We start from the raw sequence: 144,179 nt of genomic DNA on the forward strand, positions 1-144,179 counted from the left end.
TTTTAAAGATGATTTTAAAAAACAAAATATTTATATTTTCACATTTTAAATAAAAAATGTCGTAATTCCCAAAAAAAGAAACTTTAAAATGCATTTGAAATTTAGAAATATTTTATAATTATTCCTATAAACTAAAATTTAAATAAGTTTTAGCAAAAAAAAATGCTACATAAAAAAAACCTTACTTGGACTCTCCCGCTCCATCCATCTCCATCGTTGTCCGTTGGTCGCTCTCCGTCGCTATCGCAATTCCGTCGACCTCTCGCAAATCCGAAATCGGTCGATGAGGAGGAGCTCGATCGAGGTATGAAGAATGAGGGGGGGTCCCTCTCTTTATATAAGAAAATTTAGGGTTTACCTACCTCGATCGAGGTATTTCACATGCAACATACATATCGATCCATCATACCTCGATCGAGGTATAGACATGCCATGATACCTCGATCGAGGTATTTTACATGCCATATATACATCGCTCCGTCATACCTCTTTACCTCGATCGAGGTATTTGACATGCCCCATACACATCGGTACATCTACCGCGATCGAGGTATGGACCTGCCACGATACCTCGATCGAGGTATGTCAGCAGCCAGCCGGATGCCACATATCTCGATTGACGTATTCGACATGCGGCCAAGTCATCGGTCGAGCATACCTCGATCAAGGTATGTCAACTGCCCTATCGGATAGCACATACCTCGATCGAGGTATAGCTAGACATGCCACAATACCTCGATCGAGGTATAGCTGGATTGCCACGATACCTCGAACAAGGTATAGGTGGCATGCCAGGAGACCTCGATCGAGGTATAGGCTCGGTTCGATGAAAAAAGTCTAGGACCTCGATCGAGGTATCGGCTTGGCTTGGTTGTCCTCATGTGTGATTTTCATTGGAGATAATACCTCGATCGAGGTATTGCAGACCGAAGCAAAACCTTTGTATTTTCACTCGAGCGGGTGTCACACTCACCCGAAAGTGGTCCGGAAGTGGACACCCTTAGCTTGCTACCACCCTGTCTATGAAATTTATTTGTGGGAGTTCTAAGATCTCCTTGTTGAGTTTCTTAGATCTCATGTGAATAGATTTTTGTACGTTGGAGTTCTAGGATCTCTTTGGTGAGTTACTTAGATCTCTTGTGATAAATGGGCTTTTTTTGTGTTTATGAAATTTGTTTGTGGGAGTTCTAAGATCTCCTTGTTGAGTTTCTTAGATCTCATGTGAATAGATTTTTGTACTTTGGAGTTCTAGGATCTCTTTGGTGAGTTTCTTAGATCTCTTGTAATAAATGAGCTTATTTTTGTATCTATAAAATTTATTTGTGGGAGTTCTAAGATCTCCTTGTTGAGTTTCCCAATCTTTTGGTCCGACCACCTTGTCTTGTTCTTACCTTTCTTAACAGCTTCCCTCAATTCATATCTACAAGACCTTAGGAGCTCTCCCATGCACGTAAGCATGGCACCTTGCTGAAACTCATACGTGAGAGGGTTGGGAAATTGTTGCCACAAGGCATCTATGATGGAATCCTTGGCTCTTTAGTTTTGCTAATTCCAAGATTTCAAGATATCCTTGGGAAAGTGCATGGCCAGAATAGGAGAAGGCATTCTGATTGTTGAAGAAGATCCTAGTAGTTGCCCTGATACTACTGTCACCGGATTGGAGTCTGGACTTCCATGTGTTTATGGATGCATCGGCCATTGCCATCGGTGTAGTCTTGATGTAGAAATGATGCAAGGGATGGTATTAATAGCCAATGTACTATGGAAGTCAGACATGCATTAGTGTAGAAAGGAACTATCCAGACATGGAGAGAGAAGGTCTTGGAATGATTTTATTCTTTAGGCAAATTCCATCATTACCTACTAGAAAACAAGACCGTATTCCATGTAGATCATTAGGCACTATTGAACTTGGTAAACAAGCTGCAACCAACTTGGAGATTGGCACAATGGATACTCCTTTTGCAAGAATTTGACTACATGATAGTGTAACACCAAGAAGCCAGCACTTGGTGGTGGATTACTTGAGTAAGTTGGAATCAGGTGAGATACCTCTGGAAGGCATCCCTCATGATTTACTAGATGCAGAGTTGTTTGAAGTAGAGCCTATTTGGGGGATGTATTGGTGTGAGAACATGATACAATTTTTGACGGATGGGGTTTTCCCAAAAGAAATGTCGGTGAGGATGGGGAAATTAAAGGCTCTCTCTCTCTCTCTCTCTCTCTCTCTCTCTCTTTCTCTCTTCAACCCCCCCCTTCTCTCTCTCTCCCCACTTCAAGCCCTCCCCCTTCCCACCAACATATGGCAAGGAAGAGGATGGCACTAAAGAGCCAACCGTTTGTGGTAATTATTGGTATGTTATGTTGCCGAGGAGCAGATCAGGTGTTACAATGATGTGTACCAGGGCATGAATAGAATGAGTGCTAACAAAAGTGCATCAAGGAGTATCTTGTGGTCATTTCACAAGAGAGATTATGGCAAAAAACATCTTCCAATCACGCTTGTGGAGGCCAATAGTTATCAAAGGTGCACATGAATTCACAAAGCAGTGTTAGTACTGTCAGAGGGATGGTCATCCTATATACATAGATAGGATGCCTTTGAACCCAATTCTTCCATTGGAACCTTTCCAAAAGTGGGGCTTAGATTTTATGGGGCTGTTTAAACTGGCAACCCATTATATTAGGAACAAATGCATAGTGATGGCTATAGACTAGACTAAATGGGTGGAAGCACAGGCACTCAGGGACAATACAACAACCATCACATCAAATTTTATATATATAAATATCATCACAAGATTTGGGTGCCCAGTTGAATTAGTATCAGGTCAAGGAGCTCATATTTTAAACACCACATCTTCTTTTTGGACTTTTCATCCTCATTCTCTAAATCATCACTTGACTCCTCACTTCTAGATTTTGTATCCTCATCCATATCACTTTTGGATTCATCTCTATCAGAATTAGAATCAATGTCTAAATCATCACCCTGAGATCAACTTTTAAACGATCACATCTCTGTTCCACTCTTTTAGATACGTTTATCAAATCATTGAATCCATTAATGCCTTAGATTTCCAACCCACTTACTATGTATCTCTCGCCTCAATCCTTTGCAAAAATATTCCGCCAATGTCTCAATTGTGGGTCTTTCTGCTACATCCAACCTGGCATTGAGGTTCCGAAATTTTTGTGCCTAATCCTCCACCATCAATTTCTTCTATTGAAGTTCTCATAATTTTTTGCAGATGTCATTTGGAGTTTTTTGTTTATGGAGCATATCCAAGAAAACTATCTTTAGTTCCGAATAATCTACAAACTATCCAAGGCCATATAGACTTAACCAACTCATCGCCCTACCACTCAAGGTACCTACAAACTATTGTAAATTTTTAGATCCCCAAACATTGTGTCAAAACCGCTCGCCCACCATCTGGTCTCAAATTGTGCTATGTGGCTATTCGAGTCGTGCTTTTTTTGACCGTGAAGTCAACAAACTTGCACTTCAAACTTGCCACATTCAGATTCATTGGGTTAGCTAATGGAATCGGTGGCACTACTGGTACTATTGGCACGTGTGGCACTGCTGGCACTATTGGCACTTAGAGCTCAGAAAGGAGCATGCCCTCTATGCATTGAGTGTGTCAGTATCTAAGGGGGTAGCATTCCCCATGTTGAGGATTGTGATATGTAGTAGTTACTATCGGAGTTTGCTGATGTATATGCTGATATGCCATCCCAGTTGCCTCCCAAGAGGGATGTGGATCATGCCATTGTTCTAGATCCTAGGAGTAAGCCCATAAATAAAGCCTTTTGCCTCTCTGGTGCTTCTAGTGAAGAAGAAGGATGGATCATACCACATGTGCATTGATTATAGGGATCTAAATAAGGCCACTATCAAGACAGGTTTCCAATCCTCAGGATAGATGACCTTTTGGATGAACTCAAGGGTGCTCAGTTTTTCACGAAGATAGATTTGAGGTTTGGTTACCATCAAATCATGGTGAAAGAAGGAGATGAGCACAAGACACATAGAATGGGGCTCGTATGAATTCAAGGTGATGCCTTTTGGATTGACTAATGCATCGGCCACATTCCAGGCACTGATGAACAAGATATTGCATTAAGCATATGAAGCAACGAGTGCTAGAAATTTTGACGATGCATCAGCTTTATACAAAAGCGAGCAAATGCACTTTTATGGCAAAGGAGGTTAAGTACCTGGGTACATTTGAGTCCTACATCGATGATGTTTATTTGCGGATTCTATATGGGCTACATAGCCAAGTTGACCAGGCTATGAAAATGATCTTTTGAGAGTTTTTGTAATGTCAGGTGCAACCAGAATGAGATGAAAGCCGTTTTTAGGAAATTTGGGTAGCTATAACTAGGTGAGCAAAGTGCCAAGTAAGCATTTTTGGGTACCTAGCTCACAAGATGACCTGAGCTTTCTTGTGTCAACAAAACACCTAGCTCACCAGCTGAGTTGGGCTTGTTGTAACAACTTTTTGTTTATAAGTTGAGCTTTCTTTACAATAGGAAGTTTGATTTTCAGTTCTCCAAGGGACATCTAAGTTGAGCTTTCTTGTATTGATACAATAACATTTTGTAACACCCTCTTGTCACAATTCTAGATCAATGGCACGGTTCACAATTCATGGAAATTGGAAATTGGTGTTGCTGGGACACAATTTTGGTCTCCTCTTTATAGTGAATGCATGCTAGCCTTATATCAAGGGGGCAGTCTGTTGACCAATTTAGAATGTTAGGAATCATGCATGATTTTTTCCAATTAGTTTCGTTAAGAACCGAAACTTTTATATTGGTGTCAAAAGTTTGTATGCCTTGATAAAATAAAGTTTTGAAAAATTCGCCAAGATTTGAAACTTTTATGAGAAAATATTTAAAGTTGCGCCTGGATTTGTAACTTTTTCTTTAAAATTCAAAATGACATAGACAAAATTATACTATGTTCTGCAGATATTGTGAAACTAAAAAAACTAGCTCGATAAACTTTTTCCAAGATTTTATATTAATATATAAGTATTGCTTCGATAAAAACATCCCTGTTAGGAATAGCTAGTCTTTAGAGATGGTAGCTTGGGTCCATACAATGAGTCATTGAATTTGAATGCAAGAATAGATCTAGCTAGAAATGACCTGCAATTTAGGAGTGGCAATGCCATGCAATGCTATAGTTCTATCCTTATGGACAAAGCTGATTGATAGGGCATTTAAATCCATGCTGATTTTACCCAAAGATTTCAGCCAATCATAGCCCAAGATAGCATCTATTGGGCCCATATCCCATGCCAAGAGATCCCTAGCAAATTCATAATCCTCAAAGAGCTTGATCCTTGCATCTTGGCAAAAAAATTTACTGACCAAATGCTGTCCATTTGCCACCTCTACTCTCAGCTCATGATCAATCACAATAGCAATCAGTCCCACCTTCTGTAGGTCTTACAATTGATGAAACTATGAGTGCTACTATTGTCCACAAGCATGTGAACAGTCCTGCCATTAATTTGTCCTTTCAATCTGATAGTTTCAGCACTTTTGGCACCCATCAATGCATGAGCAGAGATAGTATAAATTATTTGTTGTGCATCCCAATAGATTTCCTCCTCAACCATAGGAGCATTTTCATTTGCATCCTCTCATGCAAGAAAATGCATAGCAACCTAATGCTTCACATGAAAGACTTTAGGCCAACAACCTTGCATGTTACATGTGGGCTGAGTGTCATCGCATTGTATACCATGCATATTATGTTCATTACCACCACCAGGATCAAAGGGGAAATCATCCCCTTCGTGGCTCCAACATCTAGAGCTTCTTCCACGATTTGTGCACCCTCTGAGTATCATTCTTCATCCAAAGTCTCTGAAGCATCCATTAAATCCTCATCATCCGCGATATCTCAATAATTAGCTAAATTATAATTTTCTATTCAAGCTTTTTTATGTACACTAACCTATTTTTTACCTAATTCTCCTCATGTTCAGCGCTCTCTATGAATAAAAAACACCTATTTTTCAAATGTTCTAGCTGTTTTAAGAGTTGATTCTTTTTCTAGAATCCTAATGGATAGGTCAAGTTCTTAGGTAAAGCGATAACAAGCCAGGGGATATAGGCATTACCTGTCTACCCAAATTCAACTTTATTGTTCTAACAAATAGTTGGTTTGGATGGTGGTTAGGTAAGTGGACCCTGACCTTGGAGCCTAGACTACCTGATGGATTCAACACTTTTTGTACCAATTGTATACAGATTTTATGTGCACCCATAAATGGAAATTTTATTATCCACCCTTATTTGAGCATCGTGTGCCATGTTGTTAAAAGGTTTTATTTTTTTTAACACGCACACATACATACATACGTACATACATACTCTCTCTCTCTCTCTCTCTCTCTCTCTCTCTCTCTCTGGTGAAACCACTGTATTTATACATACACACACACACACACACACATATGTATATATATATATATATATATATATATACACATATGTGTGTGTGTGCATAGATTTCTATATATGTATATCTGTATATATATATAGATATATGTGTGTGGTGTGTGTGTGTGTGTGTAAATATAGTGGTTTCACCAGAGAGAGAGAGAGAGAGAGAGAGAGAGAGAGAAAGAGAGAGTAACACACACACACACACACACATTTTTTTATTAGTGAAAACATTGAGTGCTATATATTACAAGAGAGCTATCCAGAAAAAAATTGGTAAGTTGAAATAGTGCATCAAGCAAAAATGTCCATATAGGACAAATATACATCTTGATCTATCTAGTGAGTTTGCAGACAATCAAAAAGTGATTACTGCAAAGAATGACGAAAGAAAACAAAAGGAGAAAAAATTGTATCTCCAAAGACTCTATGGTTTCTAGCTTTGTAGAGAGTCCATAGTGCCGTGGCAAACCCAGGTAAAGAACAACTCAAAAGGTGGCCATTTAGGATAGATCCTAAACAACCAAAAAAGCTTGCCAAAAGAAGCCTGAGAAAATCACATTCTCAACCTGTGCTGGAGGATGCCCAAGAAGCTCTGTATTTCAGGACAATGCCAAAAGATATGAGATATTGATTCCCTTGGAGCTAAACACCGATGACATATAGTTGGAGCATTACGTCTGCATGATAAAATTTGTCCAAATGGAACAACCCCCCCTAGAACCTGCCATAGAAAGACTTATTGATGTAGTGGAGTGCCAACTCTGTTTTAATCTCTTTCTCCACCATTTGATAGGATGGTATAAAGCCTAAATCTAATTGGCCCTATCCAACACCCAGGGTGGTGATAGTAGAACTTTATATAAAGAAAAGACTGTGATATGAGATAGCTTCAAAGGACAGATGGATGAGTATGAAGGAAGAAGAGTCCAATCCTGAAGTCTGTCTTGAAGTTCTAAGGCGATATTGGCTAAAATGGTTGAAGCATTCGAATAATGGCTTGCCATACCAAATGATAGTGCATGCCCAAACCATATTTTGCAACAGTTAAAGGGGAGGATAAAAGAGTGCCATCATCTTGAATAACATCAGCCACATTGCAAATCCCTTTTGTATTTAGAAAATAAGAACGTCGAGGCCCCTGCAAGACCAAGGGAGGAGAAAAAACACGTGACTAGTGGATGCTCTCAGCCGACAAAGAGTTACCCTATAAAGAGTCTCTTCCATGTCATTCCAAGTATGAAAAAATATGCTTCCAATCTAGAAACATCTGAGAAACTATAGGGCAACCTTTGATTTTGCCTTCAATGCAGACCAAAAGAAAATCCCACTGCGTGGGTTGCCAAAAACCAAAAGCAGGAGTGGTTTTGGCCAGAGCAGTCTTTGCCAATCCTTAGAATGTAATGGCAGCAAATGGTATTTTTGAAAATTAATGTGAAGGCCAACATTGAGTCTATACAATGAGAGAGCCTACATAAGCAAAGAAAGGTCCACTGGAGTGCTTTTTGGCATGAAGAATGAATCATCTACATAAGCATGAGCAACCAATGAGCGACTTGCATGAATTTTGAGCCCATGTAGTATATCTGTCATCGCCACCAAGTCATCAATATATCGAAGCATTGGATGCATGCCCATAGCATATAAGATAGCACTAAGAGGGCAACCTTACCGAATTGAACATCGAAGCATCCAGGGCTCCGACATGTCTCCTGATAAAATACATGCAGCTTTGTTATCATGATAAAGCCAAACGATGACATGCTACAATTTTTGACCAAATCCCAAAGCCTGCATGGTCTGAGCAATAAAATCCCATTGAATGGTGTCACATGCCTTTGCAATATCCACCTACAAAATAAGCACATCGTGCTTTGTGTACTTTGCATACTCAATCCCAACATAAGCATTGGTAATATTATTAGTAATAAGCCATCGTGGAATAAACCCATACTGAGCTGGATCTAGCAGGCCATCATTTAAATACTCCTTAATCCGATCAACCACCATTTTGGTGATGATCTTGTATATCATTGACATCAAAGTAATAGGCTTCCAATCAGCCAAAGATTCACAAATGGACTTCTTGGGAAGAAGTTTGACCAAACCTTTCTTCCAAGAATCTGACATATATTGGTTTTTCCAAGCAGTATTGATCATTTGCAACAAAGGCATTTTCAACAGATCCCAAAAAGCCAAGAAAAATTCTATCATTAGACCATCCCAGCCAGGAGATTTCCATCTACCACATGATTTAACTGCATCACTTAACTCTCTTTCAGTGAAAGGAGCTTCCAAATCTGAGGCTTGTGCTAGTGAGACAATTGGTGTGACATACTATAATAATTTTTCCCTGGCTGAAATGACCTCCTGCGAAGGTAAATCTGCTTTCCCAAACTGAAAAGAAAAATGGTGAACACAAGTTGCAACAAGCTATGCCCTAGAAGAAGTCCAAATACCATCTGATGACAAAGCTCCACAAATATTTTGAAAATGCCTTTTGTAATGCAGCCCTTGAAAAAATGCTTTGGAAGAGCAGCCTTTATCCAAAAAAGCTCTATGACGCGCCCATGTCTCCCATTTGGCTATTTTCCTAATGTCATTACATTGCATATAATATTTTTGCTGACATAGAATTTGATTTTCCTGAGAAGAGTCCTAAGGTGACTCTGCTTTGTCAAAGACTCTGACACTAAAATTTTGCCTTAGCAACATCATCCCACAAGGTCTTCATATAGCTTTTTACATAACTACGAACAACTGCTTGCATTTGGGTAACAAAAGCTTCCCAAGCAAAATCAATGCCAATGGCAGCCCGTTGAGATAGTGGCTGAACTGCATCTTTAACCGGTGCCTTGTATGCTTCATGCTCCAAATAGCTATTGTTTATAAGGAACAATCTTCTGTGCATAAGCCTGTCATCAGGTATCTCATGGAGGCAAATCCTCAACCACAAAGGGGCATGATTAGAATGTATGAAAGTTTAATCCACCCATAGATTGACAGTGAGAAAATCATAGTGCTCAGGATCAACCCTATACCATCGATCCAATCGTGCTTGATAAGCAGCCTGAGCATTGTGTTTCAATGTATAACTAGACAGCATAGGTTGTGATTCTTTCCACAGATCAATAAGCAGGAGCTGAGTCAATAAATTAAACCAATTTTGAAGCTCAGAGGCTAACATATGAGTGTGGCCTAAAGTATTGTCACCTGGTTGAGGAGCATTATTAAAATCTCCACAAATGAAGGCATGTTGCTTCCAGGGATAGTTTTGCATATTATCCCAAATTAAACCTCTGCTGTGAGAAGATTATGGTGCGTAGACTGATGCAAATTCAAAGGCTTCCCCCTATATAACACATTGGATGATCAACCATTTGCCTTGACCATCATTTAGAGCAACCACTGGCTGTAACTCATGTTTCACCAGGAAAACCACACCTAAAAAAGAATGTTCTCCTGCATAGAAAATATCATAACCAGAAAAATGCCCATGATGACCGGCATACATATACTAATTATGCTCTTGCAATGCAACTATATCAGGCTACAATTGATGCAGGTATCCCCAAACCAGCTTCCATTTCCTGGGATCACATAGACCCTGTACATTGAGAGTAAGACACTTTATGTATGACAACATATTTACAAAATATTTACATGTGAGAACCCAAAAGATCAAGATTGCATTTCAACCTAAGGATCCGGCCCGCGACCCTGAAATGAAACTAATGCTTGTGGAGAAGATAAAAGAGCAACCACTTCCTCTTCAGGAAAGAGAGTACGGCTTGTTGTCACTGTAGCCCAAGTAATTCCAATCCCTGAATTTTCTTGTAGAGTGTTCCCACGAGCCATTCCAAGTACATGAAGGACGAGGTCTCCTTGCTGTCATAATTTTTCTTGGACTCTGCCAAGGCTTTGCAAATTTTTTTCCTTTGCTTTTAATTGAAAAGTTGAAGGCATCAAAGCAAAAACATTAGCATTTGACATAGCAGTATCTTTCCCCTTTTCCTGAGCTGAATTTGCTGGTCTATTAGACTTATTCTTAGCCTAAGAGGAGGCAGGGGTATCCTTGGGATGCATATCAGCAGGCATAGCATCTGGAGGCATTTTGTGCAAGACCAGAGAACACTGTGAAGCCATGTGCCCAAACTTCTTGGACTCAAAGCAGGCTCCTACAAATAATCCCCATTTCAACTTGTAAGATGCATTGCCCATTGCAACATTATTAACTGTAATAGAATACAAATCTGGAGTGGGATTATTTGTATCCCACAAGGTGCAAAATCTATTTGAACTGCCATTTGGCCATGGTGTACACACCACCTTCCCTAAAGAGGCTACAATTCTTGGCAACAAGGAGGCAAGACATTGAGGGAAGTCCACAACTTCCACCCATACAGGACAATGATGCCTAATCAAAGCTTGATAATCCTTGGTAGGTGACCAAGGGAGAAACATGTACCAATTCCTGTCCATAAAAGAGAGGGGAGTGCTCAAGAAGCATCTGCTTGTGTTGTTCATCCACCATAATCACCTCAAAGAAGCCCTTGGCTGCATAATGCACTTTGCAAACAAAATAGCCCCCCAAAGTGTGTCTCAGCGAATTTCCAACATCCGTTGCAACTAGCATCCTTCCTAGAAAGAAGATAATAACTGCATGTTTGGCATATTCATGCACCGAGTCCACAATGTCCTCTACTTCCACCATTATTCCTATAGTGGGAGTAGGGTCTTTCCAATCCTTGTGTGTATCATCAAAGCCCTCTTGCATCACATCATAAACTAACTGTGCCTCCAAAGAAACATGGCCAAGGTCATCCTGACCCAAATGTTGCTTGTGTCTTTTATTCATGTATGTCTTCGTAGTAGTCATCGAGTACCTAGAAAATGTATTTGGAGATAGAAGAAAGAAAGAAACAGAGCTTGAATAGGAAGAAAGTGAAGGCAGGCTGAAAGAGGGTATAGAATAGGAGTGAATAGAAAAGAAAAAAGGGGGGGCTGATATATACGGGTAGCAAAAAGGAAAAGGAGTTACAAAGGCTAATATGTACAACCAACGGTAGAAGAAAGAAAGAAAAACAACTAGCAGCAAAGCCCGAGAGAGAGAGTGAAAAAGAAACAATAGCAGCAAATTCCTACACCATTAGTTGCCGTACTAGCCATACAACATGTACAAAACTGTCCAAGCTTATTTAGTGTTTCGTATGAGTACAGACAGCAAAGAAACTGCAAAAGATCCATGAATGGAGAAAAAGGGGGCATAGAGGTCAACATAGATGATGCAAGAATGCCGCAAGCACAAACGGGGCCTGGCAGGGGGCTTCTAGATGGGCGGGAAACCCTAGCACATATTGAGCACATGGATGCCATAGCTGAGCTCCTCATGCTCCAGACACACATACACACTTAGTATTCTCCTTTTTCTTTTGCATCCACTTAATTTCTTAATTTTCCCTTTTCCTATTTTTTCTAATTCCTTTTCCTTCTATCTCACAAACACTCCCTAACTTTTCCTGATTCCTCCTAATTTTTTTCAATTTCTTTCTTAAAGCTCTAAATTTTTCTCCCCCCTCGCATCTTTAACTAATTTTCTTCTATTTTCTTCCCTAATTTTTCCTCGTCCTTTCCCATAATTTTCCCTAATTTCACTTGATTTTCCTCCAATTTTTCAAATTAATTTTTTAAAACTAACTTTTTAAATCTTTTTTTCATTTTTTCAAATTCTCTCTAGGCCCCTTTTTTTACACCTTTAAAGTCCACATCGAGTTGTTTAAGTCTGTGTTGAAGCCACTATTTTATTATGAACTTGATAACAAGGGAGGGGTGTTTATGACACCTATCTTCCCAATTAAAGTTACGCGGGTTCTTACCATGTTTTCTTGTTGGATTGTGGCAGGTATGCAGACTCTCCTCTTCAATAAAAGAAATGCTTATCAAGACAATTTCGTAGGTGCTTTACCTATATACTCAAACTCTTCTTTAATTCTATAATGTTCTCTTTCTATCCTTTACCCTGACTCTTTTGTCTTTTCACTATACAAAAGGGGTTGTTGTCTTGTCTTCCACACACATGTCCTTTCCCCTGCAACTCTGGACGGTTGCACACAGTACACTTAAGTCATTGAGGCCTTTTTTGGCTTCTTGACTCCTTTCTCTAACTTGTGTCATGTTTCCTTTCAGAAATTTTCATGGGATGTTTCGCTCCAATCAAAAGCTCTCAACAACCCTCTTTCGGCTCCTTCTCCCTCATCCCAAGCATCTTTGGATGGTTGCACTTATTACATTTAAGTCATCATGGAGTTGCCTTTTGACTCACTTCATTGCTCGCCGAGCAATTTTATCTTTCTTTTGGTTTTTTCTTCTTTCTAAGAAGTCTTCCATGCCCAACAATTCCTAGATTAGCCCACTCCATCCCTATTATGGCTCTTTTTTTCCCTGGTTACTTGCAAAACCAACAGCTCCCATTGCGCATGTCTTACTCAAGCACTTCTCGTACTCTTTTTCCACTCCTTATTTGACACTTCTAAAACATTACTAGTCCTTTTTAGGTAGACAGTAGGACATCTCACTAGGTGATGACTGTCTCACCTAGTGTGTTGTATCCTAATTGGGCAAAGGCGGGTGGGTACACACACACACAGACACACACACACATATATTTTTTTTGTGAGAACACACACACACACACACGTACTATTCTCATTTTTCTTTTACATCCACTTATTTTTTTAATTTTCCCTTTTCCTATTTTTTATAATTCCTTTTCCTTCTATCTCACAAACACTCCCTACCTTTTCCTCCCAATTGTTTTCAATTTCTTTCTTAAAGCTCTAAAATTCCCCCCCCCCCCCCCGGCATCTTTAGCTAATTTTCTCTTGTTTTCTTCCCTAATTTTTCCTCTTTCCTCTTCCTTCCCCATAATTTTCCCTAATTTCACTTGATTTTCCTCCAATATTTTTATTTAATTTTTAAAAACTAACTTTTTAAATTATTTTTTCATTTTTTCAAATTCTCTTTAGGCCCCCTTTTTTACACCTTTAAAGTCCACATTGAGCTATTTAAGTCAGTGTTTAAGCCACTATTTATTGTGACCATGATAACAAGGGAGGGGTGGCTTGACATCAAGGGACACCGAAAATGGTGTCGACTACCCGCTCTACTGTAGTTTAGGCCCCATGGTGGTCCCCATTTCCCTCATTGGCTCCGCTTTACTAGGTAGCTGCAACAAAAAATGGCGAGATGGAGCCCGTCTTCACATGTCTTGCAGACCATTAATGAAGGACCAAAATAGAGAGATAGGTCAGGCATTTCGATTGCATTCCGTCAAGAAATTTCTTGCTAGATGTTTATTTTTTGGCGTGCAAAAAGGAAATTTATATTGAAGAGGGAAAAAAGATAGCATTACACAGTGCACATTGCAGAGCTTTGTATAGGCAGTTACAAGTGCCTTGGACTCTCTACTTTCAAGTAGTAAACTTCTCAAAAAGTCCTGTCTAATATCATACCTGACCGTAGAGAGCACGTTGGTACTCCTGAAGACTAGTGAATTTCTAGCAAACCAAATGTTATTAGAATTAGGGGCACATGTCAGCTTGAAGCTCATTGGAATCTATCGATGTTATGGGCACATGTTAGGATAGAAATCCTATAGGCAAGTGAAGCAGGGTTGTTCATTCCTATTGGATATCCCCCTCTTGCCAGTCCTTGCCTGTTTGTGTAGCCTGATTGCATCTGGTAGGCATCCGATTGCCTTCCCTACTTGAACTATGCCAAAAGTGGTGCATGTGCGCATGGTGAGAAACTTCCGGGGCGGGAATTTATGGGTGCCCTTAGGGCATGGTCAAGCATGGCCCCTACTTCTCAAATTAGGCAAAGTGGTCTAACGAAAAAGGGCGAAGTAGTTGGTTCTCTATGCATTAAATGCTTTTAGGATGGCCTCTACAAGCGTGACACCTTCGTTATTTAATTAAATGCACATGCAACACCAACAGCACCACCAATGGGAGAAATTTGTTGCTTGCAACCGTAACTTTTGGCGTGAACGTGACAACCAAAAGCAGTTTTGCCGAAGTAGAAGCCATGCGTGTGACTGTGCGCTTAGCCACAATTTGGATAGTTGCGACTTTCGAGAGGAGGATAGGTTTGAAAACTTAAAGGCACGTGCATCACAAAGCGAATAATTAAATGCCACGTGCCGTGGGTAGAACGGAGGAATATTGAGCACTCATTCCGTAAATTTGTGGCTATGTATGAACATTTTCCTCAGCATAGCTCTTCAGTTCCTAGCATTGCCTGTAGATGTGCCGGTCACCTTGATGTTCGCCAGAGTCCACAGCAGGTGATCAGCAGCAATGGACGTCCTCACCCCATGATCTCGTCGTCTCTCTGGTCTTTCAAATCATCCCTCGCGCTCAGGTCTCTGGCCCCTCCCCGCAATTCATTTCTTAAACGGATTTCTCGTTTAGGGAATGGAAATTTTCAGCCTTTCGCCTTCACCAGACTTGACTGTCCTCTTTCCTTGGAGTTCTTTTGTTTGCGCGCATTTTGTTGACCTTGTTTTTTCTTTCGCTTAAGCCTCTATAGTCAGTGTGGCTCTCTCCTCAATAACTGTCCTTTGTTTGGATAAGGCCAAAGGTAAAAACCATCACTTGTTTCATTCTCTATTTGATCAGATGCACTTTCAGTTTCGAAGCTCGCTGCTTAGTTCACGGCTGACTGTTCCTATAAGTGCTTGGGTTGACAGCAGCCGACGATACACCATGCCCACATCCTCTGTACCCAGTAGCTGAAAGTTAATTGTAAGGTCCTCTGTCAAGTGATTAGCTTCTCTCCCCCCCGAAACTACGCAACTGGAAATTCGAGGTAAGGAAGCTTTGTTGGATTGGCGGTCTCATACACGTATTCCATTCCTCCTCCAAAGATTTTGGGACATTCCGTTAGTTCACGTGAATATGTGGCTTAATAGAATCTCACAAATTATAATGATGATGGCTTCTTTTTCTTCCCATCTGGATTGTTGAGTTATATCCAAGGGCTTTGTGGTTCTTCTTCTACAATGAGCAGTAAGGTCGTGGGATTGTTGATTCAAGAGGAATAATTGCAGAATCTTTGATGATAAAGCAATTAGTCGGCAAGTATTTTCCAGGGGAAAAGGAACATGATGATTTCATGAAAGTATAGGTTTGATAGAAGAAAGGACGCCAATCGGTTGCAAATGAGTATAGAGAGTCAGGCTTCCTCAAGATGAGATGGGCCACACATACGAAGCAGATATGGCATAGACTATGAATAAACCTTTGTACCAGCTGCAAGCTTTATCAAGGGATGTTTTTTTGTGAGATCGTAAGCAAAGGAAAGTCTTATATTATGGAAAGCAAGGGAAGTACTAACGTATTATTGGAAAAAGCATCGTGGTAAGAACAGATTGAAGCCCAAGGGTTTAGGAGAATGCCTTCTATGGAGAAGGGATTCCTTGTGCAAATGGTGTATGGGCGATGCTTGGTACATGGATAGTAGAGCAACCACTTCAGTCACGAGGAGCTTTCCACTCTTCGTGTGCTATCTATCTCTACCTAGAAGCCAATTTCTACAAAAAGTCATTCTCGGCTCTGATGGTCTATTGGACAATAGAACTATTGAGCGACCAAGCAAATGACCAACAATGGTGGCTAATTTTAATGCTGGCCAAATTGGATCCCAAGGTCATTTGTCATATTTTGATAACGATTGAGAGTGTTCTATATAAGGAAATGTAAGACTACCATGATCACTAGAGATGGAGAAATGAATTCTATTTTATGAGACCTTTACATTCTAATTTCTAATCCGTTGTAAGAATTTCTACAATGTTGGCTATAGGAGAGAACACAGAGGCTATAGTAGCAATCTAACTAGACATTAATGAAATTGATGAATGTTAGGAAACTATAACATGGACTTTGGTATTTCAGTGATCTGAGAATATGTAAACCTTAAGAGGATTTAGATTTGACTTTGAGATCTCATGATGAGAGAAAGTCAAAGCAAAATGGAAAATGCGTAAAGACTAGACACCAAAAATTATTTTATTATCAATTCTCAAAATTAAGCTATGCAAGATCAAGGCAATTTGGTGACATTAATGTATATATTAATTGCAAGACATCCAAGATGGGAGCGCCAATGATATTGAGAATATGACTTTTGAGAATGATAAATTGATGTCAAACCGATAAGGATTGATGTTTCATAAATGTAGGTTTTATTATCTTCTTGCAGTAATTTTGTGCATTGTTTATTTGATTCTAGTTGTTTGTGTAGGGGCATCACTACAAGACCCTCAACCATGTCAAAACATTTCATCAATGCCACACTACTAGCACTAGTAAGACATATTTTTCTCCATTCCTTTGTTATTGACAAAAATCTTGTTGTTGAGCTTCTTGTCCCCACAATAAAAGCAAGTGTGATCCTTATTCCTACCCTTAAGTGAAATCCCAAAAGACAACAAGACATTCAATCCGATTCCACCGTTTTCTATGTAATGAATGTACTCATATCTAAAAGAGGGATTTACTATGTCTCTGCAAGCCATGCCTTGCAGAAACGTTTCCGCCTCTCAGCGGTTGCTCTCGAATCGCATAAGATTTCTTTAGTTCTCGATGGGCTGCTCCAAATCTCTTAGTAAAAAAGAAAATTGGATCTATGTGATTATGTATAGATTCTCGTGCCCTTAATAAGTGACAGTTAAAAGTAAGTACCAATGCCTTGCATTTCCTTGATCAATTGCAAGGAGCTAAGCACTTTAGTAAAATTGATTTACGTTCTAGGTACCATTAAGTAACGATCCATCTTGATGATGTACCCAAAACTACTTTGAGAACCCATAAAGGTTATTTTCAATGTAATGAGTGCTTAGACCCTATCTAAACAAATTTGTAGTTGTCTTTCTAAATGATATGCTTATCTTCAATAAGACTAAGTACAAGGTCCCACGTTATGACACTCATGATGTTATGTCATGGATAGGGGTTATAGCTTTTAAGGAGCCACATGATGTGGCAAACCACCACATACATCCATCATGGATGAAGGGGATGGTTGCCACATGGCACCATTCCACAAAGTCCATCTCATGTGGCCTTGCCATGTGTCACACAAGTACGCACTCACCATGCCACTCACTCTAGGGTAGCCAATCAGATGCAGGTTTTGCATCTCTTGCATGTCTTTGATGCATTTTGATTGGACACAATGTGTCACTCTGCCACATAGAATGAGGATGAAGCCCTAGCTTCTATGAGAAGGCACCAAGAAGCTTCTCGCTCTCGCCTCCTCACTCCTTAGGTAGTGTTTACTATATTTGAGGCTCATTTTGCTGCATCCCCAATTGTATGCTTTCATTGTAGCAAGTGTTGGCATTTTCATTACAGCAATTCATGTGTGTATGTGTGTATGTGTGTCTGTGTGTGTGTGTGAGCGCACGCATGCGCATGATGTGTCCCTGCTGCCCATGTGGCAGTCTTGGACTCCATCTCAGATTTGCCCCTATAGAAGCCTCTCTCTCTGCCCATGTGGCATATCTCTCGCCTTTCTTTCTGTACCCCCCCATGTCCTCCTCATTTGGGGCTCACAAGTGGGGAGGTGACCAGGATACCCAACAGGCCTAGGCAATATATTGGCATGAGGACTTTAGCCATGGGAATTCATTGATTAGTATCTTGATTGTGGATCTTGGCCATAGGCATGGGAAGCTAGCAAGCTAGTCCGATTCCTCCCTTGTGAATGGGATGTCCATGGTCTGGGATCCGGATGTCTACTGGGCTAGGGGAAGGCTTGTTATGTACCTATGTGCTAATCCCCAAATTAGCATACCTAGTACGAACACAACCTATGCCATGACTTCCTAATTGGTACAAAGCTAGCAAAGAAAATTGGCATTGAAACAAGCCGTGAACGGGGCTGGAAACTTCAATTGCAGCAAGAAGGATGAAACATAGTAGGGATAGAAGGTGGGAGAGGGAGGGAGAGAACAAAAACACACCCATAAATAAGCCCCCCCCCCCCCCCCCCCCCCCGGTCTTGATTGCAATAGAAATCGCTTTGTATAAGGCGGCTCACGTGGGAGTAGAGTCTAGGTACAATTCTCAATACAACTGGGAGCCTAGAGGCCTTAATGTATGAAGTAGGCCAGCCAACTAGAAAGCATGTGGTTCCTAAAAGCTGGGCTTGCTTTTCATGCCTAGAAACCAGTAGAAACCCAGTATAGCTGCTTATGCTTGGGCACTGATGACGACACAAGTGTTACTTTTCTTTTTAAGTATGTCTTCCTTTTGTTATGCAACGCTAGAGCTGCAAGTGTAAGAGAAGCCTATTCATTTGACTCCCACTCTCTTGGTTCGATTTCCCCTTCCCCTTCTCATTTACCATTCATTCAAAAAAAATGATGGAGTGTAGGAGGGTTTCTTTAGCTTTTGCAACATTCCAATCATTGACTGTAATATAATTAACAGCTGCAGAGGATGTCACTGTAGTTGGGATGCATTACATTCCTCAGACTGTTGTCTTTCCCTTGAAAGTGGTGTCAACTCAAACTTGTACAGTGCATACCTAGGCAATTCAAGCAGGATGTGAGACCAAATGAACTTGCAACTATGCAGAAAACTACAGGTAAGAATTCTCATTGACGAGTGTTCACAGCACCTGCATACTGGGCTAAAACACCAATCATGAGAGATGGCATTGCTGAGATCTCACAGAAGACAAAGCTACACACTCCTCAGCCCATGCTGCCTGCAAATGGCTTCAGTATTTGCTTGCTGGAGTGTGCAACGACAACGCCCCCCCCCGCCCCCCCCCCCCCCCCCCCGGCCCTGCTTCCCCCTCCCTCTTTCCCTTCCCTTTACACCTGACTGGTGTTTGCAGACACAGACCACGTGTGCCCCACCTACATGACTGCAGATCTGGCCCGACTCTTGCTGTTCAGCCACCAACCTGCTGCTGCTGCAGTTATCTACTGCCAGGCCTATAAATACACCCTGGCTGTGCAGCCCATCTGCTGTCGTGCAGCCCTGCTGCCATGCAGACGTGTTGCCGGCCAATCCCAGCCCTGCTGCTCCAATCTCTGATGGATACAACCCTCCAAACAGGTCCAGATTGCTGTACAGCTCCCTGCTTCAGTTAACACTACCTTCCCAAGTCTCATGACCCCTTGTCCTTCTCATATGGGGTGGGTCAGTGACATTTCTAATAAATGTCTCATGTCGTATAGTTGGCTGATTTGGCAGTTGGTCTCTTGTTGATTTTTTGATGACTTTGCAAAATATAGTATACATAAGATTGCATACTGTGGACGATCACAAACATATGGCTAGGATCTTGAAACTGAATTTTTTGCCAATGAATTTTTTGTATATGTTTTAAATGAGAGTTTGCTTTTGCAGAGAAGCATTGTGCGGTTTCAAATTTGAGAAGGTATCAAGAAAAGCTCCCAAAATGGGTGAGTCTATGGATGTAGACCACATGTTGTTTGCTTCATCACCAGTGAAGTATGGTAAAAAGCGATTGCGGCATGAAGCTCATTTTGAGGAGCTTCAGGACAATTGTGGGGGATACGGGCATCTTGATCGGACTTCTTCAAGGTACAGTGGCAGCAGGGAAGATATTCTTTTGGATACCGACTTCCACTTGGACAATTGTGGCTTGGTCACTATGGTTCTTTCTCACGATCGTCTAGTTTGGCACACTGCAGAAGTTGAAGACAAACTTGTAAGATATTCTTGTTGCCATGTTAACAGATCTAGAAATACACCCCCCCCCCCCCGGCCAACCCCTGGGACCTGGTGGCACCCCTGCCCTCTCCTTTCGAGTGGTTCCTTTCTGTATTTTCTTGTTCTTTTTCTAAAAAGAGGTCATAACATTAGAGTGATGACAATGTTGGTCCCCTCTGGTTGTCAAGACTGTGTATGATTGGTGATTCTCTTCAATGTTAAGAGTTTTCTATTCTAATTACACTTGGAGAATTCCAATAACAAGCGATATGTTTATGTCTCTATATATAAAAGCCTTTCTGGGTGGTGATGACATGACCAGGGATGCCAAACTTGCTGATACCCCCATAATGGCAAGGTTTATGTTTTGAAGCTTTCTGAGGGAATGCTCCTTAAGGCAAGACTCCAACTGGGGATATTGATTTAGTTTATGATGCTTGGGATTAACTTGAAGTTAAATCTTACCACAAAGTCAATACAAAGGAAATTTATATGATGTCATATGGTCATGTGTGTGTATGTGTAAATGTATGCTGTTGGAGATATAGGGTCAATGCCCCACCTGTGAGCCCTCTTATGAAAAAAGCTCAGGAGCTTGATACCTACATAGGAATGTGGGTAGATGGACCAGTAGGGGCGTATGAAAAGTACTTGCAAGTCCTGAATTGAATGGTGAGCATAAGAGATCATTAGGCTCATTGTAGTTCCATGCTTGTTCTCATGAACATTGACAAAATGGGGCCTCCATTTCCTAAAATCGTTGCTTGGCTATACACTTATCTCCACAGAAAAGTAATCACTGATGGAAAGGGTGCCTGAGCAGTCTCGGAGTTTCTGATCACAAAAGGTTGATGGTCTCTGTTTCTCAATTGCAGCGTCTTATAAATGATATGTGGGATATATGCTCCCAACTCCTTTGAATGGAGCCTTTTTGTTCATACCATCTCACTTGATGGCTGTAAATTTTTTGTTACGTTCATTGATGATTTTTCCAGATCCACATGGATCTATCCCATGAAATAGAAATCAGAGTTATTTCTGCGCTTTGAGCTCTTCGTGGCTATGGTTGAAAATCCTTTGGCATGCAAGCTGAAAACCCATAGCCCCAAAGAAATGTTTATGAGGAAGTTGATTTGAATCAGTGAAGTAATTGCTCAAGTCAGCGATAGAGTTGATGTTTATAAGTATGACCAGTACTTCCAAGTTGCTCAATTGAGCGGTGAGTGTAAGGTGATCATTGAGCTCATAGTTGTTGCACGCTTGGTCTCATGAGCATTTGACAAATGCACAGGGATGAAGCACGGGTCTCTGTTTCAAGGAGTCAATGCTTGAGGTGGCTTGACTATACACTTACTTCCACACAAAAGTAATCACTATTCTATAATCTACAATTTGCAAATAACAAAATGCAAAGGGTGTGTGCAGTCTCTGGACTTTCTGATTGCGATAATTAGAATTGCTGTAATAATTCTCCAAAGAAATGCCTACAGTTTGCTAAGGCAGTACTTTATGTTGTCTCAGGACTAATGGTTGTGGCTCTTCTTTGAGCTTGCATTTTCTAATTAAAAAAGTTCCGAGTTATCCAGATATCCATACTTTAAACTTGTAACTTTTTCCAGGGCATTGGATTCATGTGTTGCTGTGGTCCATCAGAGAGTGGCGATGCTTCAAACAGTCTGTCTTTATCAGAAATATACGCAGTTGAATTTTTTGAGGAAATGTGCAATCAGCAAAGTGCAAGCGATCCATCTTTGCCATGTTCAAAAGAGGCTAATAATGCATTGAGGATGGTACAAACCAATTTTTTGTTTGAAGAACTGGTTTACATTTCTTTCAATCCATTTAATGTCTTCTGATGATCTTCTCATAAAGTCTCTGCAAAAAGTTTAGGTGCATCATTTTGCTGTCCATGCATACCAAAAGTCCTCCATTCAGAAAGGAACATGGATTCCCAAATCGTATATATTCTGGCATCTAGATCCAGCTGTTTGCAAGAAATGGTCAAATCAAATCCAATGCTTGATAGATGAAGACAACAAGCGGCCTAAGGCTCTCCTGGTACATGAGAAGTTTCAATAGAATTCTTAAACCAGTTTTCTGGAAAGTATACAGGTTGTAACTCTTCTGAGTGCTTGCCGTCAGGTTATAATCAACCCCTTTAGTGGGAAGAAAACGGCATCAAAAACTTGGGAAGAGGTGTCTCCACTTTTCAGCCGTGCAAAAATCAACACAAAGGTAAAGAGAAATTAAATAACAGCTTATGAGTAGAGGTCAACAGCACTGGTTTGAGGTTTGTCGTTAAACAAGCTGCAATGTTAGTTCATTTCTTCACACAGCACGTCTCTGAATGAGGTGTACTGAATTGATTGGATTTGTTCAAGCACTAATCGTAATTCCAAATACTATTCATATAGGGTAGCAATCCTTACTTAAAGAGACTGTAATCTATTCTTGAAGACTTATGGGTGTATTTTGTAATCAGTGCGATGTGGATCCGACAACTGGAAATGCTTTCAGGCTTGCTGACTATGTCTGGAGGAATTTCAAATTGTTAGTGTTCCATTGTTGTAACCATAAGTCTGAATACCCTTTTGCAGGTGTTAAAGACAGAGAGAATCAGGCATGCATTCGACATTATGAACGAGGCTAGTGATGCAGAGCTGGCAGAATTAGATGGGGTTGTTGTTGTTGTAAGCAATACATAGCCATTTTAACTAACTGAACCTTGTTCAGTGTATGCTGGGATAATGTTCAGAATAAGTATGGAATCTATTAATTTGACAATAGAAGAAACTAAGAGTCTATTGAATCACTATACTTAAAGAAAGAAGTTTTTGCTGATGTGTATGCTTCCCTTAGAGCCTTAATGCCATGTGAGCATTGGTGAACACGCCTCTTGCAGTGGACTCTATGAGAACTTGGAATAGCGGGAAAGTGTTTTCAAGTCTAAGCAGAGGCACAGAGAGATTTATTTCAGAACTTCAAATTCTTTTTTGTATAAGCAACAATATGAGGGGACCGAGGAGCATGATGTCTGTAATCTCAAGACATTGTTAGTGTGAATGGATAGAAGAATGGCCAACCACGGTAGAAATTGTTTGGTTAACATTGGGTATACTTATGTAAAAGATAATGGCACAAGGAAGGCACAAGTTCTTGGTCTAAATGTGCATGGCATATGAAAAGCTTGTCATAGAGAGAGCACATTTTGTCATGCTTTGTAAAAATAGATACACCCTGGATCTCAGGGCGTTCAAGCATGACAGGGGGAAAAGAGCTCTTTTACAATCTATGAGACTGCAGCTTATTAATTGCACCTGGAAAAGGCAATGGCAAGTCGGCAAATCCATATTGAAAGGTGAGAGCTAATGGATGTAGGGACAAATGGAGGTTGTCAGGGGAGTTTGCTCTCAACAATGCAGAATGAAACAGTGGGTAGATGAGCAATAACTATGTACAGAGTCGGGAGAAAAGAAAGAAAGAAAGAAGCCTTAGAAAAGACTTTAGAAGGCCAAAATTACCTATGTGGTCCAAAGACCATGAGACCCGGCCCAGACAGCATGAGATCACATATGACTTCTTCATAGGAGAAGATGTAGCTGGGAGACCCCATGATCGTGACCCAGACTTCTAGACATGCCAAGTCAATAGGAGACTGGACATCGGCCCAGCAAGCACATGAACTTCTATTTATGCTTGAAATAAACCACCATACAAATCAGCAAAAACCAAAAGCAGTGCTGAATGGGAAAAGAAAGAGAGCTGGTTGATGCCATAAAAGGGCCAACCTGTTTTCGGAGAACCCAGCATACTGCCTGGGAAATCTCTGGAATAGGGGCTAACAATCAAGGTGGCGGAGTATACAACCAGCGAATACTTCTCGTAGTAAGGATATAGAAAGCCATGCCTTGCAGAAACGCTCCCACCTTTTGGCAGTCGCTCTAGAACCTAGAGTCCCATGCTTCCAAATGTCCCGTCGGAAATGTGCAAACAGTGATCTTTGTAGAAGTTGAGCTTCACTGGGAGCTCACTCAATGCCAACCAGGTCCCGAATATGTGTACTTGTAGAAGTTCCTCACGTATGACCTGGTTGACCTCATGATACAGGCCCAAGTGAGAGAAATGGTGCACCAATGGTGAACGGGAAGGGGGGTAATTTGTCCATGTGGAGCCCCAAACTCTCAAACCATCTGCATGTGCGTGCATACTAGCATCTCTGATCACCCTCAGCTGTCAGGGTCATAGAAGAGGATAGTGCTAGCTGTGGTAGTCTAGTTGCCCTGAAGTGCAGTTGTCGTATCCTCTGACACGGCACAGACAAGTGATGACCTGGAATGCCGCATCTAGTTGTAGCGGAGACTACCCAAACTCAGCCTGAATGATTTGATGAGGAACTGATGGCTTATTGCGCATCATCCGCGACGGCTTGAGAACTTGGAGACGCCCTACCGGAGTCCTCTCTGCATCCGAGATCCAGTCCCCAACAATGGCTACCGTACATGCTTACTGGCCGGACCAAGGAGTCAAAAAAGAGAGCCATGGTCCGAGGGTCCTGAAAGTGTGAGTGGAAGCACTATCTCTCAAGCCTGGCTAACAAGGTAGATCCTCTTCTCAAACGGGCCTGCATTGTCAGTCTCATCATAAAAATAGGACCAGAAAAGAGAACCCTAGATAGGTGTATGATGAAACAATCTCAGTTGGTGATCCATCAACAGTGAAGTATTCTATATGCATAGCTGCTCGGGATGCGTTCATATGATATGATATGATTGTATTAGAGACCCTTCAGGATCTATGGAATTGGTGACCACTATCAATTAATAGTGATCCCTTACATCCAGTGAGACAATTTTCAAACTTGTCATGTATTTAGTACGTGTTGGTCTAGCGTGTGTGTTAGACCCAGTACCTTGTTGCGATGTTGCAAGTACTGGTTGCGATGTTGCAAAACCTCTTTCAAGTAGCTTCCTAGCTTTTTGGCTGGCTGCTTCAGTAGTTTGAGAGAGAGAGAGAGAGAGAGAGAGAGAGAGAGAGAGAGAGAGAGAGAAATAAAGTTTATTAAAGTCTTCGGAAGACCGATGGGTCTATAAGACTGAAAAACCTGGTACAAACGAGCTGTGGTGGTGGAGCTACTAAACGAGCATCCACACCATCACTAAGTCCTAAGTACAACATAGTCATTTTGGTGGTCGACTAAATATCAATCTCATCATCATCATCACCAGGACATCAAGGTGGATGGAATTGGCGATCGAGTGCTGTTGGCCACTCACAAGTGCAGCCCTGGCACGTCTCCTGGTCATAGCTCTGTGTCTAACCAGGACTATTGTGACCTTTGTCGGTCGGGCTTCGACTCTAAACAGGGAGGGGATGTCTCCACCCTCTGTTTGAGCTGTCAGGTCACTGGCTCCGGGTCACGGTCATGTCGAGGCCTCGTCTCGTGGGGGTCCATGTGGTCTGGCTGAAAATACTTCGTGATAGAGCTTTGAGAGGGATCAGCCAAGGAAAAAGTCTACTGCTGTCTCCGTGCTCGAAGTATCCTCTCGCGGTGTCTGAGTACCTCATGAAGGAAACCTGCCAAACATCACTGGTCTGGGTAGGAGAGGAATCGGGCCAAAATCCCATTAGCTATCTTTGAAGAGGTAGTAGAAATGCCCTCAGATCTCATAGTAAACAAGACACCCGAAGATGGAGTGCTCCTCTGTCTCAACCTCCTGCATGTCACATGATGTGCATATGCACCTCTCCCTGGGTAGTCGCTCTCCTCTGCCGCTCTCTATACGAAGTCTATGTGAAGAGATCCGGAACTACCCAATAGAGATCCTCAGTGAGTGGGGTAAGTAGATTTGCGTGTATCCTGGGGGGTCAATGAAACCCTCCGCTGTAATATGTAAGAAGTGATCTCTGTAGAAGCTAAGCTTCACTGGGAGTTCACTCGGTCCCAACCAGGTCCGAAATGTGTAGTTGTAAGAGATCCTCATGGATTAGTGATCTCTGTAGAAGCTAAGCTTCACTGGGAGTTCACCTGGTCCCAACCAGGTCCGAAATGTGTGTAGCTGTAAGAGATCCTTAGCTGGTTGACCTCGTGTGATAGGAGGGGAGAGAACAGAGCATCCATGTTGTACTGGAAGGGAGGTATTCTATCCATATGGAGCCCGAGTCGCTCAAACCATCTCTCTGTGCATGCATACCAGCGCCTCTGGTCCCCTCTTGCTGCAAGTGCCATAGAAGAGGACAGTGCTAGCCATGGTAGCTTGCTACGCCGAGAGGTGTAATCCCCATACTCCTTGACTCGGTACAGATACGTGATCACCTGAAATGCAGCATCTAGCGGTAATGGGGTACCCAAACTCAGCCTGAATGATCTGGTGAGGAACGGATGGCTTACCTCGAATCATCCATGATAACATGAGAACCTGTACATCACATCTGAGTAAATAAGGCTCCCCGTGAGCTCCTGTTGAGCCGCCGCACCCCCCTGGCTGCCCCGTTGCCTCGCCCCGTACACCCCCCTCTGCTCCCTCTTTGCACTCCCTCGCCCTCCCCGCCTCCCCTTCTGCTCCCGCCCCTTCTGCTTCTGCCGCCCCTTCTGCTCCAATCTCCTTGCCCCCCATCCACCCCTCCTGCTTCCGCCTTTGTTGCCTCCCCCACCTGCTGCGCCCCTGCCAGCCCCGCTCGCTCTCCTCCACCTCCGCCAGCCCTGCCCGCTCCCGCCACCTCCATCTCCGCCTCCATCTCCTCCACCTTCGCCCCCCGCCACCTCCGTCTCTTCCACCCCCGCGTCGTCCTCCTCTCCCCCATCGGCTCCCCCCCTCTCCCGCCTCCTCTCCGCTCTCTTGCCCTCTCATTTCCTCATTTTCTCCCTCTTCGCCTTCTCGCCCTCCTTCCTTCTTCGCCTTTTGCCCTGCTTCCTTTTCTATCCTTGCCCCCTCCTTCACCTGCCTTGCCTTCGCCTCCCCCTCTGATGCTTTTCTTCCTCACCCTCCTTTTCTTCTTTCTCCTTGCAGCGGGCGCACTTGTGCTTGTTAAGGCGAAAGGACCTTGGTGGTGACCCTTGATCTGGTCAGAGGGGCTCTATCGCAGCACCCTCGAATCCCACAGCCGTTAAGGTTCTTCTTTCCCTAGCTGACAAGCAACATGTACAACAGGCAGTTCAGTCCCTCCTGGAGAAGGTGCTTGTGGGTAGAATTGTGGGCCTCACACCTATACGGAGACAGGTGCGAGAGTGGGCTTGGCATTAGAGGGAGACCACATCCAGGAGGTCACCATCTATGGACGAGGCATTTTCCTCATCCAACTGAGCTCCCTCGACACTGCCTTGACACTTGTGGAGCAGAGCCCCATCGTCCTTGGCCCGCATCTTGTCTACCTCATTCCTTGGTATCATGGGTTTACAGTGGAGGACATGAATACGACAAATCATGTTCCACGTTTTCCGGTCACATTCCGCTTCCCAAGGCTTCATACTCCGCTTCCCAGGGCTCCCCAAGGAGTATCGAGCCATCCTCCCTTCCATTGGTTGGGCATTTGGCACATTGCTCGAGTCCCCGCTAGAGTCGTCCGCCTCAGTTTTAGCAGATGGTGGAGTCCCAGGATCAGGCTAGTGGTTGAGAGCCCAGAGTCCCTCCTAGAGTTGATCCTTCTTGAGACCCCGGAAGGGGGCACACTTCGCCAGAGGGTGGAGATCTCCGGGTTACCAGGCCAGTGTCTTTGGTGCAGACAGATGGGTCACCTCGCCAGAGATTGCCCTTGTGGCCTCCCTCGTGCGCCTCCCCCCTCTCCTCCGCGGAGTAGGTAGAGTCAGCAGGCCCGAGTTTAGCACCCTCTCTTAGGCAAGAGCAGCAGGAGTCACAGACCCCATGGGTTACCCCCTCAGAAGGGAATTGGGCACAGGTTAAAAAGAGAAAGAAACCAAGCAAGTAGGCCCGCAAATGCCGCAGGCAGATGGCCAATCGCAGGGAGAGGGACAGGGTTGATCGAGAGGCCTCGAAGGAGGAACAACAGGAGCCACCTCCTCCAACGATAGGGGCCACCGTCCATCTAGCCGATCCTCCGGCTTCGAAGGTTCAGCCTCCACACCCAAGAGGTCCAGATGCGGCGATGGCGGAAGCCGTAGACGCAAAGCCGCAGACGCTAGCCCAATTAGGATCGCGGAGGAGCCGATCCAGAGCCCGACGAGCCTGATCAACAGGGGGGCCTGAGGTCGTCCTTTTCCCTCCTCCCCCTACCTCTCCCTCCCCAGACGCCTCCCCCTCCTCCTCTTCACTTCCCCTTCCCCCTCCCCCTCCAGGGTTCCCCCCGCCCCCTCCCCCCCCCTCAGCCCCCCCTTCTATGGTCCCTCTCACCACCCGTTCCCCTCCCTTTGTCCCCACGTCCCTACCCCTCTCTCTCTCGCTCCCCCTTCTCCACTTCGGTAGCATCTTCCGCTTCGACACCCTGGCCATCAGGTAAGAATGATGACGCCCCCTTCTGCTTCCTCATCGCAGCAGCAGGTCCGCTTAGAGAGGGATCCTGAGGGACGAGACTCGTCCTCCCCGTCAGTAGCTCCCAACCTCCAGCTTGGGCGTCTCTTACCACGGGACTTCTGGAGGTTAGGACCCTGGAACTATCTGGAGATTTTGGACTCATACCCTCTAACATTGGAGGTAACGCTCATGGTCCTTCAGCCTCAAAAGGGGGGTTTGATCAGTGCAATGGGATCTCAGACACACCCCGTTTGGAGATTTCCATTTGTCTCCACAGGGTTGGAGAAGTGGTCCCCGGAGGTGTTTGATGCTATTTTGGGTAATCAGATTACACTCATGATGGACGAGTGGATGGGACCACAGGGACTAGATCTTTCGTACGCCCATGGCGCGGAGGTGAACTTTCAGTGAAGCTTCACGTGCGAGGAGCCGGTGTGTGGTTTGGCAACAGGAGTTATCAAATTGTTGCTGGAGGCAAAGGTGGAGCAGGCACACTTTTGGCCCCTCCAGAAGTATGCGGAGTTGTTTGGGGTGGAAGCCTCCTTCATGATGAAGTGGGCACGGAAGATCGGTATTGAGCTGGTATCCACCCTTGTACAGTGCCGCACAGACACTGACTACTCGCCCTCTAAACCCCCAGCAAAATCACACAAGGCAGTCTTTCTAGGACAGGCACCCTCTCATAGGAGAGCCTTGTTCCCGACTCCCCCGTCCTCATGAGTTGGACCATAGTGAGTTGGAACATACACGGGCTCCACAACCGTGTTCGTAGCTAGCTGCAGTACTTGATACTCCGGTAGGAGCTGCAGAGGACAGTGGTAGGGTGGGCAGTGAACATCCTTATGATTCAGGAGCACATGTTTTCAGCTGCAGACATCAGATGATGCCATCACCTTCTCCCAGGGAGAGGTCCAGAGGAGTGGTCTACCGCAGTAGGACGGAGGGGAGGGGTCTGCATCTCCGTCTCACAGACGTTGGCTCCAGAGGTCTACGATTAGGGTGATCATTCCAAGACGGGTAGTTTGGATGGGAGTTCGGATGGGAGAGTCCAGGGTTGGGATCCTGAACGTGTATGCCCCAGCGTGTAGACAGCACCGCCTAGCCTTTTGGAGGAGGCTGTCAGAGTGTCTTTCGGATGTTGACTCCTGGATTGTTGGAGGTGACTTCAACAGCCTGGAGTTTGGGGAAGACAAGCAGGGCGGCGCCTCGTTCTCTGAGATGCCAGCAGCAGAGCGTAGCACCTGGGAGCAGTTCATTTTCATTATCAGTGGCAGACCTGTGGAGAGAGCCAGAGTTCAGCAGGAGTCCTGGTAGCCTTCTCTTCTCCTTTGGATAGAGGAGACACGATGGATTGCTAGAGAGATTAGACCGCTTCTATGTTGGGGATTAGGCACTACACAGAGGCGGATCTACCGGGACTTTGGCAGGTACCACGATGTCAGACCACTCTCCAGTGGTACTTCACTTGGATCAGCCCCGTCGAGGTCTCCCCCAGAAGGGGGTCCACATTCCAGAGGACCTCCGGCAAGACAAGGAGATTCAGCAGGTTATGGCAGGGATTTCAGAGCAGTCAGAGATGACACCGTGTGAGGGCTGGGCTGTGTGGGTGGCCGATGCGATTCAGAGGAGTAGTGAGGAGCTGCTGGCAGAGGCTCACACCCTTAGGCGGAGGAGGACCCTTCAAGAGAGACCTTGCCTCCATCGAGAGGCTCAGGGAGCAGGACCTAGTTTCTCAGTGGCTCAGTGATTGAGAGCGCTCGTCTCGAGCTTCAAGACATAGCGTTGCGGCGGGCTGAGTTCTCCTACCACTCCTCCCAGGCCCGATGGGTGCAGGAGGGGACAGGATGACAAACCAATTCTTTCATACCACTAGGCCTCGATCGACAGGCACACAGCTACAGCGTCTTCGAGACTTGCAGGGTATCATGCACATTGACCCGCAGGAGATGCTTGACATGACCACCGGTTTTAACAGCCAGCTCTTTCAGACGGAGAGGATGACCCCAGCTGGTCTTGTGGCCCGAGAGCTAGTTTGGGATCACGTTCCGACAGTAGTCTTGTAGGACTTATGCAGCAAACTTGAGGAGCCTTTCACAGATGAGGAGCTCTGGGAAGCCCTCAAGGCTCTCCCAACCCAGAAGTGCCCGGGTGAGGATGGCTTGACTCCGGCCTTCTTCCGGAACTTCTGGGAGATTATTTCCACCCCTTTCCGTTTAGCTTGCCAGGAGATTTTTGACATAGGCCTTCTCCCTCAGTCCTTGAGCAGGGGGTGGATTTGTTTGATCCCGAAAGGGGGAGATAGGTCAGATATCCGATAGTGGAGGCCAATCACTCTGCTTGATACTGCAAGATCCTCGCCAAGGTCTCGAGTTTGAGGTTACGGCCCCATCTTACCGACATCATCCATGACACACAGACTGGGTTTGTTTAGGAGCGCGGCATCTTGGACAACATCTTCACGTTCTGGGAGGCAGTGGATTGGTCCAGGGAGGAGTCACAGCTGCTGGCTGTCCTTCTCTTGGACTTTGAGAAGGCCTACAACAGGGTGGAGTGGTCTTTCCTGAAGGGCACTATGAGGAGATTGGGTTTTTCAGACGGATGGGTCAGAGGAGTTTCAGCGCTATATGCAGGGAGCTTTAGTCAGATGCTTATCGGAGGACACACAAGCGAGGCGTGTCGATCTGCCAGGGCTGCCCACGAGCTCCCTTCCTCTTCTTGTTTGTGGTGGAGGCTCTGGGCTACTATTTGAGATCACAGGTGGCGGGTCTCACAGGGTTGAGGCTCCCAATCAGACAAGAGGAGGAGCTCCTTGACTCGGAGTTTGCAGATGACACGGCCTTGTATGTTGAGGGCACCACAGCGAGTCTAGAGAGAATCAAAGGCGCCCTGGCTATCTATTGTGAGGCCTCACGGATACGGATCAATTGGACGAAATCCATAGGCTTCTTCACGGGCTTTGAGGAGACACAAGAGATCCGTGAGTGGGGGAGTGACTTTGGCTTTAAATGGACACCGAGGGGCCAGACAGTGAGATACCTCGGATGCTAGGTGGGTATTGACATCACAGTAGAGCAACAGATTGCCCCGGTCCTTGAGAGTGTTCGGCGCAAGCTTCTCTATTGGAGCTCGGCCAAACTCTCCCTTGCACGTCGCGCCTTCGTGGCAAACCAAGTCCTTCTTGCCACGGCCTGGTATATTGCCTCCTGCTGGTGCTTTCACAGAGGATGCATTGGGCAGCTCCGACGGTTGGTATGGAACTTCCTCTGGGTAGGTTCAGACGGCACCGGGAACACTAGGACCTGAGTAGAGATAAAGCCCGATACAGACTTGGTCATGGAAATGGATCAGTCGTGACAAAGGACTGAAGCCACTCTTCTCTAGGTAGAGACAGTGGTAGCGTCCCTGAATCTCGTAGTAGGCTGGACAAATACAAAGAAAATGCTCCTCTGTCTCAACCACCCCCAGCACACATAGTGTGCAGACCCGTTGCTCTTTGGGTATACCCGCTGCTCTCCCTTCCTCGATCCTTAGTTGGTGGGACGAAACCCGCATCTAACCAATGGCAAGCCTTAGTGCATGGGAGACTCGTCTATCCTCAAGATACTGTGGTCTGATAATGAATCCCTCCTCTGATACTCTTAGGAAGTGGTCGCGATAAAACTGGGTCTTGGTGGGGAGCTCCTGGTCCTCCCCCCGAGTCTGGGATGTGTGAAGCTGGAGGAGGTCTAACCGTATGATACGGTTGATCTCATCTCGCGGGATCGACTCAGGAGATGCATCCATGCTATATTGAAAGGGGGGAATCCTATCCATCTGGATACCGTGCATGGCAAGCCATGTAGATATGCGTGCATATGATGTGTTTGCCCTGGAAGTCATTTGGATGACTCTAGGGCCAACCTCGGAAGTCTCCAATGGGGTAAGTCTCAGACTCTGTGGATGAAAGTCACTGTCTGAAAGATGGCATCAACTTGGAGAGGTGTCATGGCAAACTCTGCCTGTACTATCTCATGTGGAACTGAGGGCTTACATCGGATCATCCTGGATCCCATCGTCACTTGTAGCCGCTCGAAGCTCCTCCACTCTATCCTCGGAAGATCACACCCCCAGAAAGGTGTTGCATACATGATAGTTGGCCGCACTAGTGTCAAAAAGCCAGCCCTTCATCGGTGGATCTTGGAAGTGCGTCTAGAAACACTACTGCTCTAGTCTAGCTAAAGCACTACGCCCTCGTGTGAGTCGTGCTTGGGCTGCATGTTTCATCGTGAAGATGGGTCTTGTGAAGACTGCTCCCAAATATGTGTATGACTGCACTGTCTCCACTGGTTCACCACGATAGGTGAAAGTAAGTCAGTCAGTCACTACTTCTGAGGTGTTGAAGATCATAAACTTAGTTTTCCCAAGGTTGACCGTCAGATCTCTCTCTCTGCAAAACACCTCTAAAGCCTCTAGATCTCTCTGCAGCCCCTCCATTGAAGAGGAAATACGGACTATATCATCAGCATATAACAATATCTGCATGAGGAGATCCCCTAGTAATAAGCCCTCGCCACCTAGGCGATCTATGAAAGATGTGATCTCATCAATGTAGAGTTCAAAGAGAGTCGGTGAACGAGGACAGCCCTGCTTCACCCCAATGGTGCTCTTGACCCAATCCGATAGACCGCCTGGGGCACGGACCTTGCCTCTGACTGACTCATATAAGCTCATCACACCCCAAATCAGCTTCTCCGGGATCTGCATCTCCTGTAGTCTCCTGATCATGCAGGATCGTGGAATAGTATCGAAGGCCTTTCGAAAGTCTACGAAGCATGTGTAGACTCTATGATGTCTGGACCTCACCCCCTCAATGATAGCCCTCAGAGTGAAAATGTGGTCTAGAGTAGAGTGTTGCCTCCTGAATCCTGCCTGCCCTAGTGCTCGCTGCCCCATGCCTCTGTATGACTGTTGATATCTCTCTCTAGTACCGATCCATAGATCTTGCTAGTGTGTGGCCAATCATGAGGGTGCGATAGTTCTCGGTGTCCATGAGGTCTCCTACTTTGTGTATCGGTACGATAATAGTGGTGCTCCATGTTGGTGGGAAGCCGTGACAAACTGCAAGGTTAAACATACGTGCAAGGATTGGTGCTAGGACCTCCTGCCCATGTGCGAAGTGCTTTGTTTGAAGGCCTTCGTGATCCTGTGCTTTCCGGTTGTGGAGCTGACGAAGTGCAGCCTGCACATTCTGCGTAGTGAATAGATGACAGGTAGTGGGCGTGGGACATCATATAAGGAGCATGCGTAAGTGTGCCACACGCTCGGATTGGTGATGGGGATGGGTGGCTTCCTTTTCACGAGGAATCCCCACCCAGTGGTTGGGTCTCCTCTGCGAAGGAAGGCTCGTCTCTTGTGGTGTGTCAACCGCTAAAAGATCCTGTGTGCCCCATGTGATGTCAATTGACCCAAGGTTCGCTCCTGTGTGAGGTGGGCTCGCATCTCTCTGCACTCATCATCAAACTAGGGTTTTTGAGGCATCTTTCCATCTCGTACGCGTGAAGATTGGGTCGTAGGAAAGGATCTGGTGGCAGCATTTTGTATCACTGTGACAAGGGTGGCTGAGGGGTGGGCGAGGTCTAAATCAGCCTCCACTAAGGCTGGAAGCTCTCTGGCAAGTGACACACATACACTGGATCAAGGGCACGGTCAAAGTGGATGTGGGTACGGGTAGCGGTAGGAACTCTCTCTGTGCCTGGTGTAGTAGCAAGAACATCGAAGGCCAGATATGAGTGGTCGGCTCCAAGTGGGGGGTGGGGTATGGTGAGGTCATGTATCTGTGAGACAAAAGCCAATGGGCCCAGTAGGTAGTCCATTGTGCTAGTCTGGCCTCCATGTGGGAAGCATGTGAATCCCTCAAATGATGGCCATCTTTGAAGGCCATTGTAGATGATGAGGTCGTGGACAGCTCCCAACTCAAGCAATTGTCACCCGTATGCTGTCACATGTGAAGTATCTGCAGAAAGTCTCTGAATCCCAAGTTCTACTGCATCTAACTCTGGCATCGTGTGGGGATCTCTCTCATATGTGAGGTCGAGTAAGCCCACTTGCCTGTCCCTCGTCCTTGCATTGAAATCCCCCAGAAGGAGGGTGTCTCCCTGTCTGGAGAACTCTATGATATAATCATGTATCGTCTCATAAGGGCTGTGCCCCTCTATAGTGACGTGCTTGTTCCTCTCTCCACAGATATGAGTGGTCTCAAGTGTGTTTTGGAAAGGATAGCTACACCTCCAGAGCCTCGTACTCCACTATCTCTCCTCATTTATCTCCTATGAGCAGACTCCCAGGTGTACCTGTCACTGTGGGCAGCCCTCTCTCTAGGCTCTCATGTGTCTCAGTGTAGAAGATGATGTCTCTACCTGTGTATGTCTCCGAGAAGCCACCTGGGTCGGACCAAAGTGTACCATTACAGTTCCATACAGCCATACTCAGCTTGTTTTGTGCACTCTTCTCCCGGCTCTGACACTGTCATAGTTCACCCTCTTCCTTCTCCCCTTCTCCCTTGTCAGCTCTGTCAACTCTTTCTTGAATAATCACTTTGCCATCCCTGTAGGCAGCCCATTTCCCTGCATCTCTTGCTGCCATAATCTGTATCATCCCTTCTCTCCGATGCTCCTGCTGCAACAGCGTGAGATCGTCATCCAAAAATACTCTGGTTCCTTTCAGGGTTGCCCTCATGCTCATGAGAGTGGACCTGTCCATAGCTGTTCGTAGTTTCATTACAAGTGGTCTTGCTGGAGCTTCAACTTTACCAACCCTCCATGCTGTCTCCGCATGTAAGGTTGACTCCCATTTTGGTGAACAAGGTCTCGGCATTGGACATAGGGGTGTCTCCAACTGTTAGGCCTCTGATCAGGACATTCAAGGTCTTGCTGCTCCTTTTCTCTTCCTCCAGGGCTTCAGAGATGAACTCTTTCTTGGGGGCTGCTGCACCCTTCTTACCCACATTCTTCCATTCTAGTATATCTGTGTTACCTTTAGTGATTTGCTGTGTGAACTCAGCATGCTTCCCTTGTATGGTCGTCTGTAGCGCTGCCATTTCCTTCTTAAGCTTCTCATTCTCGGCTCTCATCTCTTCCATTGCCTTGCATGTACCTTCTGGTATCCTCTGCATATCCCTCAATTGCTGTAATTCTGTCCCCATGGCCTGCATTTTGTCCTTGAGGTTGACCTTCTCATCTTCCCAAGTCTCCTTCTCCTTTTCCCATTCGTCCTTCTTCCCTTTCTCCTTCTGCCATTCTTCTTGCATATGCCCCCCTTGCTTCTTGATTTCATTTAGGATCTTGTCAATGTGTGTCTTTTCTGCCATCAATGCCACATTAGTGGTCTCGAGGCTATCAACCTTTTCGATCAAGGCCAAGCAAATTTTGCTGAGGTGGGTCAATACCTCGGAGGTATCCTTGGGGGGTGTTCCTACCATGTACACTTGCATCACATTTTTGAGAGCCTTAACATAGCTCCGTGTCGTCATGTTTAGACAGTTGATTTGCTGGTCTTTTTATCCTGTGGCTGGAAGAAGTCAGTGATAGGCCGCTAGGTGTCCTCATGCTGTGTGTGCTGCTCGTGTCACCGTGCTCGGAGAGAGGTATCTCGGTGGCGAGTCATCTCATGTAAGAAAGCGGCTAGGCATCGCTGATCTGGGAACTGCAGCATGTGTGGGAGGGAGCCGAATCCATCGCGGAAGAGGTAGTGGTACCGGCCTCGAATGGCATAATAGATAGGACATCTGAAAGCAAAGTGCTCCTCCGACTCGATCTCCTGCAAATCGCAGAGTGGGCAAAGGCGGTCCTCTCGTGGGATACCCTCTGCGCGTCCGCTCTCGATCCGTAATCGGTGTGATGAGACCCTAAACTGACCGAGGGAGATCCGGAGGGCATGTGGTAGATGAAGCTGTGTGTAACCCGGAGGTGTGATGAAGCCCTCCTGTGAGATCTGGAGGCAGTGTCGGCGGTAGAAGTCGAGCTTCACAGGAAGCTCAGAGTGAAGAAACCATGTCCGCCAGGTGTGGACCTTAGCAGATCCGCTCGAATGAGCCGGTTGACCTCCTGCTTAGTGGGGGAGAGGGGAGATGGTGGAGCATCGAGGCCGTACTGAAAAGAAGGCAACCGGTCTAAGTCGAGGCCCAGTCGGGTGAACCAACTGGAAAGACGACTATACCAACATCACTGGTCCCCATCAACGGATAAGGCCATAGAGGAGGATAGGTCTAGCGAAGGTAGGCGGAGGCGACCGTCGGCGGAGGAGCTGAAATCCTTGACTCTGTGGAGATAGGTGATAGCCTGAAAAGCCGCATCAAGCTGTAGGGGTGAGGCGCTGAACTCTGCTAGAAGAGAGAGAGAGAGAGAGAGAGAGAGAGAAGAAAGAAAGAAAGTTTATTAAAGTCTTCGGAAGATCGATGGCTCTATGAGATTGTGAAAAACCTGATACAATGAGCTGTGGTAGTGGAGCTACTAAACGAGCATCCACACCAATGCAGAATGCAAAAAATGCAAAATGGTAGTACTAAATTATAAGTACAACATAGTCATATCTCGACTGTATATATCAATCAATCTCAGCATCATCGTTGACATCATCATAACCATCATCATCATCATCATCAGTAGCAGGACATCAAGATGGATGAGGCTGTGGAGGTGGAGGCATGAGGTCAGAAATAGAGCGTTGTCACCCCCCCCAAGGGTGCAGTCCTGGTACGTCTCCTAGTCGTAGCTCTGCGTCTAACCAAGGCCACTGTGACCCCCGTCGGTCGGGCTCCGATCCTAAACAAGGAGGGGATGTCCCCAAGTATGATCTGTGAGTCAACCCTCTGTCTGAGTTGTTGGGTCACAGCGGAGGTCACGGTCACATCGAGGTCTCGCCTCGTGGGGGTCTATGTGATCTGCCTGAAAGAACTCTGTGATAGAGCTCTGAGAGGTATTAGTCGGGGGAGAAGTTTGCTCCTGTCTCCGTGCTCGGAGTATCCTATCTCGGTGTCTGAGCACCTCATGAATGAAACTGGCCAAGCATCGCTGGTCTAGGTAGGAGAGGAAACGGCCAAAACCCCATAACTATCTCTGAAGAGGCAGTAGAAATGCCCATGGATCTCATAGTAAATAGGGCATCTGAATATGAAATGGTCCTCTGTCTCAACCTCTTGCATGTTACACAGTGTGCATATGCGCCTCTCCCTGGGTAACTGCTCTGCTTTGACGCTCTCAGAAGAGATCTGGAACTGCCCAAGAGAGATCCTCGGCGAGTGGGGTAGGTGAATTTGTGTGTACCTTGGTGGATCAATGAAACCCTTTGCTGTGATATGTAAGAAGTGATCTCTATAGAAGCCCAGCTTCACTAGAAGATCACTCGAGCTCAACCAAGTCCGGAATGTGTGTAGCTATAGATCCTCATTGATAACTTGGTTGACCTCGTGTGATAGGAGGGGAGAGAAAGGAGCATCCATGCTGTACTGGAAAGGAGGTAGTCTGTCCATGTGGAGCCCTAGTCATGCAAACCATCTCTCTGTGCGTGCATACCAACACCTCTGGTCTCCCCCTACTACAAGTGCCATAGAAGAGGACAGTGCTAGCCATGGTATCCTGCTACGCTCGGATGTGTAATCCCCATACTCTGTGACTCAGTACAGATACGTAATGACCTGAAATGCAACATCTAGCTGTAATGGGGGTGACCCCAACTCCACCAGGATGATTTGGTGAGGGACGGATGGCTTACCACGGATCATCCGTGATAACATGAGAACCTGTAGCCGCTCCACCTTGGCCCACTCTGTATCCGATAAGTCTGGCCTCCAACATGGACTGCCATACATCCTTGGTGGGTAGACCAAGGAGTCAAAAAGCAACCCTTTGGTCCGGGGATCTTGAAAGTGAGAGCAGAAGCAGTGCCTCTCTAGTCTAGCCAATGAAGCATATCCTCTGCTTAGGCGTGCATGCATCGCGGGTCTCATAGTGAAGATGGGTGTGGAAAAGACGACCCCAAGATAGGTGTATGATGAAACTACCTCAAAAGGGGACCCATCAAATGTAAAAAGCTCATTGCGCATGACGGCTCGAGATGTATTGAAGATCATAACCTTGGTTTTACCCAAGTTGACCTTCAAATCATGAGACTCACAAAAGGACTGTAGTGCGTCAAGGTGTCTCTGGAGCCCCTCTGCTGAGGAAGTCAAGAGAGCCACGTCATCTGCGTAAAGCAATATCTGGATCAACATGCCCGCGAGAGAGCAACCTACCCCACCTTGTGCCTACATCACTGTCTCAAGCTCGTCGATGTAGAGGCCAAACAAGGTAGGTGATAATGGGCACCCTTGTTTGACCCCGATAGTGCTCATGATCTCGTCTGTCCATCCAGATCTTGTCCGGACTTTGCCTGAAACTTGCTCATAAAGTGCCATGACAGCCCAAATGATCTCCTGGTCATAACCCAAATCCTGTAGGCGACATATGAGGTGGGCTCTCGGAACAGTATCAAATGCCTTGCGGAAATCCACAAAGCAACAGTAAACCCTCTGCTTCTGTGCCCTCGCTTCCTCGATGATACATCTGAGCGCGAAAACATGGTCCATGGTCCCATGATCTCGTCTGAAACCAGCCTGACCCGCTGCTCTGAGTCCTCGACACTCTGCAAATCTGCTGACCTCAGAATCAAGTACTGATGCATAAATCTTGGACATGACATGTCCAATCATAATGGTCTTGTAGTTCTCTGGGTTCATGGGATCCCTTGCCTTGTGGATGGGTGAGATAGTGTTGATGGTCCAGGTGTGTGGAAACCCCAAGCAAACAGCTTCATTAAATAACTTGGCTAAGATCGGGGCTAGGAGGTTAATCCCATATGCAATGAACTCAGTGCATAGTCCCTCGTGATCCTTCGCTCGGCCATTATGAAGTTTCATTACGGCATCCTTTACCCCCCCCCTCCCCCCCCTAGTAAAGAGGGTGCATGATGTGGGGCGTGGCATATGTGATAGGTTAGGGGTTGGCTGATTTGGGATATCAACAGAGCTTGCGTGCATAACTAGACCATACCTGAGTGTCAGTGAGTGGTGGGGGGGACTGTCCCTCTAGAAATCTCTGCTAGAAGTCCTTTGAGTTGTTAATGAACAGAATGTTCAGTAGCTCCTTCTTGTTCCGACATACGAAGTCAAGTTTCTTCCTGCGTACCAGACGACGGTACTCGCGTAACGGTACTCGCGTAACGTCTCTTGTTTTCTTGGAAGGCTGTTTTTTGTTTCGAATCTAAGCTGACGACGTAAAGCCTTACACTCATCATCGTACCAGCTATTACAAGGTACGGTCCCAGGTTGTGATGGGCGGGTGGAGCGAGTGGTGTGGGGGAAGGCGTGAAGAGCGGCCTCGTGAAGTGAGCGAGTGACAAGGGCAGCATGATCCTCTAAAAGGGGTATAAAGTCAATGTATGCGAGAAGTATGTACAGACGGCCAGAGTAAGTAGGTGAGTGATCGCGATGAAAGCGTATATCATGGTAAGTGGAATAAGAACTCAACGGGGTAGAAAGTGCTGTGCGGCGGGGGGTAGAAATGCTAAAGAAAAGATATGCATGATCAGCCCCTAGAGGGAGAGGTGCTACGGTAAAGTCAGTGATGCGAGATGTGAAGGCAGGGGATCCCATGATGTAGTCCACAACACTGGAGCCACCCCCATGTGGAAAGCAAGTGAAGCCACCTGAAGCGGGCCATCTATCAAGACCATTATAGATAATGAGATCATGCATCCTGCCGAGGTCTAATACGGCTTGCCCATAAGATGTGAGCGGTCCTCGTCTGTTAGCCGAAACTGGTAGCATACCTGTCTCCTCAAGGTCAGTGTCTGGCAATAGAGTGGAATCATCTTTGAAGTTGAGGAGTGGTGCCTGACGAGCGCCTCTGTCCTCGCGTTGAAGTCCCCAACTAGGAGGACTTCCTCGCGGCTAGAGAAGTCAACAATGGATTGATAAAGAGCAGAAAATGGTGATGTCTCATCCTCCCCTTGAATATCTCTGGCAAAGCGGGAGGTCTAGGGGGGGAAGTAGCAAACCGCAATAAACATATCCTGGCTATCCATGTGTCGAATCCGGATCCAGAGAAACCTGGAGTGTGGATCTCTCTGCTCCATTGAGATGGCCCCCAAAAGTGTGGATCTGTAAAGGATTGCAACTCCTCCTGACCCTCGAACCCCTCTTGTATCCCTCGTCTCATCTCTGTAGGTAGACTCCCATGTATACCCGTTGACTACTGGTAGTGGGCGCTCTGGGCTCTGATGTGTCTCTGTGTAAAAGACTATGTTGTGACCTGCATAGGATTCTGAGAAGTTCCCTGGTTTTGACCATAAGGTACCATTACAGTTCCAGATGGTACAGGATAGGGTCTCAGATGTCTGGGTCTTATAGACTCCGCCTCCCTATGCGGGAGGAGAGGTGGGTGCTAGACGGAGGCATGTAAGGAGTCGTCCATCTTGTACTATTGCCCACTTCCCCTCCTTGCGGGCCTGATCGCGTTGCTGCAATAGAAAACGCCTCTCCTCAACCTATAGTGGAGTGAGGTTCTCATCCATGGAGATCGCTGGCTGGTCTCATAAGGCTGACCTATGATGTAAAGTCGAGAGTTGTGCCTGGGTGTCATGGAACCGTATGATAAGGGGCTGCTAACCCGCCATGCTCTCTCAATCCTATGCTTAGTCGCTCCTAGGGTAGTGGTCACGAAGGCCTGTGCATCTGCCATCGGTGTAGCCTCAGTGTGGGGAATCCCACGTACTCTGATGTTGAGACTCGAGAGCCTTGTTGGTTCTCTGCTGCTTCTCCAGGAGGGGAGCCGAAACGATTACCCTTGCATGTTCCCGTTTGGCTACGTCGATCCATCTGGACGTCTCCTCAATGGCATATTGCATGCTTGCAATCTGTGCCTCCACAACTAGGGTGCTCCCTGGGACTATACGTATAGGAGTGGCCTCTTATCGGAGTTGTGAGATCTCCTGTCTGAGCCCTTGAATAAGGTCAGCCTGGTCTCGGATAGCTGAGATTGCTCCTGTATGAGATGTGCTTGCTCCTGGGTGAAGCGTGTTTGCTCCTGTGCAAAGCGTGACAGCTCCCTCTTGCGCTCTTGGATGCTCTGGACCTCCATCAACAAGTACTCCCAAGCCTCTGATGGGTCAGCTCGTCCGTGCTCCAACGGAAATTGAAAGGATTGTGGCCTAGAGGTGTGAGGATGTTACTGGAGGCTGGGTGATGATTGGGTGAGATGGGTGTGGTATGGAGATGATAGTGGTCTGGAGGAGGCGATCTCAGCAGGAAATGGGATCGTGGGCTGACTGAGAGGCAGAGGGGAGAAGAAGGTTGAGTAGTGCGGAACAGTGTATGACCCCTCCAAAGTAAGTGTCATAATCAGAGAGAGAACTGTAGCGAGAGAGGAAGGGAGAGATGGTGTCAGTGGCAACCCCTCTATCCTAGGGGAGGGTGGAGCAAACGATGTCATGGGTAGGGGTATCTCAGAGCTAGTAGCTGTAACTGTAGAGGCTGTGAGCGTAAGTGGAGCTGAAAGTGTAGCTGAAACTGGAACTAGAGCTGACGCTGAAGTTGAAGCTGAGGCTGAGGATGAGGATGTAGTTGAGACCGAGGCTGAGACTGAAACTGAAACTGAAGCTGAAGCTGTGGCTGAAGTTGAGGCCGAGGTGGGTCCCGCCTTTGCTTTGCTGTCCGCTCCGAGTCCACTGTGGTTGTAGCCTGTGTTAACATCTTCGAGTTTCAATTGTGTTTGTTTCTTGGCTTTGTTGTCGTCTTTCTTGGTGGCTTTATCCGTATCCTTGCCACCTTTCCCCATTTCGTATGACAGACCTGTGTGTAGGACTTAGTCTTTTTGCAGGGGCGGGAGTGGGAGTGGGAGCATGTACCCCCCCCCTCATGACGAGAGAACCCCCAGGGGGTTGAAACGAGGCTGTAGGTCGGGGTGGGGGAGGGGTTGTAGGAGGGTATAGGCGGGGAGGGCTGAAGGGGTGAAGCCAAGAGGGAGGGAGGGTGGCGAGGCTAGGTGGGGAGCCAAGAGGGAGGGAGCGTGGAAGAAGGAGGGTGGAGCAGAAGCGGGGAGAGAAGGCAGCGAGCGGGGGAGCTGAAGGCGGGGAGGCAGCGGAGGGAGGGAGCTGCAGGCGGGGAGGGAGCTGCAAGAGGGGCGGGGCTGCAGGCGAGGAGCTGCAGGAGGGCGGGGCAGTAGGCGCGGAGGGGCAGCGGGGCTGCAGACGGGTGGGGGAGCAGGAGCGGAAGGGCGGAGGGGTTGCAGGCAGAGCTGTAGGCGGGGCCGCAGGAGCAAAGGAGCAGCAGGGGAGGAGCGGGATTGGAGGCAGCGGGCGGAGGAGGGAGCTGCGGGGAGGGAGCTGCGCGGAGGGGGGAGCTGAGGGGAGGAGGCAGCGGGCGGAGGAGGGAGCTGCAGGAGAGAGAGAGAGATGATATGATATGATTGTATTAAAGTCCGCGTGAGACCCTTCAGGATCTATGGATTGGTGATCACTCTTAACTAATAGTGATCTCTTACATCCAGTGAAGAGAAAAATCTTATAGCTATGTCATGTAGTGAGTACTTGTTGGGCTAGCTTGCGAGTTAGACCCAGTACCTTGTTGCGATGTTCTAAAATCTCTTTTAAGTAGCTTCCTAGCTTTTGGCTGGCAGCTCCAGCAGATTCTTTAGGTCTGTGCTTTCCCCATAGCCTTCTCTGATGTGTGCGCATGCTCTTCATCTGAGAGAGAGAGAGAGAGAGGTCTTTATTTGAGCCATGTTCCTAGCCTCTTGGCAGATCCTTATTGCTGGAATTAAAATTTGGAAGTATGTGGATTCCTAATTTGCAGCCATTTTTTTCAAAGCAGTAAAAAAACATCATGTTGACATAATTGTATTTGGATTGTTCATTTGCGATTTTCGTTTTGTTGTACTGCATATTCTTTATTTGATTATCCTGAGTTATATTCTGTCAGGGTGGGGATGGCCTGTTTAATGAGGTTCTGAATGGACTTCTTCTACGACGACATAGAGCTAGGTACCCCCCTAAGCCTCAGGATATCCAAAAAGCACATCAGGGCAACGATTATTTGGGCCGTTCTCGAGATTCCAAGTTGGAATCAGAAAAGAGGGAAAGTGAACGAACTTCAATGGCACGTGCTGAAGAAAATGAAAAAGTTGACATGGTGACGCTGCCAGTTTCTGCAGATCTTCATCCGCTTTTGAAGGATTTAACAGTAGAAGATACCAGCTTGAATAGATCTAACACAGCGTCCGTTTACAGTCTACTCTGTGGATCTGAAAATGATGACAGTGGATCCTTCAAGACGACTGAGTCATCCTCCTGTGCAACTGCCAGGACTTCTGGTTCTGAATTTTCTAATAGATATGAATCCATTCAATTCAAAGAAGGTGGATTTGTCATTCCTTCTTTTGATTCAACAAGTAAGAACCAACAGAACGTTGATCCCATATTATGCAAGAAACTTTGGTGTTTCTGTTTCTCAAATGCACTGTATGGAATGCTGAAAATGACTCTATCTGCTTGTGAAGCTTTGTCCTGAAAAATGAGAAGTGAGAATATACTGCCATGTGCTCTTTGAAAGGAATTTTGTCTCTCTTTTCTGTTTTTGGATAAGCAAGCAAGTAGATGAAGATTCAGTTGCTGTAAAGAGACTCAGTTCAGTGTGTCTGTCAAGCAAGGACTATTGACAAGGGAATGATTAGCTGTTCTTGATATACTGTACTTTTGGAATATATCTGAGAAGGCACTGGATGCGTGCAGGTAGACCGGATTGCATCTCGTCAATTTCTGGATTTGTATTTCCCAATCCAAAATTTAGACTTGGCATTATCCCTGCTGGATCGACTGATTCAATAGCTGTCAGGTACAATAAAACGAGCCTTTGAGGTTTCATTGAATTTTAGAATTGCAAGTAGATTCTCTTAAAGAAAATTGTAACCACTGTTAAACACAACAAAGTTTGTGTCTTGCCGTCTGGCACACAGCCAAGCTTTTGGAACCCTCTTATGTTATATATAGTTTTTGTATTTACTATCTCAAAAGGCCAAAGAATTATGAAGTAAACATGATTTCACTTTATTCCAAGTTGTAGCTGCAAACAAATTGAGTGGAAGCTTTAGGACAATCATGTACAATGCCTCATTAATTGCTGAAGTAAGAGGACATGGACAGTGTGTATACATGCTAAAAGAAAATGCACTATGTGTTGTATTTTTAGAGGATAAGTTTTGGCATGTTTCTGAATTCATCTAGATATATGCTTCTGCCGTATTAGCGGCCATGCAAATTTCACCTTGTGACGTTTTCATCCATGTTGCGACCTGCTGATATTGCGATAAATTCATTCTATTTTAAGTGGTGTGTTGCCCTATCAGCTTGATGGTCTAAGCATTTTTTGCTTGGATGCTCGTTTGGGAGAGACTAAAATGAAATCATATAGTCTTCACAAGCAGTCGTAGCTTGAATGAAGAGAATGGGGACTACTTTTTGATTAGCCTTTTCCTTTAGTGCTAACCTTTGTCATGGCTGAGTCTGCCCTTCACCTCTGTATCGCTGACATAAACTCGGTACGAAGACCTTTGTATAAATCGATGTTCATGTATGTCTGGGTGTGTGGATTGTATGTGTGAGAGCATATGTTTATACTATGGTCTACAGCCACTGTTGGGCGCTGATGATGTCAGTGGGGATGTCATAGTAGCTAGTCCCTGCTATGCGTGATGGAGTTTATGGTTTTCAATCTATGAGTGACTATCGTGAGATTAAAACTGCACTATGTGTTGTATTTTTAGAGGATGAGTTTGGTCATGTTCCTAAAGGAAAGGCACATTCAACTATAGTAGAACGCCTATTGATGCTCATTATACTATGTGGATCTTGTTTGTGAAGACCTTGATTTTACTGCCTTCAAGTTCTAATCTTCAGGACTTGTAGAGAGCACTCATGTACTGCTTGCTGCCTTGAACAGCTATCAGTGTGATGATGCACGTTTGTCTAAGTCAGCTTTGATAGCTGGTCTTGGTCTTCAACATAGAAGATACAATACCATTATTTAGAAGCTTTTCTTTCCAACATGACTTTCCATGATGAGCAGTGCCATCGGCTTGCTAGTCGGTATGTAGCACCAAGTCTATATTGAAATCAGGTAGCAAGACACAATGTCACATGTGGGATCTTGTTCACTTTGGGCATTAGCTGCCATAATAGCTAGGGAGGTACACTTTGGAATTTTTTTCTAGAGGTACCAAAACTATTTCAAATACCAACTTATTCTACTCTCCAATTTATCAGCATGTTAGAAATCTTTTAGGCCTTGTGATGAAGCATGCGTTATTAAAATGTTGTGCCCTGGTGGTAAGATGAAGAGCCCAAAAAAATGAGGCCACTCATACCGCTGAACTAAGGAATGGCTTTGGCAATGGAGGATAAGTACACATAGATGAATATTCAAGGGCAATATTGTCTTTACATTCTTAATGCTTCTTAATTTCATACTTGTATCATTGTTGATAAATTGCAAAATGTAAACAAGCGATCTTTTGTTGTAACCTCAAACAATACTGCTCTCCAAGGCAGATGTCTTTTTCCAAATTGAAGTCAGTGGTTCTTCAATATTCCTGAAAAGGGAGTTTCTCTGTCTAGCTGCAAATTTGTTTATTTGTTTGTGACCTTTGTCTTGTTTCTGCTCTTATTAACAGCACAACAGGATCCCGGAACCCGGCTACTTCCGCTCTTCACATTGTTCTCGGTGAAAGTATGCCACTTGACATTGTACGCCTTGTTAGCTGGAGCAGTCGCTGTAGTGCTACAGAAGAGCATCCTCGTGTGCGCTATGCAGCATCTTTTGCAGGGTAAGTGGCATGTATTCCTTTTCTTGATGATGCTTGATTTTCGATGATCAAGCATGTCTACTTCAGGTATAGTCTTCTTGTTAACATCTGCATGCCCTTTTCCCTTCCAGATATGGTTTTTATGGTGACGTCATCAAGGAAAGTGAGCCCAGTCGATGGATGGGTCCACTGAGATATGATTATGCAGGAACCAAAGTTTTCTTACAGCATAGGTATAAGTGATTCCCTCGTTTCCACCATGAAGGAACATGGATTCTATGAGCAGTGATTATTTATTGCGTCCTAATATTTCTTTCTTAATCTCCTAATATTAAAGGCAAGGCAGCTGTTCGAGTGCACTTTTTGAAAATTAAGTTTAATGCAGTAACAACAATTTTTTAGAGAGTGCTTTCGCAAGGTAATCTTGCCTTGCATCTTAATTTGATGATGCACTTCTAATAAGCAGGTTATATGAAGCTGAGGTTTCTTATATAGAGCTTCCAGAGAGTATGGCCAGCACTGTTTCGGTCCAAAGTCATTCGAATGCAGAGGCTCTGTGGCAGAGGAAGATGGGAAACGGAGGATTGAGTAGAATTATCTGCCGATTGAATTGTGGAATCTGTGCAAAGGGAGTCGATCTTTCTGATTCTGATGAAACTTCAATTTCCTCAATTTCTCCACAGAGGAAGCCAAAGTGGAAACATTTAAGGGGTCTCTTTATCAGTGTGGGAGCAGCAGTCATATCCTGTCGGAATGATAAGGCTCCTAATGGGATTGCAGCTACTGCACACCTTGCAGATGGGCTTCTACATTTAATCCTCGTCAAGGAGTGCTCACGGCTAGCATACCTTTGGTAAAGATCTACTGTGGCCCTCCTTGCGCTCTGCGCACAACTCAACTATGGAGAGGACAGGATTTTTAAATTTGAAGCAATTGGAATTTGAATTCTGTGATAAAATTTTCTGAAGAAAAAAGAGCTTTTCATCTTCCCAATTGCGAAAAAGCTGTCATCTAACACCACTCGACTATGAAGAGGACAGGGTTTCTAAAAGATTTAGAAACTATCTGGCTGCACAAAATAACATTTTCTGATTTGTCATGCTTATACTTCGGAACTGAATAGTTGAATGGATTTCCAATTTATACCAATAGACCAATCTGACCAAGTTCTATGTCTTAGAAGGTCAAATGTGTACATGTACTCTCTTGCTTTTCTATAGCTGATTTCCCTGTTTTTCCTCCAAACAGATCCTTCTTATTAACTAGCAGAAAGCACAAAGAAAACTCCTGTCTTAGTTGCTAGATTTTGGCAGAAGGGACAGATTGACCAAGGAGACAGAGGAAGATGAGCTTTTCTTGTTTGCACAGCTCCAGACCCAAAGCAACATAGTAGAAAATTAGAAGATCTAGCTAGTGAAGACCCATTCTGGAGGAGAATAGTTCCAATTTATGGGTTTTGAACTTTGGGAAACGGAAACGTCATCTCACAATCCACAAAAACGGCCCACAAGGACAGTGAGCACTTTTGAATCAGCCTGACTCAATTTCATTTACTTGTAAGCGAGCGAACAAGGTGCAACCAGATGACAGCTAATGTGAGGCTATGTTAGTTCAATGCCCAATATAACATGTGACTAAAGCCTTCCAAATGTGCCAAGTGGCACAGCTATCGATCATTTTCCAGACTATTGCAACATATCGAGGCTTCATGAATGTAGGGGAGTTAGACTTTGGTCCTCTTGTAACTTGGATAGTGCATGGTGTTTTAAGTTGAGTGTGAGCCTCTAGGTGTCCCCACTGTCGCTCATTGGTATTAATGCTGCAAAAATTGCAGATTTCAAGGCTGAATTACAGCAGATGCTTGATATGTCAGATTGGGGGTTGCTTCACTACTATTTGGGTACCCAATTTATACAGGACGATAGAGGTATTGGGCTGTTGCAGTCCAAGTATATTGGTAAGCTCCTAGAACGGTTCAGATTGCAAACCCCTCTCTACTTCTATGGAGCCGGGGCTTAGCTGTCCATTCATGATGCCAGTGAAGCTTTTGATGCCTCTGTATACAGCCAGGCTGTGGGATGCCTTATCGATTTATGCAACACTCGTCCTGACATTCAATATGCAGTGTCCCAGCTAAGCAGGTTTATGCACAGCCCAAAGACTTCAGATTGGCAAGTTGTGAAGCGTGTGTTGTGTTATCTACAAGGCATGCGGTCTCTTGGTTTGCTCTTTCCTGGGGGTTGACTTCCACCTACATGCTTGTAGCAATTCAGATTGGGATGGTGATTTTGATACTCGGGAGTCCACTAGTGGTAACTGTGTATGAAATTCCATCACACAAATCGAGGCTGCTTGGGCATGCATTTCTAGGCGGGCTGTATGGGTCAATTAGCACACGTCTTCAGGCATTGATTGCACATTGTATGGATCAGTTATTGCTGCTGTACAGATTTATTGCACGCTGAACGGACTGTTGTACAAATCCCGAGGTGATTTCCTTGTATGACTGTTGGTACGAATTCCAAGGGACTGTATGGACGATTCTACATAGGTTGTATGGGTTTTTTGCACGTTTCTCAAGACCTTGGCTGATCATACGGACTGCTTGCACGGCACCTTACACTCATTGATGGCTGTTGGGTCACGTTCCCCTGCATGTGATTAGCTTCCACTCTCTCTCTTCAGCTTGTGATTCTCCTACCCAGTCTAATTCTCAAGCATTCTATCTCTCTTCCTCTCCAAGCTGCCCAATTCTCTTGCTAGCCTTTGCCTGGTGGATATGTTGCCCTTTGGAGGTGAACCCTTCTTCATTTGTTGTGACTGAGGGTCACTGTGCATTGCTGGGGGCCTGGATAGAGGATAGGTTCAAGGGTAGAGCTCGCCCCTCTTCCAAGGACAGCGGGTACGATCGTTTTGACCCTCCTTTTGTCTTCATTTGCTATTTTTGAAGCTTGTTGTTGAAAACTCCCTCTTGGCCAATCAGGCTGACACTCCGCTACAGAGGGTGTGCCTAGAATGGTGCCAGAGGGGCAGTGTGTGGAATTCTTCCTGTTTTGAGGTCAGGTGTGCAGTTTGATATCTGTGTTGCTGCAATGTCACCCTGAGAGGCTGGGCATTGGCTTGTGGGACTGCCAAGCCCTTTGGAGCAAGCTGGATGTCTTGTGGAATGCCTGGACAGCTTTGTAGTGGACACAAACGTGGGAAATGCCTTAGCTTTGCCTTGGCAGATGGGTTCTAGTGTGAGTTGGGATTAGATGCAGTTTGAAGCCAGGAATTGTGGACATTGGATTTGCCAGTGTTGTAGAGTGAAAGGGAGTGAGCCCTTGTTGTAAAAGCTTTGTTCCATTGTCAGAAGAATTAAATAAATACTGAAAGGGGCGACAAAGCATTTGGGGCCAATCTACGTCTCTTGCATTTGGTTTTGAGTAGGGGCACTCTAGCCTCCCTTTAATTGTCTTCAAAGGTTGTTTTTCGGTGGCATTTAACTAATGGTAATGTTGCTGTAAATAGTGTGGATGCTAACATAGTTACAGTTTATTGTTAGCACTTAGCCCTAGTATGGCCTTGTAGGCTAGTCTTAGGACTCAGTCAACCCTTAGGTTGACTTCATTAGTCAACCATATGGTTGACTTCGGGGCTATATAGGCCACCCTTTGTACTTTCTCATTATCCATTTTGCAAGTACTTACATTTGCTTTAGCTTGTTGCTTGCTCCCTTGCATTCCACTCCATTTCCATTGCTTCCGGGTGCCCAATAGTGATATCAGAGCGGGTTCTCTTGTTCCTACCTGCCTCCCCTCGTACTCATTACTCAGCCTCCGACTACTCCTACCTGCCATTTTACTCCAATTCAGTCATGTGCCTCATTTTGTTGCTAGAAACCTGTTTTGGAGCAGAAAAACAGTCCAGCGGCTCTTTTTGACCTTTTGAGGTCCGATTTCAATGTTTTTTGTAATTTTTGAGCTGCCCGCATACCAACGACCTTGTCCCATACCATTTTGGTTGATAAAATTTATCCGTACGGTCGTACGGATTTGTACGGACACATGCACGACGCTGCCAGGAATCCAAAGTTGATTTTGAGCATTTTGGGGCTGTTTTTTGAGGTCTTTTGCTTAGATCTGGACTCTTTTCAGTCATTCGGGCCTTCCTCCAGCTGCTTCAACTTGCTCTAGCACCATTTGGTTGGGATTTGCTCCCTCTTGACTCACATCTGCCTGGTACAGTTGGATTTGAAGCTTTTCATTCTCTTTTATGTCACATTTGCACATTGCAGTGACATTGACGTGATTTTGCTCTAGAAATTGGGGTTTTGTGTCACATTTGCGGATTGCAGCGACATTTGCTCCTTTTGGTCACATTTTGGGGCTTTCTCCTCTAAGGATGGGAGTGCACCCTTTGATGCCACCCTTTTGCAGCATGCTGTTTGCTGCCTTATTTATTTATGTCATACCCAGCCTGATCTTCAGTATGCCATCTCCCAATTGAGTACATGCCTAGTACACAACATTGGCAAGCAGTGAAGTGGGTCTTCCGTTACTTAAAGGCCACACAAAATTTGGGACTCTTCTATGGTGATGAGTCTCCACTGGTCTTGCATGCTTTTACGGACAGTGACTAGGCAGGTTGTTATGACACGAGAGTGTCTCACAGTGGCAACTGTTTCATGCTTGGATCTTCATGCATTTTATGGCTTAGCAAAAAGCAGTGTACAGTTGCTACTTCCAGCTATGAAGCAGAATACAAGCTTACAAAGCCAGACACACTCTACTGTAGCTGTGAAGGCTGCCCACTTGTAGATCTTGACATCAGCCAGCCATGTTCTGACAGCTAGAGTGCTTTGGCTATTGCGAGAAACCCAGTGTTTCATGCCGCATAAAGCACATTGAGGTTCATTATCATTATGTTCGAGAGTGACTTTCAGGTGGAGATAAACAGTTGTCCTATGTTCCCACGAAGGACAACTTAACAGATCTCTTCACGAAGGCTCTACCACAGCCCAAGTTTGAGGCTTTTCGACATGCCTTACACTTGGCACCATTTGTTACGTGATGTTGATCTCCCTGTACTGTCATAGGCTATATCCATTTGGACGAATATGTGCAACCATTATATAGTTTCGAGATATACTTGAGATGTATCAGGATACTTCAACTTAGCAGATCTCTTCATGAAAGCTCTACCACGGCCCAACTTTTAGGCTTTTCGACATGCCTTACACTTGGCACCATTTGTTATGTGATGTTGATCTCCATGTACAGTTGCTATATCCATCTTGGACGAATATGTGCAACCATGATATAGTTTTTAGGTAGACCTGAGATGTATCTAGGATACTTTAGCCATACCATGGGAGGGTTTTGTTAGCACTTAGCCTTGGTTTGGCCTTGTAGACTAGTCTCAAGACTGAGTCAACCCTTAGGTTGACTTTATTGGTCAACCATATGCTTGACTTCAGGTGTAATGAAGGGGGAAAAGAGGCCAAGTTAGAGGCCCTTTAGTTGGATAATGTGGAGGGACTATATAAGTCTCCATCCACCCCCTACTATGTACTTTTTGATGTGACATATAATCTTATCTACTCTCCCTTCCTCCTTCCTACCTACGCACGCTCACTCTCTCTCTCTCTTCCCTACTCCCTCTCAATCTCTCCCTCTCTTTCCTACCTCATTTTTTCTCTCCTACCCCTTCTCCTCCCTTCTTCCCCTATCTCTCTCTCCTTCTGCTAGTCTATCCCCCTTTTCCAAATCTGTCCCTACCCCCTTTTCTACATTGGTATCAGAGCCAAGATTCTGGCACCTTTGCTTCCAATTACTTTTTTATCCTGATTTCTATCTAGAGGCATCCACATGCGCAGGTCTTCGACGCTTGAACACAAACCACTAACTTCTGGAACGCAAACCACTCGCTCTTGTGTTTGTGGTTCCCATCAGCTAGAGTCTACGTGGTGCAAGACAAACAGCAGTGCAAGACCACTTAACAAAGATATATAACGGACGACAAGCAATAGCAACTCAAACTGCAACGCAACAGAACAAGATGACACTTCAGCCCACAGACGCTGAAATGAGGTTTCATCCCATCAGCAGCAGATTACAGTCAGTGATGGGGATTTGTCCAGTTTTATAGAAGGCATATCAAAGGATATTCCGGAATAGTATCGCCATTGATTGATCTGACCTCAGATAAAGTACCTTTTATTCGGGGACAGAATCAACAAGAAAGTTTTAACACCTGATATTCAGTAAAAGTATTACTGAGCATCGTGAACACTTAAGAATAGTGTTCAGTACTTTGAGGAAAGCCAGTCTTTATGTGAATAAGAAGAAAACTATACTATGTATGGTTAGGCTTGAATACTTAGGGTTCATAATTACTCTACAGGGGGTAGAAATGGATCCGAAGAAAGTGGCTGCGATACTAACTTGGCCAATCCCTCAGAGTCTGACCTCGTTGCGATCATTCTTGGGATTTGTCCAGTTTTATAGAAGGCATATCAAAAGATATTCTGGAATAGTATCGCCATTGACTGATCTGACCTCAGATAAAGTACCTTTTATTTGGGGACAGAATCAACAAGAAAGCTTTAACACCATAAAGCAAGCTGTGGTCACAGGATCGGTGTTAAAAATAGTTGATTTCCAGAAACCGTTATTCCTAGAAACCGATGCAAGTGGCATTGCGGTAGGAGCAGTCCTCCTTCAAGAGGGAAGGCCAGTAGCCTTTGAAAGCAAGAAGCTTTCTCCCTCTCAAAGGAATTGGCCAACTCATGAATTGGAGTTGTATGCTGTTATCCATGCTTTGAAAACATGGAGGCATTATCTGTATGGTTTAGAGTTTTATGTGGATGTAGATCATGATACTTTGAAACATTTTTGTAAACAACCTGACTTGAGGGGCCGCCAAGCTAGGTGGGCAGAGCTCATGCAGGAGTTTAATCTAACGATTCGGTACCGAAGAGGAAAAGATAATAAGGTGGCTGATGCGTTGTCTCGCATTATGCACAACCTGAGTTTCACGATATTAGAGAGTGCTCTAATGACCGAGATAAGAGAAACTCAGAAAGTGGACGAGTTTGTCCAGAGCTTGTGGCCTAGAGCTCATGTGTTAAAACCCGGGGAAAATGAAAAGGATGACCTGGCATCCAGAAAAGGCCAAACTTATGCAAGATATACCATAAGGGATGGTATGCTAGTTAGAAATGGCAAGGTTGTAGTACCTAGTCAGAATGATCTCAGGCAGAGAGTCATTCGACAATGCCATGATAGCTCGTGTGCGGGACATCCAGGAGTCGAGAAGACATATGATCTCGTGAAGCGAGATTTCTTTTGGCCAAAGATGAAAAAGCATATTCATGAATATGTGACACGGTGTTTTTCGTGTCAGGTAAGTAAGGCCGAGCGGGTGAAGCCACTCAGACTTTTACAGCCCTTGGAGATACCACTAAATAAGTGGGAGAGCATTTCCATGGACTTTATTGTAGGGCTACCTACAACACAAGGAGGATATAATTCTATCCTTGTGGTGGTTGATCGTCTAACCAAGATGGCTCACTTCATTCCGACTAGAGAGTCTGTTAGTGCCCCGCAAGTGGCGGATTTGTTTATTAGACATATATTTCGTCTGCATGGATTGCCTAGATCCAGTGTCAGACAGAGATGTCAGATTTACCGGTCATTTTTGGACAGCGGTATTTGAGACACTAAGGACTAAGTTGGGAATGAGTAGTGGGGATCATCCTGAGACGGATGGTCAGACGGAGAGAGTCAACCAGACTTTGGAGGATATGCTGAGGGCATATGTGTCATTGAGGCAACATACGTGGGACAAGTGGTTGCCATTGCTAGAGTTTGCCTACAATGATAGAAAACATTCATTTACCGGGTTCAGTCCGTTTGAACTGAACTATGGTTATAGACCAGCCAATCCAACTATAGTTGGAGTACCTCAGAAAGTGCCTAGTGCCGCGAACTTTGTGGTTCAGATGCGGGAGATGCTAGCACTTGCGAGAGCTAATATCCGCCAGGCTATGGATAGAGCCAAGGTGTATGCGGATGAAAACCGGTCTATAAGAGTATTTAAGGAAGGTGAAAAAGTTTTTTTCAGAGTTCCTTCGCACTCGAATTCGTTGACTTCAAGAGAGTGTGCTAAGTTATCACCTCGATACTGTGGGCCGTGGTTAATTCTAAAGAGAATAGGCAGTGTAGCCTATAAATTAGAATTGCCACAGGGGTGTAAGGTGCACCCGGTTTTTCATGTTTCACGTTTAAAGAAATTTTTGCATACAGGTGACTCACTAATCGAAGGTGTGGTTTTGCTTCAGGAGATAGAGGATATTGCGAGGCGCAAGCCAACAAGAATCCTGGACCGAGGAACAATGCAAATATGAAATCGGAAGATACCCACGTTGTTGGTTGCATGGCATGGTCAACCTCTATTGGAAGCTACCTGGGAATCCGTATACCAGTTACGGAGAGTGTTTCCAGATTTCATCATCGAGGACGCTGATGCTTGAAGAGGGAAGGAATGTTATGCTCTAGCCGAGATAGCATGACCTCAGAAAGATCAGTGGGCATTTTCTCTTAGATGACCAACTTTTGTAATAGTTAATGTGCGTAATTGGAATGGTCAAGAGAAGTAACTGCCAAGGTCCTAGGTGAGGGTGAAATGGCATTGACTAGGTAGTTCTGAGTGCTAAGGCCTAGGTGCACCTAAATGTGCAATAATGCCAAGGGGCAAGTGGGTTTTAGTGTGCCCCAAGAGAGGGGTAAAAAGGTGCACCAAGTGGAGAGGCTAAAATGACGACATTTGGCAAGGAGAACTATCTAGGGAAATGAGGGTCTCGTGGATAAGCACGAAATAAAAACAAAGGAATTTGAAGATCTGTGATCCACGAGAGTTAGGCTGGGTGGAACAATTGAATGCCATCGCCCGTGATCTGCGTGAACGTAATGCACCTAGGCCTTAGCACTCAGAACTACCTAGTCAATGCCATTTCACCCTCACCTAGGACCTTGGCAGTTACTTCTCTTGACCATTCCAATTACGCACATTAACTATTACAAAAGTTGGTCATCTAAGAGAAAATGCCCACCGATCTTTCCGAGGTCATGCTATCTCGGCTAGAGCATAATAGGTAGCACCCACAGCTTTGTTAACTACAAGACCTTCAAGAGGGTGAGACTGATTGCTACTGAGATAGACCATGGGCTGAGAGTAGAAGTGGCCAATGGACAGCATATGATCAATAGATCTTGTTGCCAAGATGCAAGGATTAAGTTCTCTGATGACTATACATTTGCAGGTGATCTCTTGGCATTTGACATGGGCCCAATAGATGTTGTCCTGGGCTGTGATTGGTTGCAATCACTGGGTAAAATCAGCATGGATTTCAATGCTTTAACACTCAGCTTTGTCCACAGGGATGGATCAGTTACATTGCATGGTATTGCAGCTCCTAAATTGCAGGTCATTTCAGCAAGGCAGTTGGCTAGAGAGCTCAAGAGGGGCAGGGCCATATATGCATTAAATGTGTCAGTAACTAAAGAGGGTGGCACTTCCCGTGTTGATGATTGTGATATTCAGAGATTGCAGATGTGTTTGCTGATTTGCCATCACAGTTGCCTCTGAGAAGAGGTGTAGATCATGCCATAGTCCTGGAACTTGGTAGTAAGCCAATCAATAGGGCCCCATACTGACTCTCTAAGGTAGAACGGGAAGAAGTGGCAACTCAAGTGAGGGACTTACTTCAAAAGAGTTTCATCACTCATAGCACTTCTCCTTTTGCATCCCCTGTGCTCCTGGTAAAAAAGAAGGATGGTTCGTACAATATGTGCATTGACTACAGAGACTTGAATAAGGTCACCATCAAAAGCAGGTTTCGAATCCCCAAGATAGATGACCTGTTGGATGAACTCAAGGGTGCTCAGTTTTTCACTAAGATTGATTTGAGGTCCGGCTATCATTAGAGTAGAATGAAAGCTGAGGATGAGCACAAGACAACCTTTCGCACAGAGAGGGGGCTGTATGAGTTCAAGGTGATGCCTTTTGGATTGACCAATGCACCAGCTGCCTTCCAGGCACTCGTGAACAAGATTTTGCAGCCTCTCCTTTTCACGTATGTGGTGGTGTTTTTTGATGACATCCTCATTTACAGCAAGGATAAGCAGGAGCACATTAGACATGTCAAGCAAGTGCTGGAAATTTTGAGGTTGCATCAGCTTTATGCTAAAGCCAGCAAATGCACTTTTATGGCACAAGAGGTTGAGTATCTTGGTCACATTGTGAGCAAGGATGGCATTCGAGTGGATCCTGCAAAAGTGAAATGCATTGCGGATTGGCCACAACCATGCAACCCTACTCAGATGAGGGGATTTCTAGGTCTTGCTTCCTTGTACAGGTGCTTTATTCGCAAGTTTGCCAAAAGGGCAGCCCCTCTGATAGACCTTTTGAAGAAGGATGCTTTTATGTGGTCTACAGATGCACAGCGCAGCTTTGAAGACCTGAAATTTTCCCTCACTCATGCTCCTGTGTTGGTATGCCCTGATTTTTCACGTACTTTCATTGTGGAGGCAGATGCCAGTGGCAAAGGATTAGGGGCTGTGCTAAGACAGGTACACGGGGTAATTGCTTTTGAAAGCAGGAAATTGGATGCCAAGGAACTAGATTATCATGTGCATGATCAGGAAATGTTGGCTATCCTCCATGCTTTCGATAAATGGCACCACTACCTGTATGGTAGCAAAATCAAGGTTAAGACAGATCATAGGACACTCAGGTATTTCCTTACGCAGCCCAACTTGTCAATGAAGCAGAAGAGGTGGCTGGCTAAGGTTCAGTCTTATGATTTCGACATCGAGTACAGGAAAGGGAAAGAAAACGTGGTTACAGATGCCTTATCCCGTATGTGGGCTTGCAGTTTGTCTGCCATTTCTACCATCTACCAGGAGTGGATTCAGGGTATTCAAGAGGAATACATGCAGGATGCTAAGGCAGCTCCCATATTTGTGGAGTTACAGAGGCCACCAAGCCAGGGGCATGCTGAATTTAAGCTGCATAATGGGCTGTTGTGGTGCAAGGACAGAATTTATTTGGTGCCAGAGTCAAAGTACCGACTGCTGGTCTTACAGGAAATGCACTCATCTCCTATGGCAGGACATGCGGGTATTACTAAGACATATGAAAAGGTCAAACAGAGCTTTGTCTGGGATGGCTTGTGGCGGGATGTAGGTACATTTGTCAGTGAATGTTTGCCTTGCCAGCAAAACAAAGTGGACAGTCAGGTACCCACGGGTCTCTTGCAGCCATTACCTATTCTAGAAGGCAAATGAACTCACATTGCTATGGATTTCATCACAGGGTTGCCTTCCATAGAGTGGGAATGGGATAGCATTTTTGTGGTGGTTGACAGAATGACAAAGTAGGTCCATTTTATACCCACTAAGACCCGTTATTCAGCATCACAAGTTGCTTGGCAGTTCATCGAGCATGTTTTTAAGCATCATGGTTTCCCTCGGGAGATTGTCAGCGACAGAGATGCAAAATTTATGGGTCACTTTTGGCAGGAATTATTTACAGCAGTGGGTGCTTCTCTTACACCTACCCTGGCATTGCTGAATTTTGTTACAACAGTACCAAGCACATCTCTATTAGCATGAGCCTGTTCGAGGCTATGTATGGATGCACAGTGGGTATGCCATCTTTAGTTGCAGACATGGCTCTGAAAAATCAGCAAGCAAGAAATGACTTGGAGAGTATGGATGCCCTTCTGCAATTGGCTAAAAAGAATATGCAGGATGCCCAAGCCAAGCAGAAGAAGTATGCGGATGAACGCAGGAGGTATCTTTTCTTTTTTTTTTTTTTGCAAAAGGAGACTTCTATTAAGTATTAAAGAAAACCGTTAGAGCAAGCTCCATACGGGATACACCATGCAATGCATGAAAAGCTCAAGAGCAAAAAAAGAAAGGATTGGGGCTAATAGTGCGATCTCAATCCGGTAGAAACCTCTGAGAAAAAAGGAGAAGCCCTCCAAACTCGAACAAATACAGTCCTCCTAGAAGAGGCTGCCCATGAAGGGCTCTGTATGCTAGCCCAAGCCCCAAGTCATGAAGAAAGGGGAAGTATGAAAAATGCTGAGTATCCGAGCAACCCCTTTCCAAATAGTCCTCGCCTGACTGCAGTCCCAAAGGCAATGTCGCACTGACTCCTTTGCAAAATGACAGCGAGGGCAAGTGGGATCAGTCCTAAATCGTGATCTCCACAGGTTCACTGCAATCCCTCCATGAATAGAACGCCCAAAGAAAAGAGTGATCTTTCTATTTCTGAGGGATTTTCAGAGCCTCCTCTAGAAATTCCTACGCAAATCTTAGAAATTCCTACGCAAATCTACAGTGATGAAGAAGCTGTCCCAATGGGGGGCTCTAGAGGGAATCCAACCCCTACTGCGCAGCTAAAATCTCTTGGCATTACCAAACGTGAAACGAAAGAAGGGAATCCCCCTCTCTCGGTGCCCATGATCTATCCAGTCCCACTCTCCCGGGTCCCACTGCAAGCACTTGATAGGTGCACCTCCATATAACCACAACCTCCAAGATCCTAGGGCCAAGAGCAGAGGGTCGGGGTCTAAGTACCACTGCAAGCCCGCTCCATGGTCCACAAAACCAGCAATCCTGACAGGCTGAAAGGCAACCTCTAGAAGAATATCATCCGTGGATCTAGAGAGTATACCTCCATCCCCAACGTCAATGACCAGTGCATCTTCCTCGAGACCTCGAAGAGCGATGACCTGTAGAGGAATTGTTGTCCTCGAAAAAGCTCCCATCCAAGTGGTGGAAGTAATAGGCATCTCAACTGTCCATTGCACCGGGATGGCTGCATCTATCTGCTGAATCCTACGTGCTACCTCTCTGAGGTGACTCACGAACTGTAGTCTCTGATCCTCAGGTAGCCTAATAAAAGCCTTCCAAGTGCCTACTGTGTAGGTGGGGCCTCTCTCCCATCTAGACTACTGCATGTAATGGAAAGTGCCCAGTGGTCTGCCATGCTCATCAAGTATACTATCGTTTCAAATGATCGGTTGCCTATTCAATCTCTTGGAGGGTGGAGGGCGGAACCCTTCGAAGAGTGTTTTTGAAGCTCCCCCAAGCTTTGAGGATGGCAGTCATGAGAGGAGAGGCAGGAGATCTGAGAGAGGCGGAAGTAAAAATCCAGCGAGGGCTGTCCACCCAATCATCTCCCAAGGTAGGTGTGCAAGCCTGAATGCGTCCAAAAAAGAAATCCTTCCAAGGTTCGTGCATAGGCATGAGTCCCCTCACCACCACCTTACAAAGCAATGCCTTGCACTGCAAGTCTGGGTCAATGATATTAAGGCCCCCTTCACATGTACAGAGAATAATGGTCTCCAAGGCCACCCTCGTTGCAACATCTGCTGTGCCATCAAGTCCTCTTCATAAAAAATTCATGATTGGTGTAATGAGCTGAGTGATGCAATCCCTAGACCGGCATCAGCAAGAACACACAAACCAGGGGGTGGCCAAAAGAACCTGGTTCACTACCATAGTAAAGGGAGGCCACTCCTCTAATCCATGCATCTGAAAATCCAAATCGTAGAAGAGTGCCCTCAAGAAAACCCGACTCTGTCATAGGCTTTCTCAAAGTCCAAGAGTAGAATTGCCAGCCTCTGCCCGCTCTGCATAGCCCACTCTGTATTTTCCCAAAAGGAAAAGATATTATCAAATATGCCACAAAGCCTATCTGAGTATCATGGATGAGGTCCGGAAGAAGGGGCTGCAATCGAATGCTGATCGCCTTGGCAAGGATTTTGTATAGAGTGCCCAAAAGAGTGATGGGTCTCCAATGGGATACAAAATTCCTGTTGCCACCTTTTGGGATAAGGTGTATGAGTCCCTCGGTCAGTGAGTCAGGCATCTCACCCGAGTCCCAAATGCCTTGCAGGGCTGAAGTAATATGATCACCTATCATATCCCAAAAGGCTGTAAAAAAAGATGGAGTAAGACCATCGGAACCAGGGCACTTGCCCTTATGAAGGGCGGAGAGAGCAGTCCTGAACTCTGTGTTGGTAAAGCGTGCATCAAGTGGGCATATCATCTCTGGGGTGACCAACACAGGCAAACTTTGCCAAATTTCATCTCTAGCCACATCTCTGGCCTGTGTGTCAGGATCTGCAGAAAGAAGGAAGGCATAGAAAGCTGTCGCTAAGTGCATGACGGTATCCGGATGAGATTGCAAAACGCCGTCAGAGTCAATAAGCTGCCTAACACTCTCTCTACTATGTCTGGGACCAAGTGTAGAGAAAAACTGTTTATTGACTCTCCCTCCCATCTGTATCCAAAAGGACTCCCGTGCATGGAAGGCATACTCTGCTCTCTGATCAAGCAATGTCTGCAAGTGAGCCCTTGCCGCAGCAAGGCGCTTCTGTATCCAAGCATCTGATGGTTGTCTCTGCTCCTTCCTCTGCAGGGCTGCCAACTGCCGGCAGATACCAATCTCCCGCCTGAGTACCTCACCTCGCCGAGCACTAGTAATAGAGTGATAAAAGTCGCTGATACTGGCAAGTGCTGTGGCCACATGTGAAGGACTGGCCACCCCCCCCTATATGTGAGAAACCCAGATCTCCAAGACTGCCTCTGTGAGAGTCTCATATGTGTATAAGGCATCGGGGATCCTGATACTATGAGACTGTCCTCTCAGATGGGGCTCTGAGATAGACAAAACTACCGGAAAATGGTCGGAGTGGAAACACCAAGTGTAATGCAGACTGTCCCCCCTCTATCAAGAGCCCAATCATTCACATAGAATCTGTCAATCCAAGCATGGATAGGCATCTGCACCCTACGGTTCGACCACGAAAACAAAGTGACTGAGACTGAATATGAAATGCATCATCTGACCAAACATCTCTGCCACTGAACCTGAACAAGAAGGCATCCCAAGTTGCTCTCTCAAGGGAATGAATACCACCTTCTCTGCCCCCTTGCTTATCAGATGGTGCCTCAACCATGTTGAAGTCACCTCCAATAATCCATGAATTTGCAATGTCAGCCCACGAGAGCAACTCTTTCCAAAATAGAACACGGTCTCTCTGTTGTTCGGAGCATAGAGGTTGAGGAAACCAACCTTACGTCCGTCAATCAGAAGTAAAATCCACTGGGCCCTGGAGGGGGTGATGGTACCGTGTCCAATGACCAGAGGGAGAATAGAATCTGAAATTAATATGCATGTTTGGTTCCCAAGGCAGGAAGCCGAAAAGTCCGGCCTGAAAGCAGCTTACCTGACTTGGAGCAATCTTTGACATCCAGTTTGTGTTCCCGAAGAAAAAGAATGTCTAACGAACCACCTGAAACACCTGGGCGGAGCTGATTCTTGATCAACTGTTTGCGACGGCGATGAGGGATGCCGCCCAATCCCTGCATATTCCAACTGGCTATTCTCATCGGCGGGAGGAAGCGGGTTGGAATACCTTTCCCGACTTGGTGGCGGAAAAAGAACCCTCCACCGGAGCTGACCTCCTGCCATACACACGAGGTCCAAGGGGAGGAAAGTCCACAGGTGAGAGAGAGAAAGATCTCTCAAAAGGGATGCCGATAACTGGCTTTCCGAAAGTGGAAGGTACAAAATCGTCATTTGGGATGTCAGAGAGGTCCTCCAGAGCGGAAAAGGAGTTCCATTGAGCCAGTCTTTGGGAGGGGGTCCGAAGGATTCCTACCGAAGCAGGGAGAGAATGTAAGACCCCCTTTCCTCTATCCACGAAAGGAGGCACCTGTACTGGGTCCTGAGCAAGAAGTGCTGCAGATGAGGTGCCAACAACCTGGGCTGCTGAGGGAGGTATAGCCTGATCTTGGGGTGGAGTGGAAGAAGGCTCCTGAACACTAGGCTCCAAGGCGTTAGCCTCCCGAGGCTCCAAGGGGGTAGCCTTCGAAGCGGTGGAGGTATGATTTGAAGTGAAGGGCCTAACCGCGACCGAAACCCATCGTGGGCCAGAGGTGGTGTGGGGTGCAGGAGGGACTCGAGTAGCCCTAGGAGGGGGGGGGAGCCCGTGTCTGAGGCGGTGCTTGTGGAGCGGTAGGTCATGCTCCTGCTCTTTGTCATAGGCTAGTACGAGCTGGTTGCTTTCTGGGCCTCTTTTCTTCTTTGGGCAATCTTTGGCGAAGTGCCCCGAGGATCTGCAAATCTTGCGCTGGTCCTGCCGACGTGCAACCTCAAATCTTTGGCAGAAGAAAGACCCATTAGGTCACTGTAGCATGATGTGGTCATCTAAAATATTAGGGTCCTGGACAATGACCCTAACCCTGGGTACCCCATCCATCCTGACCGCCTTAGTAGCCGAAGAGGGCTCGCCAGGAAGAGGGGGGATCTCTGCTACCACACCAAACCTCTGGTCAATAACTGAAAGAAGCCGGTGATAAACTGAGGGGAGACCAGGGAACCTGATGAAAAACTCCTTGTTTGTCTTCTTCAACTTGGTCAAAGCCCAGTTGAAAGGGAAACAAAAAAATCCTCCTGTAGCCTAGAAATAGAAACCTGGCATGTAGTAAGTCTCTCGTGACATCCGGGGAATCTAGACACACTTGAAAGAAACCTCGTCCCAACAAACGAACATCACTATCATGAGATTGAAACTGCACTAGGTTGTGTTTTTAGAGGATGAGTTTGGGAATGTTTCTGGATTCATCTAGGTATATCCTTAGGTGGGGGACGAGCTCTTGGGGAAGCGCCGCAAGCATCCAATCTCTAGCCTGTGATCTGGAGGGGTGTGAACCAAAGATGCGTGCAAAGAGAGTTGTGGAACACTCTTGCTCTAAGTCCTTTTGCAAAAAAACTTAAACACAAAAAAAAAAAACTCTGTCCGCTTTCTTGATGCCCAGGAGACCCCCATAAAATGGGGGTACATCCAAAGGGAGAGGGTGAAGTGAGGAGGGAGAGAGGAGAGAGAGCAAGCCAAAAGAAGTAGGGGATAGGTTGAAGGAGGAGGGAAGTTGAAGAAGGGGGGAGCTGGAAGGGGGGAGAGGGAGGGCAGCAAGGGAGAGAAGGGAAAGGGACAGTAGGGGTGTGAAGAGGAGAGAGGGAGGGAGGAGAGAAGAAGGGGGGGAGAGGAGGAGAGGGAAGTAAAAGTAGAAGTAGAATTTATTAGCGTCCTCGGGGGCCAAAAAATGACCCATGGGACTCGTCTCGATACAATGTAAAAAGAGTCTCCTCAAGGAGAGGGGTCAGGAGTCTATGAGTTCCTGACGACAGGTAAAAAGATGAGTGACAAAAGATCCCAATGCTGTTGGAGAGGCAGTGAAGAGAACTGATGTCAACTGAGCGGAGTCCCCTAGTATCTGCTGGTAGTCCTCCCTGATATGTGCATATCGGGGGCACTGTAGATCTACATGTGCCTCCGTCTCAACTGTCTGCATGTCACAAAGGGTGCAAGCAGCAGCAGCACGGGGGGGCGCAGGAGCAGCAGCGGGGGGGTAGCGCAGCAGCAGCGTGGGAGGGGGTAGCGCAGCAGCAGGAGAAGGGGAGGGGAGGAGAGGGGAGAGGAAGGGGTAGCAGGTAGGGAGGGACGAGGCAACAAGGAGGGGAGGAGAGGGGAAGGGAAGGGGTAGCAGGTAGGGAGGGAGGGGAGGGAGGATTCTTTTGAAGAAGGGGATTATGTGCACTTACGCCTCCATAAGAACCGTTATGCCTCAGTGAAGGGTAACACCAACACGAAGCTTGCTCACAGGTATTACGGTCCCTATAGGATTATCCGCAAAGTTGGCGAGGTGGCGTATGAGTTGGAGCTACCCAGGACCTCCAGGATTCATAATGTTTTCCATGTATGCTTGCTGAAGCCACATGTTAGACAGCATGTTCAAGTCCTTCCTGAGCTACCACCTATGGATGAGGAGGGCCACATACTCTATGTTCCGGAGCACATCATGGGTTTCAGGGATCACGTACTCCGAATCAAAGTCTACACCGAGTATCTTATCAAGTGGTAGGGACTCCGTGAGGATGAGAACTCATGGCAGCCAGAGAGCATTGTCCAGGACAACCCCTATCTCCTACCGGGCTAATTATTATTTGTTGTTTGCTGCACCTATTTAACAGCCCGCATATGAAATTTTGAGGGAAAAATTCTATGGGAAGGGATGGCTGTAATGAAGGGGAAAAGAGGCCAAGTTAGAGGCCCTTTAGGTGGAAAATGTGGAGGGACTATATAAGTCTCCATCCACCCCCTACTATGTACTTTTTGATGTGACATCTAATCTTATCTACTCTCCCTTCCTCCTTCCTACCTATGCTCACTCACTCTCTCTCTCTTCCCTACTCCCTCTCAATCTCTCCCTCTCTTTCCTACCTCATTCTCTCTCCTACCCCTTCTCCTCCCTTCTTCCCCTATCTCTCTCTCCTTCTGTTAGTCTATCCCCCTTTTCCAAATGTGTCCCTACCCCCTTTTCTACATCGGGGTCATATAAGCCACCCCTTTGTATCCATTTGCAAGTACTCACGTTTGCTTCAGCTTCTTGCATTCCACTCCATTTCCATTACTTTGTGACCCAACATTTACTGCCGTTTAGTTTACTGAAGGACGATGTCAGAAGGTTGGCAATAATGGACAACCTTGTTTGACTCCGATCGTGCTAATGATCTCCTCTGTCCACCTCGTAACAGTCCGGACTCTACTTGATTCATGTTCATAAAGTGCAGTGCCCTGATTGCTCAAATAATGTTCTGACTGTACCCAAGATCAATTAGGCGCCTGAAAGTCAGGCTCATGGTACCGTGTCGAAGGCTTTGTGGAAATCCACAAAGCAACAATAAACCATCTGCTTCCATTCTCAGACCTCCTCAATAACATCCCACTATGTAAAATGTGGTCCAGTTTGCCATGATCAGCTCAGAAGCCTGCCTACCCCATCACTTGTGTCCCGCACATTCTGCTTCTCAGGTAGCATGAGTGTCAATAAATCTTGGACATGATGGGTCTAATCATGATGGTCCTGTAGGTCTTCGGACTCATGGGATCCCTTGCCTTGTGAATTGGAATAATAGTGTTAAGGATCTAGGTGCGGAGAAAATCGATGCAAACTGTTTCATTGAATAGCTTTACTAAGATCGGGGCTAGTGTGCTGATACAATGTGCAATGTACTCCATAGAAAGCCCTTTAAGATCTTTGGCTTGGCCATTATGTAGCTTGAGGGTAGCATGTTTGATATCACCAGTAATGAAGAGTGCACAAGAAGTGGGATGTGGTAGATGTGGGAGGTCTAGTGAGGAATGTCATAGAGTGTGCATGCATTGGTGTACTAGATGATCTAGTCGGTGATAGGGGATGTGGATCTCCACTCGAGAAACTTCTATCAAAAATCCTGGGAGTTGTTACCAAACAGAATGTTTAGTAGTTCTTCCTCATTCTGACGGATAACGTCTCTCTTCTTCAGAAGTACGAGGTTATGATATTCTCGTGTAGTGTCTGTCGCACTCGAAAGATGATGCTTGGTCTTGAATCTGAGCTGACGGCGCAAGGCCTTACACTCATCATCATACCAGCTATTGCAAGGGATTGATCCAATGGGTGGTAGGCGGGTGGAACTAGTGGTATGCGGGAAAGACTAGATGGCAGCATCATGCAAGAAACGGGTGATAAGTGCAGCTGTGTCCTCTGCAAATGGGATATCGTCAAGGTCATCAAGCATACAGGAGAGGTGGGCAGCATAGGCAAGGCTAGTGTATGGTCAAAATGAATCTCTTGAAATGTAGTGTAATGGGACATGATGTGTTCTGTGGAGGAGTGGAGGTAGGGGGATGGATAAGCTAAAGAACATGTAGGTATGATCGGCTCTAGGGGTTGGTTGGGGAATTGAGAAGTCTGTGAGAGGATGGCCATGTCTCTAGACCATCAGATCATGTATCCTCCCCATATCAATAAGTGCGTGCCCATCTGAGGTGACACGGGATTGATGATCAATGGATACTTGTGAGAAACTTGCCTCATGTATATCAATACTAGGCAACATAATCGAGTCAAGACAAGAAACTGGGCGATAAACATACTACGTCCAACCATGAAGCCAATCTCACTAATTCTGAAATAACGTAGGCTATGTGGGTCGACACTTCTTTTTTATCAAAACAATTCTTAGCAAGCTTCTAGTGATTCCCTGACCAAAGCACACCCTGTGTGGTATGGATCCTAGATCAAGGGGGAGTGTTGAGAAATAGATGGTCATAGCATCCAATGTCATTGGGGCTATGTGTACTTAAGTGGAGTAGGTGTGTATGGTTCTAGTTATGTGCTAGTAGGCTTGAGACACATGTGGGTGCTATGTAGCACCTAATTGTAATCATCTCCTTACATTTGAGACACTTGGAGGTAAAGTGCTTATGCAAGATAAGTGGATTCTTTCCCTTTTCTATTTAATGTCTTGTACATGATAATTGGATTCTTTGCCTTTTATAGTTAAGATAAAGTGCTTAGTGCAAGAAAAGTGGATTCTTTCTCTTTTCTATTTAAGGTCTTTGTAAATGAGTGTGTGAGACATCTTTGTGAGTCAGCCCATTGTTTGTATCGACTTGTTGATCAATACAAAGCTTAGTGTTGCGTTGTGACATCTTGTGTTTTATGCTTTCATCTCTCATTCCACATTCCGCTTAGCTACTCTCTAAATGGTAACACAGGCATGGTGTCTCTCAACCACCGGCTACCCATCCGTACTTAGAGTTGTCTCCCAACCAAAGCATGGCAACCTAACTCACACGGCATCTCAACCAAGTGTGGGAATTGAAGTCTGATGGCCGTCCACTCCCAAGGCACCTACCATCCCCCCGTCCTTGAGCCATTGTGACCCCTCCCGTGGGTCGGCTCTAAGGCAAGCTCTGATAGGCGGGCTGCCGTTTGTGGGAGGGCTCCCCTTCGAGTCGTTTTTCCATATGAATACTTATCCTTGGCGTTCTACAAATTGGCTCGGCTATTCTAGCACCAAAATCCATGGGCGTTGGAGTCTCCCTCCAAGCCAACTTATAGACACCCCATCTCCTCTTCATCCTTCCTACTCCCCCAACATCTCACACTCTCTCCCATATTGGTTGGAGTTCTTCCTCGAAGTTTGTTGGCAACCCAGCTTGCAGCGTGTCCATTATCTCTGGTGATCCACTTGGCAGGGATGGCGTCTCCCAACCGGTCTCCCCCACCGCAACCCATCCGTAAATGTGGTTGGAGCAAAAAACCAAATGTATGTGTGATCGATGTCGAGGAAACATGTATCGTGCACGCAGAATTACACTCAATCACATGGCGTCTCAACCAATAGTGGAACAGATATCTTTTTAAAGCCCATTCCGAAGGCACCTGCCATCCTAGGACCGTCCTTGGACCATGGTGATCCCTCACATAGGTCAGCTCCAAGACAGGCTCTGATACTGTGTTAGACATGGCATTTTGAGAAACGTATAATGCCATTAGAGCCCATACTTGGAGGATGTACAAGAAAATAAAATAACATACAAAGCTCGTCCACATAATAGAAGAGTTCAGTCAAAAACGCTTCCCGTAGTAGGGCTTACTAGCTTTAGGAGGATGAGAGTCAAGTGCCCTTATTCTTATCTGGTTGATAAAAGGATCAGGATTTTCTTGTAGGATTGTTTGTTTTCTAGTATGATATATCATTGGAATGCTAGACAGCTGATTTCTTTCAGTCTCAGCAATTTAGGATTTTGGGCAAATTTTATTTGTATTTAATTGTAATATGGACTGACTTTTTAGTGATCACTTTAGAAATCTTTTTGAAGGGCTTGTTTTTTGAAAGGTTTCTTTTTTGATTCTCAAGATAATAGAAGATGAGATGGGAATGTTCAATTGTCACTTTGGATATCTTTAGTTCTGCCTAATTTATATAGATTATTCCATAGGTTCAACGCTCATGTTTTGTTACACACTGGCTGAATATGTGCTGGACATACATTTGCTTCTATAGACTATTCTGCCAGTGGATTTTTTGTTACAAGCTAACTGCATCTACTTAGATGACAGGAGTGGGAATAAACTAATCTTTTAATTGATACATATTATGCCAGTGGACATCTGGACCTGAAAGATTTGTAAAGCTTGTATACTAGTAGCAACACTTTTTACACTGCAGGAGAATGATCATCTGTTTATTTCCTTGGGGATTCATTAAATACAATTTACGGTTAAAAAAGTGAATCCTTTGTATCATTCTCGTAGTTGTGGTTGCTTGGAAGTTACTGTATATTGATTTTGATTGAGTTTTTATTATCTGCTGAGAACAGGCATCTGATTCAATTGACAAAAGAAGGAGCAAATCCACTAGACTTGAGTTTTGTTGAAGAATACAGGGTAAATCTCAAGCCTACCTTTATTTATATCTGTGAGTCTTGAATACAGTAGGATGCCTTAAGTGTTATTCTTTCCAGCTTTGCATGGAAATGTAAATGTAAGGAAGAGATCATGACACTCAACATAATCTGTTTTTTGTTGTGGAAATGAACCATTCTATGTTATTAAAGGTAGTTTAAAATAGGAATCACCAAATCTAGCAAATGGGGAAACAGCTATTTTAGATTTTTAAGACCATATACTGAATCTCTGACGTGAGTTTTTTTTAACTATTAGATATGCAAAAGAATGTGTGCAAAACCTTCAGAACTGAAGAACTGCAGATGTCTCATACCTTTGGAAAGGGTAGTAAATGTGGTTCTAGAACCACAACAACCCATTATGCAATTTAAATTCATGATCCTCCTGCAATTCTGAAAAGATGGCTGCATGTAATCTTCTTGAATGCCATGGGAATATCATGTGGACTAAGTTTTCCAGGAATCTTAAAATGCTGTCTTTACCTTTTGACAAGGCAAATATTTGTATTCAATCTTGGTAAATTGAAACTGTAGACAGCGCACAAGACCACATCCTAGGCAGGGCATCTGCAACCTCATTTTGTTGCCCCGTTCTATATAGACTCAAGTCAAAATCATAGGACTGCACTAAAGCCAGCCATCTCTTTTGCTTGGCTGACAGATTGAGGCTGTGTAAGGAAAAACACAAGTGTTCTATGACCATTTTTTACTTTGATTTTTCTCCCATGCAGGTAGTGAATAATACTTTTTGAAGGGATGCAAGATGGACAGCATGTCTTCAAAACTGACCTGGATCTGCATTTCTTTTGACCACAACAAGGCATCCTTCTTCAAGAAGTCCATAAGGGGAGCTGCCCTGTTGGCAAATTTCGAAATAAATCGTATGTAGAAGGAGGCATCAATGTGCTCCGGTTTTCTTTTGCTGTAAATGAGGATGTTATTGAAGAAAACCAGCGCATATCATAGCACCAACAAAAGATATATTTCCATCCTCAAATGCACACAATACAAAAGAGAGATCCAGAGTCCCACCAAACCGTGATCCTGTGATCCTATCAAAATGTACTACTATCTCCTTAGCACCTCTGGATCCCTGAGCCCTCGTGCTCCTCATTGAGCTTCTTTAGGCTTAGTCTCCATGCTGTGATCGCTCCACCTTGCTGCGCTGGATGTCAGCGTAGGTGGGCTGCTTCGTGTGAGCTATGTGTGCAGGTCCTTCTTGTGGAAGCCCTTCTGGATGGCCTTTCTTATGCTCCAGTCTGCTGAAGACTTACTGCTCCAAATGATGAGAAGTGAGGTTCAAAGGCCTTTCTTTTATAGGGCCAATGCCGCTCCATAAAACCCACTTGGTAGGGGGGATTGGGCCGTCCCAAACAGTCCCTCCCCCATCAGCCCTAGTGGGGGCACATATGCAGAGGCATGCAGGCCCCGCTTGGCCACATGGCAAGCTACCACTGGCCCAGGCAGGCCTGCCCTAAAACCCGACCTATCCCTTGCTCTTCTGGCCCTCCAAACCTGTCTGAAACACGGCACAATCCATTGCTGTTGTTCTGCCCCTATGCCAACTTCCACCCTCCGGACCCCCTCACCGACACATCTTGGTCCGTTACCAACCCGTCGATGAAGATGCTCCAGTAGCTCCCATGTCATAGCCCTATCGATCATTGCAGTGTCGATGTCGTTTCCCAGCTTTTTCATCTAGTGGCTCTTGCTCCACCAGGTCCAGTTCCGCATAAGCACACCTTCTTGGTACATAGGTCCATCTTTGGTAGTACCAGATGGCACCACCTCCTTCAGTCACATACCGGCCTTCAAACTCGAGCCTTCCAAGCACCAACGTCCTCCCAACTGTCCCCGTCATGATGATTGAACAGCTTAAAGTCCTCCAGGCACCATGTTCTCAGGGTCTGTTTTAACCCGTCCTCCATTTGGCAAGGTCTGCAACCAAATAAAATACTAAAGAAATCAAATCCCAAGCATACATCCAGATTACCGGGACCATCAATATCCATGTGTAGTCCTGTGATGTCCCCCTCTAAGTCACAACATCCATCAGAGTTTGAGTCCATAGGTCTTCTCGAAGAATCCCTCTTTGTGCCAGCAATACCAGTAGAGCACCCAGATGGCTCCAAGCACTCGTCATTGTCCTTCACCTTCACAAAGGTTTCCGACTCATCTGATCATCTCTCTATGTCTAGGCATCCTCACCGTAACACCGGAGTCTGCATACTTTACCTTAGCAACACCGGGAGATGTTACCAAGAAAAGCTCCTCTGTGACTACCACATTGCTTTTTGACTCCTTTGATTCTAAGCCGGCCCCCTTCTTTTTCTAATCATCCTTCTCGTTTCTGGAGTGCTTCGCAAAATGTCTTGGCTCATCAAAGTAGAAGCATTTCTTTTCTTCTTTGTCTTTTTCTTCTTTTCTTCGTTTGAAGAGTCTGCTCCATCATCAAGTTTGTCCTTCTTGGGCTTGCCTTTGCCAAGCTTACCCTTACCCTTGCCTTTGCTCGTCCTGAGCTATTAGGACTTTATCATCGGTTCCATCATATTTCTTCTCGTGAGCTTCTTGCTGCAGAAGAAATGGCACCAGCTCCTCGAACGTCACTAGCGCCACCCTCTGCCTTTGCAATCATTGTAGTCACAGACCTTGGGAGCCTTTTAGCAATAGCTTAGCCATCTTGGTCAAACTTGTCCTTTGACCAACTACTGTCAGTTGATCCCGCACAACCAACCTGTATTTAATCCCCTTGATCCATGCTCATGCGATAAAGCTCCATCTCGAGGTCCAAAATCCTCCCTTCGTTCTTGAGCTCATACATGTCTCTCAAAGGCCTCGGAGGAAGAGTTTACCGTTTGTAGGCGAGGAAGTGCATCCATCGTGGTGCCTACAATGATAGCCAATGCATCTGTTGTTGGAGATATCATAGCCAAAGAGTGTGTTGATGTGATGTGTTGGTGTGTAGTACTAGGAGATCTAGTATTAGTTCATGTGTGAGTGCCACGTGTCACTATGGGACTTATGCCATTAGCACTTGGTGCAAGTGTGTGAGTGTAGCCTTTAAGGCTTGTACTTCACTTGTCTCATTTAGTGATGATGAATGAATGAAAGCCTTCATGGATTCTACATTTGTCTATCATTTCCTCACTCCCTAGCCTATCTCTCTCTCTCTCTCTCTCACACCATGTTTCTAGCATTGTATCAGAGCAGGTAGACCCTGCCATAGATGCCACGTCATCTCTGCCCTAACCCTAACTCTAATTCTGCTCAACATTCTGCCCTAACCCTAACTCTAATCCTGCCCTAGCCTATCTCTCTCTCTCTCTCTCTCTCACACCATGTTTCTAGCATTGTATCAGAGCAAGTAGACCCTGCCATAGATGCCACGTCATCTCTGCCCTAACCCAAGCTCCTCCATCTTGCAGCCACCTCAGTTCTACAGTCATTTCTGCCGGTAGCTGAAGCTGTCTCGCTGCTCATTTCCGCCTCCTTTCAGCTGCCTCCGACCCGATTAGGTTTCTGCACAACCACCTTCATTACTGCCTCCATAACTGCCTCTCCTTGCAGCCCTTTGTGTTCATTCCTGCCCATCTAGCATCTCCTCAACCAGCCGCCACCATTCGGGGTCTCTTGGAGCATTGTCTAGGCCATTGATAGCCTCTCGGGGATAGCTGGTTGGTGCCTCTTCTTCCTCCTAGTTTGCTGCTCGGCACACAGTTCCAGGCACGCCTGCACGTGTGGATCTTTGAAGCTGTCTTGGAGCTTTCCAATGCCGATTCTAGGGTTTGCAGGATGCTGCAGCAGAAGTCAGCCATTTGTGAGCATGTATTGCAGGTTTCCGATGCTTCTGGAGGCCTTTTCCACCTGTTTTGGAGCATCTTAGGGTTGTTGCTGCAGAAACGCCTCTTCCAGAAGCATTTTCGGGGCTGCTCCTAGCCTCTAACGTGCATTTTGGTACTGCATTTGGCGACCCTAAGGTACCTTTTTGAGGATTTTGGACCCGTGCTACAGCATCTTGAGCAGTCATCAAGTCCACAAGTGCTCTTCCCTTGGCTCATTCTTGCATTTCAGGGTATATACTTTCTGTTATTTGACTTGGGTTCACTCAGTTCTGCATTTTGGGGCATTTGAAGCACCACTAGACACCTATATCTGCCCGAGACCAGCCCATTTCTTTGCTGGTCCTTAATCTCAGCTTGTCGTCCACCTTCATCAAGGTCTTTGTTATCATGACTTCATTGTCTTCTAGTTCTTTGCTTGTGGAGAAGTTCCAAGTGGGAAGGTTTTCCCACATGGCAAACCAAGATGCAGCTGCTTCGTATGCGTGAAGGCGTTTGGGATGTTGTTGAGGACGATAAAGTTGAATTACTTGATTAGCAACACTAAAGGCTTTGGAAACAGTAGAATGCAAAGGCCATTGCCCTCATTGGTCTTTGCTTGGCCGACTCTCTCATCCATCATGTAGACTTTAAGTCAACAGCTAAGGAGATTTGGGATTGCCTTGAGGCATTGTTTGGTAATAAAATAACCAACTCTAAAGTCTTTTTGAAGCTCAAGTTTTATGATCTGAAATGGAAGAGAGTGATGAGTTGAGTGATCATCTAGCAAGGTTTTAAGCTCTTGCTCAACAACTTTCAAGTTTGAAGAGCCCGCCTGATGATCAAGATAAGATGGCTGTTCTTATGAAGAGTATGAATGGAATATCCCGCTTTGAGCAAACTCTTGAAGTAGTTCGCCTTGCCACTACCACATTTGATGATATGGTGGCTCTACTCATTGAGAAGGACTGTTGTAATAAGGAAGCCCCTCTTGCCTCTCCTGGTGATCACACATTTGTTTCCACAAGAAAGTGGAAGACCAACAAGAATATTATTTGTAGGTTTGCAAGAGGGAAGGACATATTGAAGCTCATCGCTTCAAGAAGAAGGAATAGGAAGAAGAGAAGCACCATGCCAATCTCCTTGTTGAAGAACAGGCTGAACTTGAAGAGCCCCCTGAGAAGATACAAGCGGCGACAGCCGAGGTTCATGGCCTCTCATTTGAGGAGCTGATGATCGGGATTATTGGGCTTTCTAGGCCCTCTATGCTATATGTGTTTGTGTTGAGTCCCTCTAAACTGAATGTATTTGGAGTCAATAAGAGGTACTATGCCTTGGGTTGTCTCCCAAAAATGAATGTATTGCCTTTTACTTTGGTTTGATGGTATTGACCACCGTTCAGAGTAAGGGGGGGTGACAAGTGATGGTCTGCCCTTGCCGGTCTCGCAAGTTGACTGAGAAGTCACTATCACACGGGAGGTGTTGGATAGTTGGACTTGCTCTTTGCAGTATTGCGGTGGAGGATTGCGGTGGAGGGGGGATTGGTCTACTCTTTGCTTGTTAGGTCTCACTCTTTGCTCTAAAGGAGGGTGTTAGAGATACCATAGCCAAAGAGTGTGTTGATGTGATGTGTTGGTGTGTAGTACTAGGAGATCTAGTACTAGTTCATGTGTGAGTGCCACGTGTCACTATGGGGCTTATTCCATAGCACTTGGTGCAAGTGTGTGAGTGTGTAGCCTAAAAGGCTTGTACTTCACTTGTCTCATTTAGTGATGATGAATGAATGAAAGCCTTCATGTATTCTACAATTGTCTACCATTTCCTGACTCCCTAGCCTCTCTCTCTCTCTCTCTCACCATGTTTCTAACATCTGCAATCATATATGCCAGGCTCTCACCAAAATAGGATCTACTGGTGTAGTCACTGACAATGCAATCGATGTCGCTAGAGTCATCGTGGTCTGAGGTATCAACTCTTTGCCCATCGCAATCTGCCAAGTCTCCCTCAACACTAAATGTCTCCTCTTCCACAATGGGTAATTGGTCCCATCAGGCTTGTCAAAAAAATTAGGGATGTGATATCTGTTGTCCATGACAATGAACTAAAAAGAAATAGAGTAAGAGTGTTGTACACCTGTTTGAACCTAAGCCCCCAAGGGCAATATCCTCAAGACGTAGAAGTAGATTCCCCTGAGCAATGAATCAAGGTCGTCCTTCTGCAAGGTCCTTGCCTTCAAGCTCCACTTTCCATGAACTTCCGATCGGGGCTGTGATACCATGTTAGAAATGACCTATACAGAGGGTATCCCACAGCAGAAGACTGATAGAGCTTCCTAAGAATTACACACGGAAGTGTTTACCTACGGAATCCAAAACTTCTTTCCTTATGTGTACTTCACAACCATGTGTGTGTGTGAGCCAGTAAATAGACAATGGTCCAAGAGAGATATAGCACCAACAAAAGATATATTTTCGTTCTCAAATAGACACAATACAAAAGACAGATCCAGAGTCCCACTAAACTGTGGTCATGTGATCTTACCAAAAGTTGTCCTACTATCTCCTTGGTTGCCTCTAGATCCCTGAGCCCGTGTGCTCCTCACTGAGCTTCTGTAGATTTAGTCTCCGTGCCGTGATCTCTCCAACTTGCTGCCTTGGATGTCAGCCTATGTCACGATCTGTGACGTATTCCTTTCTATATATCTAGACTTATGGATGGTTTGATGAATAGACACTTGTGGAAAGGTATGCCCTTTCGACGAGACACTCCCTATGAGGCACAACCCTTCACAAGAGACATTCTATTGAAGAGACATTCCTATTGTAATGTACCCTCTCATCAAGGGTCACACCCTTCACAAGGAGTACACACCTCTTCATGCACACATACACTTTGGAGTACACACCTTTTCATGTGTGACTCTTCACTCTCTATATAAGAGAGGCCCGATTGTATGGATGACATACTACAAATACTACAGACACTCGAGCAATACAAATATTCCTTGTTCTCTGCTATTTCAGTCTCCTTTCTGTTCCTTAGCACATTTCTAAATATAGTAAATCTAGGATTTCTTACAGTGGTATCAGAGCAAATTTCGCTCCTGCCTGTAGGAAATGCCCCCACCTTCTAGCGCCTATCTGATACATCTCTTTCCGCTAGAAGGATATCCGTGCACATTGTGCATGGAGGAGATGGAGAGAATGAGCGTAAAAATTTTTAGCGCCAACCTTGCCTAAAGTCATCAATGGCCTCTCCATCTCCCACACATCACGAGTTGATGTGAATGGACACGACAAAAATCGTGTCTTTTCATGTGCTTGGGCTGTCCCAAAACCAAGGGACGCACCTCTTCCACCATTGGACACACCTTTTGATGAAGAGTTTTGACTCCTCACCCAAGGGACACACCCCATCGTGAAAAAAAGGAGACACCTTTTCATGTGGGGACACCCCTTTTGAAAACAGGGTCACACCCCTTCATGAAAAGGTACACCTATTCCAAGGGTCACACCCCTTAGAATAGGCACACCTTTTGGCACCAAGCACTTATAAAAAGGGTACCTAGAGGGCTTAAAACCCAGCCCCATACCTTAGGTCTAACCCTAGACTACCCAAGGGTTAAATAAACCCACCCTTTAATTTTCTGGGCAACCACCCACCATAGGCAGCCACAAACGAAAAACAAAAGGGACGCTCCATTTTCAACGCCTGTACAAATTTCGTCAAGGAGGTCTGCCTCCCTACGCAGCCCCTGCCCTCACCGTTTTGCTGCCTGCCCTACCCCTCGCCATCTGCAGCCCCTGCCCCTTGACGGTTTGCTGCCCTGCCCTCGCCAGTTTTCGGCCCTGGTTCCCTGCCAGCCTGCAGCGCCAGATCAGCGCCAGTCCCTGCCATTGCTGCCGCAAATCATCCTTGGAAGCCTGCAGCCTGGTTTCGCCAGCCTCTATTGCGATACAGCCCTTGGAAACCTGCAACCTGTTTGGCCAGTCTTTATCACGATACAGCATTGGAAGCTGCAGCCTGTTTCGCCATAGACAGCCTGCCCCCCTTTGTTTCGCCACCTTACTTGCCAGATCAGCAGCGGTTCAGCCTCCTATCGCGATGAAGACAGCTTGTTAAATGCGCCATGTTCCTGTTTTCCAATCCCGACCAGCCAGGCCCAGATCTGCTCCTCGCCAACCACTGCAACATGGACCTCCGGACAGAAATCTGCAGGCCTTTTCTACGCAACAAATTGGCAGATTAAATGACTTCTAAGGATTCTCTTGTCATTATCAAATTACAGCAAATGAAAGATGCTTCCTTAAAGCATGGAAACCCCTGGTAATTCACCCAGCCTTTCAAGGACACCTCAGGCATCATCTACCACACAATATCGTGTTCAAATTGCACAACCAGCCCATTTCGGAGCTATTGCATCCTGGGTCTTCTGTGTCACGTGCCCTCCTAGTGATTTGGACCACATCCTATCCTTCTGCGTGAGGCACCTCAGTTACATTACTTCCTCAGCACAGTCCAGGTTGTGTTCCACGAGAAATGAAGATACCCAGAAACCGATATTCCTCACGAGTTTGCTGTCCATCTTTGGAGAGATTTTTACCCCTCAGCTTCAGCTTCTCCAGGGTACTCTCCACCTCCTTCAGATGAATGGTTTGATGGTTTGATGAATGGACACTTGTGGAAGGGTATGCCCTTTCGACGGGACACTTCCTATGAGGCACAACCCTTCACAAGAGACATTCCTATAGTAATGTACCCTCTCATCAAGGGTCACACCCTTCACAAGGAGTACACACCTCTTCATGCACATACACTTTGGGGTACACACCTTTTCATGTGTGACTCTTCACTCTCTATATAAGAGAGAACCAATTGTATGGGACTACAGATACTACAGACACTCAAGCAATACAAATATTCCTTGTTCTCTGCTATTTCAGTCTCCGTTCTGTTCCTAAGCACATTTCTAAATATAGTAAATCTAGGATTTCTTACAGCCTAGGTGGGCAGCGTCGTGAGAGCTATGTGTACGGGTCTTGTGCCACCTCCCTTAGACTTGTGGAAGCCGTTCTAGCTGGCCTTTCCCATGCTCCAGTCTACTCAAGACTTGCTGCTCTAGATAATGAGAAGTGAGGCCCAGAGGCCTCCCTTTTATAGGGCCAAATGCCCCTCCATAAAACCAACCTGGTAGAGGGGAGTGGGACAAACTGTGGTCATGTGATCTTACCGAAAGTTGTCCTTTTATCTCCTTGGCCGCCTCTAGATCCCTGAGCCCGCGTGTTCCTCACTGAGCTTCTGTAGACTTAGTCTCCATGCTATGATCTCTCCAACTTGCTGCCCTGGATGTCAGCCTAGGTGGGCAGCTTCCTGTGAGCTATGTGTGCTTGCCCTGTGCCACCTCCCTTGGACTTGCGGAAGCTCTTCTGGCTGGCCTTTCCCATGCTCCACTCTGCTCAAGACTTGCTGCTCTAGATGATGAGAAGTGAGGCCCAAAGGCCTCCCTTTTATAGGGCCAAATGCCCCTCCATAAAACCGACCTGGTAGAGGGGAGTGGCACAACCCAAACACATCCCCCCCCCCCCCCCCCCCCCCCCCCTGTTCTTCTGCTGAAGACTTGCTGCTCTAGATGATGAGAAGTGAGGTCCAAAGGCCTCCCTTTTTTAGGGCCAAATTCCCCTCCATAAAACCGACCTGGTAGTGGGGAGTGGGACAACCCAAACACATCCCCCCCCCCCCCCCCAACACACACACACACACACACACACGCCCACCCACCCACCCCCAACTGACCTGCTGATCTGTAGATCAGCCCCAGGTGGGGCCACATATGCAGAGGCATGTAGGCCCCGCCTGGCCACTGGCCTAGACAGGCCTGCCCTAATACCCAACCTGTCCCTTCTTCTTCTGGCCCTTCAAACCTGACCAAAACCAGGCGCAATCCATTGCTGTTGTTTCACCCCTGTTCCAGGGTTCTTCCACCCTCTGGATCTTCATCAAACACTTCGTACACAACCATGCAACACCTCATACTTACCTGCTGACATCAGCGCTGCTGTCATCGCCCTGTTCCAGCCTGTAATCCCTGCACAGATCTACCGTTGCAGATAGCCATGTGGCACAGCCATACCAGTTCTATCCACCATGGTGGCTCCCCACTGCCATGTAAGTCTTTGGTCTCGTTGCCCACATGGCAGCCTGTCATGTGCACGGATTGGTATCTGACGTGTACTGGGTACACAAGACTAGCTCGGGTAGCCTGGGGAGGCTTAGAGCTAGGCAGGCTTGATTCTCGGGTTGAGTGGCAAGGGTTTGAACTAGTTAGAGGTCTTCGCTATTTTTGGCGCTTGGGGCCCGAGTCTATAAAAGGGGCCTAGAGGTTCAGTTCTCAGGGAGTCGATGGGAGCAAGTTTCGTTCCCAAGTGCTAGGTCTGATCTTGGATTGAGTTGCGGACGTGCGCCTGCATCATAGCATAGCCCAAGATGCAGCAGCAGATCCCAGGCTTCACAACGCCACTTGGTGGTATGGGACACCAAGCTGGTTTGGATCTGGTTGGGAGTTCGTGCCAGTAGCTCAGCTCGTGGCTCGGAGGGGACATCTACTGATTCGGGATCACATCCCGTAGATGTCATGGTTGGGTGGTGAGCAGCCTGCTTAGTTTTCTCACGTTGTGTGTGTTCTTGTGTTTGCTTGCAGATCAGAGGTTTCAGGAGTGCTGGGACGTGTCAGTTGGTATCAGAGCCAGCTCCTGAGGTAGGAACTTCTGTTCCAAGAATTTTGGACGATTTGTTCCTCCAAGTATGCCCTAATTTCGAAATTTGTGCTGCACGTGCTTGTTTGGTCCATCGGCTATGGGAAGTGGTTAAGATTTAGGGAAAAGGTAGGAAGAAGAGAGAGAGGATGAATTCAAGACTGCTAAGTGGGGTTACGTGAGAGAGTGTGAGGTGTAGCTAGGAGAGAGTGGAGAGGATTGTAGGAGAGGCATGAGAGGGGCTGCTTGGCAGGTGAAGGGTTGAGGGGAACCCCAGGGGATTCGGTGTATTGCTCAAGGCTGCGCAGTGAGAAGGTGACGCAGGTAGGTGCGTGTAGAGGGGTGCGCCATAGGCTAGAGCAGGATTCGGCCAGGCTGCTGTTCGGGGAGGCTGATGCTAAAAAAAGCACCAACCCTCCAAGTTTGGGAGGGTGGGCATGCTAAAAAAAGCATCAACCCTCCAAGTTGGGAGGGTGGGCTTTTTTAGAAAGCATAGCTGTGTAAATAGCTGCACCTTCTACTTTATAGCCTGGCGAGATCCTAGCTCTGCCTCAGCTCATGCTAGTGCGCGCAAGAAGACCCCTCCACACCCCTAGCGGATTTTCGTCACCTAGGGATGGCTTGCAGCAGACTTCCGTACGGCACAGCCAGCAGCGGGACCAGCAGGGGAGTCTCTGGGTTCATTGACTCGAGCTGATCGTCAGCTTTGTACCCCTTTTTATCGGCCAGCTTCTCTTCTTTCGTCACCTCCTCTTGGGACAGTTTTTTTCTCTGCTCCACTCTCCTTCAAGCCTCGATCCCACCTGTCACTTCTCTAAGTTCACTCCTTTTTCAGATCAGATTTCAGTCATGACTGATTCTGTAAATCCTGAGTTTGCGATGGGTGACCAGGATTTGAACTACCCTGCGGAGGATGACCAAGGTCTCTACGACGATCTGATTACGAAGAAAGCCTTCAGTGAATTCACCATTGCTCTTGATGGAAAGTTTGAGCAAGTTAACGCGAATTAAACGGGGTTGACGTAGCAACTCCAAGGGATTCAAACTACACTCACACTTTTGACTAGCACTGTTCAGGCGCTCATGCATGTGGATGCCATGGCTTCAGTGTTAGGTCCGAACATCACTCCAGATCCTTTTCCCGGAGATCAAAAGTCTCGTACCAAGGAGGTTGTTGACACTTGGTTGCACAAGTGGCAAGTATACTTCCAGTTTCACCCTTATCTAGATGACAAGAAAACACAGCTTGCAGCTGGGTTTATGTCAGGAAAGGCTTTATTGTGGTGGAAGGAACTCCAACCTAAGCCTGCAACATGGATAAATTTCAAAGGGGTCTTCAAGAAAGAGTTTCTGAAGAAGGAGGAAGATTACGATATCGTAGGCAAGCTCAAAGCTCTCGATATGTCCAAGCTGAATCTGACTTTTGAGGTTTATCTATAGAGGTTTCGGGATTTGCAGACCAGAGCTACAAAGATTGGACCCAGTGACCTTGTTAGGTCTCTTAGTGGATGGTTTGCCTGGCTCCTACAAGTTACAAATCAAGAACAACAAGTGTACCACGTTGCAAGAGGCCATGAATTACGCGCGTATTTATGATGATACCATGGCCAGTGCAAAGGGAACCACAGTTGCCGACACGGGTGGGAAGAACAAGTGAAAGTTCTTCCAGTCTACCACTGGTACCGGGGAGACGAAGTCTATAGACCGCCTCCAAGAAACACTTGACTCAGGCGAAGAATGGTCGTGCCAGTTTCCTTCGTACCTTGAAGCTAAAGAAGGAAGGACGTTGCTTCTTCTGCGAGGAGCGGGGCCACACTAAGAATGATTGTCCTAAGCGCAAGAACCAAAAGCAAGCGCTGGGACCGAAGCTCCAGGCGGGTACAAGTACCAAAGCGAAGGGAGCTAATCAAGTTGCGATGACAGGTATTTCTGTAAATGTCATTACCTGCCCACTTTCTTATAATCGCACTTTTAATACTTCGTTATTTGGTTCCCATGATCTTTTCCGAGTTTATGGAGAAGTTAGGAACCAAAGAGTTCACATTCTCTTTGACCCGGGCAGCTCTCACAACTTTGTTAATTACAAACTTGTGCAGAAGATGGGGCTGTCCACGATACCTAGCGATCACACCTATGGGGTGCAGCTTCCAGCTGGGAAGCATTTTTGGGATCGCAAGATTGAAGCACTTTCTATCTGGATTCAAGAATACACAGCGGCTCTTACGTGCTATGTCATGCACTTGGAGCATGTGGACTTGTTAATCGAAATAGAGTGGTTTAAAACCCACGATATTCGGATTGGATGGAAGGAACATACTCTTTCTTTTTTGGATAAGGACACCCAATTTTGTATTCAGTGTGATAATATTCCCTCTTCTCAGGGACCTATTGTATCTGCGATGCAGCGTCGGAATATATTAAACACTTCTCATTATGGTGTCTATCAGTGTGTTTTGATTCCGCTTTCTTCATTTGTTGTCTCTGTTAATAACAAGAATGATTTAAGTGTGTTTGAACACTGTGAACGTTGTTAGATGATTTCATGGATGTATTCCGTGCTCAACTGCCGGAAGGTTTACCTCCAGAACGGGCAGTAGATCATCGCATAGACTTAGTACTTGGGGCTCAACCTACTAGTGTTCCACCTTATAGGATGAGCCAGATTGAGGAGGATGAGTTAGCTTCACAGCTATAGGATTACTTGAATATGGGTTATATTCGCCCAAGTAAACCACCTTGGGGAGCACCTGTACTCTTAAGAAAGAAGAAAGATTCTACATGGAGAATGTGTATAGATTATAAACGATTGAATAAAGTGACAACTAAGAATCGATACCCTCTACCTCGTTCCGATGATCTAACAAAACCGTTTGGCCGGAGCGAAGTATTTCACTAAGATTGATTTGCGTACGGGTTGTCACCAAATCCGTATCTATGCTAAACACATAGATGGAACCGCATTCCGAACTAGGTATGGCCACTACGAGTTTCTTGTGTTACCTTTTGGTTTGACCAATGCTCCTGCCACCTTCAGCAAATGATGAACGATTTGTTCCGAGATTTTCTGGGCAAATTTGTTGTAGTGTTCTTAGATGACATCTTGGTATATAGCCGAACGCTCGAGGATCACATAGAACACCTCCGGATTGTCTTAGTTATCCTAAGACAGCATAAGCTCTATGCCAAGATGAGTAAATGTGACTTTTTTATGAAGAAGATCATTTACTTAGGACACAAGATTTCTTCTGAAGGTATTAGCATTGATCTGGATCGTATCCAGAAGGTTTTAGAATGGCCGATCCCTCAGACTGTGAAACAACTTCGTTCTTTCCTAGGATTTACGGTATTTCTACGGAAGTCTGTGCGTGATTATTTACACATCACGGCACCCCTGACAAACATATTGAAAGGTCGTGAATGCAGGTCTACCCAGCCGATCTCTTGGAATGATGCATTGAACAAGGCTTTTGAAACCTGGAAGTTTTCTATCAAGGAAGTAGCCGTTCTTGCATTACCCGATCCTACCTGGCCTTATGTTCTAGAGGCCGATTCGAGTGATTTTGCGATTGAGGCAGCTCTATTCCAAGAGAGAAGACCTGCAGCTTTTGAGAGTAAGAAGCTAGACGACACCCAATATCGTTGGCCCATACTAGAAAAGGAACTCGATGCTGTAGTGTATGCCCTTAAGGTTTGGAGACACTACTTGTATGGTTTGAAGTTTCTTGTATTGACTGATCATCAATCAATTAAGTATGTGTATGATGGGTCTGAATTGAGGGGACGGAAAGCTAGATGGGCAGAATTATGGAAGATTTTGATTTTGAAATATGTTATCGAAAGGGTTCGTTGAATAGTGTGGCGGATGCCTTAAGTCGAGTCAAGTTTGTAAATGCTATGTCATTTACGGAAATATCCTCAGATATATTTCAATCCTTGAGAGGGCTTTCGCGCAACTGATAGTCATTTCAGTTCTTATCGGCAGAGAGTCCAAGATGGGAGCTCCATGGTTGACCAGGACTCAGGGATTGTGCCACCTACGGTACAGGCGGCGAGAGGTCAGTGGATGATTAGGAACGGCTTGCTGTTCCGAAATGGAAAGATTTGTGTGCCAAATGTTCTGGAACTTCGATCCAAGATTCTCTGGGAGTGTCATGATGCTCCTAGTGCTGGACATCCGGGTATTAATCGGACTCTGTCTCTTGTGAAGCATACCTTTTATTGGCCTAAGATGCGTGCATTTATTGAAAACTATGTAGTAGGTTGTCGGGTTTGTCAAGTTACTAAGGCAGAATGCCTTAGAAGCGGGGGTTTATTACAGGCATAGCTAATTCCAGGTAATAAATGGGAAAGTATTTCCATGGATTTTATCATTGGTTTGGCTCGACGCGCAAGGGTCATGACTCCATTTGGGTCATAGTCGACCGTCTGACAAAAATGGCTAGATTCTTACCTACTAGAACAACTATTTCAGTTGTTCAGCTGGCTCACGAGTTTGTGGACCACTTGTTTAAGCTGTATGGTTTGCCCTCTGACATAGTCAGTGACAGGGACTCAAAGTTTACAAGTAACTTTTGGACACTTGTTTTTGAGAAGTTAGAAACTACTCTAAGTATGAGTTCCTCAGATCATGCACAATCCGATGGCAGTACAGAGAAGGTTGACCAATTGGTTGAAGATATGCTTCGAGCATATGCTTCTAAGAGAGAGTCTTCGTGGGAAGATTATCTACCTATGATAGAATTTGCTTATAACAGTGCAAAGCATTCGAGTACTGGTTACAGTCCTTTCATGCTTATGTACAGGTTTCAACCTAAGTCACCAGTTATGGTTGGGTTAAAAGGAATTCAAAATGATGTTGGAAAGACCTTCTTGCAAGACATGCAGGAAATGTTGCAGTTTGCCAAAGAGTCTATTAGAAGTGCCCAAGATCGGGACAGATTTTATGCTAATAGACATCGTTCACCTAGAGAGTTCTGGTTGGGTTAAAAGGAATTCAAAATGATGCTGGAAAGACCTTCTTGCAAGACATGCAGGAAATGTTGCAGTTTGCCAAAGAGTCTATTAGAAGTGTCCAAGATCGGGACAGATTTTATGCTAATAGACATCGTTCACCTAGAGAGTTCTCTGAAGGAACGATGGTATATTTGCGAATTCCCAAGGAATCCAAGAGCCTAAGTACTGGTTTGGTTCCGAAATTATCCCCCGGATACTGTGGTCCATTCAAGGTTATTAAAAGAATTGGACCAGTTGCATATCGACTAGAATTGCCTCCTGATGTTAAAATACATCCAGTCTTTCATGTTAGAAGACTGAAAGAAGTATTGGGTGCGGATGATCAACTTGTTTCTCCTCAAGAAATAATAGAAGTTACATATTTGACTTTTATTCCCCACGAACCTGAGTGTATTCTTGAGTTTCGTGAAAGACAGATTCGTAATAGAACTATCACGGAATACAAGATCAAGTGGAAGATGCAACATGGGAGACATTACAAAATCTCCAAAGAACATTCCCGGGTTTTTTAGCGAACTCAGGAGTGAGTTCTTAGAGAAGGGGAAGTATGTCATGTGCACGGATTGGTATCTGACGTGTACTGGGTACACAAGACTAGCTCGGTTAGCTTGGGGAGGCTTAGAGCTAGGCAGGCTTGATTCTCAGGTTGAGTGGCAAGGGTACGAACCCGTTAGAGATCGTCGCTATTTTTGGCGCTTCGGGCCCGAGTCTATAAAAGGGGCCCAGAGGTTCAGTTCTGAGGGAGCCGATGGGAGCAAGTTTCGTTCCCAGGTGCTAGGTCTGATCCTGGATTGAGTCGCGGACGCGCGCCTGCATCATAGCGTAGCCCAAGACCTAGCAGCAGATCCCAGGCTTCACAGCGCCACCTGGTGGTATGGGACACCAGGCTGGTTTGGATCTGGTTGGGAGGTCGTGCCAGTAGCCAGGGGACATCTCCTAATTCGGGATCACATCCCGTAGATGTCATGGTTGGGTGGTGAGCAGCCTGCTCAGTTTTCTCACGTTGTGTGTGTTCTTGTGTTTGCTTGCAGATCAGAGGTTTCAGGAGTGCTGGGACGTGTCACAGCCCCTGTGCTGCTCATGTGGCAGCCCCATCTCAGTGTGTTTTACTGTGAGCATGCTGCCCACATGGCAGTCAAGATGCTGCCCATGTGGCAGCCATGTCATCGTATGGTTCACCCCCCCTTTTCTCTCCTCATATGGGGCCTATAGATGGGGAGGTGATCAACCCTATTCCAGCACATAGTATCTGTTTTTCACAGACCCATAGATCCTTAGGTCCTTTGAAGACTTTTAAGGCTATAGCAGCCCCGTTTCCCAGGTACCCAACAATAGGGGGCAGCAAAATGCATCATGCAGGGCCTTATAGACATCCCGATGCAAAGCCAAGAGGGAAGCCTAATGTTGTAGCAGAAAAATCAGACACTAAACAGTATACCAGAGCCATCATGGACAGCAGAAAGCAGGCAAATCTATGCTTGAAGTGTGGTGAGAAATTGACTCCTGAGCACAGGGAGGTATGCAGCATGAGGAATACCGGGACAGCCAAACTTATAATGGTCATAGCGCTCTCTGATGATGAGTGAGGAGTTGGTGGATGCTCCTGAGATGCTTGATGTGACTCATGAGGAGACAGGTGGAGCACACAGTCAGTAGTGGAGTTGGGAGTGGTTTTGAGTTTCGCATTGAACCAGGTGGTACTCGTCACCTTGGAGGGCATGCCCATCACATACATAGGGTCCAGCCCAATAGGGTTGTTCCATGCGTACTTCTAGAGTTGCTTTTGTTGAGCATCATGCTGATATGCCGTTCCATGTATGGTATGATGCTGATCGAAATGCCCCTGTAGATGAGGAGAGCAATATGGGGATGCTCAGCACATACTCCACCCAACATATTTTGATGCATTGATGGGTGCCAAGAGTGCTGAGACACTTAGATTAATGGACTACTCATATGCTTGTGCACAGAGGGAGCACACACAGTTTCATCAACACCAAGACCCTGCAGAAGGTGGGGATTGTTGCCACAGAGATTGACCATGGGTTGTGTTGAGGTTGCTAATGCTCAGCATATGATTAGCAGGCTATGTTGCCATGCGACTCTCTCATGATCATGACTTTGCAGGAGATCTCATTGCATTAGACATGGGTCCAATTGACATCTCTTAGGATGTGACTGGATGACATCCTTGGGGAAGTTTAGTATTGACATGAATGTCGTGACTCTCCACTTTGCAGATAAGGGCAAAACAGTGGTTTTGCAGGGTTTGGCAGACCCAAATGCAGATTATTCCAGCAAGGTAGTTGCGCCAAGAGCTCAAGAAAGAAAGTGCCATCCATGCATTAAGTTGTCGATGAATCAAAAGGGAAGCAATTTTTAGGGGAAGGATGTGGAAATGCAGCAACTGCGCTCATATTTTTGTGGATATATTTGCTGACATGCCATGTCAGTCACCTCAATGTTGGCGTGCACCTGCAAGGGTAAAGTGGATCACAACATCACTTTAGAGCACAATAGATCCATCCCTCTTCTGGTATAGGATTGCATTTTTTATACAATTAGAAAATGGGGAGCTGTCTTTTGGCCCCCTTCCTGCTGTGTACTTGTATTCATCCACTATGCTTCTCGCCATTCTATCTTTGGCAAGTGTGCAATCCTCTGAGATGATTGGAAGGTGAAGCGAGTAGTGATCTCATCGTGAGGAATTGAGTTAAAAGAAAAGCAGCAACTTCATGCTTCCTACATAATGTCTTCATAATGATGGCTCTCAGGCTGATGATGGCGTATTTTTTACAAAAGGTTCCCTGAAAGCAGTCAGCCGTCTTGCATGCATGTATGCTGCCTTAGCCTTCTCTTGAATATGCAGAATCAAAGCGGCTCTGAGATATTTGGCGATTGACATAATCTATATTTTATCAGCCGATTTCATCAATAAATTAGGAAATATTTAGGAAGAAGGATGAATACATTAGTTTCCTTGTGAGTAACGTGGACAGACCATTGGAGATTCTTGAAGATAAGAGGGATGCAATGCTTGAGGAAATAATATCTCCACCTTGAGAAGAAATTCCATGCTTCCATGTCCTTGCTTGTCTGAGTTCATGACACCGTGCACAAATAATAGTGGCAATACCACTATGTCAGCTAGACAAACGAATATACACGAGGGAGAACCACAAATGGAGCAAAACAAAATTAAGGAATAGGAAGGAGCAGGAGAGAGTTAAAACAGAAATACTTTACTTGCAACGTGAGGATGAAAGGCCAGAGGCAGGAAAGAGGAAGCCATGGGCTGGAAAAGAGAAGGGGAACTGAGCTAAGGGGAGAGAAGGTGGCAGTGAAGGGAGCCAATCCAGGAATGAAACAAAGAGAAGGAAAATGGGAACAATAGGAAGCCTTGATATAACAGTAACAGCAATACAAATTACCCAGAATGCAAACCAAAGGGTGAGGGTAACTGGGGAAGGCCCGAAACAAGAGGGCTCAGCTGAGGGGTCAAGATGGACAAATAAGAAGAGGAACTTCGTCCAATAATTGCTTTGATTAAAGGAAGGCCAAACAGGGAATGCGTTTGCGTACTTGTTGCAATGCAAAGTTCTTTTGGTTGTAATGATTGTTTTAGGTCTTTCCTGTTTTTTCCGAAGTTATGAGGCTTCTGGTTCTGAAGATCTGACCGTTTTTGTCAATGATGGCTAATTGCAGACTCCACAGTTCAATTTCACTTCGTATGGTGAAGAGAGCATTTGGAATGTTGATGGGGAGCTTTTTCCTGCCCATCAGCTTTCAGCTCAAGTTTTCAGGGGGCTTGTCAACGTTTTTGCTGCAGGTCCAGATGTTTAATTACTTCTACAATGTATAAACAAGCCAGTTGAGGCTTTTCTTTTCTGAATTTTGGTAGCTGTTGAATTGGCTCTTTTGCCTCAGGACATTGCTTGTTTAGGAAAGGATGAGATTGTTGTACTCCCCTCTTGCTCATGTAGTAATATAAGACAGAGCAGGCCACCTCTAGGTCCAGACGTAGTTATCATTCGTTGTCTACCAGGTACACCAAATGAAGGTGTCAATAGGATACAGCATCACTCCTTGGTCAAATAGCAATGCTGATAGAGTTATTGGCCTTTCCTGGGCCAGCTACTGACACATGGCTTGTTCTAGCATGTTTAATTTGCACCAGTAAACATGTGCATCCTTTCCATCAGCTGAATGTCAGTGCTTGACAGGCTGAACTTCCAACTAGAGCAGACTAAGCAGACCTGAATGATGTACACAGCTACCACATGTATTGTATTTGTAATCCCCATATATCTGGCTCACAAGTTGGCAGCTGTGTGTATCATGACAATCATCTATTTGAACAGTGCAATTATAACGTTGTGTATTGCTCCTGGAATGGCCATGGTACTTTGCCAGGCTATTTCACCTAGTCTCACTTTTGCTGCCCAACCTTCTTGGCATGGTCAAGATTTTGTTAAACATCTGGAGGTACCTCCTCTTTTCAATGCAGTTGAAGCCTGCATGGTCTTGGAACAATTACTACTTTGAAGGAGGAAAGAAAATGTATTGTGAGATAAGTGTTATTATGAATGCTTTTCTTGGAAGGTGGGTTTCCAAGAAGTTAATACCCTTGCCAAAGTTTGAGGACGTTCATATGGCAACAAGGTTTAAGTTTGTGCAGATCGCCCGTGTATTCCCAATATTATGCACTAAAAGTTGCTATAAAATGGTCAACAATCCACCTCCAGCTTCCATTGGAACATTTTTCAGTTTTATCAGGGCAATAACTCTGGCCTTGAGGCATGACATAAACTATTAAAGTGTTGCTGGAAGCATTAAAAGATAGTCTCCAATGAAGGTTCTTATCAGTATACCTTTCCTAATACATGAGTCTTGTACAAACCTTTTCCAAGGGTTGTCCTCAGAGGCTCTATGGAACATTCAACATTCCTCCCGAAATTTCATGTTATTTTCAACGAAGTGACATAGCAAACTGAGAGGGTCAACGGCCTTTGGAATTTTCAGGGGTGCTTTTACAGCATTCATTGATTGCTTCAACTATAGTACAGTCAATCAATTTGTGGGACACCAAGAGCGGCTAGTTCACTTTATAATTGCTTATGCCTTTTTTTAAATCTAATGATCTCTACCGATGTTTCACATTATCGTTACCATTGTGAGTAGTCTTTTTTTCAAAAGACTGAAAATAGATGAGCGTGGGTATTACATATTCAGATTGTCATGTGAAAGGAGTATTCCATGCTGCATGTATTTTGTAGGGCACTGAAGCCTTCATCTTTAGAGAAAACATTTGACTTAATCTTAAACAAATTTGCCTCAATATTCAATTGTTGAAGAGTTGATATTTAAAGAGTGAAAACAATATTTCTGGGTAAACCTTGTATTATATCAAGTTGAGGTTATGGTTTCAGAGTATGCGTCATATTATCTCATATTGAGGCTGCTTAATAGGTTCTAGCCTTCATCTTGCAATACATGAGCTTTACAGTTTGATGCAATACAAGTACACGATCTTTAGAAAAGCCTTTGATACATCTCTCTTGTGGTGCTAACGTCTGCATTATCTTTACTGATTTATTGGTGTTTGCATAGTCAATAGAGAGAGAGCTCATGCCCACTTATTATTATTAGAAAATTGGAATTCTATTAAGGATATATGTATGGCACCCAAGGGGAGTCGCCAAATCCATATAGCATGTACCCTTGGTCTAAAATTTTACAATTTTGAACGTGATTGTTTATACCCTTTCATATATATACACGTTTGGATGTTGAATTTGAAGCTACAAGCCTTTGAGAATTTACCCAAAATACTTACGTTGGATAAGTTTTTTAAAATCCGCTACAGCATCAAAGGCCAATTCTCTCCTTCATTAAACAAGGTTCTATGTTATAAATTTATATGGTGAAAATCTTGCTCTCCCTTTTCCTTCCCTCCCACGCCTCCCTCCCATGTGTACACGTGTGTGAGATGGCAATAACACTAGAGACCATCGCTTACCAAAGGAGAAATTGGGGCTTGGGGGCCACTAGATTTCATTCATGTTGATATTGCATGATGTTTGCTAGACCATTATCATTAGAAGGAAGAAAATATCTTATTACTTTCATTGATGAGTACACTAGGAAATATATTTCTACTATGTGAAAAATAGATCTAGAGCCTTTGAAATATTTGGATCCTTCACTTGAGTACTGCTTGAGTACTGACAGTGGTAGTGAAGGCCTATCATAGAAGTTTGTAAAATTCTACAAGAAAAAGGGCATCTTGAGGTAGAAAATTACAGGAGATGTTTAAGGGTAGAATGTTGTTGTAAAAGAGAGAACAAAGTAATATTTGATTGCCCAATTCTTATTGTAGTTCAAGTGTAGTGAAGTAGTTTTGGGCAAAAGCAATAAACATTGTAATGTATTGGATAAACTACTCATTAACATGTGCACTCAAAGGTTCGATTGTTAGAGTTAGCATTTTTTGATGTATTATATGAGTTGGGGCTTCGTTGTGGGTGTGCCCACCCCTAGTGAGGAGTGTAGGTGCCATGTAGGCACTTGATTCGTGCAATGACTTGCCTAGGTGGGCAGCCAACCTAGTCGATTTTCCCACGACCCATGATTGGCCAGGTGAGCATTGGCCTTTACAAGTAGAAGACGCTCTCTTCATGATTAGAGACCCTTGAGGTGACCTAAGGCACTTCATGTTTGGCCACTTGAACATAGATGTGCTACGGCGAGCTGCCTGAGAGTAGATGGTTCATAGGCTACCATAAGCAAGCACGGGCACTGCAATTTATGTTTACAAGGAAAGCAACACCGAGAGGTCTTTTCAAAGTGGGCTACAGCCTACAAGGTGGGCTTCTAAACCCCTTGAGATAGTTCAAATGGATCTCTATGGACCCATGATGACCTCGAGCCTTGGAGGTGCTTTGTACTTTATGTTGCTAGTGGTTTCAGTAGGTTCATGTGAGTCTACTTCGTAGCTCAAAAGGCTTGGCGTATTCCTGGTTCCAAGAGCGTTCTTCTCTCATGGAGAATGATCGTGAAAGCCCTTAGGATTGATAAGGGTGGTGAGTTCTGTTCATAAGCATTCGATGGGTTTTGTGCAGAGAAGGACATCCGGTGAGAGAAGGGCATCCACCAAGATGATCTTTGTTGGGTATAACACTCAGTCGATAGGGTATCACTTGTATAATCCTATGAGGAGAGAGATTGTACTTAGCAGGGATGTCGTCTTCAACAAACAAATACAATCCTTAGTGGTTGATGAGCCACCTATTCTTGGTGAGCCAGTTGATGACGATGACAGTGCCATTGTTTCTATGCTTGAGCTAGCGCAGGTGCTAGTAGATGATCCAAATAGTGAACCAAATGATGATATACCCCTTGGGAGGCAAGGGAGGGTTTACGTTCCTAGAGCATACCCAAGTGGTTGATTGAGACCCTTCAAGACGCTCGAGTGATTGCTATTCCTTCTTTGTGGCTCAAGGAAGAGAAAGGTCCATGCAGGTCATAGCGTGGCAAGGAGAAAGTTTGGAGGCTACCCTCTTCAGGTGAACTATTCTTTGATGTCTCGGATCATTAGAGACGAAGAACCCTCTAATGGATTGGAGCTATCGAGCTAGAGATCAAAGCCATTGAGAAGAACCGGACCTGGGAACTGGTTCCAAGACCCAAGCAACGATTAGTCATTGGTGCTAAGTGCATCTATAAGACCAAGTATACTTCGGATGGGGTTGCGGGCAAGCACAAGGCTAGACTTGTGGCCAAGGGTATGCAAAGCAATTGTGAAGAGACCTTTGCCTCCATTGTCTGGATGTCTATTCTCAGGATAGTTTTTGTAGTTGCTACTCCTCAGCAACGGCCAATCTATGAGATGGAAGTCGACTTTCCTTAATGGTGACCTACATAAGGAGATCTATGTGGAACAGCCCCTAGGAATTGCCAAATCAAAGGGTATGGTCTATAGGATGAAGAAGGGCGTACATGGTCTCAAGAAGGCCCCACGTGCATTGAACCAGAAGATCATCACATGTTTTCTATGGAAGGGTTTTTGGAGGTCTCGAGTGAATCCGAACCTGAGGAGGACGGCCTAGTTACCTTGATCATCCTCTATGTCAATGACCTCTTCATTACACGCAGCCATGTGGCACATATTGTCGAGTATCTTCTACAGAGGCTGAGTACTGGTGGGCCACTTCTTCAATTAGTACATGTGACGCCATATGGCCTTGCAGATTGCTTGGTGAGATAGGGTTCCTACAAAAGTCTCCGACTGTCATCCATCGTGATAATCAAAGTTGTATAGCACTTGCTTGTAATCCAGTGATACAGTACCAGTATGTTCAAGAGAAGATGCGAGATGAGTTGATCTTGCTCATATTCAGTAAAAGATGGACAACAAAGCGAACCTGTTTACCAAGCCACTTCCACAACAGCTGCTTGCTGCTCATTCCAGCTCTGTGTGGTTGATTCAACATCCAAAAGCTGAGAGGGGGTGTTAGAGTTAGCATCTCTTGATGTATTCCATGAGTGAGGGCTTCATTGTGTGTGTGCCCCCTCGTGGTGAGGAGTGTAGAGATGGAGGGGAAGTTGGGGTATTTTCACCCGCCATGAAGGAGCCATGTATTGTGACTGTTTGCAAGGGCAGCAGGGATGTTTTCAACAACCCCTGGACCCCCCTTGGACTTGCCATGTAGGCATCATGCAGGCACCTTGACTTACGCCATGACCCGCCTGGGTTGGGGGGCCAACCAAACCTCCAACTCTAGGTCAAGTGACCTGACCTACTGGTCAAATTCCCCATGACCCATGGTCTTCCAGGTAAGCTTGGCAAGTCGGCCAAAATGGCAGGGGGCTATAAATAGGCCTCCTCCCCCCATTGTTTAAATCTTGTCTTGGAGGTTTTTGCCTTGCTGTAGAGGGTGCTTTTTCTGAGTCTTGGTGCATCTCCTCTCTCTCTCTCTCCCTCTCTCTCTCTCTCTCTCTCTCTCTCTCTCTCTCTCTCTCTTTCTTGTTTCAAAATTTTCAGTTTGTTGTCTGTGTGCTTCCCATTTCTGTCCAAATTTTGTTGCACTCTCAGAACGACACCAAAAGTGGCATGAACAAGAGTCAAATCAATGTTGATACATCTCTAAATATTTAGCTCAACAGCATATGCCCATATCAGTAGCTAATAACCCAGTAACTTCAAATTCATTTCTAGCCCAACAACTTGAGACATCATATTCATGGGAAACATTGCATTATTCTCAAAAGAGGACTGATTAGCTTGCACCATGGATCAGTGCTTCAATTTCGATAGGTTAAAAAATTGGTCATGGAAGCAATAGAATTTGGTAAAGACAAGAAGCCAAGACATGAAGGCCTATGCTAGCTCTTGTCAACTATTCAAAGAAACCAAGCATCTTTTGAAGAAGAAAACATGTCATAACATTGGGTTCAAGTAATGGAGGAAGAATATAAAGGTAGCATGAATAGTATGCTTGGAATTAATGGATGGAATGTAAGGTTACTCCCAACAAAATGGAATAGTTTTTTAGGAAAAGATTTTACTAGTGATCAAAATGAAGACAATTGATTTGTTATTGTTAATTTAATGCACTTTAGACTTGTATGTTCATTAGATGGATGTCAAGTCAACCTTCTCCTAGAGATTTAAAATTTTAAATGGAATAGCCACTAGGTTTTGAGCCAAAAGCAAAACAACATATCACATCCAAACTGAAGAAAGTAATTTATGGTTTGAAAGAAGCTCCAAGAGCTTGGTATAACAAACTTGATGCTTTGTCAAAGTGTTTTGTGAAGTAACATGGTTGAGAGCGCTTCCCAAGCCAACTTGGTCTGTCCAAGGAGAATCTTCTACTAAGATCTTTTGAAAATGTGAGCAATTGCTTTGACAAAGAATCCAAATGATCATAAAATTGTGAAGCACATTAAAAAAAAAAATCATTCCATTCACATCAAGTCAAAGATAAATTTGATCCATCCACTCTTTTTGTAAAGACCAATTGGTGGTAGATCTAAGATGCAGAATACACCTATGTATCATAGACTCGAGATCTTCAATTGAAAGGGAATAGTGAAAACACTCATCTTATGGTTCTCACAATGGTGTTTGTACTTAGTTGCATAGGTCAAAGTGTGGGTAGAATGAATGGAGTGGATAAGGGCATCAATCCCATCAAAATTTGGATTGTGTTTATAATAATTTGGACTCATAATAGATGACATTGTAGGGCGCCATGTGATTTCTCGCTCTTTCTCTTTCCTTCTCAATGCCTAATTGTGGATGATTATGCCAAACAAAACTATTGGTTCTTGATATGGGTAATCGTCTAGGACCCTATAGGGTTAGATCATTAGTCAAGGGAGTAGGCTAGAAGCATTTCAAAGTGCTAAGTCAGAGAGTCTAGATAACATATATTTTCTATTTTGTTGAAAAGGTTCTATTGTATACCACAATACATCTTTTTTTTGCTACATTTGGGACTATTCAAATTGCCTTGGATGAATTGAAAAACTTACCATTTAAGCACTTTTATCGAAAAATTTTGCATTTTGTAGTTAGATATGGACATAAGAGAGCGAGAGTGAGAGAGAGAAAGAGAGAGAGAGAGAGAGAGAGAGAGAGAGAAAGAGAGAGAAAGAATAATGATCTCTCTTTTGCATTTCTTTTAACCAAGTCTACATTATGGTTATTGTATTATGGAGGAATCTTGTCGTCAATGATTAGGACAAAGCATCATGAAATTTTTTATTATAGATATGATAGATATTTTAGCTCTACATGCATGTTTCTTGTGGATCTAATGTCTTATTATAATATTCTCTTGATCTCTTTCCATGCATATATGTGCTAGGTCCTCCTCAAGCATGTGGGATAATAGTACCAGTAATCTCTTTGCTTCCTATTTTACTAAAATAGATGAAAACTGTTGGATTACAAGGTAGTTGTCTCTATAAAGTTTTCTTTATCCATTTAGATTTCGTGGACAACTAGATGTGAAATTTTAAGGATATCTTGTACTTGATATACTCTTAATGCTTTTACGAGTACATGGCCTGGTAAGTTTTGGAGATAATTATCAATACTTAGAGTTCATACTTTAGATGATGGGTTGAGTATAATACTCATTGTTATCAACATTGTGGCATTTTTAATTTATTGCTAATACTCAATGTTTTGCTAATACTTGAATAGCTAAGATGATAAGCTTCTATTGAGAATTAAGCTGTGGTAATGCATGCTTTCAATTTTGGAATTGACCTATTGTAATGGCTGTTGTTGGTAATTGATATTATTATCTTGGTAGTATTGTGTGGTAAATTGACAAATTGATATTATTATCTTGGTAGTATTGTGTGGTAAATTGACAAATGAGGGTTTCTTCTGAGGTCATGCATTGGAATCACGTATGATTACTTATAGAAGTGATAATCAAGGCTTATTTGACATGCAAGTTCAAGATTTTCATATTTGAAAATGTCTTAAGAAAATATGGGTTCAAATTCTTAGATTTGGAAGACATCTTATTAGAAAATATGGGTTCAAATTTTTACATTTGAAAATATGTTAGACATCTGGGTTCAAATGTTTAGATTTGGAAACAATTGATTGGGTGAATGTTTTGGGTAATGATTTTTCAAGTCCAACGAGAAATTTCCAAATATTTTATTAAAAATTTGGGTTCATATATTTAGATTCAAAAATATGTTACTAGCCATGGTGAGTTCCAATTTTATGAAATAGATTCATACCAAAAGACCCTTCTCAATTCTCTACTGCGCCTTGCCCTATTGCTTGACTTGCACTTAGCCTCTCCATTTTTGTGTCCTCCCTCCCTTTGATCCCGTTGCCCTTTCTCCTAGCCTCCATGCCCCTCTCCTTGCCTCCCGTTCTCTCTGGACTTGCACTTATCCTCTCCATTTTTGTCCCCTCCCTCCCTTCGTATCACCCTTCATCCTAGCCTTTGCAATCCTCTAATCTACTCGCCCACTCTTCTTTCTACCTTCTGATCCCCTATTTCTGCTCCTTAGCCCCTAGTTTTGCCTCCAGCTTGTCACTCCCCCTAACCCTTTCATACCCACCTCATCTGTCCCTTTTTCTAGTTGTATAGCATAGTTGTACGATGATTGTGTAGGTTCTATGGATTCCCATACAAGATTGTACAGCCTTGGACTCTTTCATAGCCCCACTCCTTCTCAGCTTTCTCTTCCCCTTCCTTCTCAACCCTCAACTTTCCATAAAACCTCCTCTCTCCTCCCTTTCCCTCCCTTTCCTTTTTATGTATTTTCTCCTTAAATTTTGCTTCAAGCCTTTTTGCAATAGGGATTTTTCATTGGTTTCAAGTCAACCTGCCAATTCAAGATCAATGAATTGCTCTGCCTTCAAGCAATCCTTTGCCTCACTTGCCTTGAGAACATGTCTTTCCTTAAAAGACTAGTTGCAGCACTTACAAAAAGATGTGGAGTAGGAGAGCTCCACCACACTCTTTGTTGCATTCCTAGATCCCACCCTTCATAAAGTTAGGCTCGGGATTGCATGATATGTGCCTGACCTCTTGACCTCTCCATATGCTTATTTAATGTTTGGATTATGGGCATAGGTTTTTTTTTAGTTGTTTTTTATTCACAAGACATCTCAACATAGGTGCTCAAGCTATTCCTCTCCTCCAAGATGGTGTTCCTCTCTTCTTATACCTTGGGCTTTGACCCAAGTAGAGGAGGAAACACCTTCCTCAATTTTATCATTGGCTCCTTCAGTGGTCACATAGGTTCTTCTCTTTTTGGTTTTCGTTCTACAATGACAAATGAGTCAGATCTATGGGAATACCTTGGGTTAGGGTCATTGTTTTTTATGCTAAACTTTCTAATGATCATACCATGCTTAAGAGACTATATTGCTCCCACTTTCATAGAGGATTGAGATTGCTAGTCATATGGATTCGGGTCACATTTTTAGACCCTTTAGACATTCTACAAAAGAGGAAAAAGAGGCCTAAGAAGACAAGAAAGATTGCTCCTCTCTCAAGGTAGGATCCCTTCTTGGTCTCTGCTCCTCCTAAATATAAGTGGAGGGTAGTCAAAGATGGTAAGTTTGTTGTTCATATGCAACCTTCGACTCCTAATCAGCCTCTCCCTCCTTCAACTCAATAGGTTATTCCACTATATGGAGGACCTTGTCGCTCCCAAGTCCTCCAACCCCCAATAGAGCATTTAATGGATCCTTCAATTCAGGTTTAGGCTCTATGGAGTACTTGAATATGTTCCATTTATTCCTGAGCACAACTATTTTAATGGACCTAGACATTAGGGGAGAATTGGGGTTTCCAAAGGGCCCCCAATTAGTGTTTCCTAATTTCAAGGGATTAGTGAGGTATTTGAGGTGTACCAATGGGAGTGCTTCTTTTTGTGGGGCAATGCCATGGTGAGGTGGAGGGTGGGCAGACCTGTAAATAGCCCCTATTGGCTACTCCTCTTTACACCGGGGACCACTCAAACCATCCCCCCTCCCCCCCCTCAACCTATGCTTGACCCTTCTCCGATATGGACCTCCCCCAAACAAACCTACAAGTCATTCAAGAGCTGGTGGGCCCTTCTGGGCGAATTTTCCCCCCCTCTTAGCTTGTTACAGGCCTGCCTCCTCCTCTTCTCTGGTCACTCCATTCTCCCTCCATTTTTCAAATGTCGGAACTCATTTGGCAGCTTCTCTGCCCCCTCCTGCTCTAGTCCACTGTCTTTCTCCCTCTCCATCACCTCCTGTAGCAATTGCTCATTCTCTTTCCATTCCTAGCTACATCACCTCCTACAGCAGTAGCTGCTCATCCCCCTCTGCTCTTTCTCCCTCCATTCTTAGCTACAGTACCTCTTGTAGTAGCTGCTCATTCCCCTTTGCTCTTTCTCCCTCCATTCCTAGCTACAACACCTCCTGGAGCAACTGCTCATCCCCCTCTGCTCTTTCTCCCTCCATTCCTAGCTACAACACCTCTTGGAGCTTCTCTCAACCTTTAGTTGCACCCTCTATACCTTCTCCCTCTCCCTCCCTCTATCAGAGCTGCTCTCTCCCTCCAAGTTGCACTTTCTAGTCCACTATTGCTATTGTGACCTGTGTACGAGGAGACCATACATGTACTCCATGTCCCATAAGAGCAAAAATGCACTGGGTGAATGGGTGCCTTGCACCTACAGCTTGAATGATTGGATAGTCATGAGAGGATCTGCCAAGGGTCCACATAAGCTTCCCAAGAGCAAAAAAGGTGATCTTTTGCATGAATGGAAGGGCCACATCATGAAGTTCAAGCTTGGGAAGAAAGGATGGCTTGCAAAGGTGCAACACATCTACATGGGGAAGGACATGCGCCTTCCTCCATCAAGCAATCAATTGACAATACCATTGCATTGTAAGTCTGCATTTTGTGTAAGATTTCGAAGTGTAATGAGTCAGTTTGAAATTGTATTTTGAAATAGCACCAGTGTAATGAGTCAGTTTGAAATTGTATTTTGAAATAGCACTTGTGCATAGTAAATGTATTTCCTTCAGACTTTGAGGAGTGGGAACCAGTCGAGTGCTTTTTAGGTAAGTTTACTGCCGTTCATGAGGATTTAGGAAGGCAAATGCATGCTGAAGAGAAGTCCTCTGCTTTGAAAGAGAGAAATATCTATTGGTATAATGCCAAGTACATTACTCCAAGGATGGCATCAGGCTATGGCCATCTTCAATGCATTGCAACACCACAACTTAAAGACATGGATTGCAACATGGTGGACACAAGAACAGTGCAATCATACAAGGAAAACATTGCAAAGGATGTGGGCATGGCCATGAAGTTTACATTTGGCTCTAAATGGGTAAGGTTGTCTTGGTTTATGCCTCTGCACATTTTTGCTTCTTGTTTTCAGAATATCCAGATGCACAATACAAAAACCATGTGGTCATGCAAGTGCCTACATGAGAATGCCCATGAGGAATTGCTTAAAGGTGAATTGGGGAAGTAGGTCAGGTGAACAAAAGGGTGATCTGTTTCAATGCCATGTATGTAAGGACAATGTGGTTGTGTCAAGTACCACATCTCCCGCCAAATGTTATATTTTGCTTTCCAATATAGGCACTAGAAGAAAACAAGTGGCAATTGGCTCCCCCTTGACTCTAATGACGATGATAATATAGGGGTAAGTTTATGTATTGGTTCTCATTTAGGAGATGTCAAGATGTGACTGTCACGTCAGAGTGGACTCTCAGGGACATGCGGAAACACCTATTGGTCATGGAGGATGGCATGTCTGAGTCCTTTCGCTTTACTTTAAATGGTGAAAAGGTAGGAAAGCGTGCAGAGAAGCTTATGCATAGTGCCACTTTTATCCCTCCAACAATATTGAAGATTGTAAACAATGTGGGGTGGAATAATTGTGGATTTTCACATTTTCCAATTAATAGTGGTGCAATTAATTTTGATATTTTGAATGGTTTTGTTTCATGTCAATGTCAAGTTTCGCACAAAAAATTTATAATTCTTTTTATTATTTATATTTAGAACATTTGGGAATATATAGGTTATAAAGTTACTTTAGTTTCAAAGTTTCACTATCACAGCCATAGTTCTCCTAGCTACCAAACTACCATGGATTCTGCTAGGTCTGCCTTCCACGATTTCATCTCCTGTACTCCATTAATTGATAGAGAGGAGGAGTTATTTCCAGTCTTTGATAAGAGCATAGATGTCCTAGGCACCTACGTGGGAGCCCGAGACGATTTTGAAGACCTCTTTAAGTACATGCAAGACCACATCGCAAGTTTTGCAATTCAACTTGATGAGTCTACAAAAAGATGGGTCCCAATTGAGTATTTGAACTACTTGTTCAATCAAGAACCCAGGTTCATGAAGCGTTTAGATCGCTTTTGAGCCCATCTCACACCCCCAGGGTTTAGGGAGGTGGACACTGATGACCTCCTAGAATGCGGAGTTGTCAGAAACATAGGAAATAGGTCCCTATCCTAGGAAATGACCTTTATTTTCCTTCTCCAGGAGGGATAAATGGAAGAGGAGGCCTCGACCTCAAGCCCTGACCCTACCCCTGCCCTTTCTGATCCTCTTATTTCTGTAGATGAGCCCAACATCTACAATGTAGAGCCCATAGATGAAGAAGCTGAGGAGCAGGAAGTTGTATTGGCCCTGGAAGTGCTCCATCGACCTCCTAAACCCCATTCTACCTCTCAAATTCCATTCACCTCAGGAACCACCTCTATTGACCCTGCAACAGTGATATGGTTTCTTGCTCCCCTTCTTATTGATGGAGAACAATACCTCTTTCTCCATGACATAGAGGTTATGTTTGGTCTCTGGCAAGATGAAGCTCTTGGTGTCTTGTGTGGATACGAGGTGGACACAGCTATGCAAGAACCTCAGTTTTTGGGAGCAGATGATTTAATAGAAGAGGTTCTTGCTTTAACACTAGCCCAAATCAAAGATGTAGAGACATCAATCTACTCTGACCTACTTGATGTTCCAGAAGAAGCCTCCACATCTCAGTCCACAGACAGCAGGCCTCTGGATCCATCCTCATTGACAAAGAGGAAGGGATTGAGCATGATGACTTCATAGTGGTAAGATACTATGAGCTTTAAATTTCTTCTCTCTTGGTATACTTTTACTTTAACAGAATTCTAATGTAATGTTGGACTATTGCAGGAGGCATTTGAGGTCGATCTATTCTCATCTCGGCAATGCCTTGTTTGTGGTAGATTCGATCGAGATCACTCACTGCCACATCTTGGCCAAGCAAAAGGGCGCTTTGTGGTTATCCACAAAACGTTTTCTCCACATGGCACTGATGACCTCTTGAGGTGCAAGGCCTTGTCATGAGTGATTGGCCATGCTGACATCAATCGCAATGCTGACAAGGTCATTTTGGTGAATTGCATGGCTGTCCTCAATGCTTTTGGAACCAATTTTCAAGGTATGGCCATTGATGGCAGCAGCCATCTCCCTAGCCAGCAAGAACAATAGCGTTGACTCTCTATCAACTAGGTTTAGAGCTAGGAGTGTATTTGGGGATCCAAAGCCCGATGTTCTCAATGTTTTAGAGAAGAGAGAAAGGCTCTAAAGCCTTATTGTATAGAAATTTTATTTTATATGAATACAGATATACTTTTTATACAGTGCCCGATTTTGTGTTCTTTTACAAAATTTATTTTATATTGTCATTATATTTTGTAACTTTAATTGTTGTTGGCATTAATATTTTCATTCACTATTTTGTTCAAAAGCATGCTATCAGATAAATTTTTGTGCTATAATGGTCATTTCTAAGTAATCCAATAGAATCACTATGGCACATAAGGCAAATGTGTTCGGCATTGTGCAGGGAGCTCAGAAATGCCAAAACATGCTATAGCACATATAAAGCCTGTTTGACTTGGTCAAACAGGCCTCATACGCGCCATAGCGGGTTTTGGCACCAAGTTAAACAGGCCTCATATGCGCCAAGTGGGTTTTGGCATTTCTGAGCTCCTCGCACGATGCCGAACACATTTGCCTTCTGTGCCACAATAAACTTCATTTGACCACTCAAATTCACACTGAACTTGCATAAACTGATGGAAAGCATCACGTAACATGGGAACAATAATAGAACATAAAAATATCTTTTATTCATTGGCCTCAAAGGGCATAGATTTACAAAATGATTTAGGTTACACCAAATGAACTAAACGACATCTAGGGCCTAAGAGAGGGATCGGAGCGGATGCGCTTGGCAAGTGCAAGATCCTTGTCCATCATTATTACTCTTTTGGCATGGATAGCACGTAAGTTCGCGTCTTCAAAAAGACCTACTGTCACCTGCTCCATTGCCTCTTGAATTGCTCCCATAGTGCCTGAAGTGAAATGCACATCATCCTTGTAATGCTGTGCTATTTCACGTACAACATGCTGGAAGGGTGCACGGCGAATGAGATTGTCCACAATGGTTTGATCTCCTGAAGTGCCTTCACGCCTGATTTTTTGCACCTCTTAATCTTTGGGGGACCCTGCACTGGCTTCTGGACAGGCTCCATGGCCGCCTGTCCGCTTTGAACTTCTTTCACCTCTCCTCCCTTGCAACTACCTCTTCAGACTCCTCTTCCTATGTTTGGTGGGTCCTTCGAGGTGGCTTGTCGTGCCTAGGCATCTTCTTTGTCCTTGGTCCCTTTTCCTTTTGATGAGGCTGTGAGATAGCAGGCTAAGGCTCTTGCTGAGCTCATACTAGAGGCTCCTCATATGTGATAATATCGAGGCACAGAGGGTTGATGGTGCTCTTCCATGCGGTCTACTTGGTTGGAGGATTGGGGCCAAGGTTCATTATATTTACGAGCCCGCCAAATACTTCCTCTTGTTGTGGCCCCTTTAATCTCTCCATCTCCTCTCTTTGCCTTTCTTGCTCACCTTGTTGGTCTAGATGCTCCATGCCAGGACCCCACGGAGGAGGGAGGGGCAGTTGATCACGATCGATAGGACTATTTTGCCCCTCTTGGGAGATCTCTCTACTTCCATGGTTAGTTATGTGGAAGGACTGAGAGGACTCCTGATCATGCTTGGATCCTTCATCGTGCTGGGATTCCTCATGGTGCTGAGATCCCTGGGATCCCCCATGAGAGTCAGATGGTGGGGACTCACGTTGCTGGGACTCCTGATGATGAGAACCACCTTCAGATCCTTGTTGATCATTGCCCTCTTGGCCACTGGGGCTTGCAATGTGTTCGGAGGCCATGGAGTTATGAGGAGGAGAGCGGGGAGCATCTAAATGGCGTCTAGTGGGTTTAGCAGTTTGTTTAACTCATGTCATAGAAATGAGGGATTTTAGGGTTTTGAAGTGCTTTATATAGTCTTTTTTAAAGCACTTTAGGGTTTTTCTTTTAAATTAGGGTTTTTTGAGTGCACCCCCTCCCTCCCTAATCTTTTGTCGCCAATTTGGTAATACTTAATCTTCACCACCCTCCCTCCCAACCCACTCACCCCTCCGGCCTGCCATGTCACACATGCAATTCTGTAATTTCCAAACAAATTTGTGAATTTTGGAATCTATAAATCTCCTCTTTTGGGCACCACTATTGGTTGACAATACATCCATCTAGATTGCAATTGTCTTTTCCTCTCCTTCAGTCCCAAAGGTGTTCCCTTCAACTTTTGTACTCGTTTTATCGACTTCCCCTGTTCCTTCTCCACAGCACATTGAACTTGGCCATAGATAGACCTTTCCAAATCTTGTTTCCTTTCAGTGAGCTTCTGGATTAATTCTTCCAATTCAGGTCGCTCCAAGTCAAGTGCATGTGCTTTGCCACCACTGAGTTCTTTGTTTTGCAATTGGAGATCATGCATACTATTATGCATTGCCACAATAGTAATATTTCCCAAATGTGCAAATTCTTCTGCTTAGGCTCTTTGCATCACTGCTTGCATAGCCAATGTCTGAGAATGGTTCAATCAATTGCAATAACCAAGCAATCCAGCATGTCCCTTGCCAACAAATCGAACAACATCATGCACTGTATGAAAAGGAGGACTCTTTTGGGTGGCAGGGTCTAAAGGATACAAGTTTCCATCCACCCAAAAGTCAAGATGCTTCTTCCCTTGCAATCGAAGACTACGGAGCACACTTTGAGGAGTTCCACTATATCCCAAATAGCATGTGCTTGCATATTCTGCCTCTAGTTGTAGGTTCACATGGTACTTGTTGGATATGTCCTCGAATGGTGCCATGAGTACTCAAAGAGAGGTATTAGTGATGCAGGCTAAAATGTAGGGGAGAGCTGGCAAAGATGGAGCAGTGAGAGGGAGAGAGTAGCAAGGAAGAGGAAGGAGGAGAAGCAGATGAGGGCAAGAGAAAGAGGAGGAGGAGAGTAGGGCGACAGGTGTAGAGGGGAGGGAAGGAGCTACTACAAAAGGGAGGAGGAGGGGGAGAGATGCTACAGGAGGGAGAAGGAGGGGAGATATTCTGTAGGAGGGAGGAGCAGAGGAGAGGGAGCCTGGGAAACTGGAGAAGGAGGGGAGAGGAAGGAGGGAGGAGGAGCCAAATGGAGGAGGAGGAGGGGAGAGGGAGGAGGGAAGAGGAGGAGCAAGACAGAGGAGGGGAGAGGAGGAGGGAGGGGGAGGGAGGGAGAGGGAGAGGGAGGAGGAGGGAGGGAGGGAGGAAGGCAGGGAGGAGGGAGGGAGGAGGGGGAGGGAGAGAGAGGGAGGGACGGAGGGAGAGAGGGAGGGAGGGAGGGAGGGAGATCGAAATTTGAAATTCAAATTCTAAAAAGTGGCCCCCTCCCCTCATTGATGGAGGGAGAGGTGGGCTCAAATGTGGGTTTAACCCACCTAGGTTGGGCTGGTTAGGCCTCTATGGGACCCTCCAATCCCCTTGCATTAGCCCACTAAGCATTCCCTAATCCATTCCTTTTGAGGCCCTTTTGAGACCCCAATTCTCCCATAATGCTCTAGTGGTCCACAGGCAACAATTGTCTTCCTCCTATAAACCTCAATTGAGTGCAAAGGATCCCATCATACAACTATGGGATTCCAATAGGTATCCTTGTAACCATGGCTCTTTAGCCTTTTCTTTATATATATCTATATCAAGTCTAAAGAACTCCCCATTCAAATGTTCATAGGCTCCCAATTCTAACGATCATAAGGGCTATATAGATTAAACAATTAAGAAATCCAAGGCTTCTTTGAGTATGCTAGGACCTCAAACATGGATATATACTTTATCAACACTCATAGATTGTAAGCATGGGGAGTAGATCACAAATATTCCATATCGTCCATTATTGCTCTATTTCATGCCTCATAAATATATAATGGCGTGTGGCCATATTGTTCCAATACCAAGATGCACTCCTTTTCATGATATCCCCCACAATTTAAGTGAGCCTAGTGATCCATGTATAGCTCCATGACTCTGAGTAATCAATCATGGGATAAATCCTTATAGGGGGAATAAAGAGAACACTTATTTCATTAATTTTGGACTCATATGTCTACTTTTGGACTATTCCTTAAAATCCTTCCCAAATGAAAAGTTTACTTTATGAAACTGTCATTCGAGAATCAAAAGTTTACTTTCTAGCACTATCATTTTCACATAAGACATTTCAAAATATCTCTCTACAATGTTGTACAAATAATGCAAAAACTACTATTAAATCCTAAATTTGTATTTCTTGTTTATAATAATCATATTCTTAAAATAAAAAATCCGAGTTATTAGTTTAAATCCATGAAAAACCATGCTATTGAGGATTCACAACATTTTAAAAATGTATACATAAGAGACCTGTAAGACTCTTTTTACTTTCAATGTAGAAAACTATAACACTCTTGAATATTCAAGAAATTAAAAGGTTTATATAGACATGAGACATGATGGAAGCCTCTTTTGTACTCCAAAAAATAGCAATAGCTATGCTTGCAATTTTACATTATTATGTCATAAGTTTTACAACAAATATTGCTCTGGATGAGTCTTTGTACAAAGGATCTCCTGTGGCCTTTTCAATAATTTAATTTTTCCTTTACAATGAGTTTAGTACAAATGGGCGATCCAAACATTTGCTTGTTTGAATGTCCTTTTCTATCATGATCACAGAAATGAGCGATCCAAACATTTGCTTGTTCAGAATGTCCTTTCTGTCGTCACTTGTCGCTTGGGTGCCATCTTCATTCACTCTCATCTGACAACCACCACCACCTTCACTCTTTCTTGATATTTGAATGGTGTTATCATGGGCATTCTTCATTTGCGCTATCTCCTTCTACTTCCTCTCGGGCGAGCATCTTTATGAACTCTGTAATGTGCGTAATAATTGGTTTCCGTAATTTTATTTTGTCTTCTACATCATACCCCATGTGCTTCTTTGTTTTCTTTGACCTTGATTTCCAGGATACTATGACTGTCTCTGTGGAAAGTCTTGAAATTGCTTCATGGTTTGGGACCCATTCCTTTTTCAAACAACTACTATACAATGTACTATTATCTTGATTCTCCTTCCTACCCCTTGGCTCATACCATACCGCTGTAAATGTTGTAGCTCTCCCCCGGTCATCCATGCTCACGTCAACTACTTTCGCAACCCAAAACTTCACGTTCTCATGTTCATCATCCGATGGTTGAGCTGCAACAAAACAATGGACATCTATGTCTATTTGTGGCATAAACTCTCTCTTCTTGGGTCCACAATATGGACGTGGGAGCAACGATTCAAACTCATTTTCAAAGAGACCACATGCTGGACGCAAGTCATTACCAACATTTGGCCAAAATAAAGGCCGTTCTACCTTAATATCATCTTCTCACATTTTTGCAAGGTCCTTTATCAATTTGTAAGTCTTGCCAATTACAACAGTAGTGTGTTCCTTCCAAGAGGGCTTCCAATCAGGAAATCTCTAGAGCATTTCCTCTTTGTATGCAATAAAAGCTTTTAAGCCTTCTATTTCACCTTTGGATTTCTCGCTGAATTCTTTTATAGGAGCCCATGTTGGATGCATTTCTTTGCTTGGGATTGAAGCTAAGAGAGAGTAAGGTTCTTCAGGTTCCCATTTTGTATCAAGAGAATAGTGTTGCCATTGCATAACTGGTTTTTCATCCTTTAAGAAAAATTGAAAATAGTGTGGAGCGCTATGCCCTGAAAGGTAGAATAAAGCTCTTCCAATCATACATCCTCTCAACCATTGAGCATATTTTTCCTTCCTTACGGCCACCAACTTGCCTCCCACATTTTCTTATCAAGTCATCCATTGTCTCCATGTCCTTGTGTTTTAGTTCTCTTGAAACTGTGCTAAATACCTAATTGATATCCTCATGTGTGTGCCCAACCAACAAAAACCCAACTTCAATCTCATTGAAGATTCTATGAGAGATTAGCATTGAGCAAAATGCAAAGAAGAGGACATTCTTATTCTCTCATCCGCAATTGTCTATTTGTACTCTCAAAGTTGCTGGTAGGCGACCTTTTTCTGCATGTACATTGTGAATTGCCTTCATAACGGATGTTACAACTTGATTGCTATCGTGTAGATGCAAGGAATCAATCCATATGTCTGCAAAAAACTTAAATCCGTGCACTAACACTCCACATAGATGTGTCTTTAAAAAGTATTTGCCTTGTAGCTTAGGTGGAGTGTTAACGAATCGAGGTAATGTTGTTGTATTTTGATCCATACCATCTACAATAATGCACATGTACTCATTTGGGTGAGAAATAGCTTGCTCCTTCCAAAATGCATATTTTATTCTAGAATGTCGAACAAGTCCATGATGAAATTCTCTCTTTCTTTTGTAAGCTTCTTTTTGTTCTGGAGATGTTGCACTCTCAAGTGCTCGCTTTAGATCATCACAGTCGTTGCACTTTGACATTTTTTGCCTCTTTGGGATTTTAACATGTCCAAAGCTTTTTTTCCAAAGAGTATACAAAGTATGAAAAGATGCCGGTGCATGCCCTCTTTGCCTCTGTGTTTCTCCAATAGAGTTAAATACTTCTTTTTTGGTCAAACCTATCGGAAGATGCATTTCTGATAGGTGGGGTTGCAGTAAAGCATTTTCATAGATGTAATCTTTCAAAATTGCTGTTGCCGCAACCGTTGAGGCTCTTGTTTTGGGCCTTCCTATGTTTCCATGAATGTTAAATTCAACTCCATACTTTGCTTTATTAGCCAAATTCCAATATGTGCCATGTGATAATCCTGTAATAATGCGATATGCATTATTGCATATACTTTTTCCATTTATAAGAGGCCTTATTTGATGTCCTGAACTTTGCCTTCTCTTATCATTTACAAGAAAGCAAGACAATCTCGTGAGTAGATATTCATTTCTTCTGCTTCCTTTCCTTTGCCAGACATGTTCTCTACAACCCTTGATGTCATGTAAGTTAATGGATCGCATACATGTACGCTTACAGCATGTAGATCGCATTGCTTTTAGCATAACATCTTCATTCATTACTCTTATTCTCTTTGGTTGCTTTTCTGGATCTGCCTGCACTCGTTGTCTTTTCATGCATCTGTATGTCCATTTTGGGACCTTCTGTACATTCTTATTTGGATTTGTGTAGTTCTCCTTGTAAGATTTATTTGTCACGTTGTTTTCATGAGATGTTGCATCCTTGATCTTATCACTCTGACAGTCAAATACTGAATATTCCTTTGTTGATGTCATCCTTGCTTTTGATACATTCGTCAAACCATTTGTAACATTTACAAGTTCACAATCAAAGTCAAACACCGAATAGTCCTTTGTTGATCTCATCCCTACTTTTGATACGATGCACTTTCTATGGATTTCATAACTCCATAGTCAGTGGTGATAGAGTGTCCAGAATGATCTTCAAACTCATCTATTCCTGAGAAAACATCGCTCATTGATGCACTTTCTATGGATTTCATAACTCCATAGTCTTGAAACTCCTCTACTCTAGAGAGAAAATCACTCATTATACTATCGTGCATGATTTCCATAATTCCATAGTTACCTGGTTTGACTCCAAGAATTTTATCAGTATCCATGAAGCCATCTATGCTTGAAAATATAACACTTTTGACATCTTTACCCAAGTTCTCAATGTGCATGAACTCATCCACCTCGGATAAGGCATCACTTGTGAAATATTTTTCTTTCTTGGTACTAATGAACTCATCGACTTCTAATAAGACGTCAGTGCTATAGTTGAGTGCATTGGAATCATCCATCTCTGAAGGAATAGAGCTTGGTACATTGGCATATTCTTTCAATTCTTTGATGTTGTAGTATACATTATGTTTATCATTAAAAACCACATGTCGAGTCTTTCCAATCTTTAAAAATTGCATGCTCCATCTCAAATCCTTACCTACCTCATAGTAGGGACCATCCAATGACATTGAGTTATCATCCATACCATCATTAGTAACTTTTTGAATTCTCATCTGCACAAATGTCTAGTGTTCCACTTGTTCAAATCCCAAGACTTGACCTTCTGCTACATTCTTATTTGCAAATGATAACATTTGTAAAATATCTCCCACTCTAAAATCCAAAGATATGCACTTTGTATTCCTGATGACATGTGTTGGATAAGTCTCATCTCTGTCCCATGCAATAAATGCTTTGTTGGAAGTATAAAAGGGCATAACATCTCCAAGGATTTCCATATCCCCACACTTATGCTTTAGCTCAACATGTGCACTAAGAATCCTTGATACGATAACTGCCACCTTATCTTTGCCAAATCTTCTAAAGTGACAAATAGAATTTGGATCACTTTCATGGATTGTAGCAAATGCAACTACTTCTCTTTTGCAACATAAAATCACCTCCATCCCCAGAATAAATTTTGTAGCCATCTCCTTTGTGAGTTTCCTTGCAAACAAGCTGTAATAACCATTATAAAGAACATTAGTCTCTTCTCAATAATCTACTTTATTAATGATTTAAAAATCTAGAACTTGTTTGAAAATTTAATCAGACACTAACCAATAACAACCGTAAACCAATAACAACCCTAAACCCTAAATCGTGAACCAAAACAACCCTAAACCCTAAACCCTAAACCCTAACCAGTAACAACCCTAAACCCTAAACCCTAACTCCCAAACCCTAAACCCTAAACCCTTAACCCTTAACCCTAACCCCCAAACCCTAAACCCTAAACCCTAACCCCCAAACCCTAAACCCTAACTCCCAAACCCTAAACCCTATACCTTAAACCCTAACTCCTAAATCCTAAACCCTAAATCCTTAACCCTAACCCCTAAACCCTAAACCCTAAACCCCAACCCCCAAACCCTAAACCCTAACTCCCAAACCCTAAACCCTAAACCCTAAACCCTAACTCCCAAACCCTAAACCCTAAACCCTAAACCCTAAACCCCAAACCCTAAACCCTAAACCTTAAACCCTAACTCCCAAACCCTAAACCCTAGCCCCCAAACCCTAAACCCTAAACCCTAACCCCCAAACCCTAAATCCTAAACCCTAACCCCCAAACCCTAAACCCTAAACCCTAAACCCAAACCACCAAACTTTAAACCCTAACCCCCAAACCCTGAACCCTAAACCCTAACCCTCAAACCTTGAACCCTAAACCCTAACTCCCAAACCTTAAACCCTAAACCCTACCCCTCAAACCCTAAATCCAAACCACCAAACCCTAAACCCTAACTCACAAACCCTAAACCCTAACCCTAACTCACAAACCCTAATTCCTAACTCACAAACCCTAAACCCTAAACCCTAACTCACCAAACCCCAAATCCTAAACCCAAACCACGAAATCCTAAACCTTAAATCCTATGAGTGTTTTCAGTAATATCATTTATTTAAGCAATAGTTTTAATTAGAATTCATAAGTAATAGTGGAATTGATAGTTGGGAGGGTGGTAGTGGGAGAAAGGGAGAGTGGGAAAGTGGAGAAAGGGAGTGTGGGAGGGTGGTAGTGGGAGAAAGGGAGAGTGGGAGAGGGAGTGGGAATGGGGGCGGTGCGGGTGGGGGTGGGAGGATGGGAGTGGGAGTGGGAGAGGGAGTGGGAATGGGGGAGGTGGGGGTGGGGGTGGGGGTGGGAGAATGGGAGTGGGAGTGGGAGAGGGAGTGGGAATGGGGGAGGTGGGGGTGGGGTGAGGGTGGGAGGATGGGAGTGGGAGTGGGAGGGGTGGGGAGTGGGAGTGGGAGGATGGGAGTGGGAGAGGGAGTGGGAATGGGGGAGGTGGGGGTGGAAGTGGGAGGGGTGAGGTGGGAGGATGGGAGTGGGAATGGGGGAGGTGGGGGTGGAAGTGGGAGGGAGTGGGAATCGGGGAGGTGGGGGGGTGGGAAAATGGGAGTGGGAGTGGGAGAGGGAGTGGGAATGGGGGAGGTGGGGGGGTGGGAAAATGGGAGTGGGAGTGGGAGAGGGAGTGGGAAGATGGGAGTGGGAGGGGTGAGGTGGGAGGATAAGAGTGGGAGAATGGGAGTGGGAGTGGGAATGGGGGGGGGAGGGAACATAAAGAGGATGCGAAGGGTCTTGAAATGGAGTCAGATCTAGAAGCAGAAATGTTATCAATGAAGAACCTAAATCTTCGCTTGAATGAGGCTGTGACAGATGAGGATCCAGGATATATATGGGGCCAGAAGACTCAAGTTATACATGCTTCAACAGTGGTCAAAGCAAGTGTCTTCACCAACAGTAGGACCTTAGATATAGCCTATGCTGAAAGATTTTTCAGGCTTTGATTGATGGAAAAAAACCAGTTGTTTCTAATTTGGTACTCCGTCCAAGAACATTTTGGCCAGTCATGGGAGATTATAGTCAATCCATCAATTTCTCTCAGCCTATAGATTTTGAGATGCAATTCACTAAGTTCCTCGGAAAACAAGTTCCCTCACTTCAAGAAGGACAGAGTTCAGTGAATGATCCAGAATGACATATAAGGGATGCCAAGAGAAATTTCTTAGCTCATTGTACATTTGAGGCAATAGATGGTCAGCACTATGCCTATGCTTGTAATGAGCGCTCTAGAGATGCATACAAGAAAGGAGAAATTACTTATCAAACCTTTGCGAGTGTGCCTCAATTTCACTACTATTCTACATGCATTTGTATCTTCAAGAACGAGAAAAAATATTTGATTGAGTCGGAAAGACTTAATCATGACATTTATGCACTACGAAAAATCACCTCCACTTCAGAGATGTTGCTCAAAGCTAGGACCATATGGAAAACTTTTAATTCTCCTTTGACCACTCTCAAAAGAACTGCAACTAAAGTGGAAGCGGATAATCTTGTTGACTTCTACACATGCTTGAGTGCCATTGTACCAAGGGAAAAGCAGGAAAGAGCAGAGGTGATTACAAGCTTTAAGACAGTAAGGGATAGGTATCAAGACTACACAAGCATACTTTTTCGTAGTGATGAAGTTTTTCATCAGATCAAAGACTTGTGTCTTGCATGTGAGAAAGGAGATGTCACATATGAGGCTCCATCATTGATTAAAGAGAAGGCAAAGAAGATTGAGAAAAAAGAGATGACAGCTCGGATGTGGAGGCCTTTAAGAAACTTACCAGACAAATATGCAAGTCTTGCTACAGAGAAATTAATGTCCAAAGAATGGTTTTTTGGCAAAAAGGATAAAGATCATTGCATGGAAGATTGCATCATCCAACAGGTCAAGCGTGATGCAGTAAAGAGTGCAATTGAATATTTATTGGCAGAAAAAAATATTCCAATTAGCCAATGTAAAATTGATCATAACATTGTGAGGCAGATGGCATCAGCTTTACCGTTAGCTAAATAGAAGGCTTGGGTGCATAAATGGGTGAAGGTAGAAGATCATGGATCTGAAATTACTCCTTCTATGACAAGTGACATTCCAGAAAATGTGTATGCATATGCACAAAAAGTCATCAATAAGCACACTCTCAGAAAAGAAAAAACTTTGAACAAGGGCTTTTTTTTCATACATGAAATCATTTCAGAGTCTGGAAAGAGTGTTGAGTGCAAGGGAGTTTCATTGAATGATTTTTTGTCCGACGACACTGCTTGGGAGAGACCTCAGCTTTTCTTTGTCTATGAAATATCACCGGATGACATTCGTCAACTCCTTGACAGAATATTACATACCACCATTGGTAGAGTGGGGCAATGTAACATAGTCATATTTGCTGATAAAGATGACAAGGAACAAATGTTTGCTACCCTAGAAAAACAATATGGCAATGAGCTTAAGATTTACAATGGTATATACTCAAGAAAAAGGGATAAGAGAGAATGCGGTCTCAAGATACAGAGTCTAGAAACCTTTTTCTTGTGCATGAAGAGCCCTTACAATGATAACTCCTTACAAAATAATATAAGAGGGAATGCAAAGAGATTGCAACTACTGCTGGAAGAGCATGAAGCTCCAAGTCCCCTCCATCGCAATGCAAATCACTATGAAATGCCAGCAAAAAGTGCTGAATCTCTTTTAATTAGTATGATGGAATTTTTGCTACCGTCCGGATGGGAAGTCACATTGTGTCGAATGGGACATTTGTTTGAAGCTCTTATCAGAAAAGGACACAATGTAAATATTATTGAGAGCCCTGCTTGCTTGGAATACCTTGATACCGTGGCTTCTCTCACAATAAAGTTTGATAAGAAAGGTCCGATCTCACATGAAGAGGATGCTGACATAGAGATGGTCATGTATGATGAGAGCAAGAAAGATGATGAAAATGATCAAAGCTCTGGATATGATAGTGAGGACACCAACGATAGTAAGGAAGCAGAAGAAGATGGATATGACACTGACCTTGCCTCTGAAGGTTACATAAAAAGACCACGAAGATATGTAGAGGTATGAAAACTTATGTTTAATTTTCTTTATTCATTTAAAGGTCTTTTTAAATTTATAATTAATTTAAAATTTTGAATCTCATAATTATTTTATCCTTTTATAGGAGAAGGGAAAGGAGGAGGATGAGGAGGACATAGCTGGAGTAGAGAATATAGAAAGCTCTTCTCAAGAAAGCAAAGCTACTCTATCCATCGGATGACTCTAGAAAATAATCATACCTTGCAGCAAATGGAGAAGTCATTTCAAGTTAGGTTTCAAGTTCGAGAACAATCTCTTACTTTTCTATTCGATGAAGAGGACATTTCAATCCTTATAAACTTCAAGAAAGAGGTTAATGACAAGGTCATAATAGCCATCCTCAGGTTTGACACAAACTTTTTATTGACTTTATGCTTTTGTATTTCCATTGGATCAAATGAACTAATATTCTTTTCTTTTTATTGCAGTATGGTTTTACAACAGCTTTCCCTATATATACAAAGATGTGCATATATGGTCGATCCTCTTGTTTCTAGTGTACTTTGCAATAAGCAGAAGACCATAGATGATGTTTTTAAGTGGTTGCAACCTATTGATTTGACTGTGGTGCGAGTTATCTTTACTGCATATCATGAGGAGTGAGTATCAATCCCTACCTAGCTTATCTCATACATTGTGGAGGATTATATCAAATAATAATTATTCTTAATTGATAATGCAGCTTGCATTGGAGCTTGGTAATTGTGGACATCTTAGCCAAGCAATGCTTCTTTGTCAATTCAATAGCATCTATCCATGGCAGTGTGTCAAAGTAAGTATAACCTACTTGTGTCATAATTATGTCAATGAGATGCATCCTATGCAATGCGCACATTCATTTATGTTTTCTATTTTGATGTGTAGATCGGCTCGAAAGTTGGTAGGTGCTATAGATGCACTTATGCAAATGGAAGGTGACTTAGAAGATCAAATAGAGTATGTAACATGCCCTGCAGCGAAGTAGAATGATGACCACAGTTGTGGGTGGAGAGTCGGATATAACTGCTTTTTGCTCCTTGCTCAAATTTTTAATTTGAGCGGCGGTGAAACCTCATTGTCGACATATACAGACTTGCATCTATATGCATTTATGTCATCTATCATTAAGGCATTTATTGATAATGTGGTGGAGCATCCAGAGGAAACATTGGTTGCTACGCCCATAAGTTGTCCTAATGTAACCGCTGTATTGGACGAAATGGGGAGCTCTTTTGAGGTTAGGGTTATCATTAGCAAGCAACCTCGTGTTTTGACTTTTGGTAGTGAGGAAGTTACAATCCTCTCCGACCCTTTGAAAGAGGCTAATGACAAAGTCATGATGGCCATCCTCAGGTTTGATATGAACATCTCTTGGCTTGATACTTCAATCATTTGATTCAATCTGCTTCTAACATTTGTTTATTTATTGCTGCAGTACGGTTATATCTCACTTTCCTAGATCAGTACAGAATCGCGTCTGTATGCTCGATTCTCTTCTTTTAACTGTACTTAGTGATACCAAGAAGACAGTAGATGATGTTTGTTCAATACTACAACCTTTAGACTTGGATGGCATGCTAGTTGTCTTTATGCCATATTATGAGAAGTAGGTATCGTCTCAATCTTTCTTTTACTCTCTTATTTGTAATATTGTGTCAATTAATACTTAATATTGTGATAAATCTTATCGCTCTTTATCGGTGATGTAGTTCACATTGGAGCCTGATAGTATGGGATCTTGATGACAACCATTGTTGGTTTGTCAACTCATTTACAGGCTTTCACGGGGTGTTCAGGTAAGTGTTCTTTTATCATATCATTATGAACATGCATCTTACTATTTACTACACAAATTCACTTTGTCATATGTCATGATGGACAGGTCTGCAAACAAGTTAGTTTCTGCGATTATGAAAATCAGGGAGCATCAAGACCAACCAAATTTCCAGACACGCCTTGCAGTGGAGCAAAAAGACATGTTTAGTAGTGGGTGGAGAATTGCCTACAACTTCATGTTGTACCTCAATGAAATTTTTGAACATGTCTCAATAGAAGCATATACCAAGCTCGAGCTACAAGATTTTGTGGCTAAGACTGTTCACTACCTAACTGCTACCATTGGGAAACAACATGATGGACTCAATGAAGAACCTGAGGGAGCCAAACAAAAACAAGAGACAATTCAGTCTCCTTCTGTATCACAGCCTCAAGTAGAAGCATTACAGTCTCCACTTGAATTAGAGACTCAATGCATTCTTCCTACACAAGAAGTGGAGACTCAATGTGCATCTACAACATCACATCTTGTAAAGGAGGAAGAGATTAAGTCTATCCCGATTGCACCAAAAGTAGAATCTCAATGTACACCATCCACACAAGTAGAGACTCAATGTACTCTTAGAGAATCACAGCCTCAAGAGGACTCATCAGACTCTATTCAGTTGTAAAACATGTAGAAAGAAACATGAGTCCTTGAAGATTTTTATCTTGTTTGTATTGATTAATGATAGTGTTTTTTAAACTTATGTTAAATGTTACAATACATTAGGATATTTTATGATATTTATTCATTACAATACATTAGGTTTTACTTTTTTGAAAGTCTAATTTATTATGTACAATAAATATCTTATGATGAGAATCTAATAATTATATCATTCTTATGTTCCATCACTTTATTTTATAGATTTCAATGTACTCAAAATCTATCATCTCACATGTCTCTCATTACGGTCTTGCATCAGCAAGTCTAACTTATATTATATTAAAAGAATATCTCATGATGAGATTCTAATAATTACTAACTTATATTATATTAAAAGAATATCTCATGATGAGATTCTAATAATTATATCATTCTTATGTTCCATCACTTTATTTTATAGATTTCAATGTACTCAAAATCTATCATCTCACATGTCTCGCATTACGGTCTTGCATCAGCAAGTCTAACTTATATTATATTAAAATAATATCTCATGATGAGATTCTAATAATTACTAACTTATATTATATTAAAAGAATATCTCATGATGAGATTCTAATAATTATATCATTCTTGTGTTCCATCATTTTATTTTATAGATTTCAGTATACTATCACTGTCTTACATGTCTCAAATGTCTCCCATTACGGTCTTGCATCCCATCATTTTATTTTATAGATTTCAATGTACTCACTATCTTACATGTCTCACATGTCTCGCATTATGGTCTTGCATCTAGTCATCTCAGCCTCTACCAATTCTTTATTCTAAATCTTTCATCCCACATTATGAGTCTGTAGTTCTATAAATCCCCTAGTAGTCGTTCATCTTCTATATCTCACCCGTAGCAAACACTTCTTCCACTTTGCTCTTCTTACCTTACTCCTCTCCTCAAGCTTGCTCCTTCCATCTTGCCTGCAGCCTTACCTCCTCTTCTCAAGCATACTCCTTTCATCTTGCCTTACCTCCTCTAGTTACCTTCCTCACTCTCATTACCTTCCTCACCTGGTTCGTCTTCGATATCTTTCCTCACTCTCGTTAACTTCCTCACCTCGTTCGTCTTCTATATCTCACCCATAGCAAACACTTCTTTCACTTTACTCTTCTTACCTTACTCCTCTCCACACTTCTTCCACTTTACTCTTCTTACCTTACTCCTCTCCTCAAGCTTGCTCCTTCCATCTTGCCCGCAGCCTTACCTCCTCTTCTCAAGCATACTCCTTTCATCTTGCCTTACCTCCTCTAGTTACCTTCCTCACTCTCGTTACCTTCCTCCTCTCGTTTTTATGGATCTTTTTAAGGTAATCGATTCTGTCGAGCAAGCCATTAGCAGCATCAAAGAATGGATTGCCGAGAACCAAGGAAAGAGAGAGGAGAGAAAGCAAAATCCAGCTCCATTAACCCAGTATGAGAAAGATGACTTTGCTTGTCAGAAGGGCTTAGAGAAGGAAGAGGAAAGAAAAATAAGTATGGCTACTACTGAAATAGATAAATTACAGTCATATAGGAGAGAGCTGATAGACTTTCAAAGTGAGATATCTTCACGTGTGGCTCATTATGGAAGATTTCCCCCCCAGGAACCGCAAGCCATTCGGAATAAACAAAGTGTTATGCATGAGAAAATTCATCAATCCTTACTTTTCTTCTATAATTTTAACTACATCGATGAGGATGAGATGAGCTCAGCTCTTGATTGGGTTGAATTTAGGCTAAAGACTTGAAAATAGAAAATTCATCAAATTGAATGGCTATAGTCTTGAAAATAAATTTGCCTTCCAATGAGAGTCTTATTGTAACTTTTGGTGTTTTTCAACACCTAAATTATAAATATTGTGAGAGTTTGCTACTTCCACTTGTAACTTTTGAAAGTGTTTCCTAAACACTATTATAAATATGAAGAGAGTTTATAATTATTGAACCACTCTTTTTTTTGTAAACCAATCTTTTTTGTGTAACTTATCTCAGGCTTAACTTTTGAAGGTGTTTATTAACACCATTAAATATTAAGAGAGTTTACAACAACCAAATCTTACTTTTTCATGTAACTTATCTAGGCTACATTAAATTTTATAATTTTAGTTTCATGTCCTTAAAAAATATATTAAAAAATGCTTGTTTTTATGTTTTTATATGTGCTTTGAAGATTGGGTTTTTCTTAAATTTTATCTTGAAAACTAGTCCAAAAGTATATGTAAAAATGAATTTGTACATTGACAAGTCCAAAATTAATGAAATAAGTGTTAGAGAATGAAGTACATCACATTAAATTCTCCTCACCAAGGCACCCCTAGTAACAAGGAGCCCCAAGGGCATGTGTGTGTGTGTGTGTGTGTGTGTGTGTAGATCAAAGAGTCCCATCAATAATTGAGCCATATAATTAATTCCATCAATTGGATAAAAAGTTAAAAAAGAGAAACATATAAGGAAAAAATGTTTGAGACATCTGAGTTGAAAAATGCAACTAGAGTTTGCAAAAATTTTGATCAAAATTAAGAATTTTCAATAAGATGCAGTTTGACAAACATAATATTGAAAAAAGATGTCGAATCCTTAGGTAGTCTAGGTTCCGATGTCGGGGTCCACTTCCTACCACCATCCAAACAAACTAGGTGTTAGAACATCATACTTACATTTGGGTAGATAGGTAATGCCTATTTTTCCCAGCTTGTTATTGCTTTACCTAGGAATATAGACAACCATATGGATTCTTAAATAATTAAAAAAACAATTTAGCTAGAAGTGAAGTTTAAGTCACAAGTGGAGTAAGGAGCGAATGAGTGCATGGGTTAAGAAGGGATTAGACGAGGTATGGGACGATTAGTGGGGTTGCTATGTGGGGTGGTTAAAAAGAAAATGTAAAGGAAAGATTTCACGTGGGTAAATAAAAGAATAATTCATAGTTAGTGAAGTATTCATGTGTGTGTGTGTGTGTTTGTGTGTAAAGAAATAAGTGTTTATGTGTGTGAGATACATTTACTAATCAAATTGTGTGTGTGTGTGTGTGTGTGTGGAATGCTAGATGAGGATTCTGGCAAAGAAAAACACCTTAGGCCCATGTTTTTTCTGCAAAAGTCAATAAGGCAGTGTTGTCTTCTTCCATGAGTTGTTCCAATTTTTCTGCTAGCTGCTTTACCAATGAGAGAGTTTTCTCAACATTTCCTTTTCCAAGTACTAAAATGTGGCACCAATCATTAAAGAAGAGTTGTAACAGTAACAACTTTATGGAATCTGGGTTTTCCTTTAATTCCTGAGAATCCAACGCAATGATGGTGTCGTGCATAGATTTGCTAAACATAGTTAAGACTACTTGGCATCTAAGGGATGGGCTGGGAGGGGCTCCAAATAGCCCAACCTTCTCAAATCATGATGCCACGATGATAATTGCTGCTACAATCAAAATTGCATTAAGCATGCCATTAGCAAAATAGATTTTGGTTATCCTAACATGGTAATGCCGGTGTGTGTTTAATCCTACCTACTATTTGCTTTTTTAGTTCATTAATTCGTTGTTCAGCACACCCCCTTCTTTTCTATTTCATATCACCATATTATTCATAACATGCCAAGCTTTTTCAAGTCTATTCAGCTCAATCCACCCATTTTCTTCTTTTCCTAATTCTATTTCGAGCTCCTTATAGCAATAAGTGGTTACAATGTTTATTTCACATTCCCTTTTCCATTTTAATAGCCTTTCGAATGCTCTTTCTGTGAAGATAGTGGGAGAGAGGGAAGGAGTCTCACTTGCGACTTTCTCACATGCACAATGGGGGAATACACACAAAGGTGGAGGCTAAAAACAGTTTTCCTCTTCTTAGTTGTGAAAGCCAAAAGAACTCAAGTACAAAGAAAATAGAAGAACCCTATATGTGGGTCTCAAACCAAACTCAACTAACTAAGGTGGCATACTAACTGAGCCACAAACTAGAGTAGATAAGGATAGCTGTCATATAGCTATTATTCGTGGGCGGTGTACCAACCGCATCTCCAGCTAACAAGTCGGTGACATAAATACACAACGGTCACACTGGCATATCGCGAGTGGAGCTCGATATCTCAACACTCCCCCTCGAGCTCAATCCCAATTCCTGCACACCAAGTAGGTCTCTGAACTTGTGCAGCTTCTCTGCGCCCAATGCTTTCATGAATATGTCAGCTACCTGATCCTCTGTGCTGACATAAACTAGATCAATAAGACCTAGTAAAACCTTCTCCCGCACATAGTGATAATGCACCTCAATGTGCTTTGTTCTAGCATGAAAGACTAGGTTCTTTGCCAAGTGTATGCTGCTCATGTTGTCACAATAAATGACAACTAGCCCATCTGTAGACTGATGTATATCATAGAGTAGCTTATGCAACCAAGCTACTTCACATGCAGCCATTGCTGCACCCCTGTACTCAGCCTCTGTGCTCGACAAGGCAACTGTAGGTTGTTTCTTGCTGCTCCAAGTGACTGCAGCACTCCCAAAAGAGAACACATATCCACTGGTAGATCGTCTATCAGAACTACTACCAGCCCAATCAGCATCAGTGTATCCATGCAACTGTATCTGAACCCCAGCCTCATAAAATAGTCCATACTGCAATGTGGACTTCACATACCTGAGTATGTGTCTAGCCGCATCCAAATGTGGTTTCCTTGGAGCCTGCATAAACTGACTTACCAACCCAACAGCATAGCTCAAATCTGGCCTGGTAATAGTCATGTAAATCAAACTTCCTACTATGTGTCTGTACATAGTAGGGTCTTCCAGAAGCTCACCTGCATCTGCGCTTAGCTTCACATTCTGCTCCAAAGGAACTAAAATAGGCCTACAGCCTATCATCCCATATTTGGACAGCATGTCCAATCCATACTGCCTCTGCAAGAGCTGTATCCCACTTGGTGATCTAATCACCTCAATGCCCAAGAAATAACGCAGCTCTCCCAAATCCTTCATCTCAAACTTCTGCCTCAATAGCATTTTCACATGAAGGATATCTTCATCACTATCACCTGTGATGATCAAATCATCAACATAAATGACAAGCAGCATAATCCCTTTCTCTATTTTTCTCACATAAGTGAGAAATCTGCCTTGGAAATCTGAAAGCCAATAGTGACAAGATATTGTCCTATCTTGTCAAACCATGCTCTAGGTGCTTGCTTCAAGCCATACAAGGCTTTCTTTAACCTGCAAACAAACTCAAGATGAATAGCATAAACATAACCTGCTGGCTGCTCCATAAAGACCTCTTCTTGCAAATCACCATGCAAGAAGGCATTCTTTACATCCATCTGATGTAAAGACCATCCCTTTGATGCAGCCATAGCAATGGCTGCTCTTACGGTTGCCATCCTTGCAACCGGGCTGAAAGTTTCTTCATAATCAATGCCATATGTTTGTGCATACCCCTTGACAACTAATCTTGCCTTGTATCTATTCACAGAACCATCTGCATTGTGCTTGATCTTATAAACCCACTTACAGCCAATTGCATTCTTGTCTTTAGGCAAAGGCACCAATTCCCATGTAGCATTTGCATCCAAGGCATCCATTTCTTCATCCATGGCTTTCTCCCATTTTTCATTTCCCATGGCTTGCTCAAAAGAAGTGGGTTCTGGTTCCTGTATCACTTTGACCATATAGGCATAGTGAATGGCTGTAAATCCATCATATTTCAGCCTATCCACAGGATACCTAACCCTGGTAGACCTGCGCAAAATAGGCTCACTTCCAGGTGCTCTCAAAACATCCCTGGTCTTCCTTACTCTAGGTGTAACAATAGAAGGAATACCTAACTCATCATCAATGCTCTGTTCTGAGCCACTGGATTCACCATCCACACAAGAGTGACCTACATTCACATCAAACATGGGCTGATCTACCTTCTCTTTTCCTTTTCGTGATACCTACATACCACTCTCTGCATTGCTTTGAGGAGATTCTCCTGATCTCAATCTGCCTATCCATGGCGAAGTATGTGAACCACTGCTAGACGACACTGTAGGTCCATTGATATTTTGTGATTGCTGCTGTGAATTCTGTGCATTTTGTGCATCTACATCAATCATCACATTTACTGGTTTATACCAGCTACTCATCTCATAAAAAACATCTCTGCTCACTGTAAACTTACGAGTAGAAGGGTTATAGCATCTATACCCTTTCTGCTGCAGAGAATAACCAATAAAGACGCACTTCTCAGCTTTTGGATCCAACTTGGACCTCAACTCATCTGGCACATGGACATAGGCAATGCAACCAAAAATTTTCAAATGAGAAATATCTGGTTTCCTACCAGTATACATCTCCTCTGGCGTCATGCCATGTCTTGCTACAGTGGGAGTCCTGTTCATTATATAAACTGCTGTAGCAACTGCTTCAGCCCAATAATAATCTGGTAGATCTTTTTCATTTAGCATAGCCCGAGATACCTCTCCAATATGCCTGTTTTTTCTTTCTGCAATTCCATTTTGCTGTGGGGTATGACTGCATGAATATTGCTGCTTTATACCATGCTCCTGCAAGAACCTTGCAAACTCATTTGAGAGGTACTCTCCCCCTCCATCTGACCTTAGGCATTTTATTTGCAGGCCTGTTTCTTTTTCAACCATAGCTTTAAAAGCTTTGAAGTGCCCAAACACTTCACTTTTCTTTTTCATAAAATACACCCAAAGTTTGCTGCTGAAGTCATCAATAAATGTGACAAAATAGTGACAGCCACCAATAGATGCAGCTTTAGTAGTCCACACATCAGAGTGGATTAATTCCAATGGCTTTTTACTCTCTTGAACATGCCTAGGAAAAGGTTTCCTTGCATGTTTCCCAAATTGACAGGCTTCACAAACCTTGTGCATTTCTGCAACCTTGAATTTAGGCAATCCTGCAACAATATTTTGGGCTTGCATTGATTTAAGTCGCTGTATATTAACATGACCAATGCGTTTGTGCCAGATATCAATATCTGCAACTACACCGGTCCCATGTGCAAACATTGCTGCACTCAATTCAGGCATGTCCGCATCTAACGTAAACATCCTGTCCTTCTTCTTTCCTTTTGCTATCAAGCGACCATTATTTTTCATATCCTCAACAAAGCATCCATGAGGATTAAATCTGACCTGCAAGCCCTGCTCAACCATCTGACCAACAGAAACCAGGTTTTTGGTGATGTTCGGGACATGAAATACATCAGACAAGTATTTCTTTTTCCCATCCTGCATAGACAAAGGAATTTTGCCAATCTGCACAATAGGATGTGCGGTATCATCACCAGTCTCCACAAATCCTGGTTTTTCCATTTTCCTTGCATCCTGCATCCATTCAGCATGACCTGTCATGTGGTTTGACGCACCTGAGTCAACATACCACACATCATTGCTTTCTTCTACACTTGTCACAGAATTTGTCATATGCTGCACCATAAACAAATGCTCATTTCTGTCATCACCCTGTCTACTAGAGGATGCATAATTGCCTTGCTGCAATTTTCCATTCATAATGTCATTCTGCTTTTTGTAGCAGTCTTTAGCCATATGCCCCATTTTACCAAAGTAGTAGCATTCAACACTACTATTTGCATTTTGGCCTCTCTGCCATCCACCACGACCTCTTTGGCTCCCCCTACCTCTAGAGTTACCACATCCTCCTGCATAGGACTGGTTTTCTTGCATTTGCTGCATATTCTGATTTCTACCACAGCCTACAGATCGGCCTCCTCTACCTCTGCCTCTATCTCTACCAGCATTTGAGTAGAAGACAGTTTCTTTTGAAGTTCCTACTGAAGAAGATGCACCACCATTTCTCTGCTCTTCAGAAATTAGAAGAGCAATCAACTCCTCAAATTCAGAAAATTTTTCACGAACGGCAATGGATGTCCGGAACTGTGCATAATTCTTTCCTAGACCATTCAAGGTCACAAAAACTAAATCGTCATCATCCACTGGCGACCCAATGGAAGCAAGTGCATCCGCAATTTTCTTCACCTTCATGTGGTAGTCATTGATGCTCATATTTTCTCTCTGCACATTGTGCAGCTCCTGCTTGAACTTGAACTGCATTTTCCTGGCTTGCATATTTGTGCTATACATTTTTGCCAAAGTATCCCATGCCTCCTTTGGCATACTTGCATCCTGAATATGCACAATCATGGAGTCCGAAATACTAATAGACAACCAGTACATAACTTTCCTGGCTCTCTCATGCCATCCTTTAAATGCCTGCATTTCCTGTTGATTGGGAACATTAGGAAGAACAGGTTCTTCTTCATTTCCTGTAATGAACTCCCAATAGCCTTTTCCCATAAGGAAATTTGTCATTCTAAACTTCCATGCCTGGAAGTTGTTCTGGTCAAGCTTTTCAGTGACAATCTGTGAAAGAGAATCAGATGCCATTTCAGAACACCGCAAAATATTCTGTCACTGCAAAAAACACAGCTTTTGCCTCACACGGGCAGATCTGCAAAACTGATGAAAGTGGTATTTCACCACACAGTCACTTCCTAGTGACGATTTTGCATCAACAGGCAACAAGCATGAATCTGCAACTCCCAATATCTCTGCACACAGGCATACGATGCAATTTCTGTGGCAACTTTTCACTGACTAGTCGAGCAGTGGTCGCACAGCCAAAACAGGGCCTTTTTCTGAGTGCCTGCGAAGAACTTCCGCCTTCAAAACGGGCCCTGAGATGGCCTCGAATCCGAAAAATAAAGTCACTAAGGGCTTTGCCCCTTCCCGCAGCATATACTGCGCTCTCGCCACACCGTGAAGGGCGTCTCAATCTGAGACAATGCACTCTTGCACTTCTGGCTGTGCTACCTGCAGAGATTTGCTCCCAAACTCGAAATAGGAAAGCAACACTGGTCCTCTTACCAGGACACCGCGAACTTGGTTTGCTTTCTTGAGCACCTTACCACGAACAAGGCTCTGATACCATGTGAAGATAGTGGGAGAGAGGGAAGGAGTCTCACTTGTGGCTTTCTCACATGCATAATGGGGGAATACACACAAAGGTGGAGGCTGAAAACAGTTTTCCTCTTTTTAGTTGTGAAAGCCAAAAGAACTCAAGTACAAAGAAAATAGAAGAACCCTATATGTGGGTCTCAAACCAAACTCAACTAACTAAGGTGGCATACTAACTGAGCCACAAACTAGAGTAGATAAGGATAGTTGTCATCCAGCTATTATTCGTGGGCGGTGTACCAACTGCATCTCCAGCTAACAAGTCGGTGACATAAATACACAACGGTCACCCTGGCATATCGCGAGTGGAGCTCGATATATCAACACTTTCAACAAGCACCCTACTAGACTTTTGCCATCATATCCAACTAAAATTAAGGCAAGTTATTTCCTATTTCAAAAGCTTTTTTTGGGATACAGTAGAAAAGGTTCATTCTTCTATTCATCTGTTCCTTTCATCCACTTACATTCAAGGCTAATGCTATGATGCCATATTGACTCTTGCAACAATTCCAAAAAGGTTTTTATTTTCAAGATGTCTAATAACCCCACACAAAATTTCTAGCATTAACCCATGCATTTTCAACTCCTAGAGGTTATCCTACATTTTCAACTCCTAGAGGTTATCCTAGTAGTGTTTTGATTCCTGCATTCAACATTTCATCAACCATCCAAGCTTAGAATGTAGTCCTTAAGCCATTAGATCTTTCCACATGGCTTAGAATGTAGTTTTTAAGCCATCTCAGATCTTTCCCAAGTCAAAAAATATATATGTCTCCATTCTTATATGTCAAGCAAATGCTTCCATAGCAAACTTAAACTATTACTATGCCATCATGGTAAACTTAACCAAGCTTCCACTAAGACTGTTTATAGTATTAGTAAATCAAAAAAAGTAATGGAGATTTCCCAGCAAATATTCCAGCTATGGATTTTGCCTTCTTCCTCCATAATTTGACATCCGAGCTCTTTCATAGGTGTCTTCAGAAAATCGTGCAAAGAAGTATAGGGACTCACCTACCACCATCCAAAAAAAACAAGTTAGCTATTGATGGGAAGGCATGCTTCAATGCCCCAATACAGTTGTTATCCATGTCACCCCACAAAAGTATTCAGAACACATCGTGGAGCTCTTAAATAATTTGTGAGGACTGAGTAGACCAACTAGGCATGCAAAATATACCAGCCTAGTTTTTCTAAACCATATGTTATTTAGGTCTGCCAGCAGATCTTGTTTCATAGAAATTTTTGGATCTCATGCATGTATGCTTGATTAATAGCCATTATTGTTTAACCCTAGTACTTTTGGAAATGAACTTTGCATTTATGTAAGGTTAGACAAGCATAGTCACTGCATTATGAAGCCCTATGCATCCAAGAGGCTTGTCCATGTGTTAAACTACATTTAACTTAAAATATCACGACATTCCATTTTTGGTTAGAGTTAGCAAGTACCACCATTGTCCAGTAAGCCACGATAATGAGTTACTTTGCCAATCAGGGCAGCAAGCCATGACCAATGAGTTCCCCTTGCATTCAATACTCATAGACTTCCCAACCTTCATACTATTGGCATGCTACACGTATGCAAGCTTAGTACGTGATTTCCTGTTTTATTAGAGTATTAGACACCTGCAAGCTTAGTACATGTTAGGCAGTATTCTCGCAATGAGCAGTCCTCCTCCAACCAGAGATATTGGCGCTGTATAACACTGTATTAGAACAATTATACCTCTCGAAGGGAAATCCAAATTTATTGATGTATGTAATGTGAGAAAAGGGTGCCTATAGATACACATAGTGGTCGAATATAGTTTTGTGTTCCAAATATGCACAAAAATTCATGGGCAATTGGGTTCCCTTGAGCCCATATTCCGCCCTATATGTTTCCTTTCATGGCTGGAGCTATACGATCCCAACCCGTAGTATCCGAGGCTTGGTGAGCCCGTTCCTCAACTCCTCGTTTTCAGGTAGCAGTCGTTGAACGGCCATGGTCCTGGAGTCCCAACTGGCCAGCAGGTTCCGACCATAACCAGACCGTGTAGGTTCTTTGGGGTCAGGGGTACCGTGCTTGCGAACCGTCCATAGCGTATAACCATCCTTGCAAGGTAAACTTCCCCCGCAATGCTAAGTAACGTGTAATAGTAAACATATACGAGATGCTCAAAGCGACCGTCAGTGCGCATAGCAAAGACCGTGTGCTAGCTCGGAGCTTCATTACGCCACAAAATGGCACTCCACTCTAAAACTGATATGTCGCTCTTCTACTAGGAGCTCACACAGGACTCCACATAACGGGCTAGGGCATGGAAGATGTCACGAGTAGCTCCCTGACGACAAAAACGCGTTCCTAAGGTATCGATCCCGTTGTTCATTCCTAGTGTATACCATCATCGATCATTTGTGGCTCTTCTACCATTACAGGATAAAGGCGACGACTATGCAATAACAGAATATCGAGGGAGCACTAGGCCAAAGCGTATAGTAGTGTGAACTGCCATGCGGAGTCTCAATACAGGGTCCTATTGCACCGGGCAACTAGCTAGGCTCTTTTAAGTAAGTGCCCTCCCCGTGCTTCTAAGCAGCACTCAGGCAAGCTATCAAGGCATTCAACCCGCTGCCATACTGTAGACTAGCGCGCTTACGGCTGGTTCCAAGCCCTTTGTGATCAGGGAGAAGGTTCGTCCCCCCTCTCTCTCAGGTGGGAATTTTCCATGCATTCTCTTTCAGTATCGCTCCATCTACGAGCTCTTACCCGAGTATATCGACGTGCGAGCTTGCTACTGCGAGGCGGGAATATTGGAGGCAAATATACGGAAAGTTCATTTCTGATCGAGACGAGAGTGTGAACCGCTTACTGCCAAACGTATAAGGCGAGATGAGCATCATCGTGCTTGGAGCGCACTCTATTGGCTGTGGAGAGCTCTCCATGTAGTAGCTCCAGGAGAATTCCCTCCTTGCGAAAGGTAGTAACGATACTGGCACTAGTGCGTGCAATGGGCAAGCGTTACATACAATGCATCAATGGGGAAGTCCATATTCCTCGTTTTCGTAGGGTGCTTGGGATCACGCCAGAAAGACGTTCCCCAACTCCCTGTCACAGACGTGACGGACTCCTCCCCATGCATAATAGTGGAAGGCATAATAGTGGAAGGTAGAAGCGATGTAGGTATATCACAGAGACCGCAAATAGCAGCGCTTTGTTTCGATAAGTCTTCTCCTTACCTGGTCTGTCTCCATAGGCTCGTGATGGTCTGGATTACTCTCCGGAGGAGGTCTGGGCACGCGCCGTTCGTGGCACACCGTGGTCCTTTTGTTGCAGGGAGGCGACACCGTTGCAGAGCTTCAAGCAAATCCGAGGCTCTTCGGGGGATGAGCCAGTGCCAGAGCCGTTAGGCTTACAGGCACTTCTTTCCAAGACAATAAAACCCCTTGGACATTTGCTTAGGGTATTCCTTGGCGCTGGGCTCGAGACCTGCTCTGTACTTCTACAAAATTCAAACTTCGTGCACGCCCACTCCATGTCCTTGTAGATTGCAATGCGCTGCATTATTACTCTACTATCTCCAAGTATAGTCGTGGTAGATATCATTTATTACCCCTACTAGTCCTTCACAGAAGTGGATAGGGTGCTCCTTTATCATACAGTTATTAAGTGGGCGGTCGGTTCGCTACTTGGTTAGAAGGGGTAGCCCCTTTATATACCCGTGGTCCCCTATTTCGACGTGGTGCCATCCCATTGTCGGGGTTACTAATGGTTTCGTTACCCTCGATCTCCAATTGCTATATTTTCCTCCCATCACTACAAAATGTATACATACATGTGCCCTCGATAAACCCAAAGGGGTATCCTCATTTCATTCTTCACGGGCATTTTGGGGTCCAATTTACTTCGATTATTTCCCAATACTTCATTATGTCTTATATCAATAGTCATATGGTTCATCCACACACCCCTCTCTCTTCATTCCCAATTTGTATAAAGTACATATGTTTCATCCACACACCCCTCTCTCTTCATTCCCAATTTGTATAAAGTAACTGAATATATGCTCATCTTCCTATGTGTCCTATATTGGTTGAATCCAAAGAGTTTTCTACCCCTCTATATTACTTGTGTACACCTACTTCTACACAAGTAGTGGGATTACATACCTTTTTCATAGGGGGTTAAAAGCCCCAATTATCCATGACATACTTTTTAGGGGGATACCACCAACAATCCCATAACAATATTAATATATTATTGTTATCCACTTGTTCCATTCCATAGTTTCCCTACAATATATCTCATTCATGTATCTAGGTCCCCATAGGCATGGTGATTCATCCGTATACTTCTTGTTTCCTAGTTTCTCTTTTCTCCATCGAGCCTTTTCATTATCCCTAGGAGCTGACATGTCCATCAATCCTTTATTGTATGGCTCTTCACTAATACCATCCTCCCTCCCCCTGCCAGGGGAAGGGGAAGGTTGTGTGTGTGTGTGTGTGTGTGTGTGAAGGCTTGAAGACATTCCAACAATTCTTGATATAATAATTGTCGTCTTTATTTGAAGAGCTATCATCACTATGAGTGGCACCTTTAGCGAAAGAACACCTCCTTGGTGAGGCCACATTTAGAATGGTCAATAGAGCTTAGAAAAAGATGGGTGTTGAAGAAGTAATTTGAGTTAAGATGCTGACGCCCATGATAGGCATCTTCTTTGCATTGATCGACCTCTTTTGATGAGAGGTTGCAAATGAATACAAGGGACTGAATGGAAAAGGATGCAAGAGAGTTGATCAGGTTATCAAGACACCAAATCTTATGATCAATAGTATGAACTTTCAATTCTATGTGTCTAAGAGGAAGAAGGGGCATACAGGAAGCAAATTCTTGAGCACGAGAGAGTCTGCATACCTACCACCATCCAACAAGAAAACATGGTAAGAACTAGCTTAACTTTGGTTGGGAAGACAGGTGTCATACACACCCCTCCGTTATTACGGGGTCACGATAAAATAGAAGCTTAAGAAAAAACTTAAACAGCTCAATGTAACATTATAAGTGCAAGAAGATGGTCTTATAAATTGTGGAATGGAGTGAACCAATTTGAGTTTCACATGGAGGGGAAGGGAAGGTGTAAAAAGGAAAAGAAATCGACACATTGTACTTCCTTCTCCACCCCCAAGTACCAAACTTTCTCCCACCAAAATTGTAGGAGGTGTACTCTCCAATGCTATTAAATATCAATCCTTCTCCTTTGATAAGAAAGGTCACCAAGCCCAAGGGGATGGGTGTGGGTGTGTGTGTGTGTGTCGCTGCATTGTCCAATGGGTTCTACCAATTACCCATGGTGGCTCAACTCTATAGTGCCATCCAATAGAGCTAGTTACTATAGAGCCAATCAATAGCCATTCCAAGGAAGCTCAAATCCTATATAACACATACATAATCATGGTCATGCCATAAAGTTATAGATTTAAATCAAGTTTGTAAAAGTATAGCAAGGTGCAAGATATCAGTTAGTAACCATTGCCACATTCTTTTCCCAGGTTTCAAAGCACCCATGAGGGAAAGGTCCACGATCACTACTACACACGGATCCTATTGCGATGTTTAAGTACCGACGTTTAGCATGCACGGGGCGCTAATCATCGGTATGGGAAGCACGTCCCATAAAGCGTCACTATATAGCGATTTTAAGCAAACGTCACTATATAGCGACAATTTCTACTGTCGCCATATAGCGACGTTTGTCAGAAATGAAAGTGTCGCTAGCTATATAGCGACACTGAGATACTATTTTATAGTGACGTTTTCCAGAGAGCTTTTTTACTCATATAGGCCTTAAAAGTTAGTTTTTTCCAATGATAAATTTTTTTTACTTTTCATACATGTTTGATCTTTTGACGGAATAAAAGTATGAGAGCATGTACATCAAGCCTTTGAAGCTCATATTTTCATGTCCAAGTTTGAGATGAAAAAAATCAATGAAGAGCATTTACATCAACTGTTTCATCTTGAGCCAAGTCTAACACACCAAACAAGTCTATCTCTAACTCTATACTAAGTTGATCTCCTATATCATCATCGTACTCTAGCATCGTACATTCACCTAAAAGTACTTGATCATCTTCTTCAATAAAGTGTGGTGATTCTTGATGATCGTTGTCTTCTTCCTCAATATCGTGATCTCCATCTTCCTCCCGTGCGATGTCATTATGCGCATCTTCCTCTTGGCTCATATTGTGATCTTCATATTCTTCGCTGATTTATCGGGATCAATTGGATCCGGCATTGGTAGTGGCATCTCCATATCCACATCTCTATCTTCAAAAATTTGCTTACTTCGTGGTGCAACTTGGATCACGTACCACCATCTTGGATCAGAACGATCCGGATGAAAAACCACCTATATTGAAGATGGGTGCCATATGTCGTCAATTATATATATGAAATTATGCTTAAGTACATGTATCAATGGATCTTTAAAAACAAAAGCTTCGATTAATTAAATCATTATTATGCACCTGCTCACAGTGCTCGGGAAGAACAAAAGTATCACTTTCATCGGTCCAATGTTTGGTGGAGTCTATTGCAAAGAAACCACTACTATCTTTTCTCACTGTCGCATGGGGACCGTTGTAAATAGTTCTAAACCATTTTACATCAAGAATGAAAATACCACAACAAGACAAAGCACCCACAGACGCGCACACAAACGCGTTTACTGAACTTTAAAAAAAACTTACTGGTGCATCTATTTGCACGTCTATTTGTGCGTCTAGAGACCTGTATCTAACGACGCGTCTATATAGAAGACAGACGCGTGTATAGACACGGATATAGATGCATAAATAGATGCTCTACTAGAAAATTTTAAAAATAGACAGACGCATCGTTAAACGCGTGTATAGACGCATTTATAAACGGTCTTATAGACGCTTTTATAGACGCATAAATAAATGCTCCTCGAACAGACAGACGCGTATATAGATGCTCTGATAGACGCGCTACATAATATTTTTTAAATTTACAGAATGTTGTGTATGTTGTGTATGCTATGTAGTTACAGGAATCCCATTCCCACATTGTGTAATTCAATTCTTAAGCCAACCGCATTTTAATTAGCACTCTTGCAAGCACGTCTATAGCCGACAATTACAATTCCAAATAAAACATTACAACTCCAAAACGTTTAGTTCACAAGGCATTAATTGATAGAACATTGCACAAGAAAATTGAAAGCTCAAAAAGTGCTTGTATGTACATATAGCACGAGGCTAAGCCACGTCCTGTGGCTTCAAGTACCAAAAATAAGAGGAGTGTATATACAAGAGGCAGAAGCCAAGCCAGTGGCTTTAAGTACAAAAAAGAGTAGCTAGCACTACTTCTACGACTAATCTAAGTTCTCCATGTCCTCGCTCCCTTCTACGCTCCCTTCTGCGCTCCCTTCTCTACCTCCTTCCTTGTCTTCTTGTGCAGGGGCGTGTAAACAAGGGACAACATATATAAATGTATGAAAAATCAAATCTTTACTTATAATATTGACATTATTTAATGACTTTCAAAAACCTCGGGGGATGCTCCAGTAGCCCAGATGTACTACTCCTTAGTAATCAACCCATCATTATAAAAGTGCCTCCATGTATCTCCTCTACAATGGTGGCGGTGGTAGGCTGTCTTGACAGGAATAGGGTACCTACCCATGATATCAAGCTGCAAGATGATAATTTGCAAAGGGGTTAGTACAAAGAAACAACCTCCTAATAAACTACATAAACAATATAATTTGAGATTGATAGTTACAAATTGGGCCTCCCATGATTCAACACCCCCTGCTCCAAAATGCACGCTTCCATATTGCTCCATTTGGATCCTTCGTGCTACAGACTAGGGTCTGCCTTCGCTGCCTTCATTGCTTTCTTCCACTCACGCTTGTGAGCGGTGTGGGGTAGGCCCCTTGGTGGTTGACCTCCCTCGAGCATGGCAAGCTCTGCTAGTGCCTGCCTCTTAAGCGAATATCTTTTATTGCCAAATATTGTAACAATATTTAACTTGGCCCATTTATCTGTGAACTGAAGATTGGGGGGGTTAGGATACCTAGAGCGAACAGCAGCGAGGGTCTCATCAGCCAACCTCTTTGGCTAGTCTTTGTAGTGGATAAAGCAATCTCTGTAATTGTTAGCAATTACAGAGCGCATGAAGGCCATGATGTCCTTCCCTTGTGCATCCATCAAGATGCCTCCTATCTGAGTGATGTCATAGACGATCGTACCATCACCCGGAGGCACGTCTAAATCATTTGAATCATCCTCGTCCCCACCACCATCCCTCCCAAAGCACTGTGCCATGCATCCCCCACTGCTCTCCCTGCTACTATGCCTGCTACCGTGTCATGTCGAGCTAGTACGTTGGCCACTCATAGCTGGAGACTGCACGAGACTACGTGGACCACTCGTAGTTGGAGAACCGAGTCTCGACTGCACAGGAGTATGTCGACAGCTCTGTGAGATAGAAGGACCTCCTGACGGCATGGGGGAAGGGGCTTGACTGTGTAGCTGGCTGGGCTATGCTAACTCCGCTGGGGTAATCTCAGCTGGTGTGGGGTTGGGGTGGTTTGGACCGGTTCATCAAGGAGGAGAGAGAGTCTTCATTTTCTTTCTCGGTAGCGTAGCAAGTCCCGGCAGTAGGCGGTCCACGACAACCGAGCGAAGCGAGGACAATGTGCCTTTAAGGGAGAACAACCAATGAGCATACTATCCAATGCTCATCAATACACGACAATACTCAAACCGCTGACTAGGTAGACTCTTCGTCAGCATATCTACAGGGTTATCATTTGTATGAACCTTGACAAGCTCTATGCACTTGTCCTCAAGTACCTCCCTGATGAAATGGTACTTGACCTCTATGTGTTTGGTCTTTGCATGAAAGATCGGATTCCGTGCTAGTTGAATAGCACTCATGGAATCACTATGCAATGTCGGTACACCTGTATGAATCCCCAAATCTCCCACTAGCCGATCAAGCCATATAGCCTCCTTGCAACCCTCTGTGGCTGCAACATACTCAGCCTCTGTGGTAGACAAAGCAACGCACTTCTGTGTGCGAGACATCCACGACACTGCACCACTTGCAAAGGTGAACACATAACCAGAAGTGGATCTCCTACTATCCACATGCCCTGCATAGTCTAAATTTGTGTACCCAAGTACACGCATGTCTCCTTAAACAAAGCAGATGCACATCTCCTTGGTACCCTTAATGTACCTCATGATGCACTTAACTGCCTCCCAATGCCTCTTTCCTGGATTAGCCATATACCGGCTAACAACTCCCACTGCAAATGCAATGTCTGGTCTAGTAGCTATCATAGCATACACAAGACTCCCAACCGCTAATGCATAAGGAACCTTGGCCATCATGGTCCTTTCCTCATCTGATTTGGGACTATCTGTATGACTTAGTTTCACATATGGAGGCAATGGAGTACTCACTGCCTTCCCCCCCTCCATATTGAAACACTGCAATACTTTTGTAACATACTCCTTCTGTGAAAGCCAAAGGAGTTTCCTACTCCGATCACGTGTGATGCACGTACCAAGAATATGACCTGCAAGTCCCAGATCCTTCATATCAAAGGCTTCATGCAACTTGGCCTTTAATGCATCTAGCTCATAAGTATTCTTACTAGCCAATAGCATATCATCCACATATAGTGTCAGGAGTATCAGGCTATTATCCTTAGCCCTTTTAGTGTAGAGGCAGTGATCAATTTCACTCCTTGTAAAACCTTGGGACCGAATGAAAGCATCAAACTTCTGATACTATTCTCTAGGCACTTGCTTAAGACCATAGAGACTCTTCTTCAGCTTGCAAACTAAATGCTCTTTGCCCTTTTCTTCAAAGCCTTCCGGCTGCACCATGTAAATTTCCTCATGCAAATCCCCATGCAAAAAAGCTGTCTTGACATCCATCTGCATAAGCTCCATATCCTTTGCTGCCACTAGTCCAAGCATGCATCTAAGTGTGGTCATCTTCACAACTGGAGAGAATATCTCATCAAAGTCCACACCCTTCTCTTGCTTGAACCCTTTAGCGACCAAACGGGCCTTGTACCTAGGCACATCATCACCTGTGACCTTCATCTTGTAGACCCATTTACATGGCAATGCTTTCTTTCCATGTGGCAAAGAAACCAAGTCCCAAGTCTTATTCTTCATAAGTGAACTCATCTCTGATTGCATAGCATACTCCCACTTGCATTGATCCTCGCGCATCATAGCCTCTCTATAGTAAGAAGGCTCCCCGCAATCAGTAAGCATCACATAGTCTACCCTTGGAACAAACCTATCAGGCGGTCTAGACACTCTAGATGATCTTCTCAAGGGCATTTTAGCTTGTTGTCCCACCTGCATATCAGCCACATTTGGCTCATCATTTCCACCAATAGATGATCCATCATCTACCCTTGATTGTATACCTGTGGGAGTATTTGGTGGTACCATTTCTTGCACATTTGGTGCATGGACAGCTTGTTGTCTATCAACATATGTAGGTGGATTCACATCTTGGAAAGTGATTCTCCTCATTTCCACATCCCTCATGGGTGCCTTATGCATCTTCTTCTCATTGAAGACTACATCATGGCTGCATATGATCTTCTTTGCTTCTGGAACCCAGAGACGATAGCCCATCTCTCCACTTTCACCATAACCCAGAAAGATGCATTTCCTAGACTTAGGATCTAGCTTCTTTCAAAGCTCTTTTGGCACATGTGCATATGCCTCACACCCAAATATATGCAAATGAGAGTAAGAGGGCTTCTTGCCACTCCATGCCTCTTCAGGAATACCACCATCCAAACTCTTACTAGGTGATCTATTGATCACATGCATTGCAGTCTTCATTGCCTCAACCCAAAAGCCACCAGAAAGACTTGCATTGGAAAGCATGCATTGCAACCTTTCTTGAATGGTACGGTTCATCTTTTCTGCAACTGGATTTTGCTCTGGAGTACAAGGGGATGTGAGCTCCCTCTTAATCCCACATGTATCACACAAACGCTAAAAGTCATGAGAGAGATACTCTCCACCATTGTCAGTCCGTAGGCATTTGAGCGTTCTACCTGACTGATTCTCAACCAAGGCCAGCCATTTCTGAAATACGTGGAACACATCACTCTTCCGAGCTATAGCATAAGCCCACACTTTCCTAGTTGCATCATCAATGAATGTCACATAATATTCAGCCCCACCTAATGACCATGTAGGCATGGGGGCACATACGTCTGAATGCACCAAATCAAGCTTTTCAAACTCTTTCTTTCCCCTTCTTTTATGGGCTGATTTAGTCTACTTCCCATAGAGACAGTGCTCACAAAATTCAAAATTAGAGAAACTCAAATGCGGTACATAACCCAAACGGCATAAGAGTTTCATTCCATTCTGGCTCATGTGCCCCAACCTGCAATGCCACAAAGAAGTGCTTGGCTGCTCGCTTATTGCAACAACATGATCAAATACCCCTGATACAAGTCCCACACTTGGCACCCTTGGCCAAAAGCATAGAGCCCTTCTGAATTTTCCAACTCTGAAAGCCAAAAGTGGTGTGAAAACCAGCATCATCTAGCTGACCCATTGAAATAAGACTCTTGGTCAACTTAGGCACATGTCTCACATGTTTCAAAATAAATGCAAACCCATTTGCAAAAGAAAACTTTATGTCACCTACTCCCACTATGTCACATGCATAGTCATTTCCAAGATGTACACAACCTGTCTTTCCACTGTCATAAGTGGAGAACCATTCCCTATGGGGAGTAACATGGAATGAAGCACCAGAATCCAAAATCCAATCCTGGGAATATGCATCATCTGAAGTGGTAAGCAACTCTGCACATAAACTAGACATGAAGAGAACGTCATTGTCACTATCATGTGTGACTGCATTGATCTCCTCGATTTTCACTTTACCTTTTTCCTCCCTTGGACTCTCTTCCTTCTGATTTGCACCCCAATTTGCGTTCTTTTTATTATCCTTTTGCTCTCTTTTCAGCTTGTAGCAATCCTTTTTCATATGGCCCTTCTTGCCACAGTGGTAACACTCAATGTTCCGTGCCTTGGATTTGCTACGAGACTTCCCTCTTTCTTGGGACTTCCCCCTGAACTTTGATCTGCCCCTTTGCACATTTAAGGAGACATCCTGCTTGTTGCCATCCATAGACTTCTGTCTAATCTCCTCACCCAACAAGCTACCTACAACATCATCAAACTTTAGTACTCCACCAGGTGCAAAGTTACTGACAGTTGTACGAAAGGTATCCCATGAGGATGGCAATGAAATAAGAGAAATATTGCCTTAGTCTCTGCATCAAAATTCATCTTCTGAGCCTGAAGCTGGCTGAAAATAATATTGAATTCATTCAAGTGAGAAGCAATGGAGACCCCTTCCTTCAACTGCAGCTCAAACAACCTCTTCATGAGGTAAACTTTATTAGAGGCAGTTTCCTTCTCATAAGTGGCACAGTTTCTTCCACAAATCTTTCGTAGTCTACTCATTTACTACTATGAAATAAACTGACTCTGCAAGATGAAGTCTAATAGTAGACTTTGCTAATGCATCCAACTCATTCCAATCATCCTCATACATATTTGCACGCTTAGCTTCAATCCCTGCCAAGGGTTTAATCTGCTTTTTTTGAATAAGCACATCCCTTATTTGTTCTTTCCACAAAGAAAAGTTTGTCCCATCAAACTTTTTAATGTTGAAAAACTCCTTTTCAGACATGGAAGAGGATGCCATGATGCAAATAAAGCAAAATCCCAAATGCTAGTGCCTATAAGAGAGAATCACACCAAATACCAGGTGTACCCAAATGTGTATGCCACAATAGACTGAAATATCACCAAAACTCAAAGTTCAAAGCATCAAAAGATGTAGTTGACTCATGTGCATGTACTATGCATCCATATGAGCAAATCTGGCCCAAAAGAAAATGCCAACTGCAATGGCAATCCAAAATGCCAATAAGTGCCAAATGGCTCAAGCATAAACACTGTCCATGGGCATATGCATCAATAATATCTCATCCAAGGGAGCATAACACTATCAGTGCATCACCTGCAATGTGTCAAAGCTGTCCTTCAGCATAATATAGCATCCATGTACAAAGCGTCCATAAAAATAGCATCCCACAAGGCAATCTGGGCCTATCAGCACATCCAATAAGGATCGCAATGCATCCAAATGGCCTATAAATCATCCACTACAACCCAATGCACACCACGAATGAGCACACATGGCTCAAACTGCAACCAGAGTGATCTACAGAAGGTATGTACAAGAAATCATGGTCCCATGGAAAAGACCGCTACTAAAAAATAGAACCTGAGATGCCTCAAAACATGGGTGCCATTGCATAATTGGACTCAGCAAGAAAATCTGCAAATATCTCTCCTCTACCGGAACGCCAAAATCCCAACCGATGAGTGAGAAATGGGAGTCAACACTTATCCACTACCATGTGGCATAAATTTAAGGTTTCAAAACCTTAGAATGAAAAATGCATAACAGAGAGACGAAATCAAATACACAGAGATCTATAACTCTGAAAATACTCCACCGAATTGCACAAGAACTGATTAAGTAGGGGTTTTTGGGCGTCGAAATGCAATGGGAGAGATGGTTTTGGAAACTGTGGTCTCAATCACTGGGTCCAACACACGGATTGAAAAACGTTTTTGGAAACAGAGCTGTTTGTAAACTCCACCGGAGTATGAATGATGAGCAACATAGAAGTTTTAGGACCTCCTGAGTCCACCGGAACTGACAGATCTACAAATGGTTGCTCCAAACTTGAGTTCCAACACCCGGGCAGAAAAACGTAGGAACTGACATAGTGAGTCAGAAATCCAATGAAATGATCCCAGATTCAAGAATGAAGGTGTTTCCAATCTCTTGAAGTGAAGTGGATACCAAAAGCAAGCAATAGTTGCCTCTACAAGTCAATACGGAGTCTCTATCATTGAACGGAACAGGGAAAAGCTCAAAAAACGACTTTTTCTTTGAAAACACTTAACAGGCTCTCAAAACCACTTCGCAAAGCCAAAGTGACTTTTCCAAAGGTTCCTCCAAGGTCTCTGCACACTCAGATGCAAGTGAAGTCACCCACAAAGCTTCCCACTGAGCTTCTCCTTCCTCCCACAAAGCTGCTGAGCTTCCAAGCATTCACGCATGCTCAGCTAGATCACCTGGGCTTTGATACCAGTTGAGAGTGCTCTCAATGGAAGCAAGAACGGAAGAGGGAGAGAGAGAGAGAGACAAAGAGCCACACAAGTTTTGGTGGGTGCAGAACCACCCTAACTTCTTTTTCATTCATTTATATATGTCTTTGAGTATTGTACATAACCGGGATAAAGGCACAGTGACCTTTAGCCCCCACAGACGCGTCTATAGATGTGCCTGTAGATGCGATTTTAGACGCGCTCTGAGACGCGTCCATAGACGTGCTCCGACAGACGGACTATTCTAAAAAGTGGAAAAGGACATGCGCCCGACACAAAAGCGTAACACTGAACCCAAAATCATTCGTTTCTTGGATACAACAAAGAACGAATCCAAAGAGAGCAACTTTCAAAGAAGATCAACCGTAAAGAGACTTACCTTGGATAGAGGTATGGAAGCTTCTTGTCCTTATTCAAAGTTGCTTCTCTTCCTTGTTCACCCTCTTCTCCTGCATGCTTGGAGATGATTGTGTAAGCCTGGAAGTAGTGCCTGGAGATAAGTGTCGGATTGTGGATCTGTTAATAGGAAAGCAAGCAAGCTGCGCGAAGCTTATGTGAAGAAAAGCAAAGCAAACGTGCTAAAAGTAGATTTGAAAACCGTGTCCATAAGCGCGTCTAATGGCGCGTCTAGGTACACGTGTAATTGTAATACACAGAGCAGACGCGGTTTTAGACGCATCTATAGACGTGCACCACAGAACAGACAGATGCGGTTTTAGATGCGCCACAGAGTTTTAAGATTAAATATTTGAAGAAAAGCAAATTCTTTTGGGTTGTTTGTTTGTAGGATGTCTTCATCTTCAATAAGTAGCTCCAGTGAGGATGAATCCCTCCGTATCCACCATCGCGAAATGTGGTTGGAGCAAAAAATCAAATGTATGTGTGATCGATGTCGAGGAAGCATGTATCGTGCATGCAGGATTACACTCAATCACATCTCAAAGTATGAAGAATGGGATGCGACCGTAAACATGGTAAGTGTTAAAGAGTTAAGGTTGATTGAGATACCTATGGGTATTCATATGTTTCAGTTATGATCCCGTTTTAATTTGATACAGGATGCAGTGCCACACCTGCATATGTTGCCCTATGCTCGTCGTGAGGAGGCGAAGCGTCAGCAATATGAGGTGGGATCTTCAAGAGGGACCGTTACGGATGCATGGAGTGATGGTGATAGTAGCCCTCCACCATTACCTCATGAAGCCGTGGAGGAGGAGGTGTTTGATGATATGGTGCGGGATTTATATGTCCATCAATCTGAAGGGAGAGATGATAGCATGGAGCAGGATGATCTTTTTACCGTAGCATCGACTCCACTGTTTTAAGGGTGGCACATTCTCTATTCTACGTGCCTCCCTTGAGTTACTAAACTTGCAAACCATCTATGGATGGAGCAATGCAAGTTTGAATGCATTACTCAAGTAAGCTTTAAAGTCTATTTTGCAAACATGGTGAATTATGCTAATGGGTCAATTACTCAAATTCTTTTCCTCATTTATGGTCTTCATGTGCAGGCTATTGTGTAACTCTTGTGTAAAATGCTTCCAAGGGAGAATAAATTACTGACCTCAAGAGATATGGCAAGGCAACATTTGACCTCTCTTGGAGGATTAGATTACAAGTGCATCCATGCATGCGTCAACGATTGCGTTTTTGTTTCGTGGGATACATAAGGATGCAAGAGAGTGTCCTACTTGTGAAGAGACAAGATATAGAGCAGATCTCAAAACTTTGGACATGCCTCGTAAGGTTCTGCGACATTTTCACATAATCCCTCGCATCCAACATATGTTCAAGTGCAAATCCATTGCAGAGCTCATGTCATGGCATTCCTCCCATCGATCAACCGATGGCAAGTGGAGAACTCCCACAGACACTCTTGTGTGGAAGCATATTGAAGACACATGGCCAAGCTTCAAGGAAGAACCTAGGAGCTTGAGACTTGGATTGGGTATGGATGGTGTGAACCCATTTGGTCTCAAAAGCATCTCTTACAGTGTATGGCTAGTGATATTGGTGAATTATAATCTTCCACCCTCTATGGCTATTAAGAAAGGACATGTTATATTGTCCCTTCTAATTCTAGGAAAACATAAAGTCAAAAATCATGATGTTTATTTGGAGCCTTTGATTGATGAGCTAGAGATACTTTGGAGAGATATCGAGGTGCATGATGTGAGCAAGCCTCTCTCATCGCGAGACTTCAACTACAAAGCAGTCTTGATGTGGACGATGCATGACTTTCCAAGCTATGGCAAGTGTTCAAGTAAGCATTGCACTTTTAATTATGAGTAGGCAACTGATGTGACACCTTGAACCCACCTTCAACTCTTAATTGCATCTATTGTTCAGGTCTCACTACATCGGGTTACCATGCATGTCCTATTTGTGGTCCTTCGCTAGTTGCCTCATGGGCAGATGCATTGAATAAGGTCATCTATAAGAATCACCATCGATTTCTCCCACCTAATCATCCTAGATATGTTGCCCCTTGGAATGAAGTCCTCCCACAATCACTCACTGCGGAAGATTGGATGAGAATTTGGGATGGTTCCACGACTCCTCCACCACTTGGCATGAGCTGGTAAGGGTTTGTGACTATTGTGTGCTATATAGGCTAGAAATAAAGATTGCTCGCTAACACCATCTTTTGTTTAGATAATCCATCTTTTATTGTTTACCATATTGGTCCCACCTCAAGATCAATCACCTACTTAATCCCATGCATATCTTCAAGAATGTGGCATCTACCATTTGGGAGCATTTGAATGGGACACGAGATTCCGTAGGCATAAGGGAGGATCTACGTACCACAGGGAGGATGCATGAAGCTTGGCCACAAGAGAGACCAAATGGGTGTGTTTTTTTACCTCGTGCACCATGGAGGTTATCAAAGCTAGAGATGGTGGCGGTGAAGTGCGCTATTACTACAATTCGTACTCCCACTGGATGTATGAGGTGTTTGAAGGAGGACTTTACAAAGAGCAAGAAAAGAAGTGTAGAGCAATTATATGGCTTGAAATCTCATGATTGGCACAAGATGCTCCAAGTAAGTATTTTATGTGCATAATATCTTTTTCCTTTCAAATTTGTGAGTGAATAATTATAAGCAACTAATCAACCACCTCCTCGTGGGTTTAGTTCATACTACCTACTAGCATTTCTCATAGTGCATCGAAGGACGTGAAGGATTGTATTTACAAGATGGGCGAGCTTGTGAGGTACTTTACATGATACAAAATATGACACGTATCAATGCTCCATGCAAGGTGTTCATATTACTAATATGGTGTACTTTTTCATTTCTAGGTATGTGAGCTCAAAGGAAATAGATCCCACCACGCTTGAGAATGCTCGAGTTATGTCAATGGAGGTGGTTTGTTTAGTGGAGGAGACATTTCCACGTTCTATTCTCACAAGCCAACTACATCTTATAGTGCATTTGGTGGATGAGATTGCTATATGCGGTACTATACATGCACGATGGTTGTTCTTCCTCAAGTGCTTCATGAAGACCTTGAAGGGCTTCGTGAGACAAAATGCAAGACCCGAAGGTAGCATGGCCGAGGGGTGGTTGGTACAAGAGTCACTTGTATATATTTCTGAGTTTCTTGTTGATGTGGATAGCTCTCTCCCACGACTATGGAGAGATGATGAAGACCTAAGGATGACCTCTATTGTGCCTCAAGGGAAAGGACGCAACAAAGTAATAGACACAGAGTTGTTTAATAATATCACCCTCTATTGCGTGCTTAATAGTGATGTGATGAAAAGATGGGTGACAAGATATGAGGATGCGAAGGCAAGAAGACAAGAAGAAAGGGCCCTCTTTTGTACACACCACGGATCTCGTGTGCCATACCCTCAGTATCTAAGAGCACTTCCAAAGGATATTCATGTGGATTGGCTACTTGACGAAATGGAGAAAGCAGAGAAAGACGAGGGGATGCATATCACAATGGAATAATGGGAGTATGCTAGGGGATGCATGAGCAAGGTCGGTATATAGAATGTTATGCATAAGTTAGGAGCTTTCAATAATTTAGATTGCTTATTTAATTGATTTTTTCTTGGTGTAGTGCACTATGTTCAATGCTATATGGTGTGAGGGCAAGCATTTTCAACACAACGGATTGATGATAAGAGAAACACACAAGATTGCGGCGTCATTGCTAGCTTTGAGGGAGCCAATGGAGCCATGGATGATTATTGTGGCATAATCCAAGATATTATTCAGCTTGACATTCGACGCTTCTTTGTGTATGTTTTGGATGTAAAGTGGTTTAAGGACGTGGTGGAAAGAGGCCCTAATGCAACAATCAAATGCCATGCAAGTGGCTTTGTAACTATTGACTCCACAAAGTTTTGGCAAAGTAGGAAGGACACACTAGTACTACCACAACAATGTGAACAGGTACTGTGCACACATAAAAATACTCACTTTTAAATATTTGATACCTTCGATGCAAGGAAAATAACATGATTGTATTTGTGTTTGAATTAGGTTGTCTATCAACCAATGGTGGATAATAATAGATGGTGGCATGTCATACCTATTATGCCACGTTCCAAAGTGATGTATAGTACATTTACTAATATGGAGCGTATGGAGGATGATCATGGCCATGGAGGTGATGATGACCGTGGTACGAGAGAGG

The 144,179-nt window shown here is 43.9% G+C and overlaps 1 protein-coding gene across 7 annotated transcripts; it reads left to right on the top strand.

Annotated features, from left to right (window-relative positions):
* The first annotated feature begins 14,738 nt into the window (after nt 1-14,738).
* Nucleotides 14,739-89,637, top strand: ACD5 (Diacylglycerol kinase family protein). 7 transcript variants are annotated; one of them, XM_087390538.1, is made up of 14 exons: nt 14,739-14,892; nt 16,765-16,840; nt 19,899-20,223; nt 21,845-22,015; nt 22,116-22,283; nt 22,368-22,460; nt 22,823-22,915; nt 43,680-44,148; nt 44,489-44,591; nt 46,426-46,578; nt 46,689-46,790; nt 47,024-47,410; nt 68,837-68,903; nt 88,212-89,636. In XM_087390538.1, the coding sequence occupies exons 3-14, from the start codon at nt 19,951-19,953 to the stop codon at nt 88,347-88,349; spliced, it is 2,217 nt and encodes a 738-aa protein (XP_087246664.1). In that variant the 5' UTR covers nt 14,739-14,892; nt 16,765-16,840; nt 19,899-19,950; the 3' UTR covers nt 88,350-89,636. The 7 variants fall into 7 exon arrangements, with proteins under 7 accessions (XP_087246664.1, XP_087246665.1, XP_087246663.1 ...); XM_087390539.1 differs by having other exon boundaries at nt 16,777-16,840; XM_087390540.1 differs by lacking the exon at nt 14,739-14,892 and adding an exon at nt 15,167-15,339 and having other exon boundaries at nt 16,777-16,840.
* Nucleotides 89,638-144,179: the final 54,542 nt, after the last annotated feature.

Source organism: Dipteris shenzhenensis, chromosome 19 (genome assembly GCF_047967505.1).
Source record: "Dipteris shenzhenensis isolate YYH24624 ecotype China chromosome 19, Dip_SZ_1.0, whole genome shotgun sequence".
Classification (NCBI taxonomy): domain Eukaryota; kingdom Viridiplantae; phylum Streptophyta; class Polypodiopsida; order Gleicheniales; family Dipteridaceae; genus Dipteris; species Dipteris shenzhenensis.

Coding starts and splice junctions, on each gene's coding strand:
- ACD5 (XM_087390536.1), top strand. CDS start 14,846: ATGATCTCGTCGTCTCTCTGGTCTTTCAAATCATCCCTCGCGCTCAG. Junction 22,284..22,367: donor AGCGGCCTAAGGCTCTCCTG/GTACATGAGAAG, acceptor GCTTGCCGTCAG/GTTATAATCAACCCCTTTAG. Junction 22,916..43,679: donor TAGATGGGGTTGTTGTTGTT/GTAAGCAATACA, acceptor ATATTCTGTCAG/GGTGGGGATGGCCTGTTTAA.